At 40.7% G+C, this 144,179-nt stretch overlaps 9 protein-coding genes and 1 long non-coding RNA gene across 10 annotated transcripts; 1 reads left to right on the forward strand and 9 right to left on the reverse strand.

Annotated features, from left to right (window-relative positions):
* Nucleotides 1-6,646: 6,646 nt before the first annotated feature.
* Nucleotides 6,647-8,051, reverse strand: LOC309326637 (vomeronasal type-2 receptor 26-like). Its single transcript, XM_081835508.1, has one exon. It carries the CDS (start codon nt 7,856-7,858, stop codon nt 6,959-6,961), a length of 900 nt encoding a protein of 299 aa, XP_081691634.1. The 5' UTR covers nt 7,859-8,051; the 3' UTR covers nt 6,647-6,958.
* Nucleotides 7,972-14,372, reverse strand: LOC309328389 (vomeronasal type-2 receptor 26-like; the record flags this gene model as incomplete). Its single annotated transcript, XM_081838384.1, has 5 exons — nt 13,951-14,372; nt 11,158-12,045; nt 9,854-10,081; nt 8,860-8,986; nt 7,972-7,985 (listed from the first exon to the last, which is right to left on the reverse strand). Exons 1-5 carry the CDS (start codon nt 14,239-14,241, stop codon nt 7,972-7,974), a joined length of 1,548 nt encoding a protein of 515 aa, XP_081694510.1. The 5' UTR covers nt 14,242-14,372.
* A 9,688-nt stretch (nt 14,373-24,060) lies between these two features.
* Nucleotides 24,061-27,146, reverse strand: LOC309328390 (vomeronasal type-2 receptor 26-like; the record flags this gene model as incomplete). Its single annotated transcript, XM_081838385.1, has 3 exons — nt 26,758-27,146; nt 25,362-26,249; nt 24,061-24,300 (listed from the first exon to the last, which is right to left on the reverse strand). Exons 1-3 carry the CDS (start codon nt 26,917-26,919, stop codon nt 24,061-24,063), a joined length of 1,290 nt encoding a protein of 429 aa, XP_081694511.1. The 5' UTR covers nt 26,920-27,146.
* A 4,403-nt stretch (nt 27,147-31,549) lies between these two features.
* Nucleotides 31,550-71,597, reverse strand: LOC309328391 (uncharacterized protein; the record flags this gene model as incomplete). Its single annotated transcript, XM_081838386.1, has 9 exons — nt 71,147-71,597; nt 69,036-69,327; nt 67,631-68,518; nt 66,743-66,970; nt 55,098-55,985; nt 37,113-37,340; nt 33,426-33,552; nt 32,280-32,752; nt 31,550-31,573 (listed from the first exon to the last, which is right to left on the reverse strand). Exons 1-9 carry the CDS (start codon nt 71,365-71,367, stop codon nt 31,550-31,552), a joined length of 3,369 nt encoding a protein of 1,122 aa, XP_081694512.1. The 5' UTR covers nt 71,368-71,597.
* LOC309326660 lies at nt 42,895-48,927 on the forward strand. Its single transcript, XR_014150338.1, has 3 exons — nt 42,895-44,823; nt 46,924-47,024; nt 47,938-48,927. It is a non-coding gene; the product is annotated as an uncharacterized lncRNA (long non-coding RNA).
* On the reverse strand, nt 63,464-65,225 carry LOC309326630 (vomeronasal type-2 receptor 26-like). The gene is made up of 2 exons (XM_081835500.1): nt 65,106-65,225; nt 63,464-64,558 (listed from the first exon to the last, which is right to left on the reverse strand). The coding sequence occupies exons 1-2, from the start codon at nt 65,122-65,124 to the stop codon at nt 63,657-63,659; spliced, it is 921 nt and encodes a 306-aa protein (XP_081691626.1). The 5' UTR covers nt 65,125-65,225; the 3' UTR covers nt 63,464-63,656.
* A 3,332-nt stretch (nt 71,598-74,929) lies between the features above and the next one.
* Nucleotides 74,930-77,495, reverse strand: LOC309326631 (vomeronasal type-2 receptor 26-like). The gene is made up of 2 exons (XM_081835501.1): nt 76,763-77,495; nt 74,930-76,203 (listed from the first exon to the last, which is right to left on the reverse strand). Exons 1-2 carry the CDS (start codon nt 76,779-76,781, stop codon nt 75,302-75,304), a joined length of 921 nt encoding a protein of 306 aa, XP_081691627.1. The 5' UTR covers nt 76,782-77,495; the 3' UTR covers nt 74,930-75,301.
* Nucleotides 77,496-92,145: 14,650 nt separating this feature from the next.
* On the reverse strand, nt 92,146-100,690 carry LOC309328393 (vomeronasal type-2 receptor 26-like; the record flags this gene model as incomplete). Its single annotated transcript, XM_081838392.1, has 6 exons — nt 92,146-93,047; nt 93,399-93,525; nt 93,786-94,013; nt 95,775-96,674; nt 99,341-99,632; nt 100,515-100,690. The coding sequence occupies 6 exons, from the start codon at nt 100,688-100,690 to the stop codon at nt 92,146-92,148; spliced, it is 2,625 nt and encodes an 874-aa protein (XP_081694518.1).
* A 2,813-nt stretch (nt 100,691-103,503) lies between these two features.
* LOC309328394 (vomeronasal type-2 receptor 26-like) lies at nt 103,504-104,570 on the reverse strand (the record flags this gene model as incomplete). Its single annotated transcript, XM_081838393.1, has 1 exon — nt 103,504-104,570. Exon 1 carries the CDS (start codon nt 104,497-104,499, stop codon nt 103,504-103,506), a length of 996 nt encoding a protein of 331 aa, XP_081694519.1. The 5' UTR covers nt 104,500-104,570.
* Nucleotides 104,571-129,806: 25,236 nt separating this feature from the next.
* LOC309328395 (vomeronasal type-2 receptor 26-like) lies at nt 129,807-134,174 on the reverse strand (the record flags this gene model as incomplete). Its single annotated transcript, XM_081838394.1, has 3 exons — nt 129,807-130,870; nt 133,017-133,140; nt 134,169-134,174. 3 exons carry the CDS (start codon nt 134,172-134,174, stop codon nt 129,969-129,971), a joined length of 1,032 nt encoding a protein of 343 aa, XP_081694520.1. The 3' UTR covers nt 129,807-129,968.
* Between the last annotated feature and the right edge of the window lie 10,005 nt (nt 134,175-144,179).

The raw sequence follows: 144,179 nt of genomic DNA on the forward strand, positions 1-144,179 counted from the left end.
TTCTTAACCTGAAACTGTTCTTAACCTGAAGCACCACTTTAGCTAATGGGGCCTCCTACTGCTGCCGCACCGCCAGAGCATGATTTCTGTTCTCATCCTGAAGCAAAGTTCTTAACCTGAAGCACTATTTCTGGGTTAGTGGAGTCTGTAACCTGAAGCGTATGTAACCTGAAGCATATGTAACCTGAGGTACCACTGTATTTGCAAATTTATGGGCAGATGGATTTTAAGCAGAGGGAGATACGCTCCTCTAAGCAGACGGCACAGTCTGCGTTGCGTTAGCAGGAAGCAGCTTGTACTTCCCTCTGCAAGGCTGGGACGCCGTTTCCAGCAGATGCCCGCCTTCCTCTTTGAATCTGTTGTAAACAAAAATTGCCCTTTTCCCTTATGGGGTATCCAAGAGCTCATATAGAGTCCTTACATACCATATTTTTCGCTCTATAAGACGCACCAGACCACAAGACGCACCTAGTTTCTGGAGGAGGAAAACAAGAAAAAAATATTCTGAATCTCAGAAGCCAAAACAGCAAGAGGGATCGCTGCGCAGTGAAAGCAGCAATCCCTCTTGCTGTTCTGGCTTCTGGGATAGCTGCGCAGCCTGCATTCGCTCCATAAGACGCACACACATTTCCCCTTACTTTTTAGGAGGGAAAAAGTGAGACTTATAGAGCAAAAAATGCGGTAGGTTCCCTATTGGTAGGAGAAAATAACAGAGGCCAACCAGGGAAAACTGAGAAGCAAAGCAGTTAATAAGTCTGATCTTTATTGATCTGTTGCAACAGGGTGCTCCCCTCACCCGCAGGAGAGGAGGAGGAACCCAGAAAAAATGGTGTGCAAGGCCTTATAAAGATATTTTAAATTGCCACCCTGTAAATCAAGACCAGCCCCAGAAACATCATACCTACATCACAGAAAATGCGGTCTTAAAACAGAAATTTGAATGTTGTTTATCTCCTGTCTGGCAGGTTACTTGATTGGATTGCCTGGGTAGCCTGGCCAGTCTTTTGTAATGATAAAGACTTAGTTCCTGGGCCAGGTCACAGGCTCACACCCTATTCATATCTTAAAAGTGCCCTTAAGATAGTATTTGTGAGGAAAGAGACAATGGGGAGGTTTCCCACTTTGACCTTGCAGAGAAAACATTTGCTCAGTTTAGGAATCAAAATGGTTCCAGGTCGGTCTTCCTGTGCTGCTCTATGTACGTGCTTGGTTGGTACGCTTATGAACATTACCATATATCTAAGACCTCAAAATTCCTATCACAAATCCAAACTGCAAACTCGCCATTTCCGGGCCAGCCCCCCAAACCACACATCTAGCAGTTCAGAGCAAGCGGTGGCGGGCTCCTCGAGTCTGCAGAGTGGTCCTATACTGCCACCTTGTGGCCATAATAGAAAGCAGCAACGGTAAAGATAAAAGGGAATGGGTAGAGGTAAACTTTATTTTCATATTTGGAACTACAGCCGATTATAGTAAAGGATTTCCATTTTTAATGCACATGTGATCTTTATGTAGGGTTGTCATAGGTTGTCATGTAGGGTTGTCATATTTCAGAAGATGAAGATCTGGACACAAAAGCTGTTGAGGTTTCTTTTAGCAAAGTTGTTGAGCTTCCCCCCCCAAAAGCACACAATTTTTTTTTGAAATTTGCCAAAAAAACCCCACTTCCGACCTTGGTTGCCATACCGCCGGGTTCTCGCGGACATTTCACCATTTTCCCAGTGGGGAATTGCGCAACGCAGCTATGATAGCCTCCCATTAGATCCATAATGGGTCTAATTATTAGACCCACTTGGGTCTGCAGCTGTTTCTGGATTACAATTCCCATCATCCCTGACCACTGGTCCTGCCAGGTAGGGGTGATGGGAGTTGTAGTTCAAAAACAGCTGGAGACCCAAGTGTTATAAGAAAAAAGCTGCTCTTTTTTCCCTTATGGGGTACCCAAGAGCCCATATAGAGTCCTCTTTTTAGGTTCTTTATTGGTAGGAGAAAATAACAGAGGCCAGCCAGGGAATATTGAGAAGCAAGGCACAAACAGGTGGGGGGGGGGAGAAGACCTCCAGCACAGGCGTGCAAGCCCTTATATACACTTTTAAAATTGCCCACCTTCAAACCCCAGACGAACCCCAGAAACATCATACATACATCACAGAAGGGGTGTAGCCCAGGATCCACCCCCCCATACTCCATCCATCCATCCATCACAGAAGGGTTGGTCTAAAACAGAATCCTGAGTGTGTTGTTTATCTCCTGTGTGGCAAGTTACCTGATTGCATTATCTGGATTTTGGCCACTCTTTTGTTATTATAAGGGACGCAGGTGGCGCTGTGGGTTAAAGCCTCAGCGCCTAGGACTTGCCGATCGAAAGGTTGGCGGTTCGAATCCCTGCGGCGGGGTGCGCTCCCGCTGCTCAGTCCCAGCGCCTGCCAACCTAGCAGTTCGAAAGCACCTCCGGGTGCAAGTAGATAAATAGGGACCGCTTACCAGCGGGAAGGTAAACGGCGTTTCCGTGTGCGGCTCTGGCTCGCCAGAGCAGCGATGTCACGCTGGCCTCGTGACCCGGAAGTGTCTCCGGACAGCGCTGGCCCCTGGCCTCTTAAGTGAGATGGGCGCCCAGAGTCTGTCAAGACCCGTATGGGCAGGGGTACCTTTACCTTTACCTTTACCTTTGTTATTATAATTGCTGAATCTAGGTCACAGGTCACAGGTTCACACCCTGTTCATATCTGGAATGTGCCCTTAAGACAGGATTTGTGAGGACACGATTTGTGAGGAAAGAGACAATGGGGAGGTTTCCCACTCTGACCTTGCAGAGAAATATTTGAGGTCAATTTGTTCAGGACCTTTTCTGTGGGGTTTCAGACATGTGGTTTATATATACTGTACAGTTATGAACATTTATTTTTTAATATATGACCTTAAAATTCTTATAACAAAAGCAATGGGGGAAAATGCACTTAAAAGTGTAGCAGAACGCCGGCTTTTGACCTAACATGCTCTAACCTCCCTGCAAACTCACCACTCATTAAATAGCCACCGTCATCCAATCAAATCGGGTTGAATGCTCAATAAACAGGTTGTCTGAAAGTACCTCCATAATACAGTACAGTGGTACCTCGGGTTAAGTACTTAATTTGTTCCGGAGGTCCGTTCTTAATCTGAAACTGTTCTTAACCTGAAGCACCACTTTAGCTAATGGGGCCTCCCGCTGCCACCACGCCGGCGGAGCAAGATTTCTGTTCTCATCCTGAAGCAAAGTTCTTAACCCGAGGTACTATTTCTGGGTTAGCGGAGTCTGTAACCTGAAGTGTCTGTAACCTGAAGCGTATGTAACCCGAGGTACCACTGACACAGCTGGGTTAGATCAGTGGCCCAGATCCCTGCAGGAAACCCACAAGCAAGACCCAGGCACAACAGCACTCTCCCCTCCCTCTGGAGGTTCCCAGAAAAGGTATTCAGAAGCACTTCTGCCTAGATCAGGTATGGGGAATCTCTGGCTCACCAGGTGTTGCGGAACTAGAACTCCCATCAGTTCTGGCCATCGGCCATGCTGGCTGGGGCTGATGGGAGCTGCAATTAAACATCTGGAGGGTCAAAGGTTTCCCACAGCTGCTCTAGATGTTTTGCACTACACATTCCACCACCCCTGAGAATCTTGCCATGCTGGCTGAGGTTCGTGGGAGTTGTAGTGCGAAAATCTGGAGGGCACCATTTTTGGTACGCCTGTTTTAGACATCTTGCTGTCATGACTGCTCTACAATATTTGCAGATGTAAGTGCAGAGTATAAACAGAGGAGGTGTGATAGGAATTTTGAGGTCTTAGATATATGGTAATGTTCATAACCACACGTACATAGATCAGCACAGGAAAGCCAACCCGGAACCATTTTGATTCCTAAACTGAGCAAATGTTTTCTCTGCAAGGTCAAAGTGGAAAAGCCTCCCCATTGTCTCTTCCTTCACAAATCCTCTCTTGAAGAAGGATTTCTTCTGTATCTGAAGAAGGATTTCTTCTGTATCTGTGTATCTGAAGAAGTGTGCATGCACACGAAAGCTCATACCAAGAACTGACTTAGTTGGTCTTTAAGGTGCTACTGGAAGGAATTTGTTTTGTTTTGACTATGGCAGACCAACACGGCTACCTATCTGTAACCTCTCTTGAGGGTATGTCTGTTTGAATAGGGTGTGAGCCTGTGACCTGGCCCAGGAACTAAGTATTTATCATTACAAAACATTGGCCAGGCTCCCCAGGCAATCCAATCAAGTAACCTGCCAGACAGGAGATAAACAAGGACAGGAGAAAAACAACATTCAAATTTCTGTTTAGGCTGCCTTTTCTGTGATGTATGTATGATGTTTCTGGGGGTGGTCTTGATCTACAGGGTGGCAATTTCAAAAGTCTTTATAATGCCTTGCACGCCATTTGTCTGGGTTCCTCCTCCTCTCCTGCGGGTGAGGGGAGCACCCTGTTGCAACAGATCAATAAAGATCAGACTTACTAGCTGCTTTGCTTCTCAGTTTTCTCTGGTTGGCCTCTGTTATTCTCTCCTACCAATAGGGAACCTATGTAAGGACTCTATATGGGCTCTTGGATACCCCATAAGGGAAAAGGGCAATTTTTGTTTACATCAGAGGGAAATACACTCCGTTAAGCAGACAGCATAGGTCTGCCTTGTTTATTAAGGGAGTGGCTTGTGCATCCATCTGCAAGGCCGCAACGCCATTTCAGGCGAATCCCAGGCTCCCTTCAACCTCAAACTGCAAACTCCCTGTTTCTCACATGGCCACTCAGCTCATAGGTCTCATCTCGCAGCTCTCGGAGCAGCGGTGGAGCTTCCCTTAAGAGCGGTCCTGTACTGCCACCTGGTGGCAATAATAGAAAACAATGATTCAAATCAGCGCTTCTTGCCCTCCCTGCTCGCCCGTTTAAGAAGCCTTCGTAGGGGTTTGCTGAATTTCTGTACTTTCTGGACAAATTGTGGTGGCAAGTCAACAGGTTTCCCACCCAAATCACCCCACAAAAGCTCTTCAGTTAACTTGCACCCCTGCTCCAGATCAGTTCCTCTTGGATTCAGACACACCCACTTAATTTCCCCAAACACCTGCCTCTAAATAAATTAGGTAAAGGTAAAGGGACCCCTGACTGTTAGGTCCAGTCGTGACCGACTCTGGGGTTGTGGCGCTCATCTCGCTTTATTGGCCGAGGGAGCTGGCCTACAGCTTCCGGGTCATGTGGCCAGCATGACTCAGCTGCTTCTGGCGAACCAGAGCAGCGCACGGAAACGCCGTTTACCTTCCCACCGGAGTGGTACCTATTTATCGACTTGCACTTTGACATGCTTTCGAACTGCTAGGTTGGCAGGAGATAAATAAATTAATTTCCCTTTTTATCATGAACATACCCAGATCCTGAGATCACCGTGAGAGGTTTGGAGGGTGGCAACAGGAGAACGGGGGCTTCTCTGCAGTGGCTCCCCATTTGTGGAATTCTCTCCTCAGGGAATTTTGCCTGGCACCTTCATTATACACCTTTAGGTGCCTGGTAAAAACTTTCCTTTTTAACCAGGCCTTTGGTTTTTACATCCTATGTCCTATTAAAATATGGTGGGTTTTTTTGAGGGGGGGGGAACTATTGGGTTATTGTTTTTATTTTTATTAGGTATTTTGTGATTTTATATCTTGATTTTATTCTGTGAACCGCCCTGAGACCCCCGTGTATAGGGCGGTATATAAATTCAATAAATAATAACAATAATAAGAATGAATCACCATATTTATTTCCCCAAACCACCTGTAGGCAACAAACTATTAAATTAATTCATTTCCCCCCAAATTAATATATTCCCTACTTACTAAGATCACCCCTTTGCTTAATTTTATCTGAATTTTACCATCTGCCAAGAAACACCTGGGCCACTCGGAAAAACCCTACGGAGGGGGTGGGCCTATAGGTTTATTCTGAGCAATACCCCCAATTGCGGTCTGCGCCTCCTACCATCCTGGTTAGAGATCATTACTTCTGTACACGGAGCACAATCATAGCAGCAAGACTTCTCCCCCTCCTTCTTCGCCTTGCTGTAACCTGGATGGCGGTTATCATTGCACACTGAAAGGGGCTGCACCTATGCATAATGAAAGAATAGGAATGATTCATCATCAGCTCAAGATCTGGCATTGTTGATTTCCATAGAAAAATAGAGACACACATACAGTAGCACCCAGCTTCTGAATTGACTTAGACATGTTCAGTGCTTTGCTGTCCAGTCTCAGCTATGCTAAAATTATGGGTCTCTCTCTTGTTTTCTATGGGCAGTTGGCACTTCTACTCCAGAAGGTATACCCCCCACAAAAAAATGGCATCAAAAGCAACCAGGAAGTCTCAAATCCAGAAAATGGATGTGTGACTCTACTCTTTATATATATATATATATATAAAACCCCACACAAATCTCTGTGTTGTTCTCCTTGCAGTTCTTTCAGTATTAGTAAGTGGATCTTAACATTCATTGATTTTGTGCCTTGTTTGGAAACTGATGCATTGGACAATGGACACAAGCTTGGATTTTTTTTTTTTTTTTTTTTTTGGTAAAGGCAGTAACAGAAATATTTATTATGAAGATAATTTTTAGGACCTGCACTCCAAATCTAAATCAGATTCAACAGTTAGCCCTAAGAGAAAATGAAAATAACGCCAGAAATGTATGGAGATATACTTAGTCTGGATAGGTTTACTACATAAGTCAATGTTTAGCAATAAAGCACAGAATATATCAGAACACCTTTCAGCATTCAGAGTTGAACTTTTTATCCCCCTGGCCACTAAACCAGCAACTATTTCATAACCACGAAACAAGAGAACAAAATCCCGAAATAGTATAATTCTATTGCACAGTTACACCTCTTTTAAAGTTCTATGCAGATACCAAGAATGTAATAAAACCACAGACTCTTCTATCATTTATGTCTTTCTTCGTATTAGATTTTCTCTGCTGTTCAGCTCAGGCCGCAACACAATAATGTAGCATTTGGGGAAAAAGATGCAGCCCAGCAAGCCAGCACTGGAAGCCAAGATGGAAAAGACTTCAACAGCCACCATATATTTTCCTCTTGTGCTCAGGTAAGTTGGGACAAAGGATACCCAAACACTGCAGAAGACCAGCATGCTGAAGGTGATGAATTTGGCTTCATTGAAACTGTCAGGCAACTTCCTGGCTAGGAAGGCCACAATGAAGCTGACCGTGGCAAGAAAGGCCATGTAGCCCAGGACGCAATAGAACATCAGGACCAAGCCTTCATTACACTGCAGTACTATTTCTTCTGTCATTGTGTGCATGTCTAAATCAGGGAATGGAGGTGAGGTTGCCAGCCACAGAGTGCAGATCCCTACTTGAATTTTGGAGCAAAAGAGGACAACGGAATAAGCCAGTCTTTTATCCACCCATTTCCTGATCCTGGATCCTGGCTTGGTAGCCATGAATGCCAAAACAACTGATATGGTTTTGGCCAAGATGCTGGAGAGGGCCACAGAGAAGACGATGCCAAAACTGGTTTGCCGGAGAAGGCAGGTCGCCTTATTTGGTGCTCCAAGGAACAGTAAAGAGGAGAGAAAACACAAGAGGAGGGAGACAAGGAGAACATAGGTGAGACTTCTGTTGTTGGCTTTGACTATGGGAGTGTCCCGGTGCCTAAGGAAGATGCCAAAGACTAGAGCTGTGATCAGAGACAGCAATAGTGCAGAGAATGTTGAAATGATGGCCAAAGTTTCATCAAAGGCTAAGAAGTTTGGAATCTTAGGAATGCATTGATTCTTGCCCTTGTTTGGATAGTGATCTTCTTGGCATACGAGACAAGTTTCCATTTCTGGACGGGAGAGGAAAGCAATGCATCACAATCCAAACCAGTTACAGCTATTCTTAAAAACATCTTTTATTAAGAGTCCACCTAGCCCAATATTTTTCTCCAGGGAACCTTTCAAAACTTCATGCCTAAAACATTTTAAACAGTTAAGTCGTGTTATCAAATCTGGACTTTTGTATGTGAAGGACATATGTTCTTTTTAATTCTTGTTTGCCTCGTTCTTTCCCCACCCCTTTATCCTTATGAATCATTATAGCCAAGTACGTTTCCGAGCACAATTCAAAGTGTTGGTGTTGACCTTTAAAGCCCTAAACGGCCTCGGCCCAGTATACCTGAAGGAGCATCTCCACCCCCATCGTTCTGCCCGGAAGCTGAGGTCCAGCGCCGAGGGCCTTCTAGCGGTTCCCTCATTGTGAGAAGCAAAGCTACAGGGAACCGGGCAGAGGGCCTTCTTGGTAGTGGCCCCCGCCCTGTGGAACGCCCTCCCATCAGTTGTCAAAGCGATAAACAACTAGCTGACATTCAGAAGACATCTTAAGGCAGCCCTGTTCAGGGAAGTTTTTAATGTGTGACATTTTAGTGTATTTTTGGTCTCTGTGGAAGCCACCCATCATCATCATCATTATTATTATTATTATTATTATTATTATTATTATTATTATTATTATTATTTGAGAGCCAAGCCTGCTAATTTTGACAAGACTTTTCAGCTTCTCTCAGTAAGCCTTGTTCTTAAAGAAGAATCACAATTTCTATTTCATCTCAAGTTAGTAGAACTTGATGGCAGAATGTAGTAACTTCATTTCTTAAAAAAACATATTCTTCAAACTGGTTGAAACTTAAAATTGTATACATATTATTTATAACCAATGGAAAAAAAATGCATAATGCCATCATTAAATCCTTGCTCCGCTTTAATGAGAACAAAATTGCAAAAGAGCTTCTCAGAGATTACTGCAATGCATTGTACTGTTTGATATATCTTAACATGGCATGGCTTACCCTTCTCATTTGAGACCATCCCATCTGGACATGGAACGCAATCATAGCAGCAAAATTTAACTCCTTCCTTCTTTTTCTTTCCATAACCAGGATGGCAGATGTCATTACATTCTGAAAGCGGTGGCACCTATTCAAATATATTTGAAGAGTTTAATATTCAGAGAACATCTTGGAGCATTCATCTTACATCAGATAATCTACCAGTAAAGCGGACCACTAATCGTGCAAAATATATTCTTCCTAATTGCACAGGTAGCACATTCAGGGTGACAATTACCTGCTGTATTAAACATCATCCAAACGGTAGAAGATTAGAATGTTAATACTTAGAATAACCAAGTAGGTTAGAATTCAATTTAATGCCACGAAGCAGAAATTATAATCTGTTTTAGTATTTTGACTTTGGTATGTTTTAAAGTAGTTATGGTTTCCCCCTAGATTTTCTTGTTTGGTCTTCTTGTAAAGCACTTTGAGGTATTTTTAACAATCAAGGAGTGCAGTTTATGAAACAAACAAACCAGCCAGCAAGCCAGCTTCAGGGATTTCACAGAAGAGAATAATGGACAACATCCTCTGACATTAATTGAGTTCTTGTTAGAGATGTTTTTTTCTGAATGGTGCACTTTTAATATTGTTGTCATTTGTATATTTACTGGTAGAACTTTCAGTACTTCTTAAAGGACAAGATCTTCTGCCAGGTGGCTTACAAACATATCTTCAAATGAATGTTGGTACAGTGGTACCTCAGGTTACATACACTTCAGTTTACATACGCTTCAGGTTACAGACTCTGCTAACCCAGAAATAGTACCTCAGGTTAAGAACTTTGCTTCAGGATAAGAACAGAAATCGTGCGCAGTGGCAGCAGGAGGCCCCATTAGCTAAAGTGGTGCTTCAGGTTAAGAACAGTTTCAGGTTAAGAACCTCCGGAATGAATTAAGTACTTAACCCGAGGTACCACTGTATTGGAGAGACTGTGCAGTTATTTCCTCACCTGAGTCAAGCCTCTTTGCCATTTGATTCCGTCCTCATCAATGGTGAGTTGTTTCCCAGGAGGTGCCTGAGGATCCAGCCTTCCCACTTTGACCCTGATGTAGGATTGATTTGGGAAAGTGACCAAGTTGGTAATATCAAATTCAGCTACTAATTCTCCATGTTCATTAAATGTAATTTCATCTCCAGCGTTGTTGTTGAATGAGATCCTCTGCAGGAATGAATGGAGCTAGGTGGAGAGATATTAAAAATGTATATAAAGTGCTGTGATATTCTTATTAAGATTGCTCCATAGCTTTCCTGGATGTCTTTAAGCTCTTTTCCTTTAGGAGGGAACACGCATCCACTAGAACCAAACATTCTGCACCATTTACAACAGTTTGGCAAGTAGGAGGTGCTAATATGAGCTAACTGTACAGGCATGAGAAACCACTTTTTTTGTTTACTATTTTAAGTGCTGCCTCTCTCACTGAGGAAGAGACTGATTGTGCTATTTAACAGCTAATTTATCAAAGTTTATTTTGTTAAGTTCTCACATCTAAAACTATTTATTTACTGCCAGCTCACATAAAATATCAAAGCAGTGCACAGCATAAGATACCATCAATACTATACAAAACCCCACAAAATGACTGGTTCATCTAAAACTGAATGTGTCCCCCCTCCCTGCTTTGCTGTCTATATTTTATCTTCTTCAATTGCTTTTTTTACTTTTTATATAAAGAGTATATTCATACTCATATATTCATATATATATATATATATATATGAATGACGTGGGTGGTGCAGTGGGTTAAACCACAGAGCGTAGGACTTGCCGATCAGAAGGTCGGCAGTTCGAATCCCCATGACGGGGTGAGCTCCCGTTGCTCGGTCCCTGCTCCTGCCTACCTAGCAGTTCGAAAGCACGTCAAAGTGCAAGTAGATAAATAGGTACTGCTCTGGCGGGAAGGTAAACGGCGTTTCCATGCGCTGCTCTGGTTTGCCAGAAGCGGCTTAGTCATGCTGGCCACATGACCCGGAAGCTGTACGCCGGCTCCCTCGGCCAATAAATGAGATGACCGCCACAACCCCAGAGTCGGCCACGACTGGATCTAATGGTCAGGGGTCCCTTTACCTTTACACACACACACACACACACACACACACACACACGAATGAAATGGTAAGAAAAGAAAATTATAAGAAAAAGAAAAGCAAACAACTGAATAGGCCAGTTGGCATAAGAGAATGCTTTACAAAATTAACCATTGCCCTGCTAAATTCCAGAACGTGGCCAGGTTTTCTAGAGGAAAAGAACACTACCTGCCAAGGTTTCACATTTTGAGGAGACAGCATATCCGCAACCACCCTTCTTCTGTGGCTGGATCCAGCTGACTGCATAGCATGAAAAGCATGCGCCAAAGCATAGACGGCATTATAGATACTGTAGCTGTGGCCAGTCATGCTCATCTCAAAATATGGAGAAGGGATGCTCTCCAGCATCTCCTCTCCAGTACACACTTTATCAGTGTTCATTGTCTCTGTGGAGTTTGAAACTGAACAAGTGAATGCCTGTTGCCAGAAACTATTTATGAAACCATCTCCTTCTGCCCAACCAGGATTTACATCTTGAATAAATTTTTGGAAGCCTGGAAGCTCCTTTGAGTGAATTGTGAAAGAGATAGCACCGTGGAATATTTGTATATCAGTCCCAAGAGTTTTCTGAATGCTGTGTAATGCAAAATCAATTTGGGCTGTTGTAATCCATACTTTTACTTCAGCGGACTTCTTATATTGAGGAAACAGCAACTGAAACATCTTCAGTGCCTTTATAGTACTTGCCAACCATAAAATCGTCCCAGTTTTCCCATATATAACAATTGCCTTGGCTTTGCTTGTCAAAAAAGCTGACGATAAAATTTTTGTATCTTTCATCAAATCAAATACGTTACCAGTGAAACGCAGATTGTTTACAACTCTTTCTGTGAATGCTGAACAGATCCCATTCTCGAAAAGCATTGGCTCTATGATCTGCAAGAAATGTTCTCCACCTTCATTATTCATAGTGACGAGCCCAACCCATTTCCATCTGAAATGCAGAAGTAGTTGAATAATTCCCTGGTACTGAAGGGCTTCATTGGGGACCATGCGGTAAAAGGATGGGAACTTAATTAGATTATTTGCTTGTGATTCAAATGAACCATATGAAATCTGAAAAAAAGGCAAACATGTAAGAATGGGAACAAGAGTGTGGATCACATTGCCATTTAACTGAATATTTTTTCACAGCGCAATTGTATATACTCCACAATTTTTTTTTGAGAGCAATACTCCTCTACTTGCACACAAAACACAAACACAAACAGATACACACATATAGTCTTGCTCAACTGTTTCTGAATATATTGATTCCTAGTAGTTTTTAATTTATTATTTTTGTTTATATTACTGTTTCACCATAAGGAGCCCAGGATAATGCACAATGAAATGTCAGTAAAATATAAGAACACCATAGCATTTACAGCAAATATTAAAACATCTAAAACTATTAAAACCAGAGGTCAGCAACCTTTTTCAGCAGGGGGCTGGTCCACCGTCCCTCAGACCATGTGGTGGGCCGGACTATATTTTGAAAAAAAAATTATGAACAAAAACCTATGCCCCACAAATAACCCAGAGATGCATTTTAAATAAAAGGACACATTCTAGTCATGTAAAAACACGCTGATTCCTGGATCATCTGCCGGCCTCATTGAGAAAGCAATAAGGCCTTAGGTTGTCTACCCCTGGTCAAAAGTCATTCAAGCAACGCAGCACAACAGTACGATAGCAGTACTGCTGGATTATCATCATCATCATCATCATCATCATCATCATCAATTTATACCCCACCCATCTGGCTGGGTTTCCCCTGCCACTCTGGGCGGCTTCCAACAAAAGATTAAAAAGACATTAAAACATCAGTCATTAAAAACTTCCCTAAACAGGGCTGCCTTCAGTGCCAGATCTGTCTCCCCAGTGCCAGAACTACAACTCTGGTCCTTGTTATCATCTATTGGCTATGACTGTTGGAAGGACATTAAGAATGACTTCCCCTACTGATCTCAAACCATGGATCAGTGGGTACTGAGGAAAGTACTGCTTGGTTAATGGGTCCTGAACTGCTTGGGGCTTTGTAAGTTAGCATCAACATCACGAGTTGAGCCCACCAGTTCAGTATCCAGTGCCGTGCTTTCAGAGTTAATAATAATAATAATAATTTTTTATTTATATCCCACCCTCCCCGGCCAAGACCAGGCTCAGGGCAGCTAACAATGAATATAAATACAGTAACAACACTTAAAAAAAAACAAAAAAACCCCCAAACCCCCCCCCCCACAACAGTTGATTAAAATATAAGTTAGAATACAGTTTAAAATGCAGCCTCATTTTAGTGGTAGCCTATAGATCAAAGACATAAGGGGAGAAAACATCAAATATTCACTGGGGCCAGCTATCTATGCTGGTCCTACATGGGTCAGCAAAAAGAGCTGAGGGAAAATTTATATACAAATCCCATATAAGGGGTTCCATTAAAAAAATTAAAAAAGGAGAGGGTGGGGGTTAGACTCAGTCCAGCCCAAAGGCCAGGCAGAACAGCTGTCTTGCAGGCCCTGTGGAAAGATATCAAATCCTGCAAGGCCCTGATCTCCTGCAGTAGGGCGTTCCACCAGGCCGGGGCCAGAGCTGAAAAGGCCCTTGCCCTGGTTGAGGCCAATCTAACCTCCTTGGGGCATGGGACTTCCAAAGTGTTGTTATTTATGGACCTTAAGGTCCTCCGCGGGGCATACCAGGAGAGGCGGTCCCATAGGTATGATCCCACCTAGAAGTCCCATTTAGCAATCTGCCACCTTCAGAATAATATTTCAACACATATTCTTGAGATCCTCACCCTTTTCATACACATTGTTGGGGACCCATATTATATTCCCCAAACGTTTCCCATATATTTCAGCTCCTTTTGCTTTTCCCCAGTGCACCATTCCATATTTATGAATCAACAAATTTCTGCTGGAAAGAAAGAAGAAGAATGGATAACAGTGCCAAGTCTCTCTGTCTCTGATGCTCAGGTCCTACCTGTGGAATCTTGTACAGACCCAATATGTCTGCCATGCATGAAGTGGTATCAGAACTCAGTCCCCCGATGACTCCTATTACATTTTTCTGGATGCCACATTGGTAGTTGGGGACAAAGTAATTTGCATTAAAGAGCAGGTCCAGAGTGGCCCTGTAGGTCATCCTTGAATCAGTATAGCTGTCATAGATGTGGAACCCAAGAGTGACATTGGGCAGGATCCCGGGATTCTCATTGATCTCGTCAACAGCAAACACCAAGGCCAAGATGTGCTGGTATAATTTTGTCAGCATTCTGCAAATAAAACGACTTGCTATTTGATGGGAAGATAAGACGAAGTAACATTGTTGTCTCCATTTATACACCACCCACAACTAAGTCACACATCCATCTGTGTTGTAATTGAGGTGATGCAAAGCATATTTCAGGCTAATTGCTAAAAGGCAGACTTGTAGTAAAATAGCTGTGATTCCTTGTATTTTTTGTTTTATTGGAATTTTATTTACAACATAACATAAACCCCCACCCCCAATACACAAATTCAGCCTCATTAAACGTGAGCATAACATACAATGAGCATAACATACAACAATACAAACAACCAAATAAAAGAATTCCTTTATGCTGTATCTGGCCTCCTTATTTGCTTCTTATAAACTGTTTCCTTTATGAATAATTATTAAGATTTTTCTAATTATAACTTATATATCCACAAAGTCTCCTGCAGACATTAATCAAAACAAGTCCAGGTATGTATTTTAGGGCACTGTTTTGTGAAGTATTCTCTGCATTTGCCCCATGCTTTTTGAAACGCTTGTCTAGTGTGATCTCTAATTGCGTCTGTTAATCTAGTCAGTTCAATATATTCTAACAGTTTGTCTTGCCATTCTTATTTGTTGGCACAGTTTCTTTTTTCCAGTTTTTAGCAGTTAGGATCCTTGCCGCTCCTGTGGCATAGAGGAATATTTTCTGATCTTCTCTTGCTATACCTGTGTCTGTTGTTCCTAGTAGAAAAGCTTCTGTATTTTTCATAAAGTTATACTTAAACATTTTTTTAAGCTCATCATATACTGTGTTCCAGAAGCTTTTGATTTTTTCAGAGGTCCACCAAACATGTGTAAGTGTCCCCTCTGTTTTACCACACCTCCAGCACAGATTTGTTTTTGTCTTATACATTTTAGCTATTTTGGTAGGTGTTAAGTACCATCTATAAAACATCTTGATTACCGTATTTTTCGCTCTAGAAGACGCACCAGACCACAAGACGCACCTAGTTTTTGGAGGAGGAAAACAAGAAAAAAATTATTCTGAATCTCAGAAACCAGAACAGCAAGAGAGATCGCTACGCAGTGAAAGCAGCAATCCCTCTTGCTGTTCTGGCATCTGGGATAGCTGTGCAGCCTGCATTCGCCCCATAAGATGCACACACATTTCCCCTTACTTTTTAGGAGGGAAAAAGTGAGTCTTATAGAGCCAAAAATACGGTAGATTTTCCCTCAATAGAGTGCCATCTAGTCTACCCCCTGAAATGTAGGAATGAGGGAAAATAGCTGTGATTCCTGCATTTCAGGGGGTAGACAAGATTTGCACTCTGGGACCCTTCCAAAGCTGCAATTCTATGATTCTAACTCCGGTGGTCTAATGGGGAGGGTGGGCGAGCAGAGGGGAATTCTCTGGTTTGTCCAGGAACCCACTTCCCAGCACAATACAGAACCCAGGAAAGCTGCAAAAAGTCCTATCCTCTAACTACTTTTTTTCCAAAGCAACTGAAGCAACTTTCAGTCAGATAGAAAAAATATAAAGATAAATGAAATTTAAATGGACCATTTACTTACAAGGGGTTGTCAATCATGACCCGAGAAGGGTGTTCATTGAATAAAACTTTGGGAAACACATAATGGATGTGAGATGACATCTCACCAATGAGGAGATCGCCTGACTCATACCACTCATGATGAATATGTGCAGGATTGCTTTGGGTGCACTTCAAACTATGCTCTTTGCACCCCAGGTTGGGGAGCAGGAACAGCAGCACCAGCACCACCAACATCCTGATTTCAGAGTTTATTCTATGCACGGGCTTTCCTCCCTCTCTGTCTCTTTCCAACATGGTTGCTATTTTCAGCCTGATTTGAACAAGATGGCTTGGTGGCAGCAGAATCTGCCAATGGATTTCTCAAGTAGACATATATCAACTCTATCCTTGATTTCAACATTGTCAGAAAAGCAAGGCTTGAATATCACATAAGTAATACTGATCTGAAGTTTTAGCTATGCTAGGATTATTATTGATTAAATTTCTATAGTGCCTTTCTTCTAAAGAACACAAGGCAGTTTACAACATAAAAACACAAAATGCATAACATAATAATAATAAAAAATACTGCTACCCCCACTACAATGATAGAAGGAACCTAACAGAGCCTGATCACTCTTTTGTTCTTTATGCTGTCTGGCCATGGATTACTGAAGCGTTTATAATCATTTTAGCCTTGCTTGTTGATTTTTCCTTGTCTCCCTACCGTCTTCCAGAGCTTTGGATGGGTGAATTGATTACTGTAATCTTAATAATTACAGGGGAAAGAATCACTACTGAAATGCTTTGGGATGATGTAATGTGTCATCATTTGGCACTCTGCCAAAGGAAACTTATTTGTTAGAGCAGAGATTATGGAGGGGACTGCCAAGGATATCTAGTCCAACCCTCTTGCTGATAGAGGGCCTCCACAGCTACAAAACCTGTAATACATGACCATCAGAATATTGTTGTGAGTGGTGAGAGATTCCAGGGGGTTCTAGGCACTTACCCAGGGTTTGTGTTTCCTTTTGGGAATGAAGCATGGTTGAGATTGTGGTGTCTTTATGATATATGGTTTATTAGCACATATATATACAACCTGACCCTTCAATGGAGCATCATCACCCCAAAAGGGACTTGTTTTGCCCATAACCACAACCTTGGATTAGATAGAAATGAAACTTTTTTTTTTAAAAAAAATAATTTTTATTTTATTTTACAACTTCATTCACATTCAAAATCACAGATATTAAAAATTACACAAGATTCTTCTGGATCTCAAGACCTTCCCCCTCCCCTCCGTGGGTTCTTTGTGGTGTCTTTATGATACAGTGGCACCTCGGGTTACATACGCTTCAGGTTACAGACTCCACTAACCCAGAAATAGTGCTTCAGGGTAAGAACTTTGCTTCAGGATGACAACAGAAATCGTGCTCCAGCGGCGCAGTGGCAGCAGGAGGCCCCATTAGCTAAAGTAGTGCTTCAGGTTAAGAACAGTTTCAGGTTAAGAATGGACCTCCAGAACGAATTAAGTACTTAACCCGAGGTACCACTGTATATGGTTCATTAGCACATATATACAACCTGACCCTGCAATGGAAGGCTTCACAGCATCAACACCCCCAAAAGGGTCTTGTTTAGCCCATAGCCACAGCCTTGGATTAGATACAAATGAAACATTGCCTGCCCCCCGTCTCCAGCTTTTCACATTTTTCCTCCATTTTACATCACTGCCCTCCAAACTCTCTACTCTAAACTCTGGCTTTATCTGTTGAGGGATGGAGCCCCACCCATTTCTCTTCTCACACCGAGCCGCTTAATCCTTCTTAATGACTTAATGACTTAATGACCCAGATGATCACCTCATCAGTAAGGGAGCCTGGCTTATATTTGAACACTTGCTGGATCCTGGGGTTCAGGAAGCTAGTCTGGCTTGATTAACTTTTAACACTTGCTGGATCCAGGGATTAGAGGGGTCTGGACCCCAGTTTAGCACTCCAAATCATAACAATATGAACAGACCCCCAGTTTACACTAGATGTTCAATATTTTTTAATGGAAAACATGACATCTTAGGTTAGAACAATGAAACACAAAACAATGCAACAGAGTATCATGAAAAAAGAACAACACTTTTCTCTATGTGTCTATTTTCTACTCCTGGGCTACATCGTTTAACCAATGTAACAATCATAGTTTCTTTCCTTCACAAGGCTCCTATTCATTAACACCTCTGTTATGAGGGTTCATGGTTAACCTACATTTTGTGTTTGTAACTGGATAAGAAGCTGGCCTAACCTGCAGTGTACTCTGTGTTGGGAGACATTCTGCACAGAAACATGTGTGTGTACCTTTAAGAAGTTTCAGCGTTAATTGCTTGCAGCTGGCCGTGGCTACAAAAGGAAAAAGCTGTGTTTTGTACTCTGCCTGCAGGAATAACACCCACCAGAGTTTCTGTTTGTTGTTTTGTAATAAAGTCTTCATTTTAGTTTGGTTTTACACCTATGTCTCCTGGAGTCACAGTCTGTCCTCTACCACCAGTTGAAAATCCCCCTCCAATACTCTGTGTAATCACCCCCTTTGCCCATGTCTTCCTGACACTCCCTAGCAAATTGCTGTGTGACAGGAACCTTAATTTTTAAACCACTGATAATGCTCAGCTGCAGTAATGATGATAATGAAATACATTAGCAATGGAAACATCCCTGAATGCAGATTTTACAACTTGAGACCCTTGTCTCCAGAGAGAGGCTAACTCAGTCAAATATAGATACGTAAATTTGGGATGAGTAAAACAATAGCATGTCATGGGGCAGGCCTACCTATGCATCAACACCCCTCCTCGTTGCATCACATACATGCCCACTTCTGGTACCCAAAATCCTATAGAGAAGTTCAGATTTTAGCCTTGTTGGTCACTATTCCTATTTCTGGGTCCTGGGTCCAGCACATCCTTTTTCTTTTCTTTTTTTTCTTTTTATTATTATTTAAACATTTCTTAGTTTACAAAAGTATGTGCAAATTCTCTTTTTTCAAGCTACATTTTCTACAGGTCAGTTTCATTTGTTGAGACTTTAGTGTTACATTAGGAAGAAAAAAAGGGGGGGGAAGGTGGAGGGGACCATGGTGGGTGGGGTTGGGGTCTGGTGGCAATGTTTCTCTTTTGCTTAATGTATGTGTGGGTTTTGTGTTAAAACACCCTCCCACCCCACTCACTCATGAAAACAAAGCTCACCACAGCCAATCACAAACAAGCAAACACATCCTAGGCCAACCCCAACCTCTCTCACCGCCAAAGGAACACAAGCGAATAGCAAAGAGAACCTACACAAACGACGCTGACACAAAAGTCGAGCACATCCTTATGCCCACACAGCTGCAGCAGTTGCTCTAGTCAGTGGTTGGATAGGTAAACTCTGCATCGATCACTATCTTCTTGGTGCCTGAAGTGAGCCACAAAACGGAATCTCCATCCTCTCCAGGGAAGAAGGAATGAGTGAAGATCTCCATCAGGAACAAGTGGGGAATAAAGATCTACACTGGGATCTGCTGACCCTGTGGATCTTGCCGCCAGAGGTGGTTGCCTCACCTTGTCTCATGGGAGGGCCAGCCCTGCTTGGTAATCATACAACACACTGTTATCCTCTATCCCTTTATTTTCCCCTTGTGGTGTAGGAACCTATTACTATGAGTTTGAATGCATGAGGATATTACTTTAAATGCACCCATAGTTCTATATATTCTGCACCATACTAATCAATCTATTATTAAAAGATCATTTATTCTTTTGTAATAAACCAACTCTGTGGGGAGCAGTCCAATTTGTGAGAGCTCATTTCTGGGCATGAGATAATTTGGGTCAATTCTCAGAGCTGTGTCCAGCTGACTCTAGCAAAATATCTCACAAGGGAGTGTGTTTTAGGGGTTAGGTAGGTTGCACACATACATGGGGATTCCAATTTACACTTTTAGGACCTCATGTTCTTACATTGATACCAACAACATAAGTGAAACTACAAACATCTCTGTTGATTACATATTTCTCTCTATCAGCGGCTCTCTATTGTTGAATTCAGGCCTTTCCAAAATAATGTAACTTTTTAAATTTAGTTTTTTAAATTCATATATCACTTAGTCAAAAAATATACTATAATACATATATTATCTCTACTTCTCATTCATATCAGCTATCTAATCAGAATAGCTATAGAATAATGTTGATGTTTCTCTTTCTCTTTTGGAGTTTCAGTTTCTTAAGCTGAACTTTGTATCCACTTTAGCTGAACATTTGCCTCAGTTGATCAGAAAGGGCTCTTAAAAGAACAGGCAACCATTTTGCAGTTTAGAAACAAAGCACAAAATTGCTGAAATGGTTTCATTTGGTCACCTTGTCCTCATTCATTCACATTTTTTGAAGTTTCACCGTAGAATGCCAACTTGAAAATCACAGATTCTAATATTATTTATTATTTATCTTTCTTTGTATTAGATGTTCTCTGGTGTTCAACTCAGGCCTCACAAGAATAATGTAGCATTTGGGGAAAAAGATGCAAGCCAGTAATCCTGCACTAGAAGTCAAGATGGAGAAAATCTCCACAGCCACCATGTATTTTCCTCTGGTGCTCAGGTAGGTTGGAATGAAGGAGATCCAAACACTGCAGAAAACTAGCATGCTGAAGGTGATGAACTTGGCTTCATTGAAGCTGTCAGGTAACTTCCTGGCTAAGAAGGCCACAGTGAAGCTGAAAATGGCCAGAAAGCCCATGTAGCCCAAAACACAATAGAACATGAAGACTGACCCTTCATTACATAAGAATATAATTTCTTCACTTATTGAGTGCATGTCCAAATCTGGGAAAGGGGGAAAAGTTGTCAGCCAAAGAACACAAAGCCCTACTTGAATTTTAGAGCAGGAAAGGACAATGGAATAAGCCAGTTTTTTGCCTATCCACTTCCTGATTGAGGATCCTGGCTTGGTAGCCATGAATGCCAAAACCACTGAAATAGTCTTGGCCAAGATGCTAGAGAGGGCCACAGAGAAGACGATGCCAAAACCTGTTTGTCGGAGTGGGCAGGTTGCCTCCTTAGGTGTTCCAATGAACATCAAGGAGCAGAGGAAACACAAGAGGAGGGACACAAGGAGAATGTAAGTGAGGCTTCTGTTGTTGGCTTTGACGATGGCAGTGTCCCGGTGTTTAATGAAGATGCCAAACACTAGAGCTGTGATCAGAGACAACAGTAGTGCCGAGAAAGTTGAAATGATGGCCAAAGTTTCATCAAAGCCAAGAAAGTTTGGTATTTTAGGAATGCAATTATCCTGGTCTTTGTTTGGATACTTATTTGCTGGGCAACTGATACATGTTTCCATGTCTGTAAAGACAAATGATTAGGAGAATTTGAAACTGTGAATAAAATTCTTAAGAATTTTTTTCATCAGGAGTTCACCTAGCTAATGCTATTTACCAGGACAGCTTTCAAAGCTTCTAGCCCAAAGTCATTTGCCTGAGATATATCAGAAATAAATCTCAGGCACAGGGGCGCCGACTTATAAAAAATATTGGGGGGGCGGGGGCCCATACCGACTTATAAAAAATATTGGGGGGCCCCAAGACCTCCAAACCGCTGCTGCTGGGGGAACGAAAGGGGCGAGCCCCGGGCTGCCCCGACCTTAAGTGAACCTGTGAGGGCCCGCCCTTTGCGGCAGCCGATTGGCTGCCGCCGTGGGCGGTGAATATTAATGAGCTGGGGGAATCCCCGCTTCTCGCGGGGCTGACGCCAGCCCCGCGAGATTGTTGATGGGTCGAGAGCCCGCAACCCCACCCCCTCTCTAGATCGGGAGTGGCTTTGTTTTAACTCATTACTGAATGTATTTTAAAAGGTAACTATCGTCAAACAAGGAAAATAAAAAATACCAACATAATTTTGTGATTTTACAAAGCATAATATAACTAATAATTTTCTTAAATTATTGGGGGGCAGAGCCCCCCAAACAAATTTTTAAGGGGGCTCGGGCCCGCTCAGGCCCCATGGAGTCGGCGCCTATGCTCAGGCATCAAATCTGGAATTTCTACATAGAGGACATCCCTATGTGCTAGTGGCCCTCCTCCTTTTTCTTAGAATCACAAGGTGCTCTGTAGTGAAAAGAGAGCAACATTACAGCTGAAATCTTGTGAGCCAAGAGAGGTCCACTGAATAAGAAATTCACTCTATCTCCAAACTGCCTTCTTCTTAGAGAAGTGACCACCACTTCTATTCCATCATAATCTAGTAGAATTTGTATGTAAAATGCATTCCATTCCCTTCTAAAAATGTTTTCAGGATGTTTTAAATATAACATTGCAAACAATGAGAACAATACAGACACCAAAATTGTAGCCCTTTCACCTCCAGAATTTTAACGCCAACAAAAATTTAAGGATCTAAGAATTTGCTAAATAAATTGTGGAGTTTGGTCTATCTTAAGATGACATTTCTCACCCTTTTCACTTGAGTATGTTCCGCTGGGACACGGATCACAATCATAGCAACAAAATTTACTTGTCCCCTTTTTTTTCTTCCCGTAACCAGGACGGCAGTTGTCATTACATACTGACAGGGGTGGCACCTATCCAAATATATAGGAATAATTTATTTTTTAAGAAAATGTCTGGGGGGACTTAATCTCACACCAGGGGGTCTATCAGCAAAAGGAGGACTGATAACATGAAACATATGATCTGTACGAGCACAGGTGGCACATGGAATAGGATAAAAAGCAGTTGTTAAGCATCATACGAGCCCAATAAGATTCGGGTAAACATAGTTGGCATAGCTAAACATACAACTTTATTAGAATTCAATAAACTGGGTATGCCAGTTGTAGGAACCACAGCTGTTTCGTTCAGGAATGTCACTTGGTGTCCTTATGATGCAAATCAAGGATTTGGGAATTGGTGGTACTATAGTATAAGGGTTCTGCTCCTACCTGCAGGGTAGTTACTAGAAAGTAATACTAGGAGGGTATTGCTCAGTTCCATGATTTTTGGGCTGTGTTGGTCCACGAGGTTTCAGGTTCTGACATCTTTGTGATTCAACATTTATATGGAAGAGGGTTTATTTCCTAGGAATCTGGAGAACAGTGTCACTGAGGAGAAGCAGTGAAGGTGGTGAACTGCTATCTGAAGGTTTTGTTGGACAAGATGGTGGCTGAATCCTTATAAGTCAAAAGTGCTTTGGGTGAGTGGTTTCTCTGTGTCAGAATTATGTGTAGGATCCCTTCTGGGAGGGATTGGAGTCACTGTGAAATAAGACGTTTGTATTCTGGAAGTACTTTGAGATTCCAGCTCATTACTAGGGTCTCAAGTGGCTTCTGTGGCTGGGGGCTGCTTATGCCCATCTTAGGGTTATACACTAGCTACAGCTATGCCTAGATGTCTACCTGCTGCACATAGCATCATACATTTTATTTGAATTATAAGATGTTGATTTTCTTGAGTCAAAATGAGAGTACCCCTGAACATTTTTTTTAAAGAGAAAAAGCACTGCCTAGATATATACCTGCTGTACATAGCTTCATTCAAACTCCAGAAGATTATAATGTTCATTCTAAGCCCAAGCAATGCTGTAACAAACTTAGTATTCTATCTGTAACAAGCTTACTATTCTATGTTTAGGGAAGCTTTTAATGTTTGATGGACTATTGTATTTTAATATTTTGTTGGAAGCCACCCAGAGTGGCTGGGGAAACCCAGCAGGATGGGGGGGATATAAGTAAATCTATCATCATCATCATCATCATCATCATCATCATCATCATCATCAGATTCCACTAACTGGAGATCTGCCTCTAGGACTTCACAAACAAGAATGGCTGACAACTCTCTCTGATAGCCACTGGTCATCTTTAATATGAGTTGTCTTCTCTGCATGCTGCTCTTTTTGTATTGTGGTTCATTTGTTTATTTAGTGATAGACTTACAATATTCCTTAAAGTATATTGTTTCCTATTTGGTGGCTTACAAATATGCAATAAATAAAAAGGGAATATTCATACCATATAGAATATAATATAACACACCAAACAGAATGCAGTCAACATAAGCTGGACAACAAATAGGATCTCATAAACTAATGTGCAAACATGTTCCTACAAGGAAAGCTAATTGTTCAGAGATTATCTCCATTAAAATACTATCCATCTAGATATGAATGTCTTCTTCTTAAAGCCCACTTTTCTGTCCCAGTAAACTTCACATTTAATCAGAAGCTAAGTGAAAAAAAAGCCTTCTTGCACCATATTTTATGGGATAACAATGAATGCTGATATTAGATAAATTTATTTCCTCACCTCAGTCAAGCCCCTGTGCCATTCAATCTGTCCATCATTAATGGCGAGCTCTTTCCCTGGAGGGGCCTGAGGATCCAGCCTTCCCACTTTGACCCTGATGTAGGATCTATTTGGAAAAGTGATCAAATTTGTAATATCAAAACCAGCTGCTAATTCTCCATGTTCATTTAACATAATTTCATCACCAACAGAGTTGTTGAATGAGATCTTCTGTAGGAATGAGTGGAGCTAGGTGGAAAGAGAATCAAAAGGTTTATAAAGTATTATAACGTTCTGATTAAGATTGTTGAATAGCTTTTCTAGATGCATTCAAGATCTTTATAACTAAGGGTTATAAAGTTTTAATTCAACGTATAGTTTATGACAGTGTAGAATTGGCCGAATCATTCTTGTTTTCTGCAAATGAAGGCATTTATACCACACACACCACACATGGAGGAAAAATTACATGCTGTCATGTCAAAAGACTTCTTTTATGCCCCCTTTCCATTTCACTTTTTCATCAGTATTGTGTGATGATATGTTCTTGCATAATTGGGACCGGTCAGGGAAATATTAGAATCTTTGCAATTGCTTCTCCTTGCCAATATCTCACCTCTAGGAGGAAAATGGTCTAAGGATCATATCTGGAATGGACATGACAACTGAGGGGTTTTAAAAACTTAATGTTATGACAAAACCTCCCAATGATTTATGTTCTGCTTAAGGAGCATAGCCTGCAACTCAGTAGGAATCTTCTTTTAGATTTGAAGAGGCCATTCAAAAGTCTCCATTACAGAAATCAGGTAGGATATGTTGAAGGAAATTCTTTGTAAGCAGGTATTTCTGTCACTTCCTGTTAAATCAAATGACAGACACATCTTCCCAGCAAATAAATTTAAACAATTATGCCTCACCTAAGCAAACTTGCTTGGGATATCTGTTATGACCCACCCCATGGTGACTACGCACCCCAAAGCTACCAAAATTGTTTAATTAAATGCCAATTGAAATATTGGAAAACACTACTTCCAACTCATTCTCAGCTGCTGTTATTTAGCAGCTATTCAGTCTTCAGGTAGCTGCTAGTCTGGTGCTTATAAAAGTCTCTCATCCAGAGTTGGTTTAGTATCATTTTAAGAAATATGCTAATTCCCATCTTTGATATTGTATCTATTAAAGTTTATTTCTGTAACTGAATATTTTTCATTCTTTTTTTGGTAACTAAATACCAACTCACATAAAATATCAAGACAGGGCACAATAGTGAACACTTTGTAAACCAAACTCTTTGTAACAGCAAACACTACCTTCCAAGGCTCTATATTCTGAGGAGATCGTCTTCCAGCAGCCTCCATTCTTCTGTGGTTGGATCCAGCCAAGTGCCTATGTAAGGCATGTGCCAAAGCAGAGACAGCATTATAGATACTGTAGCTGTGGCTGGTCATGCTCATTTCAAAAAATGGCGCAGGAAGGCTCTCCAGCATTTCCTCTCCAGTACAAGGCTTAGCTTTCTTTGTTGACTTAGTAGAGTCTGTAAGTGAACAACCAAATGTTTGTTCCCAGAAACCTGAGATAAAATCATCTCCCTCTTCCCAGGAAGGATTTACATGTTGCAGAAAATCTCGGAAGTCACGAACTTCCTTGGAATGAATTGCAAAAGAGATAGCACCATGGAACATTTGAATATTAACATCAATAACTTTCTGAAGTTCATATAATATGAAATCAATCTGAGCTGTAGTTATCCATACTTTTTCTTCAGGTAAGTTCTTTCTGAACTGAGAAAATATGAACTCAGATAACTTCATTAACGTTAGAGTAGTTGACAACCATGTAATAGATGCACTGTCTCCATATACAACAACTGCATTTGCTTTGCTTGTTATGAAAGCTGGGGACAAAATCCTTGTATCACGGACCATCTCAAGTATGTTACCAGTGTAATGCACATGGTATTCAATTCTTTCTGTGAATGCTGAACAGATCCCATTCTTGAAAAGCATTGGTTCAATGGTATTCAAGAAATGCTCTCCAGCTTCATTCGCCGGAGTGATGAGCCCAACCCATTTCCATCCAAAATGCAAAAGCAACTGGATAATTCCTTGATACTGAAGAGCTTCTTCAGGAGCCATGTGGTAAAAAGAAGGGAACTTAATTTGATGATTTGTGGCTGCTTCAAATGAACCATATGAAATCTGAAAAAGGAAAAAGAGAACCATTAGAAAAGGATGGATGAATTAAAAGCAAACCTCTTTATCCCACACACACCAAATTTAATGATTTTTTTGGGAAAATATCCACCTCCACTTTCATAAAAAATACACAAGCAATCTTGCTCAATTTCCCATTTCATATGGAGAGCAATTCTAGTTAACATGTCCTGATCTTACATGATCCACTGATAATATGTTCCAAGGATAATATATGATCCCATCTGGATATCCCATTTATCAACCTGGCACTTTTGAATCAATCGTCCCTTACATGCATTAAGCACACATCCTTTATAATCTTGTCCCTCTTATGCACACTGTTGGAGACCCCCATGCTATAACATCAACAAACCCATGCATTTCAGTCCCTTTCACTTGTCCCTGTTATACCACTCCATATTTATGAATCCATAGATTCCTATCGGAAAGAGAGCTGAAGAGTGAATTCTAGTGTGAAATCTCAATTTTCTGATACCCAGAATGTTCCTACCTGTGGAATTTTGTAAAGGCCCAAGATGTCTGCCATGCACAAGGTGACATCAGAGCTCAGTCCCCCAATGACTCCTATTACATTTTCCTGGTAGCCACATTTGTAGTTGGGGACAAAGGTATGTGAGTTAAACAGCAGATCCAGAGTGGTGCGGTAGGTCATCTTAGAGTTATGGTAGTTGTCATAGATGTGGAACCCAAGAGTGACATTGGGCAAGACCTTGGGATTCTCATTGATCTCATCAATTGCAAACACCAGGGCAAGGATGTGCTGGAAGAACTTTGATAACACGCTGTGAATAAAGTGGCATTATTACATGGGGAAAGTAAATAGTGCACAAAATCTGAGAGATACAGCTTTCAGACTGTTAGGATATATAAGGACTATATTCAAAGGCAGCAAAGTTAGTAATGAATTAAGTCTTATTGGAAAGATAGGTCTTGTTTTGTTCCTTTTTTTGGCTCCTTTAGAATGTTTGGATTGCTCTTTAGTCCAAATCTGCTTTTTAAAAATCCTCAGAATGTTCTTGATTTTCATTTCATCTTCTGCATTTCTGAAAATATTGTTCCTTCTCTCTATACAGTTTCATCTAGAAATATGTACTGTGCCATATGAATGTGCTACGGTTTTTGTAATTATTGCTATATCCGTTTGGCAGCAGCTTTCTCTGTAAATAAAAACTTGTATTAAATGATAATAAAGCTGATGACAGCTGCCATTTTCAATGCAAATTATCAGGTTTTCAAGAGAATAAAGATACAGCAATGGAGAGTTACACATATTGTACTGTAAATTTCTGTATGAAACAGATCAAACACATGTCAGGGAACATTAGCACACCAACCACATGGCAATGGCGGTGGCAATGAGTGCTTACTTCTCTGCCACTATTGCATTGACAAACAGCAATATGGAAGAGCTTTTATGAGTAGTGAATGGATATCTGTCATCTGGCCAAGTTAGCGTTTCTCTGACATCAGCCTGCTGTAACAATTTAGGGTGGCACTTTGGGGACAATATCACTCAGAGTCAGACAGTGTTTCATATCACAGTAGAGCAAGTCAAATGATATCTAGTGCACTCTCTGCTCCACCTTCCACTCAGATGTGTGGGATGTTGGCATCCAAAATGCATATGTAAAGGGTTAATTTCAAGAGCTGTAGAACTCTGTGATGTCATACACTTTGTGGCAGTTTTGACAGTTATGGTACTTAACTGAACAGTCTTAACAGTGAGAGCAGCAGCTATGAACTGTTGTGCTGCTTTCTGCCTCAGAGTTAGCTAAGTCTGTCATAGTTTAATCTAAGTTTTATCTATTTAAGTCTCAGCTACATGCTTTGTCTGTATTTAATCTGCAACTGCAAGTACACTAAGTAAAGGTTATTGGCTCTTTAAACTTTAAAGGAGAGAGTTTTGCATAGTTTTTATAGGAGAAAAACGAGAACTAATTAAAGGATCAAACAACCCAAGGCTGACTTTTGCACACTCTGCAAATGTGAACTAGAGTCTAATTCCCACAAGACGTGCATCTGGCAACTTCACTATGTAGCTTTCAGCAAATACTGAAGAGGCAACTCCAGACTCTTCAAGTGTCCCTATTTTCCAGGGATGAAGCCATTCTGGTTTATGATTGGATCCTGGAATGTCCCACTTTTCCTTAGGATGTCCCTACTTCCCTTGGAGAAATGTTGGGGGGGGGTATAGGGTTATCTGACCCCTGAGCCATCTGAAGGCAGCCCTGTATAGGGAACCAATGTTTAATGTAATATTATGTTTTCATATATGTTGAAAGCCACCCAGAATGGCACCCCAGTGAGTTGGGTGGGAAATAAATAGTAAAATTATTATTATTATTATTGAATAGGGCATCCCTATTTTCATCGGAGAAATGTGGAAGGGAATGAGTCACTGAGTCCTTGAAAGAATGCTAATAGAAGAACAATTGGCTATTTAGCAAGGGTTAGGAAGAAAGATTTTGAACACCAACATGTGTAAACATGTCTGCACTAGTCAAAGTTCATATGGGAGACTGGAAATCACACAGGGAATTTCTTCTTTTAAATAGCCACTTCATTTATGAATAACTGAGTAACTAAGACCAACATTATGGTGCATTTTGTTTTATCTTAGCAGCCAGTTGTTAGGCAAGTTCAATGCATTCTCCGTTACCTCTTGGAGGAGCAGATTGCATGGTTTAACTATACAGTTTGTGAATAAGTAGGTTATTTTGCTTGTCTCAATTTTTTCCACATTTAGAAGAAGAAGAAAAGAGTTTGGATTTGATATCCCACTTTATCACTACCCGAAGGAGTCTCAAAGCGGCTAACATTCTCCTTTCCCTTCTTCCCCCAACAACAAACACTCTGTGGGCTGAGAGACTTCAGAGAAGTGTGATTAGCCCAAGGTCACCCAGCAGCTGCATGTGGAGGAGCAGAGACGCAAACCTGGTTCACCAGATTATGAGTCTACCACTCTTAACCACTACACCACACTGGCTCTGATTTAGCTTCATTGGATTTCCCCAAGTTCTAGTATTAGGAAAGAGGAGAAAAACTTTTCTCTATCCACTTTTACCATACCATACATAATCTGGTACACCTATATAATGTCACCTTTTGCTCACCTTTCTAAGAACTAAAATGTTATAACCTTTTCTCATAGGCGAGTTGCTGTATCCCACAGTTTGTATGTACAGATGTTTCTCATACAGTTTATCAAATCTTCAAATAATTACAGGCTGTCAAATCAATGCAGTTCTAAAACTATTCATTCAAAGTATGTTTCAGTCAAATATAAAAATGTAAAGAATGAAAAATAATAATATTAAAGACTATTCACTTACTGTGGGTTGTCAATCAAGGCTTCAGAGGGGTGTTTATTGAATAAAACATTGGGGAAGACGTAGCGGATATGAGATGCAATCCCACCAATGACAGGGTCACCTGGCTCATACCACTCATGTGGAATAGGTACAGGGCCGGCTGTGGTAAAATGAGCACTATGCACTTGGCACACCATGTTGGGGAAGAGAAAGAGAAGCAGCAGCAGCAAGGTTCTACACATGGACTCTTCTTTGCCTCTCTACAATATCATCCTTATTATCATCAGCAGCCTGATTTGAACAGCATGGATTTGGAGGCAGCAGATTCTGCCAGTTCAGTGCTTAAAGAGACATGCATGCATCTTATCACTAAACCCTGTCACAAAGACCTGCCTTGAATGGCAATTAAGATGAAGTGATTTGAAATTTTGCTGATATAATCACAGTGCCTGGCCTCTCTCTCCTGCATTATCCTAACTAGCTATGGAACACTGGGGTATTATAAACAATTTCAGGATTGCTTGTTGATTCTCCCCCCGACCCCGCATTCTGTGTTCTGGAGCATTGGCAAGGTGAATTAATTACTGTAATTTGAATAATTACATGGGAGACAATCACTTCTTGCAATTTTTTTTACGACTCCACATTGCATCATCATTAGCAGAGCTGCCAAGTAAATATATTTATCACCTCATGGAATTATAGTTTAGGAAGAACAAGGTTTTTCTTGCTTGTTTTGTGTGTGTATGCAACCATGTAATGGAGAAGAGCGAAAATGGAGGGATGGTAGATACTGCTCCGGGAGCCTTTGTGGGTACCTTGTCAGCAAGTCTTCAATGGAAGCAACATGATAACTTTCTAAAATTAATTAAATTAAAATCAATTTAAATATGTTGGTGTTTTTGGTGTAGAAGACAAAGAACATGTTTGAGGCCACAAAGTCTTCTGTTTATATCTTTCTTTGTATTGGATGCTACTTGTGGAGGATTGAATGACATAGCCTCCGATGACATTAAATCAAAGTCAATTTAGATTTTAGTGAAGTTGCCTGTCAGTGTGAAGGCCAGATATATCATTCAGAACTGCAATAACTTCAGGCATAGAATTCCTGGATCCTGGGTCCTGGGTCCAGCACATCCTTATGCCCACACAGCTGCAGCAGTTGCTCCAGTCAGTGGTTCGATAGGTAAACTCTGTATCAATCACTATCTTCTTGGGAGCAGAACTGGCCCAAGACATTTTGGTGTTTGAGGTAAGCCACAAAATGGAATCCTCATCCTCTCCAGGGAAGAAGGAATGAGTGAAGATTTCATTCAGGAACAAGTGGGGAATAAAGATCTACACTGGGATCTGCTGACCCTGTGGATCTTGCCGCCAGAGGTGGTTTCCTCACCTTATCTCATGGGAGGGCCAGCTCTGCTTAGGAATCATACAACACACTGTTATCCTCTATCCCTTTATTTTCCCCTTGTGGTGTAGGAACCTATTACTATGAATTTGAATGCATGAGGATATTACTTTAAATGCACCCATAGTTCTATATATTCTGCACCATACTAATCAATCTATTATTAAAATATCATTTATTATTTTGCAATAAACCAACTCTGTGGGGAGCAGTCCAATTTGTGAGAGCTCATTTCTGGGCATAAGATAATTTGGGTCAATTCTCAGAGCTGTGTCCAGCTGACTCTAGTAAAAGATCTCAGAAGGGAGTGTGTTTTAAGGGTTAGGTAGGTTGCACACACACATGGGGATTCCAATTTACACTTTTAGGACCTCATGTTCCTACATTGATACCAACAACATAAGTGAAACTACAAACATCTCTGTTGATTACACATTTCTCTCTATCAGCGGCTCTCTATTGTTGAATTCAGGCCTTTCCAAAATAATGTAACTTTTTAAATTTAGTTTTTAAAATTCAGATATCACTTAGTCAAAAAATATACTATAATACATATATTATCCCTACTTCTCATTCATATCAGCTATCTAATCAGAATAGCAATAGAATAATGTTGATGTTTCTCTTTCTCTTTTGGTGTTTCAGTTTCTTAAGCTGAACTTTGTCTCCACTTTAGCTGAACATTTTCCTCAGTTGATCAGAAGGGGCTCTTTAAAAAACATGCAACCATTTTGCAGTTTAGAAACAAAGCACAAAATTGCTGAAATGGTTTCATTTGGTCACCTTGTCCTCATTCATTCACATTTTTTGAAGTTTCACTGTAGAATACCAACTTGAAAAACACAGATTCTAATATTATTTATTATTTATCTTTCTTTGTATTAGATGTTCTCTGGTGTTCAACTCAGGCCTCACAAGAATAATGTAGCATTTGGGGAAAAAGATGCAAGCCAGTAATCCTGCACTAGAAGTCAAGATGGAGAAAATCTCCACAGCCACCATGTATTTTCCTCTGGTGCTCAGGTAGGTTGGAACGAAGGAGATCCAAACACTGCAGAAAACTAGCATGCTGAAGGTGATGAACTTGGCTTCATTGAAGCTGTCAGGTAACTTCCTGGCTAGGAAGGCCACAGTGAAGCTGACAATGGCCAGGAAGCCCATGTAGCCCAAAACACAATAGAACATGAAGACTGACCCTTCATTACAAAGAAATATTATTTCTTCCGTCATTGAGTGCATGTCCACATCTGGGAATGGGGGAGAGGTTGCCAGCCAGAAGACACAGATTCCTACTTGAACAATGGAGCAGGAAAAGATAATGGAATAAGCCAGTTTTTTGCCCATCCACTTCCTGATTGAGGATCCTGGCTTGGTAGCCATGAATGCCAAAACCACTGATATGGTTTTGGCCAAGATACTGGAGAGGGCCACAGAGAAAACGATGCCAAAACCTGTTTGTCGGAGTGGGCAGGTTGCCTCCTTAGGTGTTCCAATGAACATCAAGGAGCAGAGGAAACACAAGAGGAGGGACACAAGGAGAATGTAAGTGAGGCTTCTGTTGTTGGCTTTGACGATGGCAGTGTCCCGGTGTTTAATGAAGATGCCAAACACTAGAGCTGTGATCAGAGACAACAGTAGTGCCGAGAAAGTTGAAATGATGGCCAAAGTTTCATCAAAGCCAAGAAAGTTTGGTATTTTAGGAATGCAATTATCCTGGTCTTTGTTTGGATACTTATTTGCTGGGCAACTGATACATGTTTCCATGTCTGTAAAGACAAATGATTAGGAGAATTTGAAACTATGAAGAAAATTCTTAAGAATTTTTGTCATCAGGAGTTCACCTAGCTAATCCTATTTACCAGGACAGCTTTCAAAGCTTCTAACCCAAATACACTTGCCTGAGATATATCAGAAATAAATCTCAGGCATCAAATCTGGAATTTCTACATAGAGGACATCCCTATGTGTTAGTGGCCCTCCTCCTCTTTCTTAGAATCACAAGGTGCTCTGTAGTGAAAAGAGAGCAACATTACAGCTGAAATCTTGTGAGCCAAGAGAGGCCCACTGAATAAGAAATTCACTCTATCTCCAAACTGCCTTCTTCTTAGAGAAGTGACACCACTTCTATTCCATCATAATCTAGTAGAAGACATCTCTATGTGTTAGTGGTCCTCCTCCTCTTTCTTAGAATCACAAGCTGTTATAGTGAAATGAGAGCATTATCACAGCTAAAATCTTCTGAACTGAGAGCGGTTACCTCCCTTTCTAAAAATATTTTCTTCAGGGTGTTTTAAAGATTACATTGCAAACAATGAGGACAATACAGACACCACAATTTTAATCCTTTCACCTCCATGCTCTTAGTGACAACAAAAATTTAAGGACTTAAGAGTTGGCTAAATAAATGGTGTAGTTTGGTCTTAGCGTGACATTTCTCACCCTTTTCACTTGAGTATGTTCCGCTGGGACACGGATCACAATCATAGCAACAAAATTTACTTCCCTCCTTCTTTTTCTTACCGTAACCAGGAGGGCAGTTGTCATTACATACTGACAGGGGTGGCACCTATCCAAAAACATAAGAATAATTTATTTTTTAATAAAATATTTTATGGGACTTAATCTAACACCAGGGGGTCTATCAGCAAAAGGAGCGACCAATAACATGAAACATGATCCGTATGTGCACAGGTGACGCATAGAATGGGATAAAATGCTGTTGTTAAGCATCATACGAGCCCAATATAATTTGAGTATACATATTTGGCATAGCTATACATACAACTTTATTAGAATTCAATAAATTGACTATGCCATTTGTAGGAACCACAGCTGTTTCCTTCACGAATGTCACTTGGTGTCCTTATGATGCAACTAAAGGATGTGGGAATTGGAGGTACTGTAGTATAATGATTCTGCTCCTACCTACAGTGTTGTTACTAGTAAGTAATACTAGGAGGGTATTGCTTAGTTGCATGTCTTTGGGGCTGTGCTGGCCCACAAGGTTTCAGGTTCAGTCATCTTTATGATTCAACATTTATATGGAATAGCGGCTATCTTCTAGGAATCTGGAGGACAGTGTCACAAGTATACTGATGACCTGCATCTCTGCCTCGGCTTTCCATAGGAATTAGGAGAACCAGTGAAGGTGTTGAACTGCTGTCTGAAGGTTGTGTTGGACAGGATGGTGGCTGAATCCTTATAAGTCCAAAGTTCTTTGGGTGAGTGTTTTCTGTGCATCAGAATTATGTGAAGGATCTCTTCTGGGAGGGATGGCACTAAATCTGAAGGAAGAAGTTTATAGGTTGGAACTACTTTGAGATTCCAACTCATCACTAGGGTCTCAAGTGGCTTTTTTGGTTGGCTCTTTATGCCCAGCTTAGGTTTATGCACTAGGTGCAGCTATGCCTAGCATCATACTAAATCCAGGATATTATAATGTTCATTTTAAGCCCAGGCAATGCTGCAACAATCATAGGATTCTATCAGATTCCACAAACTGGAGATCTCCCTCTGGGACTTCACATAAAAGAATGTCTGACAACAGTATCTGATAGCCATTGGTCCTTCTCAATGTGAGATGTTTTCTGAGCATGTTGCTCTTTTTCGTATTGTGGTTCATATGTTTGTTTAGTGTTAGACCTCACAGTATTCCTTAAAGTATATTGCTTACTGCTTGTTGGCTTACCAATATACAATAAATAGAAAGACAATATCCCTATATTATTCAATATAATATCTAATTCAAAGCAAAGTGCAATCAACCTCAGCTGGGCAACAAGTTGGCTCTTTTAAACTAACCTGCAAGCATGTTCCCACAAGTTAAGCTATTTGTTCAAATAGAGATTCTCTCCATTAAAATAGTATCCATCTAGATAGGAATTTCCTCTTCTTCAAGACTACTTTTCTCTCCCAGCAAACTTCACATTTAATCAGTGCTAAGTGACAAAAATGCCTCCTTGTTTTCATTGCATTCCATTTTATGGGATAGCCATGAATTTGTGTTTTTTTAAATAGATTTTTATTAAGATTTTAAAAGTTACATGGATAAAAAAAATAGCAAAAAAACCCACCCAATTAAACAAAAAGCAAAACAAAACAATACATAAAAACCAGTCACATCCAAGAAAAAAAAGCTAAAAAATGAAAACAAACAAAAAAGAAAAAAAATACATACAATCGAAGAAGAAAAAACAAATCAAACCTTTACATAACTTTCTTTCTTTAGCTTATTTCCTTGACCTCCTCACACCTCCCCTCTTTGTATACTAGTTCAGTTAGATATTTCAGCAAAACCTTCATCTTTGTTTTTATCCTAATAATTTATCTTAATATGCTGTAATTTTACATTCTCTTCTTTCACCAATTAACCATCCATTTTTACTTTATTTAATCTTATTTCTCATTAAAACTAATATATTTGAACTTGATCTTTTAAGACATTTCCCCATGGGTCATAAAAATTCCCTTCCACGATTTCCCCCTCTCTCATTAAATTTTTAAAAATCTCTATATATACATTTTAAATTCCCAATTTTTTTCCACCGTCTCCCCTCCCCGGTCTCGGCCCCTGCCGTCAATCCCATCAACCTCCAACAGTCCATCAACCTGGAGATCTTATATCCGAGGCTCTTAACTCTTCTTGACATCCCTTCTGCCGATCTTCTGGATAATCTTTGGTGCTAAAAAACAGATCTCGGGGGAGCTCCAACCCAACAATGCTTATATTCCTTCTTGACAAGTCTGCCAGATTTCCATAGTTAAGGCTAGGGCCCATAAAGTATTCCAAATCTTGTTTCACAATTCTTCCAAGTCCAAAGGCCCCCAAAACTCCAATCTCCTCCTGGCTCAAATTCATATCCCAAAAGTCATTTGATCCCTGCATAAAGGGATCTCTCCACCTTTCCTTTCCCAGATCAGGCCAGGCTCCCATCTTCAAAAACTGGCTTCTCCTAGTTAGTCATATAAGGCCTCAACTTGTGATCCTCCATTTGCCTCTGTAGGGTTAAGGCTCCCCCTTGTATTGCTTTATACTCAACAACAGCAACTTTCTCCTTCTCTGATTCATCAATTTGTTCAGTTAAGAAAGATTCCTGTGCCGGTTCTTGTCGACTTCTATGCTTTTGTTCCCAAAATATCCATATTGGTAGCCATGACATCTATCTGTTTATGCAGCTTTCCCAACAGATAAATTGTCCTATTCAGTACAGACGCTACTTCTTCCTTAGCCGACATTCTTAAGATGTTCAAGGTCAAAACTAGATTCTCACAGTCTTTATCTTAAAGCCAATTTCCCAGCTGCACTCTTGTAACAATGTCCCAAAACTCCCTCTAGAGGAAGACAGTCTCCATTTGTCAATCCTTTCCAGCACAATTCCAAAAGTAAATTAGTAACAGTTCCAGTTACCTTTTCTTCTTTTTAGGCGCAGAAGCAGACAATGGAAACAATGTCTTTCTTTTATGTCTTGACAGCTAGCTTTCAAATTTGTCCTGTTTACTGTCAATAGATTTTTTGCAAACCGTTCCCAGGTTCAGAGACGTGGTGTTTCGATTTTTAATTTTTCACCTTCTCCTGCAGCCTTCCCCTGCTTCCAAGGGGGGTAATAGTTTCAATCAGTGGAGTTTTAATCCTTTACGTAAGACTTTCCAAGACCTTAGTTAACAACTTCTTTGCTTCAGTCTATTTACAGAAAGGGAAGGTGGACTTCCTGTTTAGACCTTCCCTGTTCGGTGCCAAATTGAATTATTTAAAAGCTCAATTTCCCATTCTACTCACGGGTTGTTGTTTAAAATCCAATTGTCCACAGGAAAAAGTCAGCGCTCTCCGACAGCAGAAGCGGTCGATTCAAAGCACCGCGCCGCTCACCCCACGTCGCTCCGGATTCCCGATACCGGGTCTCCCCGCGAGTGGGGGGTGTGTGTGCAAAAGGTGCCAGCCGAATCCCAGGTTCACAGGCTTCTTCCACCTGTGATTTCTAAGGGTCTCCACCTTTGCCGTGGCGGTCAGACCCTGTTTTTCACGGAGCCGTTTCCTCCGATCAGGAGGAGCTCCACCATTGCCAGAGGTGCTAACCCGGAAGTCCGGGGTAGCCATGAATTTGACAGACTGTGCAGTTATTTCCTTACCTGAGTCAATTCCCTGTGCCATTCAATCTGCCCATCATTAATGGTGAGCTCTTTCCCTGGAGGGGCCTGAGGATCCAGCCTTCCCACTTTCACCCTGATGTAGGATCTATTTGGGAAAGTGATCAAATTTGTAATATCAAAACCAGCTGCTAATTCTCCATGTTCATTTAATGTAATTTCTTCACCAACAGAGTTGTTGAATGAGATCTTCTGTAGGAATGAGTGGAGCTAGGTGGAAAGAGAATCAAAAGGTCTATAAAGTATTAAAACATTCTGATTAAAATTGTTGAATAGCTTTCCTAGATGTATTCAAGATCTTTATAACTAAGGTTTATAAAGTTTTAATTCAGCGTATAATTTATGACAGTGTAGAATTGGCTGAATCATTCTTGTTTTCTGCAAATGAAGGCATTTATACCACACACACCACACATGGAGGAAAAATTAAATGCTGTCATGTCAAAAGACTTCTTTTATGCCCCCTTTCCATTTCACTTTTTAATCAGTATTGTGTGATGATATGTTCTTGCAATTTTAAAGAGGTTTTGAACAATCTCTCTGGATGACAATATTCAAGCCCACTACCAATTTATTGAGAAGCTGCAGTTTGTTATGCTAGGATGCGCCTCCTACCCTATGTTATTTTTTTAAAAAAGGTATATTTGAACCTTAAAGATACTTTTTCAATACTGATCATTTGAATAATTAGTTATATTTTGTGCAATGCCAAATGACTCTGCTGCCTCATTTCACCAATCTCTCCCTTCTCCTCTGTAAATCAATAGTTGATTTTTCTGATGCTTTTGCTGGTGTTGGCAGTGCAGAGAAAGTTTTTCAAAGTTTGTATGGGTGAGTCAGGGTGAGTCAGAAAGTTCAAAACTGGAAGGGGATTGCCTATATTTTTTCTATTCTTTGTTAACATCACAAGGTGGTCAAGTGGAAAATGTGCTTGATTTTAATTTTCTTTCTCTTTTTGGTTTATGGCATCCCTATACTTTGCTAGAACAGTGCATACAATCAGAAGGTAGGGGAAAAAAGAAGAAGAAGAAGAATACAGGCACACCTTCCTAGCAAACATATTTAACCAATTATGCTGCACCTAACCAAACCTGGTTTGGATTTCTGTTACTACCCACCCCATTTTTACTATGCACCCCAAAGCTACAAAAATTGTTTAATTAAATGCCAACTGAAATATTGGAAAACACTACTTCCAACTCATTCTCAGCTGCTGTTATTTAGCAGCTATTCTGTCTTCAGGTAGCTGCTACTCTGGTGCATATGAAAGTCCCTCATCCAGTATTGGTTCTGTATCGTTTTTAGAAATATGCTAATTCCCATCTTTGATATTGTATCTATTATACTTAAATTTTATTTCTGTAACTGAATATTTTTCATTCTTTTCTTTCTAAGTAAATACCAACTCATATAAAATATCAAGGGAGTCCCCGAACACTTTGCAAAACAAACTCTTTGTAACAGCAAACACTACCTTCCAAGGCGCTATATTCTGAGGAGATCGTCTTCCAGCAGCCTCCATACTTCTGTGGTTGGATTTAGCCAAGTGCCTATGTAAGGCATGTGCCAAAGCAGAGACAGAATTATAGATACTGTAGCTGTGGCTGGTCATGCTCATTTCAAAAAATGGCGCAGGAAGGCTGTCCAGCATTTCCTCTCCGGTACAAGGCTTAGCTTTGTCTGATGAGTTAGCAGAGTCTGTAACTGAACAACCAAATGTTTGTTCCCAGAAACCTGTGATAAAGCCATTTCCCTCTTCCCAGGAAGGATTTACATGTTGCAGAAAGTCTCGGAAGTCATGAACTTCCTTGGAATGAATCGCAAAAGAGATAGCACCATGGAACATTTGTATATTAACATCAATCAGTTTCTGAAGAACGTATATCGTGAAATCAATTTGAGCTGTGGTTATCCATACTTTTCCTTCAGGTAAGTTCTTTTTGGACTGGGAAAGTATCAACTGAGTTAACTTCATTATATTTAGAGCAGTGGACAACCATATAATAGATGCACTTTCTCCATATACAACAACTGCATTTGCTTTACTTGTTATGAAAGCTGGGGACAAAATCCTTGAGTCACCCACTATATTAAATGAGTTACTAGTGATATGAACATGTTGTTTAACTCTTTCTGTGAATGCTGAACAGATCCCATTTTTGAAAAACATTGGTTCAATGGTATTCAAGAAACGTTCTCCAGCTTCATTAGCTGGAGTGATGAGCCCAACCCATTTCCATCCAAAATGCAGAAGCAGCTGGATAATTCCCTTGTACTGATGATCTTCATTAGGAGCCATGTGGTAAAAGGAAGGGAACTTAATTTGATCATTTGTGGATGTTTCAAATGCACCATATGAAATCTGAAAAAGGAAAAAGAGAACCATTCCAAAGGGATGGAAGAATTCAAATGAAACCTATTTATCTCCCATATCCCAAATTTACTGATATTTTGGAAAATATCCACCTCCCCTTATATAAAAAAATACAGACACAATTTTGCTCAATTTCTCATTTCTTGTGGAGAGCATTCTAGTTAGCATGTCCTGGGCTTAAATGAAAATATTATATGGACAATGGTGGAATTCCTCTGATCGGGAGGAATTTGCTCCGTGGAAATCAGGGTCTGGCCGCCACGGCGAAGGCGGAGACCCACAAAAAATCACAGGTGGGAGAAGCCTGTGAATGTGGGATTTGGCTGGCACCTTTTGCGCCTCCCCTACTCATGGGGAGACCCGGTTTCGGGGATCCAGAGCGACGTGGCATGAGCGGTGCAGTGCTTCGAATTGACTGTTTCTTTCCGGAGAGCGCTGACTTTTTCCTGTGGACAATTTGATCCTAAACAACTACCCGTGAGTAGAACAGAAAATTGGATTTTTAAATGTCTTAATTTGGCACCAAAACGGGGAGGTTTCAAATAGGAAGTCTGCCTTCCTTTTTTGTAAATAGATAGAAGTAAGAGCTTGCAAGCTAAAGTCTTGGAAAGTCCTCTGCAAAGGATTAAATTTCTATCGGCTAAAATCATTAAACCCCCCCTTGGAAGCAGGAGAAGAGGGGGGAAATTTTGGATCGCATAAGCCTGCAGGAGAGAGTGAAGAAAGTTAAATTACCACCGCTCTGAACCTGGAAACGGGCTGCTAGTAAGACTGACTGTGAATAAAACGTTTGTTGACAGCTAGTTAAATAAGAGAAATACATTGTTTCCATTGTCTCCTTCTGCGTTTAAAAAGGAGTAAAAGTAACTGAAAATTGAAACGAATTTTATTGCTTGAACTGTGCTTAGAAGGAATGATACAATTGTTTCCCACTAGAGGGAGCCTTTGAAACTGTTACAAGAGTTGAGCTGGTGGAATCTCCAACTGCAAGATAAAAAACCGTGAGAACCCCACTGGGTTGAACTTCACTGCATGTAATGCTTTGAAGGAAAATGTAATGAAAATGATATATAGATGGTACATGACCCCAGTTAAACTTGCCAAGATATACCATTTGTCTGATAATAAATGTTGGAAATGTAAAGAAAATGAAGGAACATTCTTTCACCTCTGGTGGACTTGCCCTAGGGTGAAGGCCTTCTGGGAAATGATATATAATGAGCTGAAAAAGGTATTTAAGTATACCTTCACCAAGAAACCAGAGGCCTTCCTTCTGGGCATTGTCGGCCAGAAGGTGTTAAAGAAGGACCGAACATTTTTCATGTATGCAACAACGGCAGCAAGGATACTCATCGCTAAGAATTGGAAGACTCAAGAACTACCCACGCTGGAAGAGTGGCAGATGCAACTGATGGACTATATGGAATTAGCCGAGATGACTGGCAGAATCCGAGACCTGGGAGAGGAGAGGGTCGAAGAAGATTGGAAGAAATTCAAGATTTACTTAAAAAAATATTGTAATTTGGTTGAATGCTAAGAAAGGATGCTAGATCATAAATAATTTTGTTCCACTAAATTAGTGAGAATTAAGATGATAAGTAAATTTGAGGAAAAATTATAAACCTTTTGGAGAATTTATAGATTATATTTAAATGAATGTGACATAAGAGTATAAACAAGATGATAAATTGCTGGCAAGAATTGGCAACGATGCAAATGGGAGCGGGAGGCGTGAGGAAGTCCAAAGATGTTATGAAAAGATGTTATGATATATGTTATACTGTTCTTTATTTTTGTACTTATGTTTGAAAAATTCAAATAAAATATTATATATTAAAAAAACAAACCGTGAGAACCAGGGATTGACCTTGGATCGGTTAAGAATGTCGACAGAAGAAGCCTTAGTGATTGCATTATGTAAGATAAGTGATTCATTGGAACAGCTCCACAAGAAGATGGATCTGATGACTGTCAAAATTGATAACGTGGGACAAAAAGTGACTAATTTGGGACAAAAAGTGAACATCTATACAGAAACTATTCAGGAATCGATACAAGAATCTACTTTGACATGGCAAACTGGGGAGAAGGTGAGGGAGAAAGTTGTTGTTGTTGAACCTAAAGTAATACAAGTGGAGAGGGAGAGAGCCCCAGCCTTACAGAGGCAATCTGATGACTATAAGTTGTTGCCTTCTAAGATTGAATTCAGAGAAAGTCAGATTTTGAGGATTGGAGCCCTGCTTGGACTGGAGAAGGAAAGTTGGATAGATCACCTCATGCAGGGATTTACTGACCTTTGGGACTTGGACCTGGGTCAGGAGGAGATTGGAGCTGTGGGGATTTTCAGATTTGGAGGGATTTTGAAACACGTCCTGAAATATCTTTTGGATTTTAGTTTTAACTACGGAGATTTGGCTGACCTGTCGAGAAGGAATAAAAACATTGCTAGGTCGGAGCTTCCCCGAGATCTACTCTTCAGTATCAAAGGAAGGAAATTAAGAACAAGATCAGCAGAAGACAAAGTAAAGTGCATGTATAAATATGAAGAAGACCTGCAGATGGGACTTGGGAAAGAGTTAAGAACCTTGGACAGAAGATCACCAGGTTGATGGACTATATGGAATTGACGGAAATGACTGGCAGAATCCGAGACCAGGGAGAAGAGACGGTGGAAGAAGATTGGAAAAAGTTTAAAGTCTATTTATAGAAATACTGTAAAATTAATGAGTGTCAGAAAAATGTTGGAATGAAATTATATGGCTTTAGTAGAAATGTTATAAGGAGTTAAGCATAAATAAGTATTATAGTATTAATGGAAAATAAGGTTAAAATAAGTTAAGATAATTATATGACAGAAAATAGAGAAAGATGGAAAGGAATTGCTGAAACAATTAATAGAAGTGGGATACAAAAAGGGAGGTGAGAGGAGGTCGATGAAACAAGGGAATGGAAGATAAGGCATTGAAATGGTATGATGTATGTTTTTAAATTGTTTTTGCTCTGTTTTGTTTAGTCTAATGTGTTAATATAGCGTTGTGTATTGTTTATATATTGTATTGTATTGTTTTTTCTTTCTTTTGCTTGTTTTTTTCTTTTCTTTTTCTTCTTTTTTGTAAGGTTTAAAAGTACAGTAATAAATATTATTTTTTTTAAAAAAATGAAAATATTATATGATTACAGTGGTACCTCGGGTTAAGAACTTAATTCATTCTGGAGGTCTGTTCTTAACCTGAAACTGTTCTTAACCTGAGGTACCACTTTAGCTAATGGGGCCTCCTGTTGCCACTGTGCTGCCATCGCACGATTTCTGTTCTTACCCTGAAGCAAAGTTCTTAACCCGAGGTACTATTTGGGGGTTAGTGGAGTCTGTAACCTGAAGCGTCTGTAACCTGAAGCGTCTGTAACCCGAGATACCACTGTATATGATTCCATTTGGATATCCCATTTACCAACATGGCACTTTTTAACCAATCTTCCCTTACCTGCATTAAGCACACAATCTTAGTAACCTTGTTCCTGTCATGCACATTGTTTGAGACTCTCATGCTATAACAATGCTATAACAACAACAAACCCATACATTTCAGTCCCTTTCACTTGTCCCTGTTATGCCACTCCATATTTATGAATCAATAGACTCCTACTGAATAGAGAGCTGAAGAGTGAATTACGGTGCAAAATCTCAATTTTCTCTTATACAGAATGTTCCTACCTGTGGAATTTTGTAAAGGCCCAAGATGTCTGCCATGCACAAGGTGACCTCAGAGCTCAGTCCCCCAATGACTCCTATTACATTTTCCTGGGAGCCACATTTGTAGTTGGGGACAAAGGTATGTGAGTTAAACAGCAGATCCAGAGTGGTGCGGTAGGTCATCTTAGAGTTATGGTAGCTGTCATAGATGTGGAACCCAAGAGTGACATTGGGCAAGACCTTGGGATTCTCATTGATCTCATCAATCGCAAACACCAGGGCAAGGATGTGCTGGTAGAATTTTGATAACACCCTGGGAATAAAGTGGCATTATTCCATGGGAAAATAAAATAGGGCACATAATCTAGATTTGAGAGATACAGCTTTCAGACTGTTAGGATATATAAAGGCTATATTCAAAGGTAGTAAAGTTAGTAATGAAGTAAGCTTTATTGGAAAGATGGGTGCTGTTTTGTTCCTTGTTTTGTTCCTTTAGAATGTTTGGATTGCTCTTTAGTCCAAATCTTTTTTTCCCTCAAACACATAGATTGTGAAGAAATCCATACAGAATGGGTCAAATTTTTTTTTTACTTTCAATTCATCTTCTGTATTTCTGACCATGTTGTTCCTTTTCTCTATACAGTTTCATCTAGAAACATGTGCTGTGCCATATGGCTATGCTACAGTTTTTGAAATTATTGCTATATCCCTTTGGTAGTAGCTTTCTCTGGAAATAAAAATGACAATAAAGCTGATGACAGCTGCCATTTTCAATGCGAAGTCTAAGTTTTTCGAGAGAATAAAGATACAGCAATGGGGAGTTACACATATTGTATTTCTACCAAGTATGCCTACTTGTGAACTAGCAATGATGGTTGTCAAAGGCTCTGATCCCATGTTTACAAAGCGCTTTGAATACATTCTTCATTAAACTTACCTCTGCTTCTTTCCAATAAGCTTTGGACACCGCCATTTTATTTTAATAAATATTCTTACCGCACTTCATGAAGGAAACACAGGCTGGCATTCACTTGCTATGAATCCTCACAAAACCCCCTAGGTTGTAGATGACCCAGAGAATGGAGATTTGAAACTGTATCTCCCTAGTGCTAGTCTGCCATGATAAATGACATGTGGGCAATGAAATAGGAGGGCAGAGGACTAGAACACAGGTGATGTAAGTTTCCATATGAACCAGATCAAACACATGTCAGGGAACATTAGCACACCAAACACATGGCAATGGCAGAGGCAAAGAGTGCTTACTCTTACAGCCACTATTGTGCTGAAAAACAGCAATATGGCAGAGCTTTTATGAGTAGTAAATGGGTATCTGTCATCTGGCCAAGTTAGCATTACTCTGACATCAGCCTGCTGTAACAATTTAGGGTGGCACTTTGGGGACAATATCACTCAGAGTCAGACAGTGTTTCATATCACAGTAGAGCAAGTCAAATGATATCCAGTGCACTCTCTGCTCCACCTTCCGCTCAGATGTGTGGGATGTTGGCATCCAAAATGCATATGTAAAGGGTTAATTTCAAGAGCTGCAGAACTCTGTGATGTCATACACTTTGTGGCAGTTTTGACAGTTATGGCACTGTATTTAATCTGCAACTGGGTATGGAGTTATCTGATCCCCAAGTCATCGGAAGGCAGCCCTGTATAGGGAAGTTTATAAATGTTTAATGTAATATTATGTTTTTATATATGCTGAAGGCCACTCAGAGTGGCAACCCAATGAGTTGGGTGGGGAATATATGGTAAAATTATTCTTATTATTATTGAATAGGACGTCCCTATTTTCATCAGAGAAATGTGGAAGGGAATGAGTCACTGAGTGCTTGAAAGAATGTTAATAGAAGAACAAATGGCAATTGACCAAGAGTAAGGAGAAAATAACTTGAACACCAACCCGTGTAAACATGCGTGCACTAGTCAAAGTTTATATGGGAGACTGGAAATCACATAATCTTACCTTATTCTTCTTTTATAAATCCAATTTGTTTATGAATAATTGAGTAACTAACAACATTATGTTTCGCTGCGAAGACCTTTCTGAACAGGGGGGAAGCAATCAATTAATAATGATACATGACATGAAATAATAGTTTTGCCTAGTGAAATTTATAGGTTCATTTTGTTGTATTTTAGCAGTCAGTCCTTATGCAAATTCAGGGCATTCTCCATTACCTCTTGGAGGAGCAAATTACACAGTTTAACTATTCAGTGTCTGCATAAGTAGGTTAATTTCCTTGTCTTGATTTTTTTCCACATTTAGCTTCATAGGATTTTCCCATGTTCAAGAATTATGAGAAAGGAGAAAAAAATTTCACCACACCATACATAATCTGGTGCACCTATATAATGTCACCCCTTGCTCACCTTTCTCTGAACTAAAAAGTCCCAAATGTTGTAACCTTTTTTCATAGACGAGTTGATCTGATCACTTTTTTCCTGCTTTTTCCGAACCATTTCAAGCTGTACAATAAATCTTTTTAGATACGGTGAGCAGAACTGCATACAATATTCCATAATTGGTATAATTGCATTATGATTTGTGTAGTTTTGTTTTTAGTTCCTTAAGGCTTTAGTGAGGATTCCTAGCATGGAATTTGCCATTTATACACTTTATATACACCAAGTCAGCATTTTCAATGAGCTATCCATTACTGTTCCAGTATCTCATTTGTGGTCAATCACCCCCAGTTTAAAAACCATAGATTTGTAAGTGAAATTAAGGCTTTTTTGCCCAAAGGTACATCACTTCACACATTGGATTGCATTTTTCATTTTACTGCCCTTATATCCCATTTCAAAAGACCTCTTCACAATCCATTTCTGTTTTAAACACCCTGAAAAATTTGGTTGCATCAGCAAACTTGTCACCCCCCCTTCTCCTTCTCTTACTCAATCTTCTCTTTGCAGAATTGGATCACTAAATCTTAAGGATTCCTAATGTCCAAGTGAGAGTTTAGATGTGGCTTGTATGCACAGATGTTTCTCATACAGTCTATCAAATCTTTCAAATTAATGCAGTTAATTAATTAATACAGTTTATTAACACAATTCTAAAACTACTCATTCAAAACAAAGTATATTTCAGTCAAGTATAAAATGTAAAGATAAATCCTAATAAAATCCTATTAAGGACTATTTACTTACAGTGGGTTATTAATGAAGGCTTCAGCGGGGTGTATATTAAATAAAACATTTGGGAAGACGTAGTGGATATGAGATGCAATCCCACCAATGACAGGGTCACCTGGCTCATACCACTCATGTGGAATAGGTACAGGATTAGTTGTGGTAAAATGAGCACTATGCACTTGGCACACCATGTTGGGGAAGAGCCAGAGAAGCAGCAGCAAGGTTCTACACATGGACTCTTCTTGGCCTCTCTACAATATCATTATTATCATCAGCAGCCTGATTTGAACAGCATCGATCTGGAGGCAGCAGACTCTGCCAGTTCAGTGCTTAAAGGGACATGCATGCATCTTATCATTAAACCCTGTCACAAAGACCTGCCTTGAATGGTAAATAAGATGAAGTGATTTGAAGTATTGCCTATACAATCACAGAGCCTGGCTTCTCTCTTCTGCATTATTCTAACTGTCTATGAAAACTTTCATGCTTGCTTGCTGATTCTCCCCCACTCGACATTTTGCCTTCTGGAGCATTGGCAAGGTGTCTTAATTATTGTAATTTTAATAATTACAGGGGAGACAATCACTTCTTGCCATTTTTAAGGACTCCATGGTGCATCATCCTTAGCAGATCTGTCAAGTAAACATTTGTTGCCTCAGACAATTGTCAATTACGAAGGGTAAGTTTTAACTAGTTTGCCAGATAAATCATTCAGATCAGATGCCAGCCTTGCAAATTGGCACAGGGTTAGCAGCATAGTGTGAGGAGCCAAAGTCACAGCTCCTCCTAAAATATGCACCTGGGTCCATCATTCTTTAATTGAACATATGACCTCCTGTGAATCCTCACAAACCCAAAATTATATATGGGAAAATGAACTTCAAGGAGAAAGCAGTGACTCTATAATCCTAAACAGAAAAGCAAAACTGATGAAAAAGGGTTGATATCCAATTGCATCCATTTATAAATGGGACAAACTTCTACGAGTGGAGAAGAAAGTGCAAAAGAGCTTTTACACAGTGGTACCACATATGGTTCATGCGCAGAGGGTCTGACACTCAATACATAACATCTCCAGGTATCGCTGGAAGAGACCCCAGTCTGAAACCTTATAAAGCTGATGTCCATTATTGTAGACAATATGGTAGTAGTAGTGAATTGGTTCAGTATAATCTAGCTTCCAATGTTCCTATGTTCGCTTCCTTCTCCTCCCTCTGCATCTTCCCATAGGAGGGTACCCATGGTGTGCAGGAGAAGCAAAGGAAGGTGAAACGAGGGGTGAGGGGAAGAGAGACTTTCTGCTAGCTATCAGGCAATGGCTTTTCCCACCTGCCTTGCCCCACCCTTCAGCCCTAGGAGCCTTTCACAGACCATGACTTTAGGAACAGCGGAAGCAGGCTTTCAGTCATTTGATATTGCATAGCACCCATAGTTTCATTCCTTCACACAGCCCCTATTCATTAACACCTCTATTATGAGGGGTCATGCTTGACCTACATTTTGTGTTTGTAACTGGATAAGAAGTTGGCCTAATCTGAAGTGTACCCTGGGTAATCACCTCCTTTGCCTATTTCTTTTCCAATCCCCTCTAGGAAGTTGCTGTGTGACAAGGGCCATAATAATTAAATGACTGAAAAAGCTGAGTTGCAATGATGATGATAATGAAATAAATTAGCAATGGAAACATCACTGAATGCAGATTTCAGAACTTGACTTTGTCCAAATCTCTTGAGAGAGCATTCCTCAGTCAAATATTGATAGCTGAAGGTGGGATGAGTAGAACAATAGCCGGTCATGTTGGGTGTCCTGACTAGCCAGGAAACAAGATGTACAAAACTTCCTTAAGGTAGGAAATCCATTCAGGAGAATTCTCTTTAAGAAACCCTCCCTTGACTGCAATCTGTCATGTACAAAAGACTCACATATTAGTGCCACCTATGCATCAGCAGCCCACTTCATTGTATCACTTATACACACCCTCTTCTGGTACTCTTACCGTAAGCCCAGCACCCTTCCACACATCTTCCTGCTACTCTCTGAGCAACATTTGTACTGCACTGGATAGCGTACCTAGGGGCTTGGTAGGGATTCAGTTGCCTGTCCGTGTGAAGCCCAGATATATCATTAAGAACTATAATAGCTTCAGGCATAGAATTTCTGGTCCTGGGTCCATCAAATAGACCTATGCCCATGCAGCTGCAGCAGTGGCTTTAGTCAGTATTTTGATTGTTACTCACTATCTTCTTGGGAGCAGATCGGGCCCAAGATCTTTTGGCACCTAATGTAAGCCACAAAAGGGAATTCCCATCCTCTCCAGGGAAGAAGGAGTTAGTAAATATCTACAATAGGAAGAAATGGGGAATAAAGATCTACACTGGAAGCAGCTGCCCTTGTAGATCTTGCTGTCAGAGGTAGTTGCCTCACCTTGTCTCATGGGAGGGCCAGCCCTGCTTGGGAATCATACAACACACAGTTATGCTGTATCTATTTATCTTCCCCATGTAGTGTAGGAACTTATTAATATGAGTCTGAATGTGTGAGGATATTATTTTAAATGTACCCATGGTTCTATATCTTCTACGCAATGCAAATCAATCTATTGTTAAAAGATAAACCAACTCTCTGGGGAACAGTCCAGTCTGTGAGAGGTCATTTCTGGGCATAAGGTAATTTGGGTCAATTCTCAGAGCTGTGCCCAGTTGACTCCAGCAAAATATCTCACAAGGGAGTGTGTTTTAGGGGTTAGGTAGGTTGTGGACACACATGGGGATTCCAATTTACATTTGTAATACCTCATGTTCCTAGATTGATACCAAGAACATATGTGAAACTACAAACACATCTCTCATTTACATATCTATCACTTACTCTCTTTTGTTGCATTCAAGCCTCCCAAATATAACATAGCTTTCTTATTTAGATTCTTAAATAATTTATATATCACTTAGTCAAAAAAACCCCAACAACTCTAATACTAATACTCTCTATTCTTCATTCATATTCCAGTTTACATTTGTAATACCTCATGCTCCTAGATTGATACCAACAACTTAAGTGAAACTACAAACTTATCTGTCATTTACATATTTCTCCCTATCAGATGCTCTCTATTGATGATTTCAGGCCACACTAAGATAACATAGTTTTTTTATTTAGCTTCTTAAATAATTTGTATATCACATAGTCAAAATAAATTACTCTAATACTTATCCTCTAGTCTTTGTTCATACAGTGGTGCCTCGCAAGACGAAAAGAATCCGTTCCGCGAGTCTCTTCGTCTTGCGGTTTTTTCGTCTTGCGAAGCAAGCCCATTAGTGGCTTAGCAGATTAGCGCTATTAGCGGCTTAGTGGATCAGCTGATAAGCGGCTTAGCGGATCAGCTGATAAGCGGATTAGTGGTTTAGCGGCTTAGAAAAAGGGGGGGGAGGGGAAAAAACCCGCAGGAACTCGCAAGACATTTTCGTCTTGCGAAGCAAGCCCATAGGAAATTCATTTTGCGAAGCGCCTCCAAGACGGAAAACCCTTTCGTCTAGTGGGTTTTCCATCTTGCGAGGCATTTGTCTTGCGGGGCACCACTGTATTAGCTGTCTAATCAGAATAGCTAGAGAGAATAGCTATATGTTGATGTTTCTCTTTCAATTTCAGAGTTTCATTGTCTTCAGTTGAAGTTCAGAAGGTAATGTGAACATTTGCCTCATTTGGTCTGAATGGCCTCTTAAAATAACAAACAACAAGTTTGCAACCCAGAAACAGAGCACAAAATAGATGAAATAGTTTCATTTGGTCACTTTGTTCTCCTTCAGTCACATTTTTGCTGAAATGGTTTTATTTGGTCACAATCAGGGCTTCTTTTCAGCCGAAACTCATATCACTGGAACTCATTTTTGACATCTCTCAGGTGGGTGCTGTTGCCATTCTAAGAGAATGAGTGAGATGTTCATTGTGAGTTCCAGCACCCATTTTCCTATTTTTTTATGTTTCAGTGTTGAAAACTAAGAACAATCATGGAAGCACAAATTTTTAAATTATTTATATCTTTCTTTGTATTAAATGCTCTCTGGTGTTCAGGTCAGGCCTCACTACAATAATGTAGCATTTGGGGGAAAAGATGCAAGCCAGTAATCCAGCACTAGAAGCCAAGATCGAGAAGATCTCCACAGCCACCATGTATTTTCCTCTGGTGCTGAGGTAGGTTGGAATGAAGGAGAGCCAAACACTGCAGAAGACCAGCATGCTGAAGGTGATGAACTTGGCTTCGTTGAAACTGTCAGGCAACTTCCTGGCTAGGAAAGCCACAGTGAAGCTGACAGTAGCCAGAAAGACCATGTAGCTCAAAACACAGTAGAACATGTGAACGGACCCTTCATTACATAAGAAAATAATTTCTTCACTCACTGATTGCATGTCCAAATCTGGAAAAGGGGGGAAAGTTGCTAACCAAAGAACACAGAGCCCTACTTGAACAATGGAGCCGGAGAGGACAATGGAATAAGCCATTTTTTTGCCTACCCACTTCCTGATTGTGGATCCTGGCTTGGTAGCCATGAATGCCAAAACCACTGATATGGTTTTGGCCAAGATGCTAGAGAGGGCCACAGAGAAGACAATGCCAAAACTTGTTTGTCGGAGTGGGCAGGTTGCCTCCTTAGGTGTTCCAATGAACATCAAGGAGCAGAGGAAACACAAGAGGAGGGACACAAGGAGAATGTAAGTGAGGCTTCTGTTGTTGGCTTTGACGATGGCAGTGTCCCGGTGTTTAATGAAGATGCCAAACACTAGAACTGTGATCAGAGACAACAGTAGTGCCGAGGAAGTTGAAATGATGGCCAAAGTTTCATCAAAGCCCAGAAAGTTTGGTATTTTAGGAATGCAATTATCCTGGTCTTTGTTTGGATACTTATTTGGTGGGCAACTGATACAAGTTTCCATGTCTGAAAAGACAAAATGAAATTACGAAGAAAATTCTTTTAAAAATTTGTCATCAGGAGTTCCCCTTGTTTAATTTTCTTTAGCAGGGTAGCTTTAAAACCTCTAGCCCAAATATGGAATTTCTACACAGAAGACATCTCTGTTTTAGTGTTCCTTCTCCTCTTTTTTTTAGAAATCAATGTAAAATGCAGTACGTTCTTTTGTAAAAACATTTTCTTTACGATGTTTCAAAGATTAAGCAATTATCTGACTTTTAGAAGACATCTGAAGGCAGCCCTGTTTAAGGAGGTGTTTAATGTTTGAAGTTTTATTCAGCTTTTAGTCCTCTGTTGGGAGCCTCCAGGAGTGGCTAGGGAAACCAGGTCAGATGGGTGGAGTATAAATAATAAAATTATTATTATTATTTATTATATTGTAAACAACAATAATAACAATATAGAAATCCATTACTTAATCCTCCCCACAGCAGAATTTTAATGACAACAAAATTTTAAGGCTCTTAGAGTTGGCTAAATAAATTGTGCATTTTGGTCTATCTTAACATGACATTTCTCACCCTTTTCATTTGAGTACATCCCACTGGGACATGGATCACAATCATAGCAACAAAATTTACTTGTTTCCTTTTTTTTCTTCCCGTAACCAGGGTGGCAGTTGTCATTACATACTGAAAGGGGTGGCACCTATCCAAAATATGGGAAGAATTTAGTTTTTTAAAAAATGATTTGGAGATTTAATCTTATATCAGGGGATGTATAAGCAATAGGAGAACCAATAATGCGAAACATATGGTCCATATATGCACAGGTGGCACATACAATGGGATAAAAAGCAGCCACATAGCATCAAGTGAATGCACTGCACTGCTGTCTGAAGGTTGTGTTGGACAGGATGGTGGCTGAATCATTATGCGTCCAAAGTTCTTTGGTTGAGTGGTTTCTGTCTCTCTGAAGGGATTGGACTCACTGTGAAGGAATATGTTTGTATTTTGGAAGTACTTTGAGATTCCAACTCATCACTAGGGTCTTAAGTGGCTTCTGGGGCTGGGGGCTGCTTATGCCCATCTTAGGTTTATCCACTAGCTGCAGCTATGTCTAGCATCATGCAAACTCCAGAAGATTATAATGTTCATTTTAAGCCCAAGCAATGCTGTAACAAGCTTAGCATTATATCAGATTCCACTAACTGGATCTTCCTCTGGGACCTCACATAAAAGAATGGCTGACAACAGTATCTGATACCCATTGGTCCTTAATGTGAGATGTCTTCCGTGCATGTTGCTCTTTTTCGTACTGTGGATTATATGTTTATTTAGTCTTAGACCTTACAGTATTCCTTAAAGGACATTGCTTACTCCCTGGTGGCTTACAAATAAACAATATTAGCAATTTCCCTATCCTATACAATATAATATAATATCACATACAAAGCAAATTGTGATTAAAATCACCTGGGCAACAAGTAGGTTCTCTTAAACTAACATGCTAGCAGGTTCCCACAAATAAAGCCAATCATTCAAATAGAGATTCTCTTCATTCAAATACTATCCATTTATATATGAATTTCCTCTCCATAAACCCTACTTTTCTGTCCGAGGAAATTTCACATTTAATCAGGTGCTAAGTGAAAAAAGCCTCCTTGTTTTCATTGCATCCCATTTTATCTAGATAACTATGAATGTTGGCATTTGAGAAATTTATTTCCTCACCTGAGTCAAGTCCCTGTGCCATTTAATTTGTCCATCATTAATGGTGAACTCTTTGCCTCGAGGGGCCTGAGGATCCAGTCTTCCCACTTTGACCCTGATGTAGGATCTATTTGGAAAAGTGATCAAATTTGTAATATCATAACCAGCTGCTAATTCTCCACGTTCATTTAATGTAATTTCTTCATCAACAGAGTTGTTGAATGAGATCTTCTGTAGGAATGAGTGGAGCTAGGTGGAAAGAGAATCAAAAGGTCTATGAAGTATGAAAACATTCTGATTAAGATTGTTGAATACCTTTCCTAGATGCATTCAATATCTTTATAATAAGGGGTTATAAAGTTTTAATTCAAAGTATAGTTTATGACAGTGTAGAATTGGTAGAACCATGCTTGTATTCTGAAAATGAAGGAATTTATACCACACACACCACATATGGAGCAAAAGTTACATGCTGTCATGTCAAAAGACTTCCTTTATGCCCCTTTTCCATTTCCCTTTTTAATCAGTATTGTATGATGATATGTTCTTGCATAATTGGGACCGGTCAGGAACATATTAGAATCTTTGCAATTGCTTCTCCTTGCCAATATCTCACCTCTAAGAGGAAGATGGTCTAAGGATCATATCTGGAGTGGACATGACAACTGAGGGGTTTTAAAAACTTAATGTTATGACAAAACCTCCCAGTGATCTATGTTCTGCTTAAGGAGCATAGCCTGCAACTCAGTAGGAATCTTCTTTTAGATTTGAAGAGGCCATTCAAAAGTCTCCATTACAGAAATCAGGAAGGATTTGTTGAAGGAAATTCTTTGTAAGCAGGCATTTCTGTCACTTCCTGCTAAATCAAATGACTGATGTCTCATTTTAGGCACACCATTGCTATTCTAACCTATCGCTTGTGCACATCAAAAAGTGGATAAAAGAAGTTTGTTCAGAAGACTCCATTGGAAGTGTTAAGTCTGGTGATAAATTGTTAAACTTAGCATGAAAAGCATCTCTTTGCTGATCTGTATTACATGACATTTTAGAAGCAATTTTTCATAGGTTTTGAACAATCTCTCTGGATGACAATAATTAAGCCCACTATTCTTGAGACTCTTGAGAGTCCCATGGACTGCAAGAAGATCAAACCTCTCCATTCTTAAGGAAATCAGCCCTGAGTGCTCACTGGAAGGACAGATCCTGAAGCTGAGGTTCCAATATTTTGGCCACCTCATGAGAAGGGAAGACTCCCTGGAAAAGACCCTGATGTTGGGAAAGACTGAGAGCAGAAGGAGAAGGGGACAACAGAGGACAAGATGATTGGACAGTGTTCTTGAAGCTACGGACATGAGTTTGACCAAACTGCGGAAGGCAGTGGAAGACAGGAGTGCCTGGAGTGCTCTGGTCCATGGGGTCCTGAAGAGTCAGACACAACTAAACGACTAAACAACAACAACAAACCAATTTATTGAGAAGCTGCAGTTTGTTATTCTATGATGCGCCTCCTACCCTATATTACTTTTTTAAAAAAGGTATATTGGGACCTTAGAGATACTTTTTCAATATTGACAGTTTGAATAATTAGTTATATCTAGTGCAATGCCAAACGGGTCTACTGCCTCATTTCACCAATGGCTTCCTTCTCCTCTGCAAATTAAGAGTTGATTTTTCTGATGCTTTTGCTGGTGTTGGCAGCACAGAGAAGGTTTTTCAAAGTTTGTATGGGTGAGTCAGAAAGTCAAAGTCAAAGAGGGAAGGGAATTGCCTATATTATTTCTTATCCTTACTTAACATCACAAGGTGGCCAAGTGGAGAATGTGTTTGATTTTAATTTGCTTTCTCTTTTTAGCTTATGACATCCCTATACTTTGCTAGACCAGTGCATACAATCAAAAAGTAGGGAAAGGAAAAAGAAGACAGGCACACCTTCCTAGCAAATATATTTAAACAATTATGCCGCATCTAACCAAACTTGGTTTGGATTTCTGTTACTACCCACCCCATGGTTACTATGCACCACAAAGCTATAAAAATTGTTTAACTAAATGTCATTTGAAATTTTGGAAAACACTACTTCCAGGACACAATAGAGAAAACCTTCTAAACCAAACATTTTTTGACAGCAAACACTACCTTCCAAGGCTCTATATTCTGAGGAGATCGTCTGCCTGCAGCCTCCATTCTTCTGTGGTTGGATGTACGCAAGTGCCTATGTAAGGCATGTGCCAAAGCAGAGACAGCATTATAGATACAGTAGCTGTGGCTGGTCATGCACATTTCAAAAAATGATGCAGGAAGGCTCTCCAACATTTCCTCTCCAGTACAATGCTTAGCTTTGTATGTTGACTTAGCAGAGTCTGCAAATGAACAATCAAACGCTTGTTCCCAGAAACATGTGATAAAGCCATTTCCCTCTTCCCAGGAAGGATTTACATTCTGCAGAAAGTATCGGAAGTCATGAATTTCCTTGGAATGAATTGCAAAGGAGATAGCACCATGGAACATTTGTATATTAACATCAATCAGTTTCTGAAGAACGTATACTATGAAATCAATTTGAGCTGTGGTAATCCATACCTTTCCTTCAGGTAAGTTCTTTTTGGACTGGGAAAGTATGAACTCAGTTAACTTCATTATAGTTAGAGCAGTTGACAACCATATAATAGATGCACTTTCTCCATATATAACAACTGCATTTGCTTTGCTTCTGATGAAAGTTGGGGACAAAATCTTTGTATCATCCACCATATGAAGTATGTTATCTTTGAAACGCACATGGTGTTCAACTCTTTCTGTGAATGCTGAACAGATCCCATTTTTGAAAAACATTGGCTCAATAGCATTCAAGAAACGTTCTCCAGCTTCATTAGCTGGAGTGATGAGCCCAACCCATTTCCATCCAAAATGCAGAAGCAACTGGATAATTCCTTGATACTGAAGAGCTTCATTAGGAGCCATGTGATAAAAGGAAGGGAACTTAATGTGATCATTCATGGATGCTTCAAATGAACCATATGAAATCTGAAGAATAAAAAAGAGAACCATTCCAAATGGATGGAAGAATTCATAACAAGCATATTTATCCCACATGTCCCAAATTTACTGATCTTGCTCAATTTCCCATTTCATATGGAGAGCATTTCTAGTTAACATGTCCTGATCTTATATGATCCACTGATAATATTTTCCCAGGATCATATATGATTCCATCTGGTTGCCCCATTTACCACCTTAGCAGCTTTGAATCAATCTTCCCTGATATGCATTAAGCACACACCCTTAGTAACCTATCCCCTCTCATGCACATTGTTAGAGACCCCCATGCTATAACAACAAACCCATACATTTCAGTCCTTTTCAATTGTCCCTGTTATACCACTCCAAATTTATGAATCAATAGACTCCTACTGGAAAGAGAGCTGAAGAGTGAATTATAGTGTGAAATCTCAATTTTCTCTTACCCAGAATATTCCTACCTGTGGAATTTTGTAAAGACCCAAGATGTCTGCCATGCACAAGGTGACCTCAGAGCTCAGTCCTCCAATGACTCCTATTATATTTTCCTGGGAGCCACATTTGTAGTTGGGGACAAAGGTATGTGAGTTAAACAGCAGATCCAGAGTGGTGCGGTAGGTCATCTTAGAGTTACAGTAGCTGTCATAGATGTGGAACCCAAGAGTGACATTGGGCAAGACCTTGGGATTCCCATTGATCTCATCAATCGCAAACACCAGGGCAAGGATGTGCTGGAAGAACTTTGATAACACTCTGTGAATAAAGTGGCATTATTCCATGGGAAAATACAATAGGGCACATAATCTAGTTTTGAGAGGTACAACTTTCAAACTATTGTGATATATAAGGACTATAAGGAAAGGCAGGAAAGTTAGTCATGAAGTAAGTATTATTGGAAAGATGGGTCTTGTTTTGTTCCTTTAGAATGTCTGGATTCCTCTTTAGCCCAAATCTGGTTTTTTAATTCCTCAAACACATAGATTCTGAAGAGACCTATACAGAATGGGTCAGAAATTTTCTTGAATTTAACTTCATTTTTTGCATTTCTGACCATGTTGTTCCTTCTCTGTATTCAGTTTCATCTACAAACATGTGCTTTGCCATATGGTTATGCTACAGTTTTTGAAATTATTGCTGTATCCCTTTGGCAGTAGCTTTCTCTGGAAATGGAAATTTGCATTAAATGATAATAAAGCTCATGATAGCGTCCATTTTAAATGCAAGTATCAGGTTTTCAAGAGAATAAAGATACAGCAATGGATAGTTTCACATATATTTCTACCAAGTATGCCTGCTTGCAAGCTAGCAATGATGGTTGTGAAAGGCTCTGATCCCATGTTTACAAAATCCTTTGGAACCATTCTCCATTACTAACTTACCTCTGATTCTTTCCAATGAAAAAGGACACAAGCAATTGACCCCCCCCAAAAAAAAAATTCATCAAGGCTTTCACTCGCTATGAATCCTCATAACACCCCCTAGGCTATAGGTGACCCACAGTTTTATCTATGTAAGAAGTTTTAGCTATTTAAGTCTCACCTACCTGCATTGTACACTTTTTATCTGCAACTGCAAGTACACTAAGTAAAAGTTATTGGTTTTTTAAACTTTAAAAGAGAATGTCTTGCATAGTTTTTATAGGAGAAAAAAGAGAACTCATTAAAGGATCAAACGACCCAAGGCTGACTTCTGCACACTCTGGAAATGGGAACTAGAGTCTAATTCCCACAAGACGTGCATCTGGCAACATCACTATGTAGCTTTCGGCAAATACTGAAGAGGCAACTCCAGACTCTCCAAGTGTCCCTATTTTCCACGGAAGTCCCTGATAAAGAGACGCCATCCTGGTTTATGGTTGGATCCCGAAATTTCCCAGTTTTCCTTAGGAGGTCCCTACTTTTATTGGAGAAATGTTGGGGGGGGGGATATGGAGTTATCTGACCCCCAAGTCATCTGAAGGCAGCCCTGTATATGGAAGTTTTTAAATGTTTAATGTAATATTATGTTTTTATATATGTTGGAAGCCACCCAGAGTAGCAACCCAATGAGTTGGGTGGGAAATAAATAGTCAAATTCTTCTTCTTCTTATTGAATAGGATGTCACTATTTTCATCAGAGAAATGTGGAAGGGACTGAGTCACTGAGTGCTTGAAAGAATGTTAATAGAAGAACAAATGGCAATTGAGCAAGAGAAAGTAGAAAATAATTTGAACACCAAAACTTGTACTAGTCAAAGTTTATATTGGAGACTGGAAATCACATAATTTTATCTTATTCTTCTTTTATAAACCCACTTCATTTATGAATAACTGAGTAACTAATACCAACATTATGTTTTGTGCGAAGACCTTTCTGAATACGGGGGAAGCAATCAATTAATAATGATACATGACATGAAATAATAGTTTTGCCTAGTGAAATTTATAGGTTCATTTTGTTGTATTTTAGCAGCCAGTCCTTATGCAAATTCAGGACATTCTCCATTACCTCTTGGGGGAGCAAATTCCACAGTTTAACTATTTAGTGTGTGCATAAGTAGGTTCTTTTGCCACATTTAGCTTCATAGGATTTTCCCATGTTCAAGAATTATGAGAGACGAGAAAAAAAATTCTCTATCCACTTTCACCACACCATATATAACTTGGTGCACCTATATAATGTCACCCCTTGCTCACCTTTCTCTGAACTAAAAAGTCCCAAATGTTGTAACCTTTTCTCATAGGCGAGTTGATCTGATCACTTTCCCCCTGCTTCTTCTGAACCATTTCAAGATGTGCATTATATCTTTTTAGATACAGCGAGCAAAACTGTACACAATATTCCATAATTGGTTTAATAGCATTATGATTTGGGTTGTTTTGTTTTTAGTTCTTTAAGGCTTAAGTGAGGATTCCTAGCATGGAATTTGCCATCTGCAAAGCTTCTATACAGCAAGTCAGCATTTTCAATGAGCAGCCAGTATCTCATTTGTGGTCAATCACCCCCAGTTTAAAAACCATAGATTTGTAAGTGAAATTAAGGCTTTTTTGCCCAAAGGTACATCACTTCACTCATTGGACTGCACATTGGATTTGTCATTTTGCTGCCCATATATCCCATTGTGAAAGATCTGTTTGGAGCTCTTCACAATCCATTTCTGTTTTAAACACCCTGAAAAATTTGGTCGCATCAGCAAACTTGCCTGCTTCGTTGTCGTTTTTTTGCCGCCACCCCTTCTCTTACTCAATTTTCTCTTTGCAGAATTGAATCACTAAATCTTAAGGATTCCTAATGTCCAAGTGGGAGTTTAGACGTGGCTTGTATGCACAGACGTTTCTCATACAGTCTATCAAATCTTTCAAATTAATACAGTCAATTGATTAATACAGTTTATTAATACAATTTTAAAACTACTCATTCAAAGCAAAGTATATTTCAGTCAAATATTGATATTTAACAAATGTATAAAATCATATTAAGTACTATTTACTTACAGTGGGTTGTTAATCAAGGCTTCAGAGGGGTGTTTATTGAATAAAACATTGGGGAAGACGTAGCGGATATGAGATGCAATCCCACCAATGACAGGGTCACCTGGCTCATACCACTCATGTGGAATAGGTACAGGGTTGGCTGTGGTAAAATGAGCACTATGCACTTGGCACACCATGTTGGGGAAGAGCAGGAGAAGCAGCAGCAGCAAGGTTCTACACATGGACTCTTCTTGGCCTCTCTACAATATCATTATTATCAGCAGCCTGGTTTGAACAGCATCGATCTGGAGGCAGCAGACTCTGCCAGTTCAGTGCTTAAAGAGACATGCATGCATCTTATCATTAAACACTGTTGCAAAGACCGGCCTTGAATGGTAAATAAGATGAAGTGATTTGAAATTTTGCCTATACAATCACAGAGCCTTCTCTCTTCTGCATTCTTCTAACTGTCTATGAAACCTTTCAGGCTTGCTTGCTGATTCTCCCCCACCTGACATTTAGCCTTCTGGAGCATTGGCAAGGTGACTTAATTATTGTAATTTTAATAATTACAGGGGAGACAATCACTTGCAATTTTTTACAGACTCCATGGCGCATCATCTTTGGCAGAACTGTCAAGTAAATATATTTATCACCTCATGGAATTATAGCTTAGGAAGAACATGACTTTGCTTGTTTTTTGTTGTTGTTTTTTTGTATGCAACCATGTCATTGAGAAGTGAGAAAATGGAGGGGTGGTAGATACTGCTTCTTGTGCCTTGGTGGGTACCTTGTCATCAAGGTGTTGATGGAAGCAACATGATAACTTTCTATTTGTGTGAGCAGCAAGTTCTCACCAAGAACAATGGCTTCTGGGTACCTAGGACAATTGTATGAATGTAATGGGGGAGGGGAACTGGATAATTTTGGGGAGGGGATGTCTTTCCAATTCACACCGGGTTCCCTTTGATCCTTCGTTTGACCCATCACCCAGCCTATCACTTCACGGGAAATTAGCTTATATTAATCAGCTGCTGATTCAGGGGATTAGTGATGTCTAGTACATAGTTTGGCATCCCAAACCCTAATTAAATTCTGACACTTGCTGGGTCCAGAATTTATAGTGGCCTGGCAAACAACAAGCTCTATATAGCTTCATAAAAATAAATAATAAGTTTTTGTTTCCATCTCAAAGTTTTATTTTTTTAAAATAAATATTTATTAAAGTTTTTGAATACAAATAGACAAATAATAAACAATCTTACTTCCAACATAACATAGTTTCATCAATTCTTTGGACTCCCTCACGTCTCCCGCTCCCATTTACATCGTAAAAGGTTTTTTCAAGCAAATTATCAACTTGTTTGCAATCTTATATCCACTCATTTAAATATAATCTAGCAATTCTCCAAAAAATTTATGTTTTCTTTAATCTCACTTATCATCAAATTCAAATCTAGTTTAGTGGTGGCCAATTTTTTATAATCTAGCATCCTTCTTAACATTCAACCAAGTAACAATATTTTTGTAAATACATCTTAAATTTCTTCCAATCTTCTTCAATCCTCTCTTCTCCCAGGTCTCGGATTCTGCCAGTCATCTCGGCCAGTTGCATATAGTCCATCAGCTGCATCTGCCACTCTTCCAGTGTGGGTAGATCTTGAGTTTTCCAGTTTTTAGCAATGAGTATCCTTGCTGCCGTTGTTGCATACATAAAAAATGTTCGATCCTTCTTTAACACCTTCTGGCCGACAATACCCAGGAGGAAGGCCTCTGGTTTCTTAGTGAAGGTATACTTAAATACCTTTTTCAGTTCATTATATATCATTTCCCAGAAGGCCTTCACCTTAGGGCATGTCCACCAGAGGTGAAAGAATGTTCCTTCACTTTCTTTACATTTCCAACATTTATTATCAGACGAATGGTATATTTTGGCAAGTTTAACTGGGGTCATGTACCATCTATATATCATTTTCATTACATTTTCCTTCAGAGCATTACATGCGGTGAAGTTCAGCCCAGTGGTCCACAACCTTTCCCAGTCCTCAAACATGATGTTGTGCCCAATGTCCTGTGCCCACTTTATCATAGCCGATTTAACCATTTCGTCTTGTGTATTCCATTTTAACAGCAAGTTATACATTATAGATAATACCTTAGTCTTTGGTTCTAACAATTCTGTTTCTAATTTCGATTTCTCCACCTGGAACCCTAACTTTTTGTTGTTTCCATCTCAAAGTTTCAGTTTCTTCAGTTGAACTTTGGATCCGCTTTTCAACTGTTTTTCACATTTGGTCAGAACAGATTCTTTAAAGAAGAGGCAACCATTGTGCAACCCAGAAATAAAAGATTTTTTATTACATAAATAAGATGTTCACCATTTAATCCTAAATTGCTGAAATAGTTTCATTTGACCACATTTTCTAATTGATTTACATATGTTGATATTTTGATGTAGAATACAAAGAAGATGTATGAACCCAGAAAGTCTTCTGTTTATAACTTTCTTTGTATTAGATGCTACTTGTGGAGGATTGAATGACATGGCCTTTGATGATGTTAAATCAAAGTCAATTTAGATTTTAGTGAAGTTGCCTGTCAGTGTGAAGCCCAGATATATCATTCAGAACTACAATAGCTTCAGGCATAGAATTCCTGGATCCTGGATCCTGGGTCCAGCACATCCTTATGCCCACACAGCTGCAGCAGTTGCTCTAGTCATTGGTTGGATAGGTACAGGTAAACTCTGCATCAATCACTATCTTCTTGGGAGCAGAGCTGGCCCAGAACACTTTGGTGCCTGAGGTAAGCCACAAAATGGCACCTCCATCCTCTCCAGGGAAGAAGGAATGAGTGAATGTCTCCATCAGGAACAAGTGGGGAATAAAAATCAACATTGGGATCTGCTGCCCCTGTGGATCTTGCCACCAGCGATGGTTGCCTCACCTTTCCTCATGGGAGGGCCAACCCTGCTTGGGAATCATACAACACACTGTTATCCTCAATCCCTTTATCTTCCCCTTGTAGTGTAGGAACTTATTACTTTGAGTTTGAATGCACGAGGATATTACTTTAATTGCACCCATGGTTCTACATATTTTGAACTATGCTAATCAATCTATTGTTAAAAGATCATTTATTCTTTTGTAATAAACCAGCTCCATGGGGAACTGTCCAGTTTGTGAGAGCTCTTTACTGGGCATAAGATAATTTGGGCCCATTCTCAGAGCTGTGTCCAGTTGACTCCCGCAAAATAGCTCACAAGGCAGTGTGCTTTAGTGTCAGTGAAGCTCAGATGCTGACAGGAGGAGAAGAAGCAGGCACAGGGAGAGGACAGTTAACAGCAGAAAGCAGAGAGGAGGGGGAGAGCAGCTGTAATCTGAGCTCTGACCAAAGGGACAGACAGATGTGTGAGAACTCCGATAGTGGGCAAGATGTTGGAATGCAGGAAACACTCTCTGCCAAATCTCGTAGGATTTCAAAAGTGGCAGAGACACTCGAAAGATACCGGAAGAGAAGGCGGGGGCTTCCGTGCTTGGGAGGGGGAGGAGCTCAGTCCGGGCAACAACATCTTCTGGGGAGGACGATGAGTAGAGGAACTCCGTCCTAGTTTGTTATTGTAGCAATAAATCTGAAATAATTAACAGCCAGAGTCGTCTCGCGTTTGTGGGAGAGACCAAGCTGTAATATTAAGGGGTGAGTTAGTTTGTAGACACAAATGGGGATTCCAATATACACTTGTCTGACCTCAAGTTCCTAAACTGATACCAAGAACATAAGTGAAACTACGAACACATCTGTCATTTACATATTTCTCTCTATCAGTTGCTCTCTATTGTTGAATTAAGGCCTCACTAATATAACATAGCTTTTTTATTTAGTTTCTTAAATAATTAATATATTACTTAGTAAAAAACAACTCTAATACTTAACTCTTTATTCATATTAACTGTCTAATCAGAATAGCTATAGAATAATGTTGATGTTTCTCTTTCAGTTTCAGAGTTTCATTGTCTTCAGTTGAAGTTCAGAAGGTAATGTGAACATTTGCCTCATTTGGTCTGAATGGCCTCTTAAAATAACATGCAACAATTTTGCAGCCCAGAAACAGCACAAAAAAGCTGAAATATTTTCATTTGGTCACATTGTCCTCATTCATTCACATTTCTGACATTTCAGTGTTGAAAATTAAGAACAATCATGGAACTACAAATTTTTATATTATTTATATCTTTCTTTGCATTAGATGTTCTCTGGTGTTCAATTCAGGCCTCACAAGAATAATGTAGCATTTGGGGGAAAAGATGCAAGCCAGTAATCCAGCACTAGAAGCCAAAATGGAGAAGATCTCCACAGCCACCATGTATTTTCCTCTGGTGCTCAGGTAGGTTGGAATAAAGGAGAGCCAAACACTGCAGAAGACCAGCATGCTGAAGGTGATGAACTTGGCTTCATTGAAACTGTCAGGTAACTTTCTGGCTAGGAAAGCCACAGTGAAGCTGACAGTGGCCAGGAAGCCCATGTAGCTTAAAACACAGTAGAACATGTGGACGGACCCTTCATTACATAACAATATAATTTCTTCACTCATTGATTTCATGTCCAAATCTGGGAATGGGGGAAAAGTTGCCAGCCAAAGACCACAGAGCCCCACTTGAACAATGGAGCCGGAGAGGACAATGGAATAAGCCAGTTTTTTGCCTATCCATTTCCTGATTGTGGATCCTGGCTTGGTAGCCATGAATGCCAAAACCACTGATATGGTTTTGGCCAAGATGCTAGAGAGGGCCACAGAGAAGACGATGCCAAAACCTGTTTGTCGGAGTGGGCAGATTCCCTGCTTAGGTGTTCCAATGAACATCAAGGAGCAGAGGAAACACAAGAGGAGGGAAACAAGGAGAATGTAAGTGAGGCTTCTGTTGTTGGCTTTGACGATGGCAGTGTCCCGGTGTTTAATGAAGATGCCCAACACTAGAGCTGTGATCAGAGAGAACAATAGTGCAGAGGAAGTTGAAATGATGGCTAAAGTTTCATCAAAGCCCAGAAAGTTTGGTATCTTAGGAATGCAATTGTCCTGGTCTTGGTTTGGATACTTATTTGCTGGGCAACTGATACACGTTTCCATGTCTGAAAAGACAAAATGAAATTACGAAGAAAATTCTTAAGAATTTTACTCCTCAGCAGTCCACCTAGCTAATGTTCTTTACCAGGGTAGCTTTCAATCTTCTAACTCAAAGACTTTCGTCTGAGATATTTCAAAAATAGATCTCATGCATCAAATCTGGAATTTCTACATAGAGGATATCTCTATCTTTTAGTGGCCCTCCTCCTCTTTCTTAGAATGCCCTGTAGTGAAAAGAGAGCAACATTACAGCTGAAATCTTGTGAGCCAAGAGAGGTCCACTGAATGAGACATCTACTCTCTCCCCAAACTGCCTTCTTCTTCGTGGAGTGACCATCACTTCTATTCCATCAGAATTTAGCAGAATTTGGATGTAAAATGTATTATGTTCCTTTCTGAAAAAATATTTTCTTCAGGATTTTTTAAAGATTATATTGTAAACAATGAGAACAATCAATTATTTAACCCCCACCCCACAACAAAATTTTAAGGACCTCAGAGTTGGCTAAATAAATTGTGCATTTTGGTCTATCTTAAGATAATATTTCTCACCTTTTTCATTTGAGTACATCCCGCTGGGACATGGTTCACAATCATAGCAACAAAATTTACTTCTCTCCTTCTTTTTCTTCCCGTAACCAGGACGGCATTTGTCATTACATACTGACAGGGGTGGCACCTATCCAAATATATAGGAATAATTTTGTTTTAAAAGGTTTTATGGGATTTAATCTAACATCAGGGGATCTATCAGCAATAGGAGGACCAATAATGTGAAACCTATGATCCATATGGGCACAAGTGGAACATAAAATGGGATAAAAAGCAGCCGTTAAGCATTATTAGATTTGAGTATAACTTAGCGGTTTTGCTTCTACTTGCAGAATGGCTACATGAATGTTCTACTAGGAGCATCTTGCTTAGTTCCATGGTTTTTGGGCTGTAGTTCCCCATGAGGTTTCATGTTCTTTCATCTTTGTGATTCAACATTTATATGAAACAGTTAGGGGCTATCTTCAAAGAATCTGGAGCACAGTGTTCATATATATACTGATGATGAACACCGGTATCTTAGAATTCCCTTGGAATGAGGAGAAACAGTGAAGGTGCTGCACTGCTGTCTGAAGGTTGTGTTGGACAGGATGGTGGCTGAATCCTTATAACTCCAAAGTGCTTTGGGTGGGTGGATTCTGTCTCTCAAAAGGATTGGGATCCCTTCTGGGAGGGATTGGACTCACTGTGTAGGGTCCCTTCTGGGACCTTTGGTCTCTCAGAAGGGATTGGACTCACTGTGAAGGAAGAAGTTTGTAGTCTGGAACTACCTTGAGATTCCAACTCATCACTAGGGTCTTAAGTGGCTTCTGTGGCTGGGCTGCTTATGCCCATCTTAGGTTGATGCATTAGGTGCAGCTATGACTAGATATATACCTGCTGCACATAGAATCATGCAAACTCCAGAAGATTATAACGTTCATTTTAAGCCCAAGCAATGCTGTAACAAGCTTAGCATTATATCAGATTCCACTAACCCGAGATCTGCCTCTGGGACTTCACATAAAAGAATGGCTGACAACAGTATCTGATAGCCATTGGTCCTTAATGTGAGATGTCTTCCGTGCATGTTGCTCTTTTTCGTATTGTGGCTCATATGTTTATTTAGTGTTAGACCTTATAGTATTCCTTAAAGGACATTGCCTACATCTTGGTGGCTTACAAATAAGCAATATATAGAAAGGCAATTTTCATATCATATACAATATAATATCACATACAAAGCAAATTGTGATTAACATCAGCTGGGCAACAAGTAGGATCTCAATAATAATAATAATAATAATAATAATAATAATAATAATAATAATAATAATAAATTTATTTCTATCCTGCCCGCCCCAGCTGAAGCCAGGCTCAGAGAGGCTAACAACAGTAAAATGATAACACATTCTACAATCTAAACTAACATGCTAGCATGTTCCCACAAGTAAAGCCAATTGTTCAAATAGAGATTCTCTCCATTAAAATACTATCCATCTATATATGAATTTCCTCTAAAAAACCCCCTACTTTTCTCTCCGAGGAAACATCACATTTAATCAGGTGCTAAGTGAAAAAAGCCTCCTTGTTTTCATTGCATCCCATTTTATTTCGATAACCATGAATGTTGGCATTTGAGAAATTTATTTCCTCACCTGAGTGAAGTCCCTGTGCCATTTAATTTGTCCATCATTAATGGTGAACTCTTTGCCTCGAGGGGCCTGAGGATCCAGCCTTCCCACTTTGACCCTGATGTAGGATCTATTTGGGAAAGTGATCAAATTTGTAATATCATAACCAGCTGCTAATTCTCCATGTTCATTTAATGTAATTTCATCACTAACAGAGTTGTTGAATGAGATCTTCTGTAGGAATGAGTGGAGCTAGGTGGAAAGAGAACCAAAAGGACTATAAAGTATTATAACATTCTGATTAAGATTGCTGAATAGCTTTCCTAGATGCATTCAAGATCTTTATAATTAGGGGTTATAAAGTTTTAATTCAAAGTATAGTTTATGAAAGTGTACAATCGGCAGAACCATTCTTGTTTTCTGCAAATGAAGGAATTTATACCATACACGACACAGTCAGATTGATAATTTTTGAAAACATTTGAAAGAAAGGTTACCTATTGTCACAGTAAAAAAACTTCTTTTATGCCCTTTTTCCATCTCACTTTTTAATCAGTATTATGTTATTATATGTTCTTGGATAATTGGGACCAATCAGTCACATATTGAAATATGTGCAATTGTTTCTCCATGCAGATACTCTAACTCTAAGAGGAACGTGTTCTAGGAGAGGGGAGATGACAACTGAGGGTTGTTTTTTAAGTTAACATTATGACAAACCCCCTCTTTAATTTATGTTCTGCTATAAGAAGCATAGCCTGCGATGCAGTAGAAATCTTCATTGTTTGTTTCCTTAACAGGATACCTTTTATTGTTTTATTTATAACTAAATACCAACTCACATAAAATATCAAGGCAGGGCACAATAGTGAACACTTTGTAAACCAAACTCTTTGTAACAGCAAACACTACCTTCCAAGGCTCTATGTTCTGAGGAGATCGTCTGCCTGCAGCTTCCATTCTTCTGTGGTTGGATCCAGCCAAGTGCCTATGTAAGGCATGTGCCAAAGCAGAGACAGCATTATAGATACTGTAGCTGTGGCTGGTCATGCTCATTTCAAAAAATGGCGCAGGAAGGCTCTCCAACATTTCCTCTCCGGTACAAGACTTAGCTATCTTTGTTGACTTTGTGGAGTGTGCAAGTGAACAATCAAATGTTTGTTCCCAGAAACCTGAGATAAAATCATCTTCCTCTTCCCAGGAAGGATTTACATGTTGCAGAAAATCTCGGAAGTCACGAACTTCCTTGGAAGGAATTGCAAAAGAGATAGCACCATGCAACATTTGTATATTAACATCAATAACTTTCTGAAGTTCATATAAAATGAAATCAATCTGAGCTGTGGTAATCCATACTTTTCCTTCACGTAAGTTCTTTTTGGACTGGGAAAATATGAACTCAGATAACTTCATCAGCTTTAGAGCAGTTGACAACCATGTAATAGATGCACTTTCTCCATATACAACAACTGCATTTGCTTTGCTTGTTATGAAAGCTGGGGACAAAATCCTTGTCTCCCTCAGCATATCAGTTATCTTACCAGTGACATGCACATGGTATTCAGCTCTTTCTGTGAATGCTGAACAGATCCCATTTTTGAAAAACATTGGTTCAATGGTATTCAAGAAACGTTCTCCAGCTTCATTAGCTGGAGTGATGAGCCCAACCCATTTCCATCCAAAATGCAGAAGCAACTGGATAATTCCTTGATACTGAAGAGCTTCATTAGGAGCCATGTGGTAAAAAGAAGGGAATTTAATTTGATCATTTGTGGCTGCTTCAAATGCACCATATGAAATCTGAAAAAGAAAAAAGAAAACCATAAGGAATTGATGGAAGTATTCATAACAAACCTATTTATCCCACACATCTCAAATTTACTGTTGTTGGTTTTTTTTTTTTTTGGGGGGGGGGAACCCACTTCCTCTTACATAAAAAATACACAAGCAATCTTGCTCAATTTCCCATTTCATATGGAGAGCATTTCTAGTTAACATGTCCTGATCTTATATGATCCACTGATAATTTTTCCCCAGGATCTTATATGATTCCATCTGGATATCCCATTTACCAACCTGGCACCTTTGAATTAATCTTCCCTTATATGCATTAATCCCTAGTAACCTACCCCCTCTCATGCACATTGTTAGAGACCCCCATGCTATAACAACAACAAACCCATACATTTAAGTCCCTTTCAGTTGTCCTTGTTATGCCACTCCAAATTTATGAATCAATAGACTCCTACTGAAAAGAGAGCTGAAGAGTGAATTATAGTGTGAAATCTCAATTTTCTCTTACCCAGAATATTCCTACCTGTGGAATTTTGTAAAGACCCAAGATGTCTGCCATGCACAAGGTGACCTCAGAGCTCAGTCCCCCAATGACTCCTATTACATTTTCCTGGGAGCCACATTTGTAGTTAGGGACAAAGGTATGTGAGTTAAACAGCAGATCCAGAGTGGTGCGGTAGGTCATCTTAGATTGATAGTAGCTGTCATAGATGTGGAACCCAAGAGTGACATTGGGCAAGACCTTGGGATTCTCATTGATCTCATCAATCGCAAACACCAGGGCAAGGATGTGCTGGTAGAACTTTGATAACACGCTGTGAATAAAGTGGCATTATTATGTGGGGAAAGTAAATAGTGCACAAAATCTACATCTGAGAGAGAGAACTTTCAGAGGAAAGATGGGTCTTGTTTTGTTCCTTGTTTTGTTCCGTTAGAATATTTGAATTGCTCTTTAGCCCAAATCTTTTTTATTTTATTTCTCAAAGACATAGATTGTGAATAGATCTATACAGAATACAGTGGTGCTCCACAAGACGAACGCCTCGCAAGATGGAAAACCCGCTATACGAAAGGGTTTTCCATTTTGGAGGCGCTTCGCAAAACGAATTTCCCTATGGGTTTGCTTCGTAAGACGAAAATGTCTTGCGAGTTCCTGCGGTTTTTTCCCCCTAACCCCCCTTATTCTAAGCCGCTAAGCCGCTTATCAGCTGATCCGCTAAGTCGCTAAGCCGCTAAAAGCCGCTAAGCCGCTAATAGCGCTAATCTGCTAAGCCGTCAATGGGCTTGCTTCGCAAGACGAAAAAACCGCTAGACGAAGAGACTTGCGGAACAGATTAATTTCGTCTTGCAAGGCACCACTGTAGGTCAGGAATTTTCTTGACTTTCACTTCATCTAGAAATAACTGCTGTGTCATATGACTATGCTACAGTTTTTGAAATTATTGCTATATCCCTTTGGCAGTAGCTTTCTCTGGAAATGCAAATTTGCATTAAATGATAATAAAGCTGATGGCCGTTGCCATTTTCAATGCAAATTATCAGGTTTTCAAGAGAATAAAGATACAGCAATGGAGAGTTTCACATGTATTTCTACCAAGTATGCCTACTTGTATGCTAGCAATGATAGCGAGTGTACTCTCTGCTTCTTCTTCCCCTCAGAATGTGGGATGTTAGCATCCAAAATGCATATGTAAAAGGTTAATTTCAAGAGCTGTAGAACTCTGTGAGGTCATACAAGTTGTGGAAGTTATGACAGTTGACAGTTATGGCAGTTAACTGAACAGTCTTAACAGTTGGAGCAGCATTTATGAAAAGCTGTGCTGCTCTCTGCCTCAGAGATGACCAGAACTGTACACAATATTCCATAATTAGTATAATAGCATTATGATGTGTACAGTATCCCTTTTTAGATGAGGTGACCGGAACACAGTATTCCAAGTGTAGTCACACCATAGATTTTTGCTTTTTCTGAACCTTTTCCAGATGTACCAAGGTATCTTTTTAGATGAGGTGACCAGGACTGTACACACTGTTCCATAATTAGTATGATAGCATTATGACTTGGGTGGTTTTGTTCAGTCCCTTAAGACTTAAGTGAGGATTTCTAGAATGGAATTTGTCATTTCCACAGTTTCTATACACTGAGTCATTATTTTCAATGAGCTATCCATTACTGTCCCAGTATCTCATTTGTGGGCAAACATCCCAGTTTAAACACCATAGACTTATAAGAGAAAAAAGGATTATTATTATTTTTGCCCAAACATACATCACTTTACAGAATGAATTACATTCATCATTTAACTGTCTATACATCCAGCTTAGCAAAATATGTTTGGAGCTCTTCACAATTCATTTTTGTTTTAGGCAAATTTGACTGTTTCATTTCTTAGGTTTTTATGTCGCCCTGTTCTATTCTTACTCAATTTTCTCTTTGCAGAATTGGATCACTAAATCTTAAGGATTCCTAATGTCTAACTGACAGTGCAGACATAACCTGTATGCACAGATATTTCTTATATCATCCATCAAATCAATACAGTTCTAAAACTATTCATTCAAAACAAAGTATATTTCAGTCAAATATAAAAATGTAAAGAATGAAAAAAATAATATTAAGGACTATTTACTTACATTGGTCTGTCAATCAAGACTTCAGAGGGGTGTTTATTGAATAAAACAGTGGGGAAGAGGTAGCGGATATGAGATGCTATGCCACCAATGACAGGGTCACTTGGCTCATACCACTCATGTGGAATAGGTACAGGATTAGTTGTGGTAAAATGAGCACTATGCACTTGGCACACCATGATGGGGAAGAGCAAGAGAAGCAGCAGCAGCAAGGTTCTACACATGGACTCTTCTTGGCCTCTCTACAATATCATTATTATCATCAGCCTGATTTGAACAGCATTGATTTGGAGGCAGCAGACTGCCAGTTCAGTGCTTAAAGGGACATGCATGCATCTTATCATTAAACTCTGTCGCAAATACCTGCCTTGAACGGTAAATAAGATGATGTGATTTGATATATGACCTGTACAATCACAGAGCCTGGCCTCTCTCTCCTGTATTATTCTAACTGTCTATGGAACACTGGGAGACTATAAAACATTTCAGACTTGTTTGCTGATTCTCCCCTGGCAAGGTGACTTAATTATTGTCATTTTAATAATTGCAGGGGAGACAATCACTTGCAATTTTTTACGGACTCCATGGCACATCATCTTTGGCAGAACTGTCAAGTAAACATTTGTTGCCTCAGGCAATTCTCAGTTAGGAAAAGTAAGATTTTACTAGTTTGCTAGGTAAATCACTGAGATCAGATGCCAGCCTCGCAAACTGGCGCTGGGCTGGCAGTGAGGTGTGAAGAGCCAAAGTCGAAGCTCCTCCTAAAAAATGCACCTGGGTCTATCATTCTTTAGTTGAACCCTTGACCCTTCTGTGAATCCCCACCAACCCAAAAATATATATGGTAAAATGAACTTCAAGGAAAAAGCAGTCACTATACAATCCAAAACAGAAATGCAAAACAGATGAAAAAGGGCTGATATCCAACTGCATCCATTTATAAATGGGACAAACTTCTACGAGTGGAGAAGAAAGTGCAAAACAGCTATTACACAGTGGTACCACATATGGTTCATGTGCAGAGGGTCTGACATTCAATACCTAACATCTCCAGGTATTGCTGGAAGAGACCCCAATCTGAAACCTTATAAAGCTGCTGTCCATCATTGTAGACAATATGGAACTAAATGCAGTAGTGAATTGGTTCAGTATAATCTAGCTTCCCTTCCTTCTCCTCCCTCTGCAGCTTCCCACAGGAGGGTACCCATGGTGTGCAGGAGAAGCAGAGGAAGGAGAAATTAGGTGTGAGGGGAAAAAGACTTTCTGCTGGCTATCAGGCAATGGCTTTCCCCACCTGCCTTGCCCCACCCTTCAGCCCTAGGAGCCTTTCACAGATCATGACTTTAGGAACAGCAGAAGCAGGCTTTGAGTCATTTGATGTTGCATAGCACCCATAGTTTCATTCCTTCACACAGCCCCTATTCATTAACACCTCTATTATGTAGGTCTATTATGCTTGACCTACATTTTGTGTTTGTAACTGGATAAGAAGTTGGATGCGGGTGGCACTGTGGGTTAAACCACTGAGCCTAGGACTTGCCGATCAGAAGGTCAGCGGTTCCAATCTCCGCGACGGGGTGAGCTCCCATTGCTCGGTCCCTGCTCCTGCCAACCTAGCAGTTCAAAAGCACATCAAAGTGCAAGTAGATAAAAAGGTAGTGCTCTGGCGGGAAGGTAAACGGCGTTTCTGTGCACTGCTCTGGTTCGCCAGAAGCGGCTTAGTTATGCTGGCCACATGACCCAGAAGCTGTAGGCCGGCTCCCTCGGCCAATAAAGCGAGATGAGCGCCGCAACCCCAGAGTCGGTCATGACTGGACCTAATGGTCAGGGTCCCTTTACCTTTTAAGAAGTTGGCCTAACCTGCAGTGTATCCTGGGTAATCACCCCCTCTGCCTATTTCTTTTCCAACCCTCTCTAGCAAGTTAATAATTAAATGACTGAAAATGCTGAGTTGCAGTGATTGTGATAATGAAATATATTAGCAGTGGAAACATCACTAAATCCAGATTTCAGAACCTGAGACTTTGTCTGAACCTATGGAGAGAGTATTCCTCAGTCAAATATATATACCTAAATGTGGGATGAGTAGAACAATAGCTGGTCATGTTGGGTGTCCTGACTAGCCAGGAAACAAGATTTCCTTCCTTAAGGTAGGAAATCCATTCAGGAGGATTTGTGCCGGGAACTAGAGTTCTATAGATGCTTGGTGCAAGAGATCTATGGGGATTGTAGCTTGCCCATCACGGTTTGGGAGGACAATCGACCTTGTTTGAAATTGGCTGAATCTGCACAATTTAAGGCCAGAACCAAGCATCTGGACATACGTTTCCAAAATGTGTGTCAGGGTGTTCAGTCAGGTTTGATTCGGCTGAAGTATTGTGCCAGTCACATTAACTTGGCCGATGGATTTACCAAACCTTTAAGCTTCCAGCGTCATGGGGAGTTTTGTGGTGGTTTGGAGTTGGGGGTAAGTTCCGTACATACTTTCCCTATAGTACCGCAGGGTGAGAGGGGGTGTGAGGAGAACCTGAGCTTACAGGGTTAAACAGCTCAGAGTGTACGCCCTGCCTACCATTTTTTTTGGGGGGGGGAGATACTGCGTCATATCCGAGAGTCTCCAGCCTTTGTTCTTTTTCTCTCTACTTTCGCTTTTGAGGAGAGAGGATGTGTTTTCACGATGCCGTTCGCTGTGATAGATAATGGATAGTTTCTGCTTAAATAAAACTGCTTTTAGTTGCTAAGATCCTGAGTGGACTTTATTTAAGCACACTGAAGGAAAGCACTTGAGTTTGCAGCTTTCTCTGACCGCTGCTGATCTCTGCATGTTGCTCAGAGCCTTTGGAATGTGGCCTTTGAAGTCCGGAGGCCTGGCTGGTAGCTGTGCACCCGAAGCGGGCTGGGTGCCAAGGCTTATCTGAGCAATAAATCTTCTTCAGTACCTAGGGGCTTGGTAGGGATAGAATTGCCTGTCTGTGTGAAGCCTAGAAATATCATTAAGAACTGCAATACCTTCAGGCATATAATTTCTGGTTCTGGGTCCATCAATTAGACCTATGCCCATGCAGCTGCAGCAGTTGCTCTGGTCCATGGTTGGATAATTAAACTATGGATAAATCACTATCTTCTTGGGAGCAGATCTGGCTGAAGACATTTTGGCACCTGATGCAAGCCGCAAAATGGCTTCCCACTCCCTGACAGAGAAGAAGTAGTTGGTGAAGATCTACAACAGGAGCAAGTGGGGTATAAAGATTTACATTAGGATCTGTTGTCTCTGTAGATCTTGCTGACAGAGGTGGTCACCTCACCTTGTCACATGGGAGGGTCAGCCCTACTTGGGACTCATACAACACACTGTTATGCTGTATCCATTTATCTTCCCCTTGTAGTGTAGGAATTTATTAATATGAATTTGAATGTGTGAGGATACTATTTTAAATGCACACATGGTTCTATATGAGCTGCACTGTACTAATCAATCTTTTCTAATAAACCAAAACTGTGGGGAACAATCCAGTTTGTGAGAGGTCATTTCTGGGCATAAGGTAATTTGGGCCTATTCTCAGAGCTGTGTCCAGTTGACACCAGCAGAAGATCTCACAAGGGAGAGTGTTTTAGGGGTTAGGTAGGTTCTGGACACACATGGGGATTCCAATTTACATTTGTAATTCCTCATGTTCCTAGATTGATACCAAGAACATATGTGAAACTACAAACACATCTCTCATTTACATATTTCTCTCTATCAGTTACTCTCTATTGTTGGATTCAGGCCTCACAAATATAACATAGCTTTTTTATTTAGATTCTTAAATAATTTATATATCACTTAGTCAAAAAACCCCCAACAACTCCAATACTAATACTCTCTATTCTTCATTCATATTAGCTGTTTAATCAGAATGGCTATAGAGTAATGTTGATGTTTCTCTTTCAGAATTTTACCGACTTCAGGTAAAGCTCAGAAGCTGATGTGAATATTTGCCTCATTTGGTCAGATTGGCCTCTTATAATAACATGCAACAATTTTGCAGCCCAGAAACAGAGCACAAAAAAGCTGAAATATTTTCATTTGGTCACATTGTCCTCATCCATTAACATTTTTGACGTTTCAGTGTTGAAAATTAAGAACAATCATGGAGGCATAAATTCTTATATTATTTATATCTTTCTTTGTATTAAATGCTCTCTGGTGTTCAAGTTAGGCTTCACTACAATAATGTAGCATTTGGGGAAAAATATGCAAGCCAGTAATCCAGCACTTGAAGCCAAGATGGAGAAGATCTCCACAGCCACCATGTATTTTCCTCTGGTGCTCAGGTAAGTTGGAATAAAGGAGAGCCAAACACTGCAAAAGACCAGCATGCTGAAGGTGATGAACTTGGCTTCGTTGAAACTGTCTGGCAACTTCCTAGCTAGGAAAGCCACAGTGAAGCTGACAGTGGCTAGAAAGCCCATGTAGCCCAAAACACAGAAGAACATGAAAACTGACCCTTCATTACATAAGAATATAATTTCTTCACTCATTGACTGCATGTCCAAATCAGGGAATGGAGGGAAAGTTGCCAGCCAAAGACCACAAAGCCCTATTTGAACAATGGAGCCGGAGAGGGTTATGGAATAAGCCAGTTTTTTGCCTACCCACTTCCTGATTGTGGATCCTGGCTTGGTAGCCATGAATGCCAAAACCACTGATATGGTTTTAGCCAAGATGCTAGAGAGGGCCACAGAGAAGACGATGCCAAAACTTGTTTGTCGGAGAAGGCAGGTTGCCTGCTTAGGTGTTCCAATGAACATCAAGGAGCAGAGGAAACACAAGAGGAGGGACACAAGGAGAATGTAAGTGAGGCTTCTGTTGTTGGCTTTGACGATGGCAGTGTCCTGGTGTTTAATGAAGATGCCAAACACTAGAGCTGTGATCAGAGAGAACAATAGTGCAGAGGAAGTTGAAATGATGGCTAAAGTTTCATCAAAGCCCAGAAAGTTTGGTATCTTAGGAATGCAATTATCCTGGTCTTGGTTTGGATACTTATTTGCTGGGCAACTGATACATGTTTCCATGTCTGAAAAGACAAAATGAAATTACGAAGAAAATTCTTAAGAATGTTTGTCATCCGGAGTTCTTTACCAGGGTAGCTTTCAAAACCTCTAGCTCAAAGACTTTTGTTTGAGATATTTCAAAAATAAATCTCATGCATCAAATCTGGAATTTCTTCACAGAGGACATCTCTATGTTTTAGTGGTCCTCCTCCTCTTTCTTAGAATCACAAGCTGCTCTGTAGTGAAATGAGAGCAATATTATAACTAAAATCTTCTGAACCGTGAGAGGTGCAATGGATGAGACATTCATTCTCTCCCCAAACTGCCTTCTTTTTCATTGATCATAATTCTTCTTCTCCATCGTAATTTAGTAGAATTTGGATGTAAAATGTATTGCCTTCCTTTCTAAATATTTTTTCTTCAGGATGTTTTAAATCATATTGCAAACAATGAGAACAATTTAAAAATCTATTATTTAACCCTCCCCCACACCAGAATTTTAACAGCAACAAAATTTTAAGGACCTCAGAGTTGGTTAAATAAATTGTGCAGTTTGGTCTATCTTAACATAACATTTCTCACCCCTTTCATTTGAGTACATCCCGCTGGGACATGCTTTACAATCATAGCAACAAAATTTACTTCTCTCCTTCTTTTTCTTCCCATAACCAGGACGGCAGTTGTCATTACATACTGACAAGGGTGGCACCTATCCAAAAATATTGGAAGAATTATTATTTTTTAAATGTTTGGGTGGTATTAACCTAACACCAGGTGATATATAAGGAATAGGAGGACCAATAGCGTGAAACATATGGTCCATATTTGCACAGGTGGCACATACAATGGGATAAGAAGCAGCTGCATAGCGTCATACAAACTCAAGAGAATTATAATGTTCATTTTCAGCCCAAGGGATACTGTAACAAGCTTAGCGTTCTATCTGATGCCACTAACTGGAGATCTGCCTCAGGTATTTTACATACAAGAATGGCTGACAACACTTTCTGATACCCATTGGTCCTTCTCAATGTTAGATGTCTTCTGAGCATGTTGCTTTTTTTTGTATTGTGGTCCATTTGTTTATTTAGTGATAGACCTTACAGGATTCCTTAAAGTATATTGCTTACTCCTTGGTGGCTTACAAATATGCAATAAACAAAAATAGAATTTCCATATCGTATGCAATATAATATCACATACCAAACAGAATGCAGTCAACGTTCGCTGGACAGCATACAGGATCTCTTAAACTAATGTGCAAGCATTTTCTCACAAGCAAAGCTAATGGTTCAAATGGAGATTCTCTCCATTAAAATACAGTGGTACCTTGGGTTACATACACTTCCGGTTACATACGCTTCAGGTTACAGACTCTGCTAACCCAGAAATAGTGCTTCAGGTTAAGAACTTTGATTCAGGATGAGAACAGAAATTGTGCTCCGGCGGCGCGGCAGCAGCAGCAGCAGGAGGCCCCATTAGCTAAAGTGGTGCTTCAGGTTAAGAACAGTTTCAGGTTAAGCACGGACCTCCGAAATGAATTAAGTACTTAACCTGAGGTACCACAGTGCTATCCATCTACATATTAATTTCCTCTTCTTAAAGTCTACTTTTCTCTCCCAGCAAACTTCACATTTAATCAGGTGCTAAGTGAAAAAACGCTTCCTTGTTTTCAATGGATCCCATTTTATGAATGTTCCTATGTGATGCCAATAAAGGTTACTTGACTTGATAACCATGAATGTTGGCATTTGAGAAATTTATTTCCTCACCTGAGTCAAGCCCCTGTGCCATTTAATCTGTCCATCGTTAATGGTGAACTCTTTGCCTCGAGGGGCCTGAGGATCCAGCCTTCCCACTTTGACCCTGATGTAGGATCTATTTGGGAAAGTGATCAAATTTGTAATATCATAACCAGCTGCTAATTCTCCACGTTCATTTAATGTAATTTCATCACCAACAGAGTTGTTGAATGAGATCTTCTGTAGGAATGAGTGGAGCTAGGTGGAAAGAGAACCAAAAGGACTATAAAGTATTATAACATTCTGATTAAGATTGCTGAATAGCTTTCCTAGATGCATTCAAGATCTTTATAATTAGGGGTTATAAAGTTTTAATTCAAAGTATAGTTTATGAAAGTGTACAATCGGCAGAACCATTCTTGTTTTCTGCAAATGAAGGAATTTATACCATACACGACACAGTCAGATTGATAATTTTTGAAAACATTTGAAAGAAAGGTTACCTATTGTCACAATAAAAAAACTTCTTTTATGCCCTTTTTCCATCTCACTTTTTAATCAGTATTATGTTATTATATGTTCTTGGATAATTGGGACCAATCAGTCACATATTGAAATATGTGCAATTGTTTCTCCATGCAGATACTCTAACTCTAAGAGGAACGTGTTCTAGGAGAGGGGAGATGACAATTTAATGTAATTTCATCACCAACAGAGTTGTTGAATGAGATCTTCTGTAGGAATGAGATCTTCTGTAGGAATGAGTGGAGCTAGAGGGAAAGAGAATCAAAAGGTCTATAAAGTATTATAACATTCCAATTAAGATTGTTGAATAGCTTTTCTAGATGCATTCAAGCTCTTTAAAACTAGGTGTTATAAAGTTTTAATTCAAAGTATAATTTGTGACAGTGTAGAATTGGCAGAACCATTCTTGTATTCTGCAAATGAAGGAATTTATACCATACACACCACATATGGAGCAAAAGTTACATGCTGTCATGTTTAAAGACTTCTTTTATGCCCCTTTCCCATTTCCCTTTTTAATCAGTATTGTGTGATGATATGTTCTTGCATAATTGGGACCGGTCAGGGACATATTAGAATCTTTGCAATTGCTTCTCCATGTCAATATCTCACCTCTAAGAGGAAGCTGGTCTAAGGATCATATCTGGAATGGACATGACAACTGAGGGGTTTTAAAAACTTAATGTTATGACACAACCTCCCAATGAATTATGTTCTGCTTAAGGAGCATAGCCTGCAACTCAGTAGGAATTTTCTTTTAGATTTGAGGCCATTCAAAAGTCTCCATTACAGAAATCAGGTAGGATATGTTGAAGGAAATTCTTTGTAAGCAGGTATTTCTGTCACTTCCTGCTAAATCAAATGACTGATGTCTCATTTTTGGCAAACCATTGCTATTCTAACCTATCGCTTGTGCACATCAAAAAGCGGATAAAAGAACTTTGGTCAGAAGACTCCATTGGAAGTGTTAAGTCTGGTGATAAATTGTTAAAATGAGCATGAACAGGATAACAGGACATTTTAGATAACAGGATAACAGGACATTTTAGAAACAAATTTTCAGAGATTTTGAACAATCTCTCTGGATGAGAATATTTAACCTTAATACCAGTTAATTGAGAAGTTTCAGTTTGCTATTCTTGGGTGCTGCCTCTACCCTTTGTGTTTTCTTTGAGGTACATTGGGACCTGAAATAATTTTTTTCAAAATTGGTATCATGGATAATTAGCTTTATCTAGTGCAATATCAAACTGCTCCACTGCCCCATTTCCCCAATGGCTCCCTTCTCCTCTGAAGAGCAAAAGTGTATTTTTTCTTGCTGCTATTGCTGGTTGTGGCAATGCAGAGAAAGCTGCTGAAAAGTTTGCAAAGTTTGGTTGGGTGAGCTTGAAAACGTTTAAAGGATTCAAAAAGGGAATGGAATTGCCTATTTCCTTTCTTATGTTAACATCACAAGGTGGCCAAGTGGAGAATGTGCTTGAATTTAATTTTCTTTCTCTTTTAGCTTATGGTACCTAGTTGTGTACCAAATGCAATAATACGAGTAATTTTTCACTCGCTGGATCATCACTTTGTCTTGGTGAGTGGGCCTGCACATTCCTATGACCCTTGTGAACAAAGCTGTCGGGAGTCTTGTTCTCCCAGTAGGGTCACCCAAGCTGGTAAGGTCAAAGGGGAAGAGCTAGACAAAGAAAGATCCAAGAAGTCCTCAGTGGCAGAACAGGTGGATGATAACAAGCGGTATGTTACAATGGCTGTGAAGGTGGATGAAGGCTGCAGCAGATATGAATCTACCAGTCATCGTGATAACCATGCCATCGGAATAAAGCATTCCTGTGAAGACTGTGGATTGGTCAGCGTGCACTGATCTACACACATAAAACAAATTCACACAGGCATCTTCCAAAAACCCATCCCAAACCCCAAAGTCCCATGGCAATTGGCAAATGGTAATGTGGGCAGGACCATGAAATCTGGAAACCTCTAGTCATGAACTGGGACATGGGTGGTGGATACAGATTCAGTCGCTCTGATTCAAGGAATGAGGCAGTTGAGCAGCTCGGCAGCTGTATCCATGACTGAGCATCCCTATTTAGGATCCACTCTACTCACCCCAAAAAGGGACTAGAAAAGGTGTCCTAAACATAGTCTGCCTCCCTTTTTCCCTGAGTGAATTACCATGCCCAGTGGGGTCACCACCCAGCGGTCATAAAAGACAATTGAACTTTGGAACATGGAATATATGGACTTTGTCAGATAACACAGATAATGAATGTCCCGAATGCAGAACTGCATCATTGCAAGAGAGCTGCAACATTTTTACATCGATATTGCAGCACTTCAAGAAACTTGAAGAGCAGGTGAGGGTCGACTGAAGGAAGAAAAAGGAGGAAAGGCCTCTCCTCCTTCCGGAGGGGAGGTGTTGTGGGCGGGATGCGATTTCTGCATCACGCAGGGGACGTTATGCCCCCTGCCCCATTCACCTGGCTGGTGTGCCATGCCCCCGGGTAAGCACCCAACCGGGCGACTTGGTGGGGGCGTGGTTTGCTGTTTAAGTTACAGCCGTGCCACCCATTCCACCCATTTCTTCACCTTTTTGCCGCGAGTCACCCACCCACCACTCTCTTAGGGTTCAGGGCTTAGCTTCTCTCTTGACCTTGCTATGGACCTATGGTTGGTCGCCCAGGTTGCCCAGGGGCCCTGGTAGGAATTTTTTCAAATGGCATTAGGCCTTTTGGTTTTTTCCCCTACCTCATAGCAATCGTCACAACTTTCTTGGTATTTGGCGGTTAGGCATTGCAATGTGTTGTTGGTGTGTGGAAGGGCAAGGTGTGGCCATCACCTACCCCTTCAAATTTCGGTATTCTGTAATGTTTTATTTCTGACTATCGGTCGAATAATAAAGGAATGAATGAATGCATTCTGTTAAAGGAATTTGGTGGTTGTGGATCCTGTCCGATGCCTGTGTGGCGGGGGGCCATGGCACGACCCTCGGTGACATCAGGAGAGAGCTTATAGTTGTATTAGCATCAACAGGCTCCCCCTACTGGTGGATAACCCCTCTTTAGGCTCACCCCTCTAAGAGTGGGTGGAGTCAATCTTCTGTGGTCCAATGCCTAAGCCAATACATTCTCACTTGCTGTAATCAATAAAGTTATGGCCTTTTCTTGCCCATTAACCTTATACACTGTGTGGGGATCGGGTTCTCGGGTCCTCGAACCACAACACATTCTTCTGGAAAGGTCTACCTAAACAAGAACGTCGAATACATGGAGTAGGCTTTGCTATCAAGAACAATCTTGTGAAGCTCTTGTCAGAAGTCCCTACCAGCATTAATGAACAACTTTCAACCCTTCAAATAAAACTCACAAAAAACCAACGGGCTACTATTCTAAGCGCTTATGCATCAACACTGGATGCTGATGAAGACATTAAAGAAATTTTTTACTCTCAGCTGGATACCATTCTATTGGAGACACCTAAGGAGGATAAAGTTATCCTCCTAGGTGATTATAATGCAAGAGTTGGGTGAGATTTCAATATGTGGCCTGGGACTATTGGGGAAGAAGGAATTGGCAGCAGCAACCAGAATGGAATCTTACTTTTGACGATATGTGCAGGGCACAACCTTGTTATTACCAACACACTCTTCCGACAAAAAAATAAATCTAAGACATATTGGAGACGCCCTCGGTCAAGCCACTGGCACCTCTTTGACTATGTAATTGTCTGAGCGGAAGATCAATGTGACGTGCTCCTTACCAGAGCTATGATGAATGCCAATGACTGCTGGACAGATCACTGATTAATACACTCCACAATGGCTATCAAGGATAGGCAGGCTTCAAGGAAGGAAACCAAGGCACAAAATGAACACTCAAGTCCTTCAAGATCCTATTAAGCGGGATTGTTTCCAAGTGACTCTTAAGGACCATCTGCTTTTGGAACTCCCTGATAACATCTAGGAACACTGGGCCAAGCTAAAATCATCCATTATTGCAGCCTGTGAACAAACTATTGGATACCAAACCAAGAAACACCAGGACTGGTTTGATAAGAATGACAGTGAGATTGGATGCATGATTGACAAGAAAAAGGAATGCCTTTCAGATCTGGCAAAGAGATAGAAACTGCGCCACTATGAAAAAAAACATATGCCAGTGCTAAGGCTGAGGTTCAATGAAGAACCAGAGAACTAAAGAACACCTGGTGGATTAAAAAAGCTCAAGAGATCACTGTAAATTGTAATGCCTTGTGGACTCTTCTTCTGAAAATTGGCTGCCCAGATAAATTTGTGAACATCATTTGGCTTTTCCATGATAATATGACAGCAACAATCGTAGATGACAATGGCTCTCAAAGTGAACCATTCACAATGGGATCATGTGTTAAACAGGGTTGTGTTATTGCCCCAACTGTATTCATTATTTTCATTTCCATGATCCTACACCTTGTTGAAGGGACACTCCCCTCCAGAGTAGAAATCATATGGAATCATATGGAAATCGTATGGCAACAGATGGAAAGATATTTAATCTTAGCGGGCTGAAAGCAAAGAGTAAGGTTACCGTAACTTCCGTCATAGAGCTTCAGTATGCTGATGACAATGTAATGTGTGCACACTCAGAGGATGACCTACAAACCATCCTAAATATCTTTGAAGAAGTTTACATAAAGCTTGGCCTATCACGCAACTTACAAAAAAACAAAGTGCTGCATCAACAAGCACAAAACAACCTCTCTGCAGCACCACAAATCCAACTCAATGGTGTAACATTGGATAATGTCAATCACTCCTTCTACCCAGGCAGTTATCTCTCCACAAGGGCCAACACTGATGTCTAAATCCAACATTGTCTGAGTTCTGCAAGTGCAGCTTTCTACCAATTGAAGTGTAGAGTGTTTGAGGACCAGGACATTCACAGGGAAACCAAACTGCTTGTTTACAAAGCTATTGTTCTATCAACCTTACTGTATCCTTGTGAAACGTGGACCACTTATAAACACCATCTCCAACTCCACAAAAGATTCCATCAACAGTGTCTCTGAAAATTTTTACACATCACTTGGGAGGATAGGCAAACTAATGCCAGTGTACTGGAAGAAGCAAAGGTCACCAGTGTTGAAGCAATGATTCTTCAACATCAACTTTGTTGGACTGGTCATGTTGTGTGGATGCTTGATCATCGTCTTCCAAAGCAACTACTCTATTCCGAATTTAAAAATGGAAAGCAAAATGCTGGTGGTCAATGAAAGAGGTTTAAAAAGTCTCTCAAGGCAAATCTTTAAAAATGTTGTATAAACACTGACAACTGTGAAACACTGGCCTGCAAGCACTTCAATTGGAGAACAGCCTTTACCAAAGGTGTCATGGGCTTTGAAGACACTCGAACTCAGGATGCAAGGGAGAAACGTGCCAAGAGGAAGGCATACTTGGCAAATCCACACCATGATTAGTTCCCGCCCGGAAACCAATATCCCCACTGTGGAAGGGCGTGTGGATCCAGAATTGGCCTCCACAGTCACTTACGGACTCATTGTTAAAACCATGTTTATGGAAGACAATCTTACTCAACTATGAGTGATCACCAAAGAAGAAGAGCAGTAATATGACTGAAAGCAGGCCTAATTTCAATAGAAACTTGAATATGACTGTGTAGGTTCCACTTTTGGTTGAAAGTGATGTATGCGCCTGTGGGACTAGCTTCTCTCACATTGACTGATTCTTTTTACTCCAAGTGGGAAGAAACCAGTTAAATTATTAAATTTGGGTTTTTCCATCAACAATATCCTAACCCAAGTAAATGATAAAGCAAAAATGAATATTTCACAGAGAATCAGAGATATCAAACTACAAAATCACTTAGCCCTAGCTTATTTATATCCCATGCTCAGGACAAACAGATTGGTGCTGGTACTTCCCAAATATTTGACAAATTTGGCTATCCTCAAATTTAGAAGGGCATTTATGCAAGCTAGATTTCGTGTCCTGCCTTCTGATCTATTGGAAGGCAGATATAGAAAGATTTTTCACAGCAAGCAGATCTGTCCACGTAAGAGGGCCAAGCAGAAACAGTGAGCCATATTCTATTCCACTCTAGATTTTATTCAGATTTCAGAGCATCCCTCATAAACCTGCTTGTACAAAAAATGCCAGGGAGGATAGAGGAATACTATTTAAATTACCTCCTATCCAACCAGAATTCTTATGTCACTAGAAATGTAGCTAGATTTGTGCAATAGCCATAAGTAAAAGAAAGCCAAAGATTACACAGCTGCCTAAATCGTCATAAACTGGTACAGTTCTTAGTTAAATCTTTTATTATTTTAAACTCTTATGGTGTTTTATTCCACTGGACATGTATTTCAAGTACACTTAACCATTATATTGCTTGTTAAACACCATACTGATCATTTTTATTGTTTGTGTAGAGAATTATCCAGAAATTTTGGTTTAATATGCTAGCTGTTTGCCGTAATAAACATTGATTGAGCTTATGGCATTTCCACACTTTGCTAGAACACTGTAAAATGTTTGGGCCCCCTGGAGATAGGCAGAAGGTAGGGGTTTGAAAAAGACAGACAGACCTTCCCAGCAAATGTATTTAAACAATTATGCCACACCAAATTGGGTTTGGATTTCTGTTACTATGCACTCCACAGTTACTACCAGCCCCAAAGCTTCAACAATTGTCTAATCAAATGCCACTTGAAATATAGGAGCAGCATTCATTCCAGCTCTTTAAATATCTGCTGTTATTTAGCCACTATTTATAACTACCGTAAATACCAACTCACATAAAATATCAAGACAGGGCACAATAGTGAACACTTTGTAAACCAATCTCTTTGTAACAGCAAACACTACCTTCCAAGGCTCTATATTCTGAGGAGATGGTCTTCCTACAGCCTCCATTCTTCTGCGGTTGGATCCAGCCAACTGCCTATGTAAGGCATGTGCTAAAGCAGAGACAGCATTATAGATACTGTAGCTGTGGCTGGTCATGCTCATTTCAAAAAATGGCGCAGGAAGGCTCTCCAACATTTCCTCTCCGGTACAAGGCTTAGCTTTGTATATTGACTTAGTAGAGTCTGTAAATGAACAACCGAATGCTTGTTCCCAGAAATCTGTGATAAAACTATTTCCATCTGCCCAGGAAGGATTTACATTCTGCAGAAAGTATCGGAAGTCATGAATTTCCTTGGATTGAATTGCAAAGGAGATAGCACCATGGAACATTTGTATATTAACATCAAATTTTTCTTGGAAAATATTTATTACGAAATCAATTTGAGCTGTGGTAACCCATACTTTCCCTTCAGGTAAGTTCTTTTTGGACTGAGCAAATATCAGCTGAGCTACATTCATTACGTTTAGAGCAAATGACAACCACATAAGAGATGTACTTTCTCCGTATACAACAACTGTGTTTGCTGTGCTTCTCATGAAAGCTGGGAAAACAAAACTTGTGTCACGCACCACATCAAGTATGTTACCAGTGAAACGTAGATGGTATTCAACTCTTTCTGTGAATGCTGAACAGATCCCACTTTTCAAAAACATTGGTTCAATGGTATTCAAGAAACGTTCTCCAGCTTCATTAGCAGGAGTGATGAGCCCAACCCATTTCCATCCAAAATGCAGAAGCAACTGGATAAGTCCCTGATACTGAAGTCCTTCATTAGGAACCATGTGGTAAAAGGAAGGGAACTTAATTTGATGATTTGTGGCTGCTTCAAATGAACCATATGAAGTCTGTAAAAGGAAAAGCCCAAGCATTCTGAGTGAAAGAATTCCTAACAAATATATCTAACAAATATTTATCCCATATATCTCCAACATACTGATTTTATGGAAAACACCCACCCACACTTACAATAAAAATAAAAACACAGTCTTGCTCATTCCCCTGCCCTGTAGATATTAATTTCCATTATTACGGAATCAAAGCAGATTCCTACCTGTAGATGTTACTTTACTTCAAGTATAGGAGAGCATTTACTCTTTTTTAATTTGATGCTTTCTGCACCACAAAATTAAAAAGCAGTAAAATACAAAAATACCATATCAATCACAACCAGCAAAAAACAAAAGAACTAAAATGAAATTAAACAATACCGAACACCATATAATACTGGCACTGCTAGAAGTGTCTCCCAAATGCCAAATGACAGAACAGTAACTAGAAAACATGGTTTTCAATTAGCCGTTGAATGTGAACATTTTGCAGAAACAGCATAGCTCCCAGAAAAAGACTTTCCCAATTCTTACGGAAAGCATTCCTAGTTAACATATCCTGAGCTTATGTGATCCCATGATAATAATTTAATAATAATATATATCCCACATATCCCAAATTGACTGGTTTTTTTTGGGAGGGAAATACCCACTTCCACTTGCATAAACAATACAAACACAATGTTGCTTAAATTCACATTTCATATGGAGAGCGAGTCTAGTTAACATGTCCTGATCTTACATGATCCAGTGATATTTTGTTCCAAGGATATTATATGATCCCATCTGGATATCCCATTTACCAACCTGGCACCTTTGAATCAATCTTCCCTTACCTGTATTAAGCACACATCCTTTGTACCCTTGCCCTTGTCATGCACATTGTTGGAGACCCCATGCTATAATATCAGCAAACCCATACATTTCAGTCCCTTTCACTTGTCCCTGTTATACCACTCCAAATTTATGAATCAATATACTCCTGCTGGAAAGAGAACTGGAGAGTGAATTATGGTGTGAAATCTCAATTTTCTGATAACCGTAATATTCCTACCTGTGGAATTTTGTAAAGACCCAAGATGTCTGCCATACACGAGGTGACCTCAGAGCTCAGTCCCCCAATGACTCCTATTACATTTTCCTGGGAGCCACATTTGTAGTTGGGGACAAAAGTATATGAGTTAAACAGCAGATCCAGAGTGGTGCGGTAGGTCATCTTAGCATCATAGTAGCTGTCATAGATGTGGAACCCAAGAGTGATATTGGGCAAGACCTTGGGATTCTCATTGATCTCATCAATTGCAAACACCAGGGCAAGGATGTGCTGGAAGAACTTTGATAACACGCTGTGAATAAAGTGGCATTATTACACGGGGAAAGTAAATAGTGCACAAAATCTAGATCTGAGAGATACAGCTTTCAGACTTTTGGGATATAGAAAAACTATAAGGACTACATTTTTTCCTATGAGCAATAGACATGACCAGTTTATTTTTCACATTTTTTACCACCTTTCAGCAATGAAACATAAGCTGGCTTTCTCTGTTCTCTTTGCTCCCCTTGAATCCTCACGACATTCCCTTGGCTGGAGTTAACCCAGTGAATGGAGATTGGAAGCTGTATCTCCCTAGTGTTAGTCTGCTATGCTAGCCAACAACAAGAATGCAGGTGGTGTAAATGTCTGTCTGAAACAGGTCAATCAAACGTGTGCATAACATTAGCACACCAACCACATGGCGGCGGCGAAGATGCTTACATGGTGGCAGAGCTTTTATGAGTGGTGAATGGGTATCTGTCATCTGGCCAAGTTACCATTTCTCTGGCATCAGTAATGGTGCAGGAATGAGCTATCAGGAGCTCATTCCTGGTCAGTCGGCACCAGTTCAAACACCATAGATTTATAAGTGAAATTAAGACTTACTTTTTCTTGCCCAAATTCAAATCACTTTACTCATTGAATTTCAGTTGTCATTTTACTGCTCATACATCCAGTTTGGAAAGATACATATGGAGCTCTTCGCAATCCATTTTTGTTATAACCAATCTGAACAATTTGGTCACATCAACAAACTCGACTGCTTCACTTCTTCGGTTTTTATGCCACCCGCCTTCTCCTTCTCTTACTCAGTTCTCTCTTTGCAGAACTGAATCACTAAATCTGAAGGATTCCCAATGTCCAAGTGAGAGTGTAGACGTGACTTGTATGCACAGATGTTTCTCATACAATCTATGGAATCTTTCAAATCAATACAGCCTGTCAAATCAAAGCAGTTCTAAAACTATTCATTCAAAGCAAATATTAGAATGTAAAGCATGAATGAAATAATATTAAGGGCTATTTACTTACATTGGTCTGTCAATCAAGACTTCAGAGGGGTGTATATTAAATAAAAAATTGGGGAGGATGTAGCGGATAAAAGATGCTATCTCACCAATGACAGGGTCACCTGGCTCATACCACTCATGTGGAATAGGTACAGGATTAGTTGTAGTAAAATGAGCACTATGCACTCGGCACACCATGATGGGGAAGAGCAGGAGAAGCAGCAGCAGCAAGGTTCTACACATGGACTCTTCTTGGCCTCTCTACAATATCATTATTATCATCAGCCTGATTTGATCAGGATGGATTTGGAGGCAGCAGACTCTGCCAATTCAGTGCTTAAAGAGACATGTATGCACCTTATCAGTAATTTCAACCCTTCCACAAAGACCTGCCTTGAATGGTAAATAAGATGCAGTGGTTTAAAACTTGACCTATATAGTCACAGAGCCTGGCTTCTGTAATCTGCATTATTCTAACTGCCTATGGAAAACTGGGATACTGTAAATATTTCGGACTTTCTTGTTGATTCTCCCCCCACCCCGCATTCTGCCTTTCAGAGCTTTGGCTAGGTGAATTAATTATTGTAATTTTAATAATTACAGGGGAGACATCACTTTTTGCAATTTTTAAAGGACTCCATGGTGAATCCAGAACTGCCAAGTAAACATATTTTTCACCTCAGTGAGTTATAGATTAGGAATGGTTCTTCAAAGTCATCTAGTCCAACCTTCTTGCAATACAATACACCCATAGTTATGAAACTATCGATACAGGCACCAGCCATTTCCCTAAAAACCCCTCTATCAAAATACAGTATTTTTAGAGTTGAGCCAGCCCTAGTCTTCCCCCAGTTTGCTAATTTGCTGAGGCTCCTGTTCTCTCTCATGTATGTACAGTACACTTTTGGGACACTTTTGCCATCCCACTAACTGGATCTTGGGAACAGCGCTGGAACTGTCCCAGCACATAGGGACCCTGGGAAATGAAGTAAACCAGGACATCTAGCCACTTTAGAAACAATACATTTTTATTGTTTGAGGCAATCTGGTACGCATGGGAACCTCTCTGGCAGTGCACTCACTACTGATGGGTGGTCCCATCAGTAATAGTGAATGCAATGTGCTCCAGGTCTTGCTGAACTGCAGCTGCCATCATCCACCCATTTACATCCATTTCTTAAATGATTCAGTATATTTAAAGAACATGGTTGGATTGGTGATTAACACAGTGCAATTTCTTTATGGGCTTCTTTGATGTCGTAAAAGGCACCTTGAGAGTGTCAGTGGACAAGCAATCTGGGTCCTTATTGCTGGATTCTCATCATACTTGGGTACTTTCCTGAACAAAAAGTGAATGTATTTATTGCCAGACTGGCTCCACTCAACTGCCTTTAACTTCTGTAGCTTCTGGACTGGCACAGCCAACAGTAGGCACTGGTTTGGTTGCTAGTGCAATTCAGCACAGGATGAATAACAAGGCCTCAGGCAAAATTAAACTAGAATTCAATATGCTTTACTAAAAGTTTCATTTTCATTTTTTTCATTAGGTTTTCACATAATACATTTTAAGAACACCATATGTTAACCATTCTTATTTTTCTTTTTTCCCCCTGTGACTTCTTATATCACTCAATAAGACCTTATATCTCCATTCTCTGTACTGTCCATTCGTTTCTAACATTACACAAAGTATAAAATATAAGCCTAAAAATAACATATTCTTGTTGTTCTGTTACTCAAGTCAACAATATAAATCCATCTCATATTGGACAAGAATCAAAGTATTTTCTTAAGGAATCTGAAAATGGTTTCCATTCTTCTACAAACATCTCATTGGTCTGCTCACCTTCTACAGTGGATCCAGGACCTTTAGTGACCTGGCTGTGGGGCGGAGGGATGCCGCCCGGATCATTCTGACTACCAGCTGTGTCAGGCCCCTGGCTGTCCAATCAGTACAACGAGGGCATGGCTGTAGGCTGCTTAAACAATGGCGCGGCTCAGGGACACCCTCTTGTTCACCTCCTCATTGGATCTCCCAGCCCACCCACTGGATCTCCAGCATTGCTATAACAGCGACCTTGTTATAGACAAAAGGCACGTCAAAGGGCTCCCCCTACTGGTGTTTTAAGGGGCAAGTTTGACTCTCCTTTGTATTTTTACTCATTGGGAAAGAAGTACAGTGGTACCTCTGGTTAAGAACTTAATTTGTTCTGGAGGTCCATTCTTAACCCAAAACTGTTCTTAACCTGAAGCACCACTTTAGCTAAAGGGGCCTCCTACTGCTGCTGCGCCGCTGGAGCATGATTTCTGTTCTCATCCTGAAGCAAAGTTCTTAACCCGAGGTACTATTTCTGGGTTAGCGGAGTCTGTAACCTGAAGCGTTTGTAACTTGAGATACCACTGTAATCATCCAAAAAGCAGATAAGTGTAAAGGTGGTGTTCCCCCTTTGCAGTAAAACTCCAGGACACGCCGCATGATATTTACAGTCTTTATTACATATATACAAAGAACAGCTGCAGTTCAAAATCATGCATCCGAACCTGTCGCGTCAGTTTCGGGGAGTGGTTTCCTTTGATTTGGGCGCCAACAAAGTAGGCATGGAAACTTCACGATACGTCTTTGCTCTTTACATTTCATTTCCCTCCTTGCCTGTGCTGGTGTGAAAGCTCCCCCCCCCCCCATTTTCTGAGTCTAAACTTCCTCCTACTGGCTCTGGTGGGTTGTAGGGCTTTTCACCATCCCTGACCCCCTGCTCCTCCTAACTACGCCCCACCCCACCCCCTGCTCTGCTTCGTGCTTCAGTTCCCTGCCTTCCTCTTCTGTCAATTCCTGCTCAGAACCCTCCCCTGCTACTGATGAAACTGCGCGTTCTGGCTCTCCCATGACAATAGGGTGGCATCTGATTGTGACCATCCATGAGTAGAAAAGACTTCCATATGTATAGAAGTGAAGGGTCTTAGCTCACTGGCATGTTCCATTCAAGGTTCTCACAGGACCAGTGGCCAGGGATGTTGGGAGTTGTAGGCCAAAAACATCTGGGGACCCAAGGTTAGAGAATAGTAGTGAGCTACCTGTAGATGGGAAGAGGCATCAATCCTGTGGGGTGGGATGTCTGACACAGAGGAGAGTCAGGTCACATCAGGCTTTTACATTCTCCTGATGCTTGCCTAAGAACTCCCACCTCAGATCAGGAGAGTTTCAGGAGCTCTTGGGAAGATACGGGGGGGGGGGAACCTGTGGCTACAAGTGAATAAGAGGAAGGGGACATGTAGACATTCATCCACACAATGTTGGATATCATCCACAGTTTCATTCATACACACAGTGTCAATTCATTTACACCTCATTTGTTACTATGCTACATATCAGTAAAATAAATGATAAGGCATTCTCAGCTGTTATTTATATATTTACAAGAAATTTCATTTCCAGGAAAATCTTGGTAAAATGACAATGCCAACAAGTCTAAATAGCCTAAATCCCAACAAAATGGACTCCCTTGGGAGGTAGGATGGCCATCTGTCATGGATAGTTTAGTTGAGATTTCTGCATTGCAGGGATTGGACTAGATGACCATTGATGGGGGAATTCCACGGTTCTGTGATTTGATGAGAAATTACAAAATATTCTGTAATTACATCTTTCTCCGTATCAGCTGCTCTCTGTTATTCAGCTCAGGCCTCACCACAATGATGTAGCATTTAGGGGAAAAGATGCAACCCAGCAGCCCAGCACTGGAAGCCAAGATGGAGAAGATCTCCACAGCCACCATATATTTTCCTCTGGTGCTCAAGTATGTGGGAATAAAGGAGAACCAAACACTGCAGAAGACCAGCATGCTGAAGGTGATGAACTTGGCTTCATTGAAGCTGTCCGGCAACTTCCGGGCTAAGAAGGCCACAGTGAAGCTGACTATGGCCAGGAAGCCCATGTAGCCCAAAACACAATAGAACATGAAGACTGACCCTTCATTACAAAGAAATATGATTTCTTCCATCATTGAGTGCATGTCCACATCGGGGAATGGGGGAGAGGTTGCCAGCCAGAAGACACAGATTCCTACTTGAACAATGGAGCAGGAAAAGACAATGGAATAAGCCAGTTTTTTGCCTACCCACTTCCTGATTTTGGAATCTGGCTTGGTAGCCATGAATGCCAAAACCACCGATATAGTTTTAGCCAAGATACTGGAGAGGGCCACAGAGAAGACGATGACAAAACTTGTTTGTCGGAGAAGGCAGGTTGCCTCCTTAGGTGTTCCAATGAACATCAAGGAGCAGAGGAAACACAAGAGAAGGGACACAAGGAGAATGTAAGTGAGGCTTCTGTTGTTGGCTTTGACTATGGCAGTGTCCCTGTGCTTAATGAAGATGCCAAGCACAATAATTGTGATCAGAGAGAATAAAAGTGCAGAGAAAGTTGAAACAATGGCCAAAGTTTCATCAAAGCCCAGGAAATTTGATCTCTTTGAAATGCATTGATCCTGGTCTTCATTTGGATACTGACCTGCAGGGCACCTGACACATATTTCCATCTCTGTAAATACAATGTACAAGAAAACTGAAAGAACCATGATTATGCTAAAGGATTTTGTTATCAGAAATGTGGGAGATTTTATGAAACCAAACATAATTGTGCATGATTGCCAGTAAGTAAGGGGTTAAGGGACACAGGGCTGTAAATTTTTAGAAAAGACTTTGATATCACTTTTCCAAGAAGGGAGGAAGCATGTATTATTTCCAGATCCCTCCCCACCCCAACCCCCAATAATATATCAAACCATAATATAAGCATTCTCTCTCCCAGAAATTTAAAGGCAACAAAACTGCCCAGAATTTACTAAAATAAATTGTATAGTTTGGTTTATGCTAACATGGCATCTCTCACCCTTCTCATTTGAGAACATCTCATGTGGACACGGATCACAATCATAACAGCAAAACTTCTCCCCCTCTTTTTTTCTCTTCCCATAACCAGGACGGCAGTAGGCGTTACATAATGAAAGTGGCGGTTCCTTATATAGGATATAAGTTAAGAAAATGTTTGGGGTAAATTAATCTAACATAAGGTGATCTATTAATAAATAATGTGAAATGTATAATTCATATTTACAAAGGTGACACGTCCTTTGGAATCCCCCCCTTTTTCTTCCAGTGAAATACAAATTTAATTATGTATTAAATGAGGAACTGCTTCCCTCCTCCCCTCACACCTCCATCTTATTGGATAACTATGAATGTTGCTATTTGAGAGCCAGTGCAGTTATTTTCTCACCTGAGTGAAGCCACTGTGCCACTTGATTCTGTCTGCATTAATGGTGAGCTCTTTGCCAGGAGGGGCCTGAGGATCCAGCCTCCCCACTTTGACCCTGACATATGATCCATTTCGGAAAGTGACTAAGTTTGTAATATCAAAGCCAGCTGCTAACTCTCCGTATTCATTTAATGCGATTTCATCACCAGCACTATTATTGAATGAGATCTTCTGCAGGAATGAGTGGACCTAGATGAAAAGAGAACCACAAGGTCTATAAAGGCAGGGGATGGACGGGTGTGTGTGGGACTCCCTAGTCCTGAATCGAGTAATTGCTCACCTAAAGGTTGGGTTGCCATATGTTGAGAATTTCCCAGACATATCCAGAATACTGCAGTCAGAGGTGCAGATATATTCTGTGATACAGGTTACTGCAGCAGCTCCATCTCTGTCTATGTTTCCTTGGTTCTACATACAACCAAGAGATAGCACTCCAGGTCTTCTCCTTAAACATCGCTGCTAAATGTCCCTGTTTACAAGTCCTGTTCATGAACTTCTGCTTATGAGCTGCAAAAGAGACTGCAAGCAGTTAAGCAGAACTTGTTTCCTTATCCATCACTGTCACTCAGACCTTTCCCCCACCTCTCTCTGTGGTTTTTTGTGGTATGTGGTATATTGGGAACAAGGTTTCTCTTTCAAAATTGGTAGCTTCTGCTTCTGCTTTTGATGGTGATGGCAGCAAAGAAGGCTGGTTAAAAGTTTGCAAAGCTTGGGTGGGTGAAGCAGACATTTGTGTGTTGGGGAGATTGCATATTTTCTTTACTTGAGTTTAATATCAGAAGACGGCCAACTGGAGGATGTGCTTGACTTTCATTTTCTTTGTCTCCTGGAATCCCCGCATTTTACTAGTTCACTGTAGCATGACCCCCCCCCCCCATAGTCAAATAGTCTGGCTCTGTGTGCTGGAGTTACCGTGGAAACCTGAAATTTTCATGGACACTACATCTGGTTTTGAGAAACTACAGAAAGTTGCAAGGGTCATTTCAGACAGTTTGACATGCACTCGACTTGGCCAATTTGTGTTGTTGACAGTAGTTAAGAGGAAAACCAGACAGGCACACTTAAGCCATAAGTTTCTTAACAAAATCCATATCCCCAACCAAAACTTGGTTCAGATTAATGTTACTGCCCACTGCCCCTAGCGTATAACAATTGTCAATTTAATTGCCACTTGATAATTAGGACGACCCTTAGTTCTAACAGTATAAATTGCAGCTGTTATTTGAGAGCATCTTAAAAAGCAGAGACATCACCTTGCTGACAAACGTTAAAGCTATGGTTTTCCCAGTAGTGATGTATGGAAGTGAGAGCTGGACCATAAAGAAGGCTGATCGCCGAAGAATTGATACTTTTGAATTATAGTGCTGGAGGAGACTCTTGAGAGTCCCATGGACCGCAAGAAGATAAGCCTATCCATTCTTAAGGAAATTAGCCCTGAGTGCTCACTGGAAGGACAGATCCTGAAGCTAAGGCTCCAATATTTTGGTCACCTCATGAGAAGAGAAGATTCCCTGGAAAAAGACTCTGATGTTGGGAAAGATTGAGGGCACAAGGAGAAGATGACAGAGGACGAGATAGTGGGACAGTGTTCTCGAAGCTACAAACATGAGTTTGGCCAAACTGCGAGAGGTAGTGGAAGGCAGGAGTGCCCGGCGTGCTCTGGTCCCTGGGGTCATGAAGAATCGGACACGACTAAATGACCAAAAAACAACAAGTTCTTCAAGTAGTTGCTGTTATTTCCTTGCTTATGAAAACATATGTAATTTAAATTATTTTTATTCATTTTCTAATACCCATTTTGGATACCACCACAAGGTTTATTTTTAGTTATCAAGGTCTATTCTTTTATTTCTTTACTGATAGTACATTGCCAATTCACATAATATAATCAAGGCAGTGCACAACACTGAACACTCTGTAAACTGAACACTTTGTAACAGGAAACCCTACCTGCCAAGGTTCCAGATTCTGATGAGAGAGTCTTTCTCCACTCTCTGCTCCTTTGTGGTCGGCTCCAACCAAATACATTAACTGTAAGGCATGTGCCAAAGCATAGACAACATTATAGATATTGTAGCTGTGGCCAGTCATGCTCATTTCAAAAACTGGTGCAGGAAGGTTCTCCAGCTTCTCCTCTCCGGTACATGTGCCATCAACGTATTTTGACACAGTGGAGTTTGAAACTGAACAACGAAATGCTTGTTCCCATAAATCGTTGATAAAACCATCTCCATCTGCCCAATAAGGGTTTACTTGCTGAAGAAAACCTTGGAAGCTGTGAGTCTCCTTGGAGTGGATAGCAAAGGAGATAGCACCATGGAACATTTGTAAGTTAAAGCCTAAATCTTTTTGAAACATATCTAATATGAAATCGATTTGAGCTGTTGTAATCCATACTTTTCCTTCAGGTAACTTACTATATTCATGATATATTAGCAGATTTATCTTGATTGTCATTGCAGCACGTGACAGCCATGAAATAGACTGACTTTCTCCATATATAATAACAGCATTGGCTTTGCTCATTATGAAAGCTCGTGTGACTAGCTTCGATCTACGCTTCATATCATCTATCATATCAAGGATGTTACTGCTGAAATGCTGATGGTACTCAATAGTTTCCGTGAATGCTGAACAGATCTGATTCTTGAAAAGCATTGGCTCAATAGTCTGCAAGAAACGTTCTCCAGCTTCATTATCTGTGGTAATGAGCCCAACCCATTTCCATCTGAAATACAAAAGTAACTGGATAATTCCCTGATACTGAAGTCCTTCATTGGGGACCATGCGGTAAAAGGAAGAGAATTTGATTCGATTATCCGCGGTTTGTTGAAATGAACCATATGAAATCTGAAAAAAGGAAAGAACCAAACTGTTCAAGTGGAAGCAAGAACTCACAACTCACTCATTTATCTGAATATAAATCTTATTTAACCAAATGTACTCATTTTAGGGACAACACCAATCTCTTTACATAGAAAAATGCACACAAATAATTGTGCTTAATAATTTCTGTAGCTATTCGTTCTTAATATTATTGAGTCATGACATTTGTATACATTGATTGTCTCCAAGTATTTGGTGCATTTTTTATTGCTGGTTGTTACTGCTTTTGGCACTAAGTGCAGATTCAACCAAACTCCAATGTGGAGCTGGAGCAACAGAAACCACTGATCCTGCTCTTTTGTTCTATAATCCTTATAGTGATTGTAGAGAGAAGTTGATGCTCCATCTATTATGAACTCTCCTGAAAAGGTATTCTGGGAACTCCAGAAGACCTCCAGAAGAGTATGTATGTTGTTGGTTTGTGAGTGCAATAAACCATATATCAGTAAAATACAAAAATAGGATGGCAATCATTGCCAGCAAAAGTTAGAGCAACTAAGATGAACTCATACAATGCAGCAGAACAGCACAAAATACTCTTCTCAATTAACCTCTGAAAATCAACAATGCTGAATAACATCATACATCCCCACGTAGGAAATCTCATAATTCTTAGGGAGAGAGATATTCTTAGTTGTATATACTTCCAGGGAGGAGATAACAAACAGAACATCTTCTGTTGACAGCTTGTTGACAGAGATAATTGTGTGGTGACTCCCAATAGCCAAGTCTTGGCTGTTGAATTTGGTCTGGGCATTTGGGTCTGAAGACTGGGAAAATGCTGCTTTGCAGAATGAAGAACAGCTGGAAGTCATTGCAAAGTGAATAATTTGAATAATCATTTTCATGACAGGTGGGTCTTCCTCTTTTATTTCATCTCTCTCTTTCTCTCTCTCTCTCTCACCTTCTGCTTTGGGACAGTATTGGGAGTATACACAAATGAAAGTGATGGTTGGTTGGTGAAGCATCCTATGTGAAAAGCAAAGAAGGGAAAATCTCCCAGGGTGGAAGACTGGAAGAAGAAATAGCTCATAGTTGAGAGCTGTGAGAATCCACCTCTTTCTGTTTGAGAGAAGGGTTATGATCTGAGCCAGCTGAACCTCAAGCAACAGCTTGGGATCCAGGAGTACCCACAATCTATTAGCCGCTCCTTCAGAGAGAATGTAACCCCAGCAAGAGCAGGCCACCTCCCACTCATCTGGCCAGTTTATTGGCTCTCAGCCAGTCCATTACTGAGGCATGGCATTGGTTCAGAACATCCACTGCAGTTGCAAAGAGAAGTAGAGCTACGTGTTATCAGTATACTGCTGACAACGTACTCCAAAACTCTGGATGACCCCAGTCAGTGGTTTTGTGTAGATTTTAAACAGCTTGGGATATAAGGAACCCAAATTGAAGGCTCCATAAGACTCTGGAAATGACCACCCAAATAGAACTGGTACCACCTCAAAGAAATGCTGTCCACCCACAATTCGGAAAGCTGTTCCAGAAGGACACCATGGTTGAGGGTATTGAAAACTACTGAGAGCTTGAGGAGAATTAAAAGGGACACATTTCTCCTCTCTCTCTAGTCAATGTGTTCTGAGTTATTTATGCCTCTGTAAGCCAATACTGACATCATGGATTTACATGGGTAGCTCACAAGCAGCAAGTGCAATGCTTTCAGGATTGTTGAATGCATCTAGGTGCCCTATTTACCAACCTGGTGCGGGATGACAAGTCTCATAAAACCAGCATGCTGAAGTCTAATTAATGCATGGAGGGGTTAATGCTATAGAGCAGGTTGTTCTGCCAGGCTGGGTTCCCCCCTCACCTCTGGAGGAGGGTAATTAAGCCTATTTTTGTCCTTCAGTCTACCTGAGAAGCTTAGCATGTAGAGAGGTCTGAGCTAGCTCACATCACATGGCTCTAACAGGCTATACAAATTTAGGGACTTTGACAGTTGAAACAAAGCCAAGTTACTGCCTGTGTTTTCTGACTGGGGGAAGAGGGGACTATTTTGGAACTCACAAGGTCATACTTTAAAAGTCTTACGGCTTATACTTCAATGCTTTACTTTGCTGCATGTTTTGTTATTTTATTTCTCTGCTGGGATTCTCTCACTAAAGATTACTTGCCCCAAACATGCATCTTGCCATCCAGGGAATTCTCCTTTCTATATTTTATTTTTTACTTTGCCACCAACACCTTGAACCTTTCAAGCGATCTTCCATTACATGCAGTAAACATGCATTCTTTGGAACCCTCTTGGACACCCCTACACATTGTTGGTTGCCTATGTTATATCTCCTCAATATATGCATATATTGCAGCCTCTTTTACTCTTTTCATTTCACTAGTTCATAGTCAGGAAGCAGCAGATCCCTAGCAGAAGAAGAAGGGAAGAGTTTCTCTCTTTTTATTCTCATATTCTACCTAAGATTTCTGCCATGCACAACGAGGTCTCTGAGCCAAATCCCCCAATGACAGCTGCTCCATTCTTTTGGATCCTACATTACCCTTTTCCATTACCCTTTTTAATTTAATCACTTCAAATTTAATTTAATCACTTCAAATCACTTCAACAGATTCCTAATGGAAGGAGAAAAAAGTGAATTCTGGCATGAAATATCAATTTAGTGAATACCCACCTGTGGAATCTTGTAAAGACCTAAGACATCTGCCATGGATGAGGAGGTGTCAGAGTTAAGTCCCCCAATGACTCCTACTACTTTTTTCTGAATGCCACATATGTAGTTGGGGACAAAGTGTTGTGATTTAAAGAGCAGATCCAGAGTGGTTTGGTAGGCCATCCTTGAATCAAAATAGCTATCATAGATGTGGAATCCAAGAGTGACATTAGGCAAGATCTTGGTGTTCTCATTGATCTCGTCAACAGCAAACACCAAGGCAAGGATGTGTTGGTAGAACTTTGTTATCACCCTGCAAATGAAGTGAGTTACCATTTCATGAGGGAATTAAACAGTGCATGAAATTCAGAACTGAAAGAGTCACCTGCCTGCCTATCCACCTCTATCTTGGCTTCTTAAAACAAGCTGTAGTCAATTGACTGAGGAGGTGTGGGGATTGATCAAAGCCTTGTTGGAGGATGGAGAGACACTATTACATTTATCATTCTGAATATAATTTCTAAAGCTTTTCTAACAATATATCTTTTTAGGTGAGATGACCAGAACTGTTCACAATGTTCCAAGTGTGATCACACCACAGATTAGTAGAACTGCATTAAGATATTAAAGTTCTGTTTCCAGTCCATTGAGGGCTGCTTGCTAGAATGAATTTGCCATTTTCACAGCTGCTGCACACTGGGTGCACATTTTCACTGAGGTATCCACTACGCCTCCAAGGTCTCGTTCCTGGTCAATTGCCACTAGTTCAAATGCCCAACGTTTATTCGTGAAATTAATATATTTTTTGCCTGAATAAGCCTCATCTTACACTTGCTTATACTGAATTGCCTTTCCCAGTTTACTGCCTCTGCCCCTAATCTGCAGTCTGGAAACTGCTTTGTGTTCTCACTCTCTCTCTCTTTTTAACAACTGACAATTTGGGTATCATCAACAAACTTGACTACCTAACTGCTTGGCTATATGTTACAGGGCATTTTTTGTTTGTTTGTTACCCACTTTTTCTTTTCCTGCTCTCTCTTTTCGGTGCCTTTCCAGGAAAATGTGAAACACCTTCCAGAAAAACCTTTTTTTAAAAGGTTCTAAAACTACCCCCCAAAAAGTGATCATAGTAATTTTCTGTAAGATATAAACATATAAAGAACACATAAAATAATGCTAACCACAATTTACTTACACTGGAATGTCAATAAAGACCTGAGAAGGGTGTTTCTTGAAGGAAAGCTTGGGGAATATGTAACGGATAAGAGACACTATTCCACCAATCACAAGGTCACCTTCTTCATACCATTCATGTGCAATATCCACAGGATTATTTCTACTGCAAACAACAATATACACTTGGGGCACCATGTTGGGAAGCAGCAAGAGAAGCAGAAGCAGTAACATACTGATCACAAATATCCTTCTACACATATATTCTCCTTTATCTCCCTAGAATGTTGCGACTATCATCAGCCTGACCTGAATAGGAAGGATTTGGTGACAGCCAACTCTGGCAATGCAGTACATAAATGGACATGTATCTACCTTCTCATTAACTTCAACACTGTCACAAAAAATTCAGTGAATCCCAAATAAGCTACAGTGATTTGAAATCTGTCCTTTACAATGAAAGAGGGGAAAATATTGAAATAGCAGAGCCTGTTTTGATTTTTTATTTCACATTCTGCCTTCTGAAGCTTTGCCAGGTGGATTGATTATAATAATTTTAATAATTACAGGGGAGATAACCATTTGTGCAATGTTTTTGGACTCTATGGTGCACCATCAGTGGTGCATCATCAATAGAAGAACTGCCAAACTAAACATATCTGTCACATCACAGAATCATAGACTAGGAAAAGACCTCCAAGGTCATCATAGTAAAAAAACCCATTTATGGTCAGGCATAATACCCATTTATGGTCTTCCTATAATACCTTGCTTAACACACACTCTCCTATGTAACATTGATCAGACACTCCCATCCACCCTACCAAGTGGATATTTTGGGGAAATGTGGGAGAGAGTCGTAACCATATCCAGATGTTGGGACCCAACCCAAGTCTAACCCCTTTTGAAAAAACAAACAAAGAATGAAGCAATGTGACATGCATGAGGACATCTCTGCCATCATTCTCTCACTCTGGGGGAAAATGTAATTCAGATGAATGACAGGGTGGGTCCCATCCATGTAAACAAATGATAGACAATGTTGTTCCCTCTGGATTTTGCTGCATTACAGCTTCCTTCATCCCTGATAATAATGGTTTGTTGTAAATGGATGGGAGTTGTAGTTCAGCGACAACTGGAGGGGAACCGATTGACTACGTCTGGTGTAAGGGAAAGTTTCTGGTGTAGAAATAGGCTTCCTCTCTGATGTGATCTTTATCTGCCAGGGATGTGTCATATAACAGATCGTTTTGAGTCTGGCGCACTTGCTAAGGCAAGAACCATGATTTCCCGACTCCTATGCAAACCTCACATCAGTCCAGAAATGAGATTCAAGGAGTTTAGGTGTTCTGGTTCACCCTGAGAGCTTTTAGATTGGTTTGAGGTGTGTCACATGATGCGTCATGTGATGCTGCCTGGCATGTGCTGGGTAGGGGTGGAACACACAGAAGGCAATCTCTGTGCTTGCTCGTCCCAGCCCCAGCCCGGCTATTGGACTACCAGCCTGCTGGGCTGCGGCTGGGACGAGTGAAGCAAGATCATACATGCTTGTCCCAGCTACCACATGGCTCCTGGGCTGCCAGGCAGAAGCTGGGGCTGGGGTGTGTGGAGAGCGCCCAGCCGTGGTGGGGCGTGGCATCCCCCTAAACATTGGGGAAGCTGAAGCCCCCTCTGCCCCTTATACCTGGTGCCACTGATTGTTCTTGAGTCCTTACCAGAGCAGAAAGTGAATCTCTTCATTGCCCAACTGCCTCCACTTAGTGGTCTTTAACTCCTTTAGTTTCTGGACTCACAAAGCCAACCATATACACTGGTTTGGTTGCTATTGCAATTAGGCAGAGGGTGGGTAATAAGGCATCAAAATTGAACTAAAACACAATTAGCTTTTAATACAGGTGCTTTTGTAATGTGGCAATAGAAACAATGACTGTGAAGAGATCTTTTTAAAAAAAGAATTTTATTTTAAAACAGTTGGGCAGTTAAACTGAAGAGCTCACAAATATAGCAAGACTCTTCCCAATAAACAGTGCCTAGATCTGTTCCTCGAATCAGACAACCTACTCTGCCTCACACTACTATTTATATATATCTTATTTCTCAACCTTCCGGCCAATCAGAAGCATAGTAGAGTTCCGCTTAGGTCCATTTGTCCAAACTATAGTTGGCTCTCTTGTGTATTTTTATGTATCGCATAAGAAGCGTTTCAAGGAAACAATCATTATCCGAAAAACAAACACAACAAGATAGGTGACATCCACTCATGAGTAGAAAATACTTCCATGACAAGAGAAGGGAAGAGTCATAGCTCACCAGCATCTTCTTGTGCTGATGATCAGGTTGAAAGAGACATCAGTCTTGTGGTGTGGGGTACAAGGCAGGGAGGAAACTCAGGAGGCATCTGGCTTTTACATTCTCTGGGGAAGACATACCTGATGATCAGATATGTTTCAGAGTAAACACAGCTTTTCCAGCCTGGTGCCTGCTTCTGATTTTGCCTGATATCCGTCTCCAACAGCCCCAGATCAGTTTGCATCATACAACACAAACCAGAGCAACTCAACACGAGTGATCCAAAATCCTCCCAAATAGATTGAGTAACACTCTCAGTCATTTTAAGGCAGATTCTGGTGTTCTCCTTTCCCTTTCCCCCTCTCTGCAGTTTTCTAAGAATTCCCAAAAACTGCTCAAGAGAGTTTCAGAACATCTTGGGAAAATATGGGGGTCACCCTGTGGATGCAGGAGAAAGAGAGTATAGGATGGCCATTGTACAAGCAGACTTTCACTCATGCAATGCTGAGGTATCAGTTTAAAGTTTTATTCCATCACAGAGTGTCAATATATTTTCACCAAAAATGTTCCTATGCTGAATACAGAGAACATGATAAAAAAAATCTCTTATATTATTCATCTATTTTCAGATATCATTTCTCAGACCAGCACAGTGAAACTCAACCTGGTCAGAAAGACTACAGAACCTAAGTCTCAAAAGAAATGACAGTCTCTTCTACCATTTATATCTTTCTCCGTATCAGCTGCTCTCTGTTGTTCAGCTCAGGCCTCGCCACAATAATGTAGCATTTTGGGAAAAAGATGCAACCCAGCAGGCCAGCACTGGAAGCCAAGATGGAGAAGATCTCCACAGCCACCATGTATTTTCCTCTGGTGCTCAGGTACGTTGGAACAAACGAGAGCCAAACACTGCAGAAGACAAGCATGCTGAAGGCGATGAACTTGGCTTCATTGAAGCTGTCTGGCAACTTTCTGGCTAGGAAGGACACAGTGAAGCTGACTATGGCAAGGAAGCCCATGTAGCCCAAAACACAGTAGAACATGAAGACTGACCCTTCATTACAAAGAAATATGATTTCTTCCGTCATTGAGTGCATGTCCACATCGGGGAATGGGGGAGAGGTTGCCAGCCAGAAGACACAGATTCCTACTTGAACAATGGAGCAGGAAAAGACAATGGAATAAGCCAGTTTTTTGCCTACCCATTTCCTGATTGTGGATCCTGGCTTGGTAGCCATGAATGCCAAAACCACTGATATGGTTTTGGCCAAGATGCTGGAGAGGGCTATAGAGAAGACAATGCCAAAACCTGTTTGTCGGAGAAGGCAGGTTGCCTCCTTAGGTGTTCCAATGAACATCAAGGAGTAGAGAAAACACAAGAGGAGGCAGAGGAGGAGAATGTAGGTGAGGCTTCTGTTGTTGGCTTTGACGATGGCAGTGTCCCTGTGCTTAATGAAGATGCCAAGCACAATAATTGTGATCAGAGAGAATAAAAGTACAGAGAAAGTTGAAACAATTGCCAAAGTTTCATCAAAGCCCAGGAAATTTGGTCTCTTTGAAATGCATTGATCCTGGTCTTCATTTGGATACTGACCTGCAGGGCACCTGACACATATTTCCATCTCTGAAAATACAATGTACAAGAAAAATGAAAGAACCATGATTATGCTAAAGGATTTTGTTATCAGAAATGTGGGAGATTTTATGAAACCAAACATAACTGTGCATAACTGCCAGTTAGTAACCCCTGTTAAGGGACACAGAGATGTAAGTTACTATAAAGAGTGAGTCAAGCCCTTCACATTTTCTTCAATTCAGGCAGCTGTTTTTTTCTTTGTAGTTCCCTACACATGTTGGACTTTATTCTTAATTGGTATTCAGTAGTTATTACCCAACATGAAGTCCACTTTGCATACTGTTTTTCACCTGGAAAAACTTCAAAACTCCTAGCCCGAATGCTTTCGCCCTAGATGCTTCACAAATAAACCCATGTTACAAATGTGGATAAGCTATATGTTTTCACTGGTGCTTTTCATTTTTCCTCAGAACCTCCAATACTGCATAGTTAAATGAGAGAAATATTACAGCTGAAATCTTGGGAGCAAGAGAGGTGATTTTGACAGGACTTTCACCCTCACTCCCCCAAATCCTGCTCCTAAAGAAGGGGCCACCACTTCTATTCCACGCTAAGTTAGTCAATGTTGGTGGGAAAAGTCAATACCTCCCTTTCTAAAATATGTTCTTCCAGATTTGTTAAGGATAACATTATATTGATTTTATCTATAAACCAAGAGAATAATATATCAAGCCATAATTTAACCATTTTCTCTTCCAGAAATTTAAAGACAAAACTGCCCAGAATTTACTGAAATAAATTGTATAGTTTGGTATATGGTAACATGGCATCTCTCACCCTTCTCATTTGAGAACATCTCATGTGGACACGGATCACAATCATAACAGCAAAACTTCTCCCCCTCCTTCTTTCTCTTCCCATAACCAGGATGGCAGTTGGCATTACATAATGAAAGCGGTGGTTCCTATCCAAAGATATAAGAAAAGGTTAATATTAAGAAAATGTTTGGGGCAAATAAATCTAACATAAGGTGATCTATCAGTAAATAATGTGAAATCCATATTTACACAGGTGAAACGTCCTTTGGAAGGAAACTTTCTTTTCCCTTCCAGTGAATTACAAATTTAATTATGTATTCAGTGCAGAACTGCTGCCTTCCCCCACTCACACCCCCATCTTATTGGATAACTATGAATGTTGCCATTTGAGAGCCAGTGCAGTTATTTTCTCACCTGAGTGAAGCCACTGTGCCATTTGATTCTGTCCGCATTGATGGTGAGCTCTTTGCCAGGAGGGGCCTGAGGATCCAGCCTCCCCACTTTGACCCTGACATATGACCTGTTTCGGAAAGTGACTAAGTTTGTAATATCAAAGCCAGCTGCTAACTCTCCATATTCATTTAATATGATTTCATCACCACCACTGTTGTTGAATGAGATCCTCTTCAGAAACGAGTGGACCTAGATGAAAAGAGAACCACAAGGTCTATAAAGGCAGGAGAAGGACAGTTGTGTGTGGGACTCCCCAGTCCAGAAGGGAGTAACTGTGTCCCTAAAGGTTGGGTGTCCAGAATTTCTGTAATCTCTAAAAATGTCCAGGGAAATCCATACGTATGGCAACCCACATTGGTACTGCTGTAATATTTTGATTTGTGTGAAATTGGCAAAAAAGCTCAATAACTCTTGGTAAAGCTTTTCTGCCTGGATCTTCACTGTTTGAAATATAGCAAACTTCAGTTCTTAAGTATTACTATTATTATTATTTCATCTTATACACTGCCCTGTACCCGGAATCTAACGGCGGTTATATATAAAATCAAACCAAAAGCACATAAAATATAAAATCAAACCAAAAGCACATAATAAAATTATGGCACACTTAAGCCACACGTTTCTAAACAAAATCTGTATCCCCAACCAAAAGATGGTTCAGATTTATGTTACTGCCCACCACCCCTAGCATATAACAATTGTCAATTTAATTGCCGCTTGATATTTAGGACAACCCTTGGTTCTAACATTTCAAATAGTAGCTGTTACTTGAGAGATATTAGTGTTTCAAGTATTATTATTATAATATAAAATCAAACCAAAAGCAATAACCCAATAAACCCAAACGGAGTTGCTGTTAGTTTATTGCTTATGAAAGCACATGTCATTTAAATTATTTTTATTCATTTTCTAATACCCAACTTGGATACCACAATATTAATTAAGGTTTATTTTTATCAAGGTCTGTTCATTTATTTCTTTACTTATAATGCATTGCCAACACACATAATACAATCAAGGCAGTGCACAACACTGAACACTTCATTAACCGAACACTTTCTAGCAGGAAACTTTACCTGCCAAGGTTCCAAATTTTGGCAAGAGAGTCTGTCTCCACCTTCTATTCTTTTGTGGATGGTTCTAGCTGAATACATGATCTGTAAGGCATGTGCCAAAGCATAGACAGCATTATAGATACTGTAGCTGTGGCCGGTCATGCTCATTTCAAAATATGGTGCAGGAAGGCTCTCCAGCTTCTCCCCTCCGGTACATGTGCCATCAATGTATTTTGACACAGAGGCGTTTGAAACTGAACAACCAAATGCTTGTTCCCATAAATCTTTGATAAAACCATTTCTATCTTCCCAATAAGGGTTTACTTGTTGAAGAAAGCTTTGGAAGCTGTGAGTCTCCTTGGAGTGGATAGCAAAGGAGAGAGCACCATGGAACATTTGTAAGTTAAAGTCAAAATCTTTTTGAAACTTATCTAATATGAAATCAAATTGAGCTGTTGTAATCCACACTTTTCCTTCAGGTAACTTAATATGTTGATGATACATTAGCAGAATTATCTTCATTGTCTTTTCAGTCCTTAACAGCCATGCAATAGTTTGACTTTCTCCATATATAACAACAGCATTTGCTTTGCTCATTATGAAAACTCGTGTGAATAGCTTTGAGAAATGCACCAAATCGTCTACCATATTAAGCATATTATGTTTGAAATGCAGATGGTACTCAATCGTTTCTGTGAATGCAGAACAGATCTGATTCTTGAAAAGCATTGGCTCAATAGTCTGTAGGAAACGTTCTCCAGCTTCATTATCTGTAGTGATGAGCCCAACCCATTTCCATCTGAAATACAAAAGTAACTGGATAATTCCCTGATACTGAAGTCCCTCATTGGGGACCATGCGGTAAAAGGAAGAGAATTTGATTTGATTATCCACGGCTCTTTGAAATGAACCATATGAAATCTGAAAAAAAGAAAAAGCCAAACTGTTCAAGTGGAAACAAGAACTTACAATGCACTCATTTATCTGAATATAAATCCTATATACCCAAATGTACTCATATTAGGGGCAATGCCAATCTCTGTACATGGAAAAATGCACAGAAATAATTGCACTTATTAATTTCTGTAGCTATTGATTCTTAATATTATTGAGTCATCACATTTGTACACATTGCGATTATTTGGTGCATTTATTATTTTTGGTTGTTACTGCTTTCTGCACTAAGTGGATGATTTAACAAAACTCCAATGTGGAGCTGGAGCAACAGAAACCACTGATCCTGCTCTTTTGTTCTATAACCCTTATAGCAGGGGTCAGCAACACTGTATGTTGTAGCAGGATCGGTATCTGAGAGCAGCAAGGAAGTAAAGAATTTCCCTGAGCACCCTGGGTACTTATGAAGTAGTGGGGAAATCAGGCTAATACAAATGTCTCTGTAATATAGGCCCTGGAGAAGGACATGCTCTACTGTTTCTATATGTCCTGAGTCACAGGGGCATTGTCTCTCCAGGTAGTCAATCTTCCTGTATTGACCTTCAATAACGGCCGAGGGGAGGGCATGACACTGAGCCAGGGTGAAAGCCCTTCAGTGTTTAGGGACTTCGAGTTTACTTAGATATGCTATAGGGGAGGCAAAGTACCTGGTGGATTCCTTGGCAAGAAAAGTTGGAGTCCTGGCTAGATCCAATTGGCTCTCTGTGGTTACTACACATGTTTAATGAGTGCTTTAGCCTGAACATATCCCATGCTAAGTAGAAGACCTGGAAAGAAGCCCAGGGATGAGATTTTAGTTGCCACTGCCTTTTTCCACGTGGATTGAAAATCATCATTCATATTTAGTGGGGCAAGGCCATGGGGAAATTAAGATAGTCATTGAGTCTGGTCACCCACACTCTAGCCTCCACTTTTGTGAAGCCTGTCTCAAGTCTCAGAGTAGCATTAGAGACACATTTTGGGACTTGAAGGACTGACCTTAGAAATTTGGATTGCAAAAGTTCTAGTGGTGCAAAATTGGAAAAGAGACCCAACTGGGCACCATAGAGAAGTTGTGCTATAGGCTTGGCTTTAAATAATTTGAGTGCTGCTGGTATATAAGGACAACCTCTTGTTTTAAAAAATTTAAGAATTGCTGGTAAGCTTCTCCGAACAATTTCAGCAGCATAGTCCCCATGGGCTTTCCTACTGACAGTAGAATGGAAGACTACCTCTAGGTATTTGAAGCAGGAGACCTGCTCAATCTTGTGGCCATCTATGCTCCAGGAGTGGCTCCTAGGCCTTTTGGCAAATGCCATGATTTTAGTTTTCTGATAATTAAGTTCTAGCTGGTCCTCCTTACAGTACTATATTAATGTTCTCAGAGATCTTTTGAGGCCAAAAGGTGTTCTTGAAAGTATTGCTGCATCATCTGCATAGAACAGGACAGAGATGTGTCTTCTAGTTAGTTTTGGGGAGTGAAAGTTTATATTTTGGAGATGGTCCACCATGGAGATGATATAGAAATTAAATAAGAGTGGGGCCAGTATGCAGCCTTGCTTGACACCTTTCTCAGTTTCAATGACATTGGTGAAATGGCCCCGAGGGTTCAATAAACATGTATTGAAAGATTGTTGGACACCCATACACATTGCTGGATGCCCATGTTATACCTTCCCAATATATGCATATATTGCAGCCTCTTCTACTCCTTTCATTTAAGCAGTCCATATTCATGAATCAGCAGATTAATAGAGGAAGAAAAAGGGAAGTGTTTATTTTTGTGTGAAATCTCTCGCACCGCCCCACAAATTCTACCTGTGGAATCTTGTGAAGACCTAGGATGTCTGCCATGGATGAGGAGGTGTCAGAGCTAAGTCCCCCAATGACTCCTACTACATTTTTCTGAATGCCACATATGTAGTTGGGGACAAAGTGATGTGATTTAAAGAGCAGATCCAGAGTGTTTCGGTAGGTCATCCTTGAATCAAAATAGCTATCATAGATGTGGAATCCAAGAGTGGCATTGGGCAAGATCTTGGGATTCTCATTGATCTCGTCAACAGCAAACACCAAGGCCAGAACGTGCTGGTAGAACTTTGTAATCACCCTGCAAATGAAGTGAGTTACTGTTTCACGAGGGGATTAAACAGTGAATGAAATCTAGATCTGAAAGATTCACCTGCCTGCCTATAATGAAAGGGCACAGCCAGAAAGTTTAGTCATGAATGAAGTCTTATTAACATTATTTATTATTATCATCAACATTTCTATACTGTCCTTAATCTGAGGATCAGAGGGTGGTTTGCCATAAAAAACAACAGCACCAAAATAGGCATGACCACTTCTTTACTATATTTTTACACCATCTTTTATCAAGGAAGCTCAGGTCCCTTTATCCTTGAATCCTAACAACAACTCCTACCCTGTAGGTGACCCAAAAAATGGAGATATGAACCAAGAGCTCTTGTGTGCAGGTCTGTGTCTGAAGAAACAGAAGGGCTGGTGGCTGGAGCACAGCCACGTAAATCATAGCATCAATCATGTATGTGTGAGACTGTATTAGGACACTGCAATGTGGTAGTAGCGTTGGCACAGAAAGCTTACCTTTCTGCCATGACTGTGTCCACAAGTAGCCATCTGACAGAGCTTTTCCAAGTGGTGAATGGAAAGTTGTCATCTGGCCCAGAGGGGTGTTTCTTTGACATCTTCAGAAGCCTGGTGTAATGTTTTTAAGGCAATTTAGAGGAAAAATCTATCAAATTTAGGCAAGTCAAATGGTATGCAGTGGGCTGCCTGTTCCAACTTTACTGAATCCACATTGCCTATTGCTTTTTATAAAATAGGTTCTAAACCCACCCCACCGGCGCCCAAAAAGCACACATAAAATAATGTTAACGACCATTTACTTACACTGGGATGTCAATAAATTCCTGAGAAGGGTGTTTCTTGAAGGAAAGGTAGGGGAATAAGTAAAAGATATGAGACGCTATTCCACCAATGACAAGGTCACCTTCTTCATACCATTCATGTGGAATATCCACAGGATTATTTCTACTGCAAACAACCGTATGCACTTGGGGCACCATGTTGGGAAGCAGCAAGAGAAGCAGAAGCAGTAACATATTGATCACAAATATCCTTCTACACATATATTCTCCTTTATCTCTCTACAATGTTGTCACTATCATCAGCCTGACCTGAATAGGAAGGATTTGGTGACAACCAACTCTGGCAATCCAGTACATAAATGGACATATATCCACCTTCTCATTAACTTCAACACTGTCACGAAAAATTCAGTGAATCCCAAATAAAATACAGTGATTTGAAATCTGTCCTTTACAATGAAAGAGGGGGAAATATTGAAATAGCAGAGCCTGTTTTGATTTTTTATTTCACATTCTGCCTTCTGAAGCTTTGCCAGGTGGATTGATTATAATAATTTTAATAATTACAGGGGAGATAACCATTTGTGCAATGTTTTTGGACTCTATGGTGCACCATCAGTAGGAGAACGGCCAAACTAAACATATCTGTCACATCACAGAATCATAGACTAGGAAGAGACTTCCAAGGTCATCTAGTCCAACATCTTGACTAAGACAAGAAATTGATAAGTAAAATAGCCCGTTTATGGGCAGGAATCAATCCTCTTCCTATAATACGTTGTTTACACACTCTCTCCTATGTAACATTGATCAGACACTCCCATCCACCCTACTAAGTGGATATTTTGGGGAAATGTAGGAGAGAGTCCTAACCATATCCAGATGTCTGGACCTAAGTGAATACAGTCTAGCCACTTTTGAAAAAGAAACAAAGAATGAAGCAATGTGGCATGCATGAGGACATCTCTGCCACATTCTCTCACTCTGGTAAACAATGTAGATCAGAAGAATGACAAGATGGTCCCATCCATGTAAACTGATGATAGGTAATTGTTCCCTTGGGATTTTGCCGCATTACAGCTTCCTTCCTCCCTGATAATAATGGTCTGTTATAAACGGATGGGAGTTGTAGTCCAGCAACAACTGGAGCAGAACAGATTGGCTACCTCTGATGTAAGGGAAAGTGTGGTTTGGAGAAATAGGCTTCATCTCTGACGTGATCTTTATCTGCCAAGGATAAGTCATATAATAAATCCCTTTGAGTCTGGCACACTTGCTAAGGCAACAACTGTGATTTCCTGACTCCTATGCAAACTCCAGATCAGTCCAGCAGTGAGATTCAAGGAGTTTAGATGTCCCGGTTCACCCTGAGAATTTTTAGATTGGTTTGAGGTGTGTTTTTGAGCATTGAGTTTCTAGTGAGAGACCCATATGATTTCCAATTTGGAGCACTTTTGAATGCTCCACTCCCATTAGTTTGTGGAGGTGCAAAAGAGGTGGGTAATTATCTACATATTATGAAGACAACAAATGAATACATAGATGTTCTGGCTTCAAAATGAGTCACACAAATAATGATGCATGATTTAACAGAATTAAAGTCCACAGGACTTTGTCACTTTCCATTCATTTCTTAAAAGAAACTGTGTGTGTAAGGATTATGGTTGGGTTGGTAATTAGCATAGTCATTTCTTAAGGGACTTCTTTCATATGTGATGGCAAACCTCTTCAGTTGGCTAAAACAATTCCAGTGAACAGTGCCTAGATCTGTTCCGTAAATCAGACAAGCTACTCTGCCTCACAGTGCTATTTCTATACCTCTTATTTCTGTACCTGTATTTCTGTTTCTCTACTTTTGGCCATTCTGAAGCATAGTAGAATTCTGCTCAGGTTTCCATTAGTCCAAACTATAGCTGCCACTAGAGGAATTTCCCGGAGAAATAAGTGTCCAGTGAAATTAGTGTCCTGGAGGGAATTTTGGGAAATCTGCAAAATGTCCAGGTTTTTGCCAACAGAATCAGGAAGTGTGTGTTTGATTAACACCTGTGCTAACACCTTTTATGTTTATGTGAGTCATAATCACTTTTAACTATTAGCTTTTATCTCTTTGATCTCTAAGTCCTATGTGCCTAATTTTATTCGCATGTTTTTTATCATATGCTGGTCTGTGACCGTAATACATTTTGATGATGATGATGATGATGATGATGATGATGATGAGTAACACTTTTTGCCTTATTTGGGTGAATTGCTAAAACAGCTCAAAAGCTCAACAACCTTTGTGTCCAGATTTTTACTTCTTGAAATATGGCAACCCAAGCTGACCCTCTTGTAGATTTTTATCCAATTCAAAAGAAGTGTACTACTGGGCTATAGCTCAGAAAACTCTTATTTTTATTAAAGATAGTAGTGATCAACCAGCAGATTGGAAGAGGCATTAATGGGGTACAAGGCATGGAGGAGGCTCAGGAGGCATCAGGCTTTGACATTCTCCATGGAAGACATAGTTGATGATCAGATAGGTCTCAAACTACAAACAGGTTTTCCAGCATGGTGCCAGCCTCCACTTCTTGTGTGATATTAGTCCCTAACAGCCCTACATCATTCTGTGCCATACAACCAAAACCAGAGAAAGCCATGGCTACTCCAACTCAATATGACTGATGCCCAAATCTTTCCAAATAAGCATAATTTGGATGGAGACTTGGCTGAATTTAGAGCATGGTCCTGATTGAATGAGCAATGCTCTCACTCAGTATAAGGCAGCTTCCAATGTTCCCCTTCCCCTTTCCTCTCTCTCCAGATTCCTAAGGACCCCCACTTCTGCTCAGGAGTTTCAGAACCTATTGCGAAAGTGGATGCGGGAGAAGTAGAGTGAGGGAAGGTGTAGAAATTCAAAACCACCCATAGCTTCTTTCATACATGTAATCACAGTTCATTTACACCTCATATGTAACTATGCTGAATACCAAGAACATAAATAATAGGACAATCTCTTCTGTTATTTTGATCTTTTCAGGTAACTACCTTTCTTGGAAAACCACAGTTAAATTTTCATACCAACAGTCTACACACAGAAACAGCAAACTATTCTGTTATATTTACATCTTTCTCCGTATCAGCTGCTCTCTGTTATTCAGCTCAGGCCTCACCACAATAATGTAGCATTTAGGGGAAAAGATGCAACCCAGCAGCCCAGCACTGGAAGCCAAGATGGAGAAGATCTCCACAGCCACCATGTATTTTCCTCTGGTGCTCAAGTATGTGGGAATAAAGGAGAACCAAACACTGCAGAAGACCAGCATGCTGAAGGTGATGAACTTGGCTTCATTGAAGCTGTCAGGTAACTTCCTGGCTAAGAAGGCCACAGTGAAGCTGACAATGGCAAGGAAGCCCATGTAGCCTAAAACACAATAGAACATTAGAACTGACCCTTCATTACATAAGAATATAATTTCTTCAGTCACTGAGTGCATGTCCACATCTGGAAATGGGGCAGAGGTTGCCAGCCAGAAGGCACAGATCCCTACTTGAATCACAGAGCAGGAAAGGACAATGGAGTAAGCCAGTTTTTTGCCTACCCACTTCCTGATTGTGGAATCTGGCTTTGTAGCCATGAATGCCAAAACCACTGAAATAGTCTTGGCCAAGATGCTAGAGAGGGCCACAGAGAAGACAATGCCAAAAGCTGTTTGTCGGAGTGGGCAGGTTGCCTTATTAGGCATTCCAATGAACACCAAGGAGCAGAGGAAACACAAGAAGAGAGATATGAGGAGAATGTAAGTGAGGCTTCTGTTATTGGCTTTGACAATGGCAGTGTTCCTGTGCTTAATGAAAATGCCAAGTACCATAGCTGTGAAAAGAGAGAATAAAAGTGTAGAGAAAGTTGAAATAATGGCCAAAGTTTCACGAAAGCCTAGGACGTTTGTTTTCTTAGGAATACACTGATTCTGCTCCTCATTTGGATATTGATCTGGAGGACATCTGGCACAGGTTTCCAACCCTGGAAAAAAAAAAAGGTTGTATGACAATTGGAAACAATCCAGAATATGCTTAAGAGTTTTTTTTTAAAATAAATAAATCAGGAGTACCCTTAGCATATTGTTTCGATGAGGAAATGTTTCAAAACTTCTAGTCCAAATGCTTGTGGCCTTGATGATTTGATTATAAAGTCATGCATGAAATCTGACATTTCCTATATGGGGAAAATATGCTTTTAGAGATCTTCCTCCATTTTCCTAGAACCCCAGATTAAATGAGAGAAATATTACAGCTGCGATCTTGGCAGCAAGAAAGTTGTTTTTTATCAGATTTAAATCCTGTCCCCAAAGATCCTTGTTCTTAGAGAAATGTCCACCACTTCTATTCCTTCCTCCCTTCCCCAAAGGTAAGAGTTTAGTGTCTTCCAGGACAGAATGCATGTACAAATTTTATGTCTTTTTACAGTAAAACAGAGGGGTGGGTCTATACTCATGGTGTATATTGTTAAAATGTGTTATTAAAATGGGGCAGCACAGCTGTGAGCCACTGTCAATGAGAAACTGCATTAAACATTAGAGAATGTTACGTAGATACAGCGATGGAAAAGCTTTACATTACAAATTAGCTCACATCTTCATGGTATACCCTCTTGAAGGTTAAGATAATTTCTTCATAGTGGCAGCTATTACAGAGACAGAAGGGCGATAATTATACTATTGTTAATAAAAAGGTAAAGAACCCTTGACAATTAAGTCCAGTCATGAACGACTCTTGGGCTGCGGTGCTCATCTCGCTCTATAGGCCGAGTTAGCCGACGTTTGTCCACAGACAGTTTTTCCAGGTCATGTGGCCAGCATGACCAAGCCGCTTCTGGCAAAACAAGAGCAGCACATGGAAACGCCGTTTATCTTCTCGCTGGAGCGGTACCTATTTATCTACTTGCACTTTGACGTGCTTCTGAACTGCTAGGTTGGCAGAAGCTGTGAGCGAACAAGGGGAGCTCACCCCGTCGTGGGGATTTGAACTGCCCATCTGCTGATCAGCAAGCCCTAGGCTCAGTGGTATAGACCACAGCGCCATCCGCGTCCCAATACTATTGTTAATAAACAATATCAATTGAGACCATACAGAGCAACCCTCATTGCCGATTTGCTCAGAATTTACTATAATAGCTTGTATGGCATCTCTCACCCTTCTCATTTGAGAACATCCCACGAGGACATGGATCACAATCATAACAACAAAACTTCTTCCCCTCCTTCTTTTTCTTCTCATAACCGGGAAGACAGTTGGCATTACATAAGGAAAGGGGTGGCACCTATCCAAAGGGACACAAAGGGGTTAATATTAAGAAAATGTTTTAGGGGATTCATCTAACATCAGTAAGTAGGAGGGCCAGAAATGTTAACTGTAGGTGCCAAAACAGCACATACACAGTGGGAGAAAAAGTTATAGTTCTAAGCATCATACAAACACAAGAAGATTACAATGTTCATACCTAGATTGACCATTGCTACAACCATCAGATAATTTGATCTAATACATTACTGGTTATTTCTTTTTATGGTACTACAGCCTCCTGCTCTTTGCTGCTGTAATTTCACTTGATGTCCCCTTAGTGAGCTTCAAGGAGTTGGGATTTGGAGGTAGTGAATTACTGTGTTCTGCTCCTATTTGGACAGCCCTATCACTTATACCATTGGAAATAAGAGAGGCAGCGAAGATGGTGCACAGATGTATTGGGGTTGTGGTGGACTGGTTTTAGAAAACCAACTTCATATAAAGCAGGGAACTACAATACAATGTGTACATAAAATAAGTTGGGACTTTTTCAAAAAGAAATATTTCCAAAATTTTTCCAATGACTTTTAAAAAAAATATATGATTTTGTAGGCAACTAGTGCTGACAAGCCTTGGATTGAATAAATCAGAAACATTTGTTAAACTATAGCAGCAAAGATCCTTTTAATACACTTAATATATGCAAAAGAATATCTTGATACACAAGGAATTGGGAATGGGATTTAGCAAATATTTGGTGAACAATTCTGGAAAGAAAATAGCTGTGGGCATTAAAATGTTCCCAAAATATTTATTAGTGTGAATCCGAAAGAGAACTATCTTAAGTTAATATCCCAATGGTACTTAAATTTACACATAATTTATTTATTTATTTGTTGAGCTATAACGGAATTCAGGAAGTTCTAATACATATCTTCTGAATTTCTAAAATACAGTGGTACCTCGGGTTACATACACTTCAGGTTACAGACTCCGCTAACCCAGAAATACTACCTCGGGTTAAGAACTTTGCTTCAGGATGAGAACAGGAATCGTGCAGTGGTGGTGCAGAGGCAGCAGGAGGCCCCATTAACTAAAGTGGTGCTTCAGGTTAAGAACAGTTTCAGGTTAAGAACAGACCTCCAGAACGAATTAAGTTCTTAATCTGAGGTACCACTGTAATAATGCCTTTCTGGACCGAAGTACTGGATATTTCTCCTTCAGAAGTCAGCTGTGGTTGAACTTTTCCCAGTGCTGTTTTTCTTTACCAATACATATGTTCAAAACAAGAACAATCATATTGCCACGTTTAGTTCTTGTAAAACTCAAAACTGCTTGTGAGGATATGCAGAGGTGTACCTAGACTCCCTTGTGCCCTTGGCAACGAGATATATCAGTGCCTCCAATGTTGGGAAGGACCATGGAAGACTTGGCTGGTTGGCTGGCTTCTCCCTCCACTGAGCTCAGCTATGGTTGGCAGCACAGGACAATGACAAGCAACTGGATTCCTTCACTGAGGCATGGAGAGGAGCCTGCATGCCTTGCCCACAGCTGATGGAGTATATGGATGAGCAGCCAGGCTAGTAACCACTCTGAGCAAGGCATGATTTGGGGGGCTCCCCCTGGGCCTGGGCCTGTGGCAGCAGCCAACCTGACACACAATTACGTACATCCTGGCTTCTAGCATTCCAACTCGACACTAGAGTTTCAAGAAGCAACAGAAGATTACAATGTTAGCAATCTGTCTAATGCTACTAACTGGAAAACTGCCTTGGACCAACAAGCATGTTGGACAACACTGCCTGATAGCCATGGGTCCTTCTTGGTGTGACATGTCTTCTGTGCATATTGCTCCTTTTGATGACGTGGTTCATTTGTTTAATTATTAATACAATTATTAGTAGCATCATTATTAGTAGTGGCAGCAGCAGTTGGGCAGCACCTCCTTTTTCACCTCAAGTGGTAAAACTACATGCCCTCCCACCTCCCACAGTGATTTCCTTACCTGAGTGAAGACTCTGTGCCATTGGATTCCGTTCCCATTAATGATGAGTTCTTTGCCAGGAGGGGCCTGAGGATCCAGCTTCCCAACTTTGATCCTGACATATGAATTATTTGGGAAAGTGACCAGGTTTATAATATCAAAGCCAGCTGCTAATTCTCCATGTTCATTCAATGTGATTTCATCCCCAGCACTGTTGTTGAATGAGATCCTTTGTAGCAATGAGTGGTGCTAGGTGGAAATAGAATCAGAAGGCCTAGAAAATGTTGTAATAGTCTTAAATCCCAGAAGGATTTAAGTTATTTTCCTGCAGGAGTTAACCAGTTCAGTTCCCAATGGAGAGCACCCAAATTTCAGTAGCAGATACAGAGAGAGAGGGAAATCATGAATCAGCATAAACTCAGCTGTCAAGAGGCCTTCGGGAAGATACATAATGGAGGCATGAGGCTATAGGTGTTTTTGACACTGTCAACCATGCTATCCTGATGGACCGTCTTGGAGGGCTAGGAGTTGGAAGCACTGCTATGCAGTGGTTCTGCTCCTTCCTCCTGGGTCATGTCCAGAAAGTAGTGTTGGGAGTTGAGTGTTTGGACCCCTGGGAGCTCATTTGTGGGGTGCACCAGGGTTCTGCCCTCTTTCCCATGCTTTTCCACTTCTCATTTAAACTATAACCAGCGAAGGCAGTGAACATCCTCTTTGGGTGTCTGAAGGCAGTTGGTGGGTGGGTGGTGCCTAATGGATTGAGGTTCAATGCCAACAAGACAGATGTATTGTTTCTGCAGGACAGGGGGAAGGTAGGTGTGGGGGGATTCCCTAGTCCTGAATGGGGTAACTATCCCCTTAAGGACCAGGGGAGCCGTTTTGGACTCACAGATGTCCATGAAGCTGCAAGTCAATTCTGTGTCCAGGGCAGCTGTCTACCAGCTCTACCTGGTGCACCAGCTGAGACCCTACCTGCCTGTGCACTGTCTCGCCAGAGTGGAACACGCTCTGGTTATCTCCTGCTTTGAATACTACAATGCACTTTATGTGGGGCTACCTTTGAAGTTGACTCAGAAACTAAAACTAATCCAAAACACAGCTGCCAGACTGGTGACTGGGAGTGGCTGCCAGGACCATATAATACTGGTCTTAAAGGAACTACATAGGCTACAAGTATATTTCCAAGCAAATTTAAAATTTTGATGCTGACCTTTGTAGCCCTTAGCCTCTTCGGTCCCGTATATCTGAAGGAGCATCTACACCGCTATCATCCAGCCCGGAATAATTAACTGCCGGAGTCTAGTCGGGGGGAGGGGGGAGACACCACCCTGACAGGTTTTTTGTTGAACAAAGTGCATATAAAAAAAGGTTAGGGAGGGTAAAAAGAAATAAATTATGGGAGAACTGAATAGAAATGAAAAGGAATTGATTTAAAAAACAGGAAAAGATTCAGTAAAACAGAATATAAAATTGTTACAGACCGAATTCTCAATGGTAGTGAATCAAGAAATTGAATGGAAGATTAAAATGCTAAGGCAGAAAAAAATTGAATTTGCAAACAAACCAGGAAAACTGCTTACTTGGCAATTAAAAAAGAAACAGGGATTGAATGTATCCTTGAAAAAGACTAATGTAAAAAGGGAATGGGAGATCCATAAAGAGTTGCTAAGGGAAGTAGAAGAACAACTAAACCTGAAGACATTTAGTATCAGACTGGTTGCAATATCACCAATTCAATAATGTTTTTAAAATTGATTAGTAAAATGGGTTTAGTAAGGAAAGTTCAAGGTTTGAAAAAGAATTACTGGAAAACAATGTGAAGTTGCCTTCCAAAATGTGTAAGTTGTCGCTAGAGTGGCATACTAAAGAGGAAGAAATTAAATCGGTAATGAGACAAGGGGCAAAATATATTGGGCACAATATCCAATTTTCATCTTGGGAAAAGTTATGGAGGATTTAAAGTTTGCAGCATGCTGTGCATTGAAGGAGAACTAGATGAAATTGATGTATCATTGATATTTTACACTTACAAAATTAGCAAAGATGTATAGAATGGCTTCAAATGAGTGGCTGGGTGGCATGCAAATGATAATTTTTGTTTTTGTTGTTGTATATTCTGGAATCTTTGCATTGTGCTTAACACTATAAAATAACATCATTACCCTCTCTAGTCAAACAGCCTGGCTCTGTTTGCTCGGATTACCATAGAAGCCTGACAATTTCATGCACATTATCAGATGATGAGAAACTATAGAAAGCCACAAGCACAGGCACCATCTCTGTGGGGCCCTGGGGTCCAGGCACCCACAAATTGTTCAGTGAGGGGGCCAGGCCCCTTCAATATTCTGCAGCCAGAAGGGCTCCGGTGGGCTCGCCTGCTACAGCAGTGGGCTCCTACGGAGCAGTGGGAGGGGGAGATGAAGCCCCTTAGAGACTCTGAAGGCCATTAGGAGATACCCTAGAAAGGCCCATGGAGGGGGCAGCTGGGGCTCCTCCCAGTGTGTAACATCACAGGAGCGCGTGACATCACACATGTGCTTGGGACACCCACAATGTGGGGAGGAACATGGTGCAGGTGGCCCCAAGCATCATTGTTGACAGCTTCAGATACATTCCACTTGGCCACTTGATGCCATTAACCTCATACAACAAGTTGTCTAATTCCGTGGCTTGCTCCATGGGGCGGGTTCACGTGCTTTCCATTATATATATATATATATATATATATATGCAGGTTTTGGTGTCCTCGGGTGTCTTCCCGTGTAAAAGTTGGGGTGTCTAGGCGACGTTTCGACGAGGTCTCACTCGTCATCTTCAGGCTGGTGCTTTCGGCTTCTTGTTACTGGAACAGAGCAGGATCTCAGTGTTTGAGTTCCTATAAATACTGTAGAGGGGGTGTGGTGTATAGCCTCCAATGTTCTGGGCAGAGAGGAAGTTCCCAGGCTAGTGTGCCTTTTCTTCTTTTGTTCCTTAATTACTTGAGAGATATCTTGAGTGATTTCTTGAGTGATATCCTGAGTACCACTTAGGTGGGTCATTAGGTGTGGATTAGTTGTTAAAGTCTTTGTGTCTTGACCTCTTGAACTTTGTGAAGAGTTTTCCTGAGAAGATGGCTGTACTGTACTTAGTTGTGCTCTGGCTTGGCTTCGTGTATAGGGGCGAGCTGTGGTTTTGTGGCTTGTGTCAGCCAGATCTGTGTAGGGATTGCAGGGGGGTGCAGCATCCGGATGCTGCACCCCCCTGCAATCCCTACACAGATCTGGCTGACACAAGCCACAAAACCACAGCTCGCCCCTATACACGAAGCCAAGCCAGAGCACAACTAAGTACAGTACAGCCATCTTCTCAGGAAAACTCTTCACAAAGTTCAAGAGGTCAAGACACAAAGACTTTAACAACTAATCCACACCTAATGACCCACCTAAGTGGTACTCAGGATATCACTCAAGAAATCACTCAAGATATCTCTCAAGTAATTAAGGAACAAAAGAAGAAAAGGCACACTAGCCTGGGAACTTCCTCTCTGCCCAGAACATTGGAGGCTATACACCACACCCCCTCTACAGTATTTATAGGAACTCAAACACTGAGATCCTGCTCTGTTCCAGTAACAAGAAGCCGAAAGCACCAGCCTGAAGATGACGAGTGAGACCTCGTCGAAACGTCGCCTAGACACCCCAACTTTTACACGGGAAGACACCCGAGGACACCAAAACCTGCATTCCTGTACCCGTGAAAATCTACGAAAGCATATATATATATATATATATATATATATATATATATATATATATATAATCAATGACTGTCTAAAGCACTATCCCACTGTTTTGTGGGGAGCTGCCCAGAGTAGCTGGGGCAACGCAGCCAGATGGGTGGCACACATATAAAAACATAACAAAACATCAAACATTAAAAACTTCTGGATACAGGGCTGCCTACAGATGTCTTCTAAAAGTTTTGTAGTTCTTTATCTCCTAGATATCTGAAGGGAGGGTGTTACCCAGGGAATGTGTCACTGCTAAGAAGGCCCTCTGCCTGGTTCCTACTAGACAGATAGATAGATAGATGATAGATGATAGATAGATAAATAAATAGATGATAGATAGATAGATGATAGATAGATAGATAGATAAATGATAGATGATAGATAGATAGGTTTCAAAGCTGCGAGAAATGTTCAAAAATTGTTCATTTGTGCTATACTTTAATAAAATAGAATTGGTCTATGCTCCAGCTAAATCTTTGTCATTTTTGCATGGTAAAATCACAAATTTCATGGTCTGTTTTTTAGTAGACTAAAAATCCTCTGCTTATTTGGGGCTACCCCACATTTTCTTCGAAAAATTGCTTTGCTACCTTACAGTTATCAAAATTTTCAAAAGCAGGGGTCCCATGGCTTAGCTCTTGAAAAATAGTGGAAACTCAGGAATTAGCTAATTAGGAACCACTGGTCTAATTAAATGGTAATTGAAATACTGGAACAGTGCCAGTTTAAATAGCAGCGTATTTTTAGAACAATTATTAAACGTTCAAGTAGTTGCTGCTATTATGTCACTTATGAAAGTCTGTGCAATCTAAAGTCTGTTTAGTGTAGGAAATAAAATAATTTAAGGTTAATCTTTCATGTAGATATTACTACTAATTATTTACTTATAGATGAGTGCTAACTCACATTATAGATCAATACAGAGCACAACACTGAATACTTTGCAAGGTGAACACTTTATAAGAGCAAACATTACCTGCCAAGGCTCTACAATCTGAGAAGAGAGTCTGTCTCCATCCTTTATCCTTTTGCTGATGGCTTCAGATGAGCACCTAATATGTAAGGCGTGTGCCAGAGCATAGACAGCATTATAGATACTGTAGCTGTGACCGGTCATGCTCATTTCAAAATATGGTGCAGGAAGGCTCTCCAGCAACTCCTCTCCAGTACATATGTCTGCTGACCCAGTGGAATTTGAAAGTGAACACATGAATGCTTGTTCCCAGAAATCGTTGGTAAAACCATCCACATCTGCCCAGGAAGGCTTTACATTCCTCAGAAAGTCTGAGAAGTCTTGAATGTCCTTGGAGTGAATTGCAAAGGAGAATGCACCATGGCATATTTGTATATTTATTTCAAAAGGTTTTTTAAAAAAAGCTAATGAGAAATCAGTTTGGGCTGTTGTAATCCATACTTTTCCTACACGTTGCTTCCTCTTAGATGGAGGCAATAGCAGCTGAATCATATTCCTTGCCTCTATAGCAATAGTTACCCACAAAATAGATTCTCCATATATAACAACCACATTTGCTTTGCTTGACATGAAAGCTGGGGTCAAAATCCCTGTGTCATCCAACATATCCAGGATGTTACCCGTGAAATGCACATGGCATTCAACTTTTTCAGTGAATTCTGAACAGATTCCATTCTGGAAAAGCATTGGTTCAATGATCTGCAAGAAACGTTCTCCAGCTTCATTAATTGGAGTGATGAGCCCGACCCATTTCCATCCAAAATGCAGAAGTAACTGGATGATTCCCTTGAACTGAAGATCTTCATTGGGGACCATGCGGTAGAAGAAACCACGTTTGATTTGATCATTTGTGGCTGGTTCAAATGAACCATATGAAATCTGAAAAAGGAAAAATCCAAACCTTTCCATGTGAAAACAAGAATTCGAAACACACTCATTTATCTGAATATACATCCTGTATATCCCATATTTACTAATCTCCGCCATGGCCATCCCCCATTTACATAGAAAATATATTGCTCCAAAACCAAACAAACAATATTGCTCATTTAATTTTGTAGATATTAATTCCTGTTATTATGGGAGTCATCACAGCTGCATACTTGTAGACACAGATTCTCTCCTTTCATTGGCTTCAACAATACTCTAAAGTGGACCATGAGAAAGATAAGCAATTGATCAGGTTCTTAGTGTCTATAATCTTTAAAACACTTGTAGAGAGAGGTTGATGGCATTTGTACTAAGAACTCTCCTGGATCTCCTGGAAATCCTGAAGATTTCCTGGCCATTATGCATTTTATTATTATGTGACCACAATAAACCATATCCTATAAAAGTAAAATACCAGCAAAACTTAAGGCAACTAATATGAAGTCTAGTAATGCAGCAGAAGAACACCATATGGTAACACTATATCCCTCCCCAAATGCCTCAAAAATAACAAGAAATTTGTTTTCGAGCAGCCTCTGAAAATGGACAGTACTAAACATCATCATGTATACAGGGAGTGGATCTTATGATTCCTAGGGAGAGGGACATTGTTGTCTCAAGTTATTTATGGCTTTGTAAGCCAGCTTCAGGGGGATGTGGGTGGTGCTGTGGTCTAAACCACTGAGCCTCTTGGGCTTGCCAATCAGAAGGCCGGTGGTTCGAATCCCCGCGACGGGGTGAGCTCCAGTTGTTTGGTCCCAGCTCCTGCCAATCCAGCAGTTTGAAAGCACGGCAAAAAGTGCAAGTAGATAAATAGGTACTGCTCCAGCGGGAAGGTAAACGGTGTTTCCGTGCACTGCTCTGGTTTCGCCAGAAGCAGCTTAGTCATGCTGGCCACATGACCCAGAAAAACTGTCTGTGGACAAACGCCGGCTCCCTCGGCCTGTAAAGCAAGATGAGCGTCGCAACCCCAGAGTTGTCTGTGACTGGACTTAACTCTCAGGGATCATTTACCTTTACCTTTTTTTAAAAGCCAGCTTCATCACTATGAATTGGAACTGGTATACCTCTCATGCAGCTAGGGCAGTGCTTTCAGGAATGATGTAATGTGAAATTTATCAAACTGGAATATTCAAACAAATTTCCATTAAATATACTGTACACACATTCTATAGAACCTGGGTCATTTCATGTACATTGTTGGGTACTAATATTATACCCCCCAAAATATATCCATATACGGCAACCCATTTCCCTTTTCCATTTTACCACTTCATATTTATGTATCAACAGATTCCTATTGGAAGGAGAAAAGAGTGAATTATAATATGAAATAACAATTTTTCAATACCCATATTCTACCTGTGGAATCTTGTAAAGACCTAAGACATCTGCCATGGATGAGGAGGTTTCAGAGCTAAGTCCCCCAATGACTCCTACTACAATTTTCTGAATGCCACACATGTAGTTGGGGACAAAGTGATGTGATTTAAAGAGCAGATCCAGAGTGGTTCGGTAGGCCATCTTTGAATCAGAATAGCTATCATAGATGTGGAATCCAAGAGTGACATTGGGCAAGATCTTGGGATTCTCATTGATCTCATCAACAGCAAACACCAAGGCAAGGAGGTGTTGGTAGGACTTGGTCGTCACTCTGCAAATAAAGTGCCTTATTATTTTATGGGCAGTTAAACAGTGCACAACACCTAGATCTGAGGGATAAAACTGCCTCAAGTAAATCATGTTGGAAATATAGAAACTGTTTTCTGCCTTTAGAGCTAATGTTTGGATCTCTCTTCCATCCAAAACAGATTTTTTCCCCTTTTCCGAACACATAGATTGAGAAGTGATCTTCACTTGTTTTTCTAACCATGCTGCTTTTTATCACTAGCAACGTGCCCCGTTATTGACATCATTACTACACCCCTTTTGTCAGTTGTTGTCCCTAGCAAAACAAACTGGCATGAAATGAAAATAATTTAGATATGCCTTCAGTTTTATACCATCCTTCAACAAAGCAGCTCAAGCTAGTTTTCATAGCTTTTCTCTCTCCCCTTGCATACTCATGAAAGCCCCTAGGGTGTAGCTGTAATTCTGTGTCATTCGTTGAATTCTGGCTGCTTTTGGGGACTTACTGTGGGCAGGAGGATCAATGACTAGCGAGCAAGTGATGGTGATCTGAAATAGAATCAGCTCAAACATGGTTGAGGTTTCATTTCTTTACCTGGTAATGGAAGGGAAGGGGCAGTGGTGAAGACAGCTTACTTCTTCACCACAATTGTGTCCACAACTAGCTGCCTAGAAGAGCTTTTCAAATGGTATTCACAAAAAGTGTCCTCTTTTGTTCCATCTTTGCTGGATCAGTTTAGATTATGGTGGCCTGGGGATGTAGTGAATGGGATTCGAGAAATGAAGCTGCCCAATGGACCCCATGGCCCTTGCCTATCTTGCCTTTTAAAAACTAGCTATATGGGACTGACTGGCAGTGCAGACTTTGGTACTATGGCACCCAGGGCAAGGCCAAAATTTGGCACCCACTTGGCCCTTCCTAAAGGTGGGCAAAGCTGTGCCAGGCTTAAGGAAGGAGGCACAAGGCTCGCTTAGGTAGGATCCAAGAGCCCCCCCCCCCCGGATCCCAAAGCTGGGGAAGAGCTAACTAGGCTTTGGGAAGGAAGCAGAAGGACACCAGGACCTTGTCAGAGCCCATGACTCCTTCCCAAAGCCAAGTGTTTTGCTTACCAGGTTAGGGGACAGCACTCCAATGGCTCTGTGTCCAATGTGTGCTCACTGTTCGCAGATCTAAAACATCACCCTTGTGACTACTGAGGTCTAGAGAGTGAACTATGCTTCATCGGAGGATAGAGAGATACCATGAATCTTGAAGCAGGTTATAAAATAGTCATAAAATCTTACTATTGGTTTTCATCTTACTTTGGGTTTCAAAGTAAAGCAAGTGCTTTATAGTCAGATATAAATGTAGAAAGAATAAATGAAATGATCTTAAGAGCCATTTACTTACATTGGGCTGTTAATAAAGGCCCGAGATGGGTGTTCATGGAAGGAGATGCTGGGCAATAGGTAATAGATATGAGACATTATCCCACCAATGATAAGGTCCCCTTGTTCATACCATTCATGTGGTATATGCACAGGATTATTTCTGCTGCAAACGACAGTGGTCACTTGGGGCACCATATTGGGAAGCAGCAGGAGAAGTAGCAGCAACAACAACATCCTCATCACAACTATCCTTCTACACCTGGATCTCCTTTGCTTCTCTACAATATTGTAATTGTCATCAACCTAACTTGAACAGGGTGTATTTTGTGACCACTGACTCTGCCAATTCTGTACTTAAAGGGGCAGGTATCCACCTGCTCATTAACTTCAACACTGCCAAAAAAATTCATTGAATGCTATGTTTTGAAATCCAACCAATACAATGAAAAGCAAAAGCTGGTCTCACCTCTCCTTAGCTTACCTTAGCTCTCTATGGAACACCGGGGTGCTTTAAATCATTTCAGATTTAATTATTTTTTCTTATTTCCCATTCAGCCTTCTGGAGCTTTTCTAGGTGAATTGATTACCATACTTTTAATAATTATAGAGAAGATAATTACTTTTGCAATGTTGTTGAACTCTGTGTTGCATCACCAGTAGGAGAACAGCCAAAGTAAACATATTTGTCACATTGCAGAATCAAAGGTTAGGAAGAAGCCTCCAAGGTCATCTTGTCCAATCTTCTTGCTATTGCAGGACATCCAGAACTAAAAACAAACCGAGAAAAAGAGAAACATTCTACCTGTAGACAGGCATCTATATTTCACCTAAAAGCTTCTCTATCAAAATGTGTTTATAGGTGAGCCAACTGCATCCTTTCCCCATTTGTCTAATTTCCTACTGCTATTGGCCCTGACACTCTCTGACATATGTAATATTGATTCCAGTTGCTAGATCTTGGAAACAATGATGGAAATGGTCCAAACCATTTCAGGATATAGAGATCCCGGATAATACAGTCCAGCTACTTTTGAAAGGACATGTATATACTGTTTGAAGCAGAGTGACATGCTTGGGAACATCTAAGAGAGTGTCAGGGCCTGGCTGGACGAGGAAGAGTAGTGGCAGCCGATGGCCCAGGAGGCACCTGTGGGGGAAGGAGACTTTGAACCAGGTTCAGACAGGTGGGACAGAGAAGAATCATCAGCAGAGACTGAACATGAAAGGGAGAGACTTGAGGTAGCCATGGAGGTGATAGAGAAGGATAGGGGGTATCTTCTGCTCTGCCATACAGAACTGATTCATCTCCTTCCCCTTCCCCAGAGTGTTTGTTGTGGGGGAGGAAGGGAAAGGAGAATGTTAGCCGCTTTGAGACTCCTTAAAGGGAGTGAAAGGCGGGATATCAAATCCAAACTACTACTACTACTACTACTACTACTCTTCTTCTTCTTCTTCTTCTTCTTCTTCTTCTTCTTCTTCTTCTTCTTCTTCTTCCCCATTCTCAGTGCAGGAACAAAGAGTTGAGAAAAGACTGGAACAATTAAGAAGGGAGGTATAAATGGGGGGTGAAAGGGGCAGGAATTTAATTTCTGCAACTGACCTGCTTAGCTGATGGAAGTGCCATGTGATGTCTCCTTGGTTACTGAGCTTTAAAGTTGATTACTCTCAAGCCCTGCCTTTGTCTGCTTACAGCGTAGAACCACAAATGGAAGGGCTTTCCTGGCAGCCTGACAGGCAGAGGCTTTTGAGTCCATGGCTCACTTCTCCAACTGCATTCATTCTGTGGTACCCCTGTGAGGTTCAGGACCCCAGTTATGTTACTCCTTCCTTCAGAGCTGGCAGTCTCCCACCTTTTTTTTAAACACCCACCCTTGTGGTGTTTTCCCTCAGCCTCCTTTCCTCTGCCCTCTCCTTGGGAGTCCTCCAGGAAGCTGATGCTGCTGACCCTGGTTTCTGAGCCTTACCCCAAACAGGGGTACCTCCTAACACAGCCCTACAGCTAGGAAGCATGTCCTGGCCAGTCCCAGAGACACCATTCATCTGGAGAGCATGTAGCCAAGGCTGTGGAAACTTTTGGGAGACCGAGTCTGTTGTAAGCTGGTGGGAGCTGCAATTCAGCAACATCTGGAGGGCCACAGATTGATGACCACTGGTGCAAATAAGAGTGGGGTGTAGAATAAGGCTCCATCGCTAGGGTGATATTGATCCACTAGGGGTATGTTAGGTATTAGAGACCACTGAATCTGGAGCAGTCTCTACATATGGCAAGGTGAGTCACTTCCTGGCTCCCTGCACAGTCTTATGTCGATTGAGTTAAGAGATTCCAGAAGTGTAGAAATCCAGGTTTATACTGGGAATTCTAAAATTGGTTAGAGGTGTCTTTTTGTGCCTGGAATTTCTAGTGGAATGCTCATATGATTTTCAGTTTGGAGCACTTTTAAATGTTCTGCTTCCACATATAATGAACATCGTAAATGAATACGTACATAAATGTAGGCTCCTCAAAATGAATCACACAAAACATGACCCATGATTTAATAGAATTACTGTTACCATTAAATTGTCACTTTCCATTCATTTCTTAAAATAATCAGTACATGTAGGGGAATGCTTGGGTTGGTAATGAACATAGAGTCATTTCTTGATTGGCTTCCTTGAGGTGTGATGACACAAGCTGGAAACTGAATCTTGAGAGTGGCAGTGGGCAAGCAATCTTTGGCCGTTACTACTGGATTCTTACCTTCTTCTTCATCCTTACCTAAACATAAAATATCTTTACTGCCTGGCTCCCTTCATTTACTTGCGCAAACATTTTGAAATGGTTCAGCCTCTTTGCTAGTGCAGTTTGGCATATAGTGAAGACAAAGTATCTCAGATCCAATCTGCTGCAATTTTATGGCTGTCTAACATGAACCTGATAGACAGTCACCCAAAATAGGGACAATATGGCTTGGGGCATGGTCAAATCTGGAGTACACCCCTGCTGGATAGACTCATGGACTCATTATAAGACAGCTTCTCAAATTTTTGTGTTCCTTTTCATCTCTTCTCTCTGTACCCCATCACCTCCTCCTCAGGAGAGGTTCAGGGCCTCTTGGGAAGATAGGGGGGGGGGGCATTTCTTTGGATGCAGAAGAAGAAGAGAAATGGAATGTATAGGCATTCAAAGTATTGCATGGTTTCTTAAATAAACATAATCCTGTTTCATTTACATCTCATACGCAACAATGCTGGATATCAAGAACATAGATGATAACACCAGTGATCTCCCCCCCGAGGGGATGGAGGGAGATGCATAACCCTAAACATTTTGTGAATCTACGTTTGGCCTTATTAAGGGGCAGAATTTTAATATGAGTAGGAAAAGGAGAGTACCACTAAACATTTTCTCTCCTTTTTATAAAATAAGCACTGGATAAGACAATTCTCTTCTGTTATTTTCATCATTTCATTTAACTTCCCTTCTTGAAAAAAACACAGTGAAATTAACATGACAACAAGTCTACAGAGTCTAAATACAGAAATGACAAACTATACTGTTATTTACATCTTTCTCCGAATCAGCTGCTCTCTGTTATTCAGCTCAGGCCTCACCACAATAATGTAGCATTTAGGGGAAAAGATGCAACCCAGCAGCCCAGCACTGGAAGCCAAGATGGAGAAGATCTCCACAGCCACCATGTATTTTCCTCTGGTGCTCAAGTATGTGGGAATAAAGGAGAACCAAACACTGCAGAAGACCAGCATGCTGAAGGTGATGAACTTGGCTTCATTGAAGCTGTCCGGCAACTTCCGGGCTAAGAAGGCCACAGTGAAGCTGATAATGGCCAGGAAGCCCATGTAGCCTAAAACGCAATAGAACATGAGAACTGACCCCTCATTACATAAGAATATAATTTCTTCAGTCATTGAGTGCATGTCCACATCTGGGAATGGGGCAGAGGTTGCCAGCCAGAAGGCACAGATTCCCACTTGAATCAAAGAGCAGGAAAGGACGATGGAGTAAGCCAGTTTTTTGCCTACCCACTTCCTGATTGTGGAATCTGGCTTGGTAGCCATGAATGCCAAAACCACTGAAATAGTCTTGGCCAAGATGCTGGAGAGGGCCACAGAGAAGACAACGCCAAAAGCTGTTTGTCGGAGAAGGCAGGTTGCCTCCTTAGGAGTTCCAATGAACATCAAAGTGCAGAGGAAACACAAGAGAAGGGACACAAGGAGAATGTAAGTGAGGCTTCTGTTATTGGCTTTGACAATGGCAGTGTCCCGGTGCTTAATGAAAATGCCAAGTACCATAGCCGTGATAAGAGAGAATAAAAGCGCAGAGAAAGTTGAAACCATGGCCAAAGTTTCCCCAAAGTCTAGGACGTGTGGTTTCTTGGGAATGCACTGATTCTGCTCTTCATTTGGATATTGCTCTGGAGGACATCTGGCACAGGTTTCCAATCCTGAAAAAAGGTGGTATGACAATTGGAAACAATCCAGTATATGCTTAAGAGTTTTTTTTAAATCATGAGTTCCCTTACCGTAGTGTTTTCAAGAGGATAAGTTTCAAAACTTCTAGTCAAAATGCTTGTGCCCTAGAAGCTTTGAAGATAAAGTTCTCAAGGAACCTTGTTCTTAGAATAAAGACCCCAATGCTTTTCCATCCTCCCTCCCCCAAAACCTTGGTTTCTTCCAGGGCAGAATGCATGTACAATTTGTATGTCTTTTTGCATCAAAACAGAGGGGCGGATCTACACTCATGGTGTATATCATTAAAATGTGTTATTAAAATGTGGCAGCACAGCAGTGAGCCACCATCAATGAGAAACTGCATTAAACATTAGAGAATATTACCTAACAACAAGGAAACTAGCGCTAATACACCCAGGAACCTCACCAAAATGCTGGAGAGGGTGCACCTCCACAGGCACATACCTACACATGTGGTGGGAATGCCCCCAAATCCAACTATTCTGGACAACAGCCATACAAGAAATGTAAAATAACTAAGCAAGTATTAAAAATCACACCTGAACTGGCCCTACTAATCATATTCCAAGACAACAATGCCCACTCACATCACAAAGAACTCATAACCCACCTACTCTCAGCAACCACAAACATCATAGTCAGAAACTGGAAAGACCTGTCAGGAGTAAGCATGGACCAATTGTACCAAATAGTATGGGAAACAGTGCTACAAGAAAAAATAACCAATAAACTGAAAGTGACACAATGACAAATAGAAGAAGATACCTTCACTCCGGTGTGGCTCCCCTTTATCACATACACAGCCCAACAAGACCATGACAAGAATCCACCAACAGCATATGAATCAATATGGCTAACCTGATCCAAAACACCCATCTACTCCCACTCCCACACGAAAACAAAGTTCACCACAACCAACCACAAACTGCACTGCACCCTAGGCCAACCCCAATCTCTCTCACCACCAAAGGAACACATGCGAATAGCAAAGAGCACCTGCACAATCTACACTGACACAAAACCCCACACATACATTAAGCAAAATAGAAATATCGCCTCGCGACCCCACCCCCATGCACCATGGCCCCCTCCACCTCTTCCCCCCTTTTCTCTTCCTAATGTAACCCTAATGTCTCAACAAATGAACTGACCTATGGAAAATGTAACTTGAAAAAAAGAGACACTGCAAATACCTTTGTAAACCAAGAAAACTTTAATAAAAATATATATTTTTTAAAAAATTAGAGAATATTATATGCAGTAATGTTTAGAATAGGACGCGGGTGGCTCTGTGGGTTAAACCACAGAGTTTAGGACTTGCCAATCAGAATGTTGGCGGTTCGAATCCCCGTGATGGGGTGAGCTCCCGTTGCTCGGTCCCTGCTCCTGCCAACCTAGCAGTTCAAGAGCATGTCAAAGTGCAAGTAGATAAATAGGTACCGCTCCAGCGGGAAGGTAAACGGCGTTTCCGTGCGCTGCTCTGGTTCGCCAGAAGCAGCTTAGTCATGCTGGCCACATGACCCTGAAGCTGTACACCGCCTCCCTCGGCCAATAAAGTGAGATGAGCGCCGCAACCCCAGAGTCGGCCACGACTGGACCTAATGGTCAGGAGTCCCTTTACCTTTACTTGTAATGTTTAGAATATCAATGTATTTAGGTACACTGATGGAAAATCTTTACATTACAGATTACGGTCACATCCTCATGGTATACTCTCTTGAAGGTTAAGATAATTTCTTCATAGTGGCAGCTTTTACAGAGACAGAAGGGAGATTATTCTACTACAGTGGTACCTCGGGTTAAGTACTTAATTCGTTCCGGAGGTCTGTTCTTAACCTAAAACTATTCTTAACCAGAAGCACCACTTTAGCTAATGAGGCCTCCTGCTGCTGCCACACCGCTGGAGTACAATTTCTGTTCTCATCCTGAAGCAAAGTTCTTAACCCAAGGTACTATTTCTGTAACCTGAAGCGTATGTAACCTGAAGCGTATGTAACCCAAGGTACCACTGTATTGTTAATAAACAATATTAATTGAGACCATACAGGGCAAACCTTATTGCCAATTTGCTCAGAATTTACTATAATAGCTTGTATATGGTAATATGGCATCTCTCACCCTTCTCATTTGAGAACATCCCACGAGGACATGGATCACAATCATAACAACAAAACTTCTTTCCCTCCTTTTTCTTCTCATAACCAGGAAGACAGTTGGCATTACATAAGGAAAGGGGTGGCACCTATCCAAAGGGACACAAAGGGGTTAATATTAAGAAAATGTTTTAGGGGATTCATCTAACATCAGTAAGTAGGAGGGCCAGAAATGTTAACTGTAGGTGCCAAAGCATCACATACACAGTGGGAGAAAAAGTTATAGTTCTAAGCATCATACAAACACAATAAGATTACAATGTTCATACCATTGCTACAACCATCAGATAATTTGATCTAATACAATAGTAAGACCTATTGCAATAGTAAGACCTATTGCAGTCGTTAAGAGTCGTCAACAGGCTCATCACAGCTATCTGCCAATCACGCATTCCCACCACCCTTCTGAGTAATACCCCTCCCCACCTTCTCACTATATAGAAGGGTCTGGAAACTTCTGTTTCAGTGTATCTGAAGAAGTGTGCATGCACACGAAAGCTCATACCAAGAACTGACTTAGTTGGTCTTTAAGGTGCTACTGGAAGGAATTTGTTTTGTTTTGATCTAATACACTACTGGTTATTTCTTTTTATGGTACTACAGCCTCCTGCTCTTTGCTGCTGTAATTTCACTTGATGTCCCCTTAGTGAGCTTCAAGGAGTTGGGATTTGGAGGTAGTGAATTACTGTGGTTCTGCTCCTATTTGGACAGCCCTATCTCTTATACCATTGGAAAAAAGAGAGGCAGCGAAGATGGTGCACAGATGTATTGGGGTTGTGGTGGACTGGCTTTAGAAAACCAACTTCATAAAAAGCAGGGAACTACAATACAATGTGTACATAAAATAAGTTGCGACTTTTTCAAAAAGAAATATTTCCAACATTTTTCCAATGACCTTTTTAAAAAATATATGATTTTGTAGGCAACTAGTGCTGATAAGCCTTGGATTGAATAAATCAGAAACATGAGGCTTTCAGAGGAGCCTGCATGCCTTGTCCACAGACGATGGAGTATATGGATGAGCAGCCAGGCTAGTAACCACTCTGAGCAAGGCATGATTTGGGGGGCTCCCCCTGGGCCTGGGCCTGTGGCAGGAGCCAACCTGACACACAATTACGTACATCCCGGCTTCTAGCATTCCAACTCGACACTAGAGTTTCAAGAGGCACCAGAAGATTACAATGTTAGCAATCTGTCTAATGCTACTAACTAGAAAACAGCCTTGGACCAACAAGCATGTTGGACAACACTGTCTGATAGCCATCGGTCCTTCTTGGTGTGACATGTCTTCTGTGCATATTGCTCTTTTTGATTACGTGGTTCATTTGTTATTAATAAAATTATTAGTAGCAGCATTATTACTAGTGGCAGCAGCAGTTGGGCAGCACCTCCCCCCACAGTGATTTCCTTACCTGAGTGAAGACTCTGTGCCATTGGATTCCGTTCCCATTAATGATGAGTTCTTTGCCAGGAGGGGCCTGAGGATCCAGCTTTCCGACTTTGACCCTGACATAGGAATTATTTGGGAAAGTGACCAGGTTTGCAATATCAAAGCCAGCTGCTATTTCTCCATGTTCATTCAATGTGATTTCATCCCCAGCACTGTTGTTGAATGAGATCCTTTGTAGCAATGAGTGGACCTAGGTGGAAAGAGAATAAGAAGGCCTAGAAAATGTTGTAATAGTCTTAAATCCCAGAAGGATTTAAGTTATTTTTCTACAAGAGTTATCCACTTCAAGCAATCTTTTTTTATTACCATCGTAGACGAGCATAAGTAAGGTGGGGTACTATCATTTAAAATCTGTAAAATGGTTTGGAAAGCTAAAAAGTATTTAAACAGAAAGTACCGTATTTTTCCATGTATAAGACGATGCTCGTCTTATATGCGGATAGGCATATGCCCATGCACCCACAAATTGTTCAATGAGGGGGTCAGACCCCCCTCAATATTCTGCAGCCGGAAGGGCTCTGGTGGGCCTGCTTGCTACAGCAGTGGGCTCCTATGGAGCAGTGGGAAGGGGTGATGAAGCCCCTTAGAGACTCTGAAGGCCATTAGGAGATACCCTAAAAAGGCCTCTGAAAAGCCCGGAGGGGGCAGCTGGGGCTCCTCCCAGTGTGTGACAACACATGGAGCATGTGACATCACACATGTGCATGGGACACCCACAATGTGGGGAGGAACATGGTGCAGGTGGCACCAAGCGTCATTTTTGACAGCTTCAGATACATTCCACTTGGCCACTTGATGCCATTAACCTCATACAACAAGTTGTCTAATTCAGTGGTTCACTATTAGAGGTCTGGGGACCCCAGAGTTTCCACAGAACACACCCAGGGGATCTGCAGTACCATCCCCTGCTGGGGTACTCACTTTTCTTGTTAATTGCACAGGGAAAACCTTCCATGGATTATTCAGCCTCTGCTTGCGACCAATTCCTGCTTTCTGCCAGGGGAAAAACTTGTGAAAGAGTCGCTGGATGGCAAGCGAGGTGGGATTGGGGGAAAAACCTCGGACACATTTTCTTAGTGCTCTTTAAATTGGAGAGTGGGAGGGAGAAAAAGTTTTGTAGTTCTTTATCTCCTTGACCTCTGAAGGGCAGGTGTTACCCAGGGAAGGCGTCACTACCAAGAAGGCCCTCTGCCTGTTTCCTACTTAGATAGATGATAGATAGATAGATGATATAGATAGATAGATAGATAGATGATAGATGATAGATGATAGATAGAAAGATAGAGCTAGATATATGGATAAAGGTTTCGAAGCTGCTAGAAATGTCAAAATTTGTTCATTTGTACTATGCTTTAATAAAATTGAATTGGTCTCTGCTCCAACTAAATCTTTGTCATTTTTGCATGGTAAAATCACAAATTTTATGGTCTGTTTTTTAGTAGACTAAAAATCCTCTGCTTATTTGGGGCTACCCCACATTTTCTTCTTAAAATTGCTTTGCTACCTTATCAAAATTTTCAAAAGCAGGGGTTCCATGGTTTAGCTTTTGAAAAATAGTGGATCCTCACTAATTAGCTAATTAGGAACCACTGGTCTAATTAAATGCCAGTTGAAATACTGGAACAGTGCCAGTTCTAAATGTTTAAATAGCAGCGTATTTTTAGAACAATTATTAACCTTTCTAGTAATTGCTGCTATTCTGTCACTTATGAAAGTCTGTGTAATCTAAAGTCTGTTTAGTGTAATTGTAGGAAATAAAATAATTTGAGGTTAATCTTTCATGTAGATATTACTTTCAGTTATTTACTTATAGATGAGTGCCAACTCACACTATATATCAGTACAGCACACAACACTGAATACTTTGCAAGGTGAACATTTTATAAGTTACCTGCCAAGGCTCTACATTCTGAGAAGAGAGTCTGTCTCCACCCTTTATCCTTTTGCTGATGGCTTCAGAGGAGTACCTAATATGTAAGGTATGTGCCAGAGCATAGACAGCATTATAGATACTGTAGCTGTGACCGGTCATGCTCATTTCAAAATATGGTGCAGGAAGGCTTTCCAGCATCTCCTCTCCAGTACATATGTCTGCTGACCCAGTGGAATTTGAAAGTGAACACATGAATGCTTGTTCCCAGAAATCATTGGTAAAACCATCCGCATCTGCCCAGGAAGGCTTTACATTCCTCAGAAAGTCTGAGAAGTCTTGAATGTCCTTGGAGTGGATGGCAAAGGAGATAGCACCATGGCATATTTGTATATTTATTTCAATAGGTTTTTTAAAAAAAGCTAATGAGAAATCAATTTGGGCTGTTGTAATCCATACTTTTCCTACACGTTGCTTCCTCTTAGATGGAGGCAATAGCAGCTGAATCATATTCCTTGCCTCTATAGCAATAGTTATCCACAAAATAGATTCTCCATATATAACAACCACATTTGCTTTGCTTGATATGAAAGCTGGGGTCAAAATCCCTGTGTCATCCAGCATATCCAGTATGTTACCAGTGAAATGTGGAAGTTCTTCATTTTTATCTGTGAATTCTGAACAGATTCCATTCTGGAAAAGCATTGGTTCAATGATCTGCAAGAAATGTTCTCCTGCTTCATTATTTGGAGTGATGAGCCCGACCCATTTCCATCCGAAATGCAGAAGTAACTGGATAATTCCCTTGTACTGAAGATCTTCATTGGGGACCATGCGGTAGAAGAAACCACGTTTGATTTGATCATTTGTGGCTGGTTCAAATGAACCATATGAAATCTGAAAAGGAAAAAGTCAAACCTTTCCATGTGAAAACAAAAATTCAAAACACACACATTTATCTGAGTATAAATTCTGTATATCCCATATTTACTAATCTCCGCCATGGCCATCCCCCATTTACATAGAAAATATATTGCTCCAAAACCAAACAAACAATATTTCTCATTTAATTTTGTAGATATTAATTCCTACTATTATGGGAGTCATCACAGCTGCATACGTGTAGACACAGATTCTCTCCTTTCACTGCCTTCAACAATACTCTAAAGTGGACCAGGAGAAATACAAGCAATTGATCAGGATCTTTTTGTCTATAATCTTTAAAACACCTTTAGAGAGAGGTTGATGGCATTTCTACTAAGAACTCTCCTGGATCTCCTGGAAATCCTAAAGATTTCCTGGCCATTATGCATTTTATTATTATTATTATTATTATTATTATTATTATTATTATTATTATTATTTGACCACAATAAATCATATCGTATAAAAATAAAATACCAGCTAATATTAAGGCAACTAAACAGAAGTCTAGTAATGCAACAAAAGAACACCATATTGGTAACACTATATCCCTCCCCAAATGCCTCAAAAATAACAAGAAATTTGTTTTCGATTAGCCTCTGAAAATGGACAGTACTAAACATCATCATACGTACACAGGGAGTGGATCTTATGATTCCTAGGGAGAGGGACATTGTTGTCTCAAGTTATTTATGGCTTTGTAAGCCAGCTTCAGGGGGACGTGGGTGGCGCTGTGGTCGAAACCACTGAATTGAATCCCCGCGATGGGGTGAGCTCCAGTTGTTTGGTCCCAGCTCCTGCCAACCCAGCAGTTTGAAAGCACGCCGAAAAGTGCAAGTAGATAAACAGGTACTGCTCCGGCGGGAAGGTAAACGGTGTTTCCGTACACTGCTCTGGTTTCGCCAGAAGCGGCTTAGTCATGCTGGCCACATGACCCAGAAAAACTATCTGTGGACAAATGCTGGCTCCCTCGGCCTGTAAAGCAAGATGAGCGCAGCAATCCCAGAGTCCTCTGTGACTGGACTTAAATGTCAGGGGTCCTTTACCTTTACCTTTTTTAAAAAAGCAAGCTTCATCACTATGAATTGGGACTGGTATACCTCTCATGCAGTTAGGGCAGTGCTTTCAGGAATGATGTAATGTGAAATTTATCAAACTGGAATATTCAAACAATTTCCCATTAAATATACTGTACACACATTCTATAGAACCTGTGTCATTCCATGTACATTGTTGGGTACTAATATTATACCCCCCAAAATATATCCATATATGGCAGCCCATTTCCCTTTTCCATTTTACCACTTCATATTGATGTATCAACAGATTCCGATTTGAAGGAGAAAAGAGTGAATTAAAATATGAAATACCAATTTTTCAATACCCATATTCTACCTGTGGAATCTTGTAAAGACCTAAGACATCTGCCATGGATGAGGAGGTTTCAGAGCTAAGTCCCCCAATGACTCCTACTACATTTTTCTGAATGCCACATTTGTAGTTGGGGACAAAGTGATGTGATTTAAAGAGCAGATCCAGAGTGGTTCGGTAGGCCATCTTTGAATCAGAATAGCTATCATAGATGTGGAATCCAAGAGTGACATTGGGCAAGATCTTGGGATTCTCATTGATCTCATCAACAGCAAACACCAAGGCAAGGAGGTGTTGGTACGACTTGGTCGTCACTCTGCAAATAAAGTGCCTTATTATTTTATGGGCAATTAAACAGTGCACAACACCTAGATCTGAGGGATACAACTGCCTCAATTAATTTGTGTTGGAAATATAGAAATTGTTTTCTGCCTTTAGAGCTAATGTTTGGATCTCTCTTCCACCCGAAACAGATTTTTTCCCCTTTTCCGAACACATAGATTGAGAAGTGATCTTCACTTGTTTTTCTAACCATGCTGCTTTTTATCACTAGCAACGTGCCCCGTTATTGACATCATTGCTACACCCCTTTTGTCAGTTGTTGTCCCTAGCAAAACAAACTGGTATGAAATGAAAATAAAGAAATTTAGATATAGCTATATGGGATTGACTGGCAGTGCAGACTTTGGTACTATGGCTCCCTGGGCAAGGCCAAAATTTTGCTCCACTTGTCACTTCCTAAAGGTGGGCAAAGCTGTGCCAGGCTTAAGGAAGGAGACACAAGGCTCGCTTGGGTAGGATCCAAGAGCCCCCTGCCCCCCCCCCCCGGTTCCCAAAGCTGGGGAAGTGCTAACTAGGCTTTGGGAAGGAAGCAGAAGAACTCCAGGACCTCGTCAGAGCCCATGACTCCTTCCCAAAGCCAAGAGTCTTGCTTACCAGGTTAGGGGACAGCACTCCAATGGCTCTGTGTCCAATGTGTGCTCACTGTCTGCAGATCGTAAACATCACCCTTGTGACTAGTGAGGTCTAGCGAGTGATCTTTGCTTCATTGGAGGATAGAGAGATACCATGTATCTTGAAGCAGGTTATAAAATAGTCTTATAAAACCTTATTATTGGCTTTAATCTTCCATTGGGTTTCAAAGCAAACCAAATGCTTTATAGTCAGATATAATTGTAGAAAGAATAAATGAAATGATCTTAAGAGCCCTTTACTTACACTGGGCTGTTAATAAAGGCCCGAGATGGGTGTTCATGGAAGGAGATGCTGGGCAATAGGTAATAGATATGAGACATTATCCCACCAAGGATAAGGTCACCTTGTTCATACCATTCATGTGGAATATGCACAGGATTATTTCTGCTGCAAACGACAGTGGTCACTTGGGGCACCATATTGGGAAGCAGCAGGAGAAGCAGCAGCAACAACATCCTCATCACAACTATCCTTCTACACATAGAATCTCCTTTACCTGTCTACAATATTGTTACTATCATCAGCCTAACTTGAACAGGATGTATTTTGTGACCACTGACTCTGCCAATTATGTACTTAAAGGGGCAGGTATCCACCTGCTCATTAACTTCAACACTGCCAAAAAAATTCATTGAATGCTATGATTTGAAATCCAACCAATAGAATGAAAAGCAAACCTGGCCTCACCTCTCCTTAGCTTACCTTAGCTGTCTATGGAACACCCGGGTGCTTTAAATCATTTCAGATTTTTCTTATTTCCCATTCAGCCTTCTGGAGCTTTTCCAGGTGAATTGATTACCATAATTTTAATAATTATAGAGAAGATAATTACTTTTGCAATGTTGTTGAACTTGCAATGTGTTGCATCACCAGTAGGAGAACGGCCAAAGTAAACATATTTGTCACATTGCAGAATCAACGCAGGACATCCAGAACTAAAAACAAACCAAGAAAAAGAAAAACACTCTACCTGTAGATAGGCATCCATATTTCACCTAAAAACTTCTCTATCAAAATGTGTTTATAGGTGAGCCAACTGCATCCTTTCCCCATTTGTCTAATTTCCTACTGCTATTGGCCCTGACACTCTCTGACATATGAAACATTGATTCCAGTTGCTTGATCTTGGAAACAATGATGGAAATAGTCCAAACCATATCAGGATATAGAGACCCCGGATAATACAGTCTAGCTACTTTTGAAAGAACATGTATATACTGTTTGAAGCAGAGTGACATGCTTGGGAACATCTAAGAGAGTGTCAGGGCCTGGCTGGACGAGGAAGAGTAGTGGCAGCCGATGGCCCAGGAGACACCTGAGGGGGAAGGAGACTTTGAACCAGGTTCAGACAGGTGGGACAGAGAAGAATCATCAGCAGAGACTGAACATGAAAGGGAGAGGCTCAAGGTAGCCACAGAGGTGACAGAGAAGGAGAAGAGGGTGTCATCTGCTCTGCCATACAGAACTGATTCATCTCCTTCCCCTTCCCCATTCTCAGTGCAGGAACAAAGAGTTGAGAAAAGGCTGGAACAATTAAGAATGGAGGTATAAATAGGGGATGAAAGGGGCAGGAATTTGGGGGGGGCACTAGGGGCGCATTGGAAGATGGCCGACAATACCATCTCTCTGACCCACACGGGGTAATTAAGAGGCTGTTATGGGAGTAGGCAGCCTCCCTTGTTGCCCCAAGGGAATGGGGAACACTGCCCTTGCCTGCTGTGCCCATAAACCACCCCCAAATTCGAAAGAAGGGGGTGAGGGCACTAGGCAGAATGCCCCCGTGTGGACTTCGGCTCTCCTGGACGCTGCCTCTGATCGCGCACTAGCTGCAGCCATTTGGAATAATTAATTACAAAAGAAGCAAATGCACATATTTCAAGTGAAGAAGGGGAGTGAAGTCTGCTAATTTAAGGGACCTCTGCGAAAGAAGACGACAGGTTGGAGCAACAGGAATATTTTACGATGAAGATACACCAAAGGCTGGGTATGTCGGCAACGGGACTGAATGGGGGGGGGGAAACCTTTTTTACTTTCCTTCTATGTGATTTACCAAGAACCCCTCCTCATTAGAACCGTCGGTTTAACTGACCCAAGCAGGATGATTAAGTGTGTGGAGATAAACTTTAACCAAAAGTATGCTTTATGGAGATCGAGAAGCAATAAGAGCTTTTGGAATGGCGCAGCAATTAATTCAGAGTCACCATCTTGCCAAAGGATCTATGGCAGGGAGGAGGAACGGACTTGTTTTCAGACTGCATTCCTGGTGAATCTCCTCAGAGGTTTGAAAAAGGAGGCAGATTGGTGAAGATTAATGACGCTAAGACTGTTTTGATGTATGGAAGTGATGTTATATGGAAAACATCTGGATATGACTACCGGATAAAAAAATAATAATATCCACGCAGGATTACAAATTGCGTGGCAAATCCCCTCCCCCATGTGAAATGAAGACACCGGACACAATATTAAGGTTAATGGGCATAAAAAGGCCACAACTTTATTGATTACAGAATTGAAAGGTATTGGCCTTAGGCATTGGCTCCTATCGACTACCCGGCATGGAGACCGGGAAGGGTTGTCCACAAGCCGTGGGAATCCTGTTGAAGTACGCCAACTAGGATCCCACGGGTGTCACCGCTCGGGGGCGTGCCGGAGGCCCTTACCTCCCGAGGTTTCGGACAAGGCAACGCCCCCCAGAGTCCTCTACTGGACTACCCCTTTTCATTGGGGAAGGTGATGGCGCTTCCTTCCCCCATTCATTTGCATAACAATAAACCCCCTGCCAATGCCTAACCTCCAAGACCGCAGAAGTTGTGACGTTTGCTACGAGGTAGGCGAAAAAACCAACCGGCAAGAAGTGTGCCAGATTGGAAAAATTCCTACCAGGCCCCATGCGGCGACCAACCGAAGTCCATAGTAAGGTCATAGCTAGCTAAGCCTAAAGGGTGGGTGGGATGGGAAAAAACCTCTCAGCTGGAAAGGGGGGAAAGAGGACGGTCCCCGGGCGTGACTGGCCTTAAATAGCCAAGGCCCCACCTCCCCAGCCCGCGGATTGGCGGGCTGGGTCGAAGTCATGCCCGGGGATTCCCTCTTCTCGCGGGGGCGAAAGGCCAGCCCCCGCGTGTGTGGGAGGGGGAAGCCCGCAACACCCTCTCTTCCCAAGGTAAGAAATGGCTCTGTTTTAACCAGCTTGTGGAGACTATCAGAGGTCACAAGGAGAAAGGAAAAATCTATGAAAATAACAACAAGAGATGTGGAAAAACAATAAGAAAAGACTGGATAGTACAGTGAACATCATATGGTTAGATTTGTGGACATTAAAACAGCAGCAAGAAGCAAGAAGTTGATTGGATCCCCTTCGGAACTTGAAATATGGGTACCCTCAACAAAAATTTAAAATTCGGCTGTGTAATTTGGAATTTATGTAATCTGGTTTGATTTGATGTGATTGGTCGGTTAATAAAAAATTATTCTGAAAGGGGCAGGAATTAAATTGCAACTGACCTGCTTAGCTCATGGATGTGCCATGTGATGTCTCCTTGGTTACTGAGCTATGAAGTTGATTACTCTCAAGCCCTGACTTTTTCTGCTTACAGCATTGAACCACAAATGGAAGGGCTTTTCTGGCAGCCTGACAAGAGGCTTTTGAGTCCATGGGTCGCTTCTCCAACTACATTCTTTCTGTGGTACCCCTGTGAGGCTCAGGACTCCAGTTATGTTACCCCTTGCCTGCAGAGCTGACTGCCTCCCACCTTTTTTTTAAACACCCACCCTTGTGGTGTTTTCCCTCAGCCTCCTCTCCTCTGCCCTCTCCTTGGGAGTCCTCCAGGAAGCTGATGCTGCTGACCCTGGTTTCTGAGCTGCCCCCTTACCCCAAACAGGGGTACCTCCTAACACAGCCCTACTGCTGGGAAGCACCCCCTGGCCAGTCCCAGAGACACCATTCATCTGGAGAGCATGTAGCCAAGGCTGTGGAAACTTTTGGGAGACCGAGTCACAAGAGGGCATGAGAGGAGGGAGGGAAGGAAAAAGGAACAGAGGCCAGTGTTGTCCGTGGTACCCCTGACCATCATTCAAGGCACCCCAGTGTAAGGCACTGATAGGCTCTGTTATGCCGTCCAGATGTTTTTGGTCTACAGCTTCCATCATCCTTGATAGCAATGGTCTGTTGTAAGCTGGTGGGAGCTGCAATTCAGCAACATCTGGAGGGCCACGGATTGATGACCCCTGGTGCAAATAAGAGTGGGGTGTAGAATAAGGCTCCATCGCTAGGATGATATTGATCCACTAGGGGTATGTTAGGTATTAGAGACCTCTGAATCTGGAGCAGTCTCTACATATGGCAAGGTGAGTCACTTCCTGGCTGCCTGCACAGTCTTATGTCGAGATTCCAAAAATGTAGAAATCCAGGTTTATACTGGGAATTCTAAAATTGGTTAGAGGTGTCTTTTTCTGCCTGGAATTTCTAGTGGAATGCTCATATGATTTTCAGTTTGGAGCACTTCTGCTTCCACATATAATGAACATCGTAAATGAAT

This window comes from Podarcis erhardii (genome assembly GCF_964252035.2).
Source record: "Podarcis erhardii genome assembly, chromosome: 13".
In the NCBI taxonomy this organism is placed as follows: domain Eukaryota; kingdom Metazoa; phylum Chordata; class Lepidosauria; order Squamata; family Lacertidae; genus Podarcis; species Podarcis erhardii.

Bases quoted from the DNA above. Each gene is read 5' to 3' on its own strand.
- LOC309326637 (XM_081835508.1), bottom strand. From the start codon at position 7,858: ATGGAAACTTGTCTCGTATGCCAAGAAGATCACTATCCAAACAAGGGC.